The sequence below is a fragment of the Phascolarctos cinereus genome, unplaced genomic scaffold, assembly GCF_003287225.1.
Source record: "Phascolarctos cinereus isolate Bilbo 61053 unplaced genomic scaffold, phaCin_HiC Scaffold_5;HRSCAF=322, whole genome shotgun sequence".
In the NCBI taxonomy this organism is placed as follows: domain Eukaryota; kingdom Metazoa; phylum Chordata; class Mammalia; order Diprotodontia; family Phascolarctidae; genus Phascolarctos; species Phascolarctos cinereus.
Window position 1 is genome coordinate 457,282,706 of NW_027555958.1, and position 144,179 is coordinate 457,426,884.

Below are 144,179 nucleotides of genomic sequence, written 5' to 3' on the forward strand. Positions count from 1 at the left end.
ATATTAGCTCTTGAGACTCTAAATCTGAGATCTTTGTCCAATGATCACTGAGTTAACACACTTCTAGGGAAAAGGGAGAATATTAGTGTTTGCTTTCTTGCTGTAAATGAATTCAGAAATGAAAAAGAAGTTGATATTCAGTGGGAAGACACATCAGAGATTCTTCTCCTAGGGACAAAGAAGTTGGTTTATTTATTGAGCCCCCAAAGTCAACCAAAGACAGCATTTCATGGGATATTTGGTAACCTTGTATTGCTCTCAATAAACATGTGGCAGGAGATCATTATGAAAGTGATTGCAGTTTTTATACAAATATCTAGTGGAGAACAGGAGAAGGCAGATAAATTCACTGAAGAACTTGATGAAACCCTTGAAACTAAATCAACCTATATGTCAATAATTGGTGGCTTCAATGAGCATAAAGCATGACTCTAAAAAGATAATTTAGCAATAAAAAAATGAAAGAGGTAAAGGATTTGTGGGCAATAAAGAAGCCTCATATCTAGGCAATGTTAACATTTCCTTCTAGAAGCACCAAATAGCATCTCACAAAAAGTGAAATTCAATGCAAATTGAATTAAAAAGAAGCTCGTAATTACTTACATGGGACTCCTTTGTGAATCAGCTAGATGTGTAGACTTAGATTCCTGGCTTGTTAAAGCAAAGATTAAAATTGGTACCAAATTAGAAGACGATAGCGGCCGAACCTGTGATTTCATTGGCACAAGGAATTCCCAGGGAAGGAAAGTCCTACCACCAAAGTAGGCTTACCCCTTCTCTGAAACTGTTAAGGTTGGATACTTGCCTGGGGCACCAAGAAGTTACATAGCTTGGCCAGGGTCCCATTGCCAGTTTGTGTCAGAGACACAGGACCTGAATCCAGGGCTTTCTGGCTTCTCCCTGTGATGCCACACTGCATCAAAATGAAAAGATAAGACTTATAATAGAAATAATTCCAATACGACCTATTACTGATGCCAACAAAGGGAAAGAGAAAGAAAGAACAGGCATCGACATAGAATATGCTCATTTCTTAAGGAAGATTTACCAGTGCAGATAGTCATGAGTCAGCCAGCCATCCCTTGATATCCTTCCCAAGGAGGAAGATATGGCAGCTGGAGGAAGGGGAAGGGAAGGGAAGGCAAGTCAAGGCAATGAGCATTTATAAATCACCAACTAGGTCCAGGCATTATGCTAAATGCTTTACAAATAGTATCTTTTTTTGGTCCTCACAATACCCAGGCTAGGTAGATGGTGGCATTGTACCTACATTGCAGTTGAGGAAACTGAGGCAAACAGAGATCACCCAGCTAGTCAACATCTAAGGGCAGATTTGAATTTGGGTCTTTCTGACTCCAGGCCTGGTGCTTGATCCACTATGCCATTAGCTGCCCCTGATAAAACAGATGGATAGATAGATAGACAGACAGACAGACAGAATATTTATTGAGCATTTAATTACGGGCCAAGGAAATACAAATACAAGCAAAAAGAAATGTAAAGTGCTTATTAGCATATAGTAGGGGCTTAATAAATGTTCATTTCCTTCCTCTCTGCCATTCGTCCTCTGCCACAGTGAGAGTCCTAAAGCAAAGATCTGACCTCCTCACTCCTCTGCTCAGGATGTTCCAGTGGCTCCCTCTCCCCTCTGGGCTAAAATGCAGACTCTCTGTCTGGCCCTTCAGAATCTGGCTGCCGTGACCATTTCCCGACTGATGCCGTACTCCTTCACAACCTCTTTTCTCCAAGCCTTTGTCCAGGCTGGTCCCCATGTCCAGAATGCAGTCCCACCTTATCCCTGCCTCTTAGAATCCTCCCTTTCCTTCAAGGCTTAGATCAAGAGTCACCTCTTACAGGGGACTTTTCCTGACCCCCCACCCCCAGTGGCTAGGGTCCTCCCTTTCAATTACTTTGTATTTTCTTTGCATATGTTTTTATTAACTTACCTCTTACCCCCAAGTAATCTCATATTAAGTATCTACTATATGCCAGGCACAAGGGGCTCTAAGGACAAAGAATAAAAGGACCCCTACCTTCAAGGGTCTTATATTCCATTGGGGGACTGTATAATATGTACTTATTCTAAAATAACTATGAACAGAATAAACACAAAATAAATGCAAGGAAGTCTTTGGCATTAGGGAAGGAAGACACTGGCAATCGGGGGAATCACAAAAGACTTCAGGCAGAAGCTGGTGCTTGGGTTGTGTCTTGAAGGAAAAGAGAGACTATGAGAAAGAGGGGTCAAGGGAGTGCATTCCATGTATGGAGGACAGCCAGTGTGCAAAGGCTGGGAGATGAGAGATGAGGATTGTGTGGGAAGAACAGAGAGAAGACCAGTTTAGCTGGATCACAGAGTGTGAAAGGGAAAGTTATCTCCAATGAGGCTAGAAAGACAGATTGGGGCCAACTTGTGAAGGGTTTTAAAAGTGAAACAGAAAACTTTATATTTTATACTAGAGGTATAAGAAGTCATTGGAGTTTATTGAGTATAGGAATACTATGAGGATAGTCATATTTCTACTTCGGGAAAATCTCATTGGCGTCTGGGTGGAGTGGATTGGAGAAGGAGGGACTTGAAGTAGGAAGACTGATTGGGCAACCACTGCAACAGTTCAGATGGGAGGTGGTGAGGACCTAAACCAAGGTGGGGCCATGTGAGTAGAGAAGAGAGAGATGTCGTGAGAATAAAAATAACAAGATTTGGCAACTGGCTGGTTGTGTGGCATGAGGAAGAGTGATAAGTCAAGAATAATACAAAGGCTATAAACATGGGAAAACAGAACAATGACGGTTGGTACCTTTGACAGAGGCAAGTTGGGTCAAGGAGAGAGTTTGAGAGCAGAGATATTTTAAGCATTAGAATGGAAGCTCCTTGAGGTGATGGACTGTTTTTCTTCTTTTTTTTTTTTTGTTTTTATATCCCCAGGGCCTAACAAAGTGCCTAGCATGGGACAGGTGGTTAATAAATGCTTGTTGATTTAAATTAAGTAGAATTAAACGTTGTATATTTAGTTATTTGTGTTTGTGTCTTATTTCCCTTAATAATCTTAATTGTTCCCTCAAGGGAAGGAAGGATATTTAGCCTTGAGAAGAGGAGACTCAAGTGGAGATGGTAGTCTGCTCAAGTACTTGAAGGGGTATCATATGGAAAATGAATGAGGCTAATTGGTTTTTATCCCAAAGGGCAGGACTTGGAGGAAATGGTAATGGTAGTATGGTAGATACACAGTATCTACAGATACAGATACAGAAACAGATGCAGAGTAATGGTACATACACAGATTTCAGCTCAATGTCCAGAAAACATTTTTAGGATCAAAGTTTTCGCCAAATGGAAGGGATTGGCTTGAGGGCCCCTCCCCCTTCTTGGAGACTCCTAAGGAGAGGCCAGATGACCATTTGTCAGGGATGTTACAATACAATTCCTTTGAGGTAGGGGTTAGACCAGACAGCCACTGAGGTCTGTCTTAACTCACATATTCTGAGAGTTTGTGATTTCTGTGAGTTCCGTGAGGGCAAGAAGAAGTTGACTTGAATTTTAATTCGACCCTAGTGCCTGACACAGTGCTCCCTACACACAAGCAGTGCTGGATAAAACAGCAACAACAACCCTGAATTCGATGAATTTGTGTGACATGGAATGGCGTGGGAGAGCAGGAATCAGACCATTGAAGTTGATTGGGATCTTTGAGATCTAGTCCAAAAGATCTGATTTATGTCAACCCTGTAATGTAGGTAAGTAAATGCATTATTATCCTCATCTTACAGATAGAGAATCTGAGGCCTAAAGAGATATTAAGTGACAGTGCAAGCTTGTCTGCAGCAGAGTCAAGACTTGAACTCAGATCTTCTGACTCTAAGTCGATGGTTTTTACGGTACACCTCCCTGCTTCTCTTAATATACATGTGTATAAGTTTTTGTTAAGAGATGAAGAGGAAAAAAAAAATCTGTTTTCCTTTGGATCGCCAAGTTGTCTTTCCTTTGCACCTACTATGCCAAGGGTGCCTAATAAACTTCAAATAATAATAATGGCGCTACCCCAGAGGGTAGAAGTTGGTCATAAAAAACCATTTTATGGAAGCTTCTCTGTAGAAGCTGTGGGTGGCTAGGAAGTACTCAGAACTCAAGGCCAGAGAACATCCATAAATGCCAGATTCCATGGGGAAACACTTGGGTGGCGGGGAAAGGGCGCCCAGCTGTTGTTGGCCACCCACACTAGCCTTATGGAATCCAATGGTAAGCCATAGAGTAAAGGACTTCCTCTTTAGTGGACAATCAGGCCTGAGATAAAGCTGTTTTCATGTAGTGGCCAAGCAGGACAGGCTCTCAAAAGAAGATGCTGCCATGAGGCAGTGGAGTATAATGGAGAGAGGCAAGACTTGGAGTCAGGATCAGAGAGAAACATGGGATCATCAGTTCTGAGCTAAGAGGGGTCTTAGGTCAACTCTCTCCCTTCTCTCCCATTTTACTGAGAAAGGAATCAAGGCCCAAAGTCATAGAGGAAATAATTGGCAGACCTAGAACATAAACCCTGGTACTCTGACTCCAAAATCAGTTGCCTTTACAAGCACCAGGTGAGGAGGGGTGGGGAACTCATTATGTAGATGAATCCCTTGGGATTGGTCCTTTCTCACTGACTAATCAATCTACTGAAAAGAACCAATCAGTTAATCGACAAGCATTGGTTACTATGTATTTTGTGCCAAACAGTGCAAAGATACCTACAAAGTAGACACACAGTAACTCTAAGGGAGAAAGTAACTCTAAATGGGCAACCCAGGAGGACCAGGAAAACTCTGCAGGACTCACAGTGTTAGAACAGAATGTCAACAGAGGGCACCAGGGATGCTAGAACATGGAACGTTAAGCAATAGAACCTTGAGTGTTGAGATGTAGCACCTAGAATGTTACAATGTATCATGTTATACTTTAGAAACTAAAATGTTTGAACATAATGCTAAGATACAGAACCCTAAAATGTTAGAACATATCATGTTCTGATATAGAAGCTAGAACATTTGAACGTAGAATGTTAAGTAATAGAACCTAGAACGTCAAGATATAAAACCTTGAGTGTTGAGATGTAGAACCTAGAATGTTACAATGTATCATGTTATACTTTAGAAACTAAAATGTTTGAACATAATGCTAAGATACAGAACCCTAAAATGTTAGAACATATCATGTTCTGATATAGAAGCTAGAACATTTGAACGTAGAATGTTAAGTAATAGAACCTAGTACGTCAAGATATAAAACCTTGAATGTTGAGATGTAGAACCTAGAATGTTACAATGTATCATGTTATACTTTAGAAACTAAAATGTTTGAACATAATGCTAAGATACAGAACCCTAAAATGTTAGAACATATCATGTTCTGATATAGAAGCTAGAACATTTGAACGTAGAATGTTAAGTAATAGAACCTAGAATGTCAAGATATAAAACCTTGAATGTTGAGATGTAGAACCTAGAATGTTACAATGTATCATGTTATACTTTAGAAACTAAAATGTTTGAACATAATGCTAAGATACAGAACCCTAAAATGTTAGAACATATCATGTTCTGATATAGAAGCTAGAACATTTGAACGTAGAATGTTAAGCAATAGAACCTAGTATGTCAAGATATAAAACCTTGAGTGTTGAGATGTAGAACCTAGAATGTTACAATGTATCATGTTATACTTTAGAAACTAAAATGTTTGAACATAATGCTAAGATACAGAACCCTAAAATGTTAGAACATATCATGTTCTGATATAGAAGCTAGAACATTTGAACGTAGAATGTTAAGTAATAGAACCTAGAATGTCAAGATATAAAACCTTGAATGTTGAGATGTAGCACCTAGAATGTTACAATGTATCATGTTATACTTTAGAAACTAAAATGTTTGAACATAATGCTAAGATACAGAACCCTAAAATGTTAGAACATATCATGTTCTGATATAGAAGCTAGAACATTTGAACGTAGAATGTTAAGCAATAGAACCTAGAATGTCAAGATATAAAACCTTGAATGTTACAATGTATCATACTATGCTCTAGAAACTAAAATGTCTGAACAGAATGTTATGATATAGAACCTTTAATGTTAAGGTACAGGACCCTAAAATGTTAGAATGTATCACATTCTGATAAAGAAACTAGAACATTTGGACATAGAACATTAAGTAATAGAAGCTAAAATGTCAAGATATAAACCTTGAATATTAAGATATAGAACCTAGAATGTTACAATGTATAATGTTGTGATACAGACATGTTTAAACAAAGAATGTTTAGAACTGAGACTATTGAAATGCAAAGGTTTCTGAGTCATGAGCTACTCCAATCTCCTCATTCAACAGACAAGGAAATTTGAAGCTCCAGATTCATCCAGCTCACACAGTTCCTTACTGACTCTACTCCCTCCCTCCATTCATCTCCCTAAGCAAGGAACAATTGATATTCTAGATCAAATAAAGAAATGTATGTAAAATCCTTTGGAAACCTTAGAGAGCTATGTTATTGTTATTATTATTATTCTCAATAATTAACACTGTAAGTGCTGATTACCTTAATATTACCCAACCTAAATTTCCTGTAAGAAAAGAAAATGGGAATTTCTTTCCTTTTTTTCCACTTAGTGATAAGTAAGCTTGGGAATAAATCAAAAGCGTTTTCAGAAATGTCCCCACGGATCGCATTGCTCAGGTGCAATGATCCCAGCGAGAATAGGTCCTGCTGCTTAGTCCTTCAGTGCCTGTTACTTACTCAGTTTGGGCCCCACGACAAGGGATTTCACCTTTCTGGACCTCAGTCAGATTGAATAACCTCCAGGTCTCTTCTAGCTCTGATTCTATGAAACTAGGTAATAGGAGAATCCATAGCATGCTATAATGGATCTCTACACTCTGAACTGGATGTCAGCAAGACTTGGTTCATAAGCAGCACAGGGAAATCCTTTTTACCTCTCTGAGCCTCAGTTTCTTCATCTGTAAATGAGCATAATAATTCCTGAAGTAGCCACTCCACAGAATTGCTATAGGACTCAAGATGAGCAAAAATATACAAAATGCCTTGCAAACATAAAAGTTTTGTATAAAAAGTGATTATTCTTAGAGGTGAGATTTGATTATTTAAGTTCTATACAGGTAAAGACTTGCGCCTTTTAGATTTCGGCAAACTTGCAAATTCTAAAGGATAAGTTACAGAGACTAGGAGGCATTAAGGGAAATATGCTGGGATTACAACTGCACCTTTTTTTTTCAGATTTGAGTGAATCATGCTATACATCATAAAAGATAGGAGGTTTTAAGTAGCTCATTTGCATATAAAACATTATTGATAAAGAACTTGGCCCCAGGGCATGGATTGCCTCCAGTAATGGATAAGCCAATGGGAGACTCATAATTTTTTTTTAACTGAGTAAACCTAAACTTCAGAATTATTTGGGGATTATTGAGCAAATGGCCATTGCCAATAAAGATTTGGGAAATATGGTTGCCATGAGTTAGAGTGAGGTGTTTCACCAAAAAAGAGCAGGCACTGGATTAGAAACAGATATCAAAAGGGAAGACAAACCCTCCATTTGTCTTCCTCCTTCCTAGCAAGTGCCAAACCCCAAAGCTGAAGCCCTTAGGTAGCAGAACTAGAGAAACTTCTACCAGTCCTAGGCTAAGGGTCTCTGCTCTTTCTGAAATGGCACAGCAGTAAACATCCTAGCCTAGGATTGGGCTGATCCAGAATCTGAAATTGGAAGTGGTAGATACTACAGACGGAAGCAATGCCAAGGAATTCAGCATAGTGGCCTGAGAGAGCCCAGCCAAGCAACCTATCTAGGAGAAACTCCATGCCCTCTGAGGAGCAAACCCTGCTGAGCAAACCATGTGTCTACTTTAAATTTAAGCCCACTCTCCCCATAAACACCGTGTATGTTTCTGGGAGATTGCATTCCATATTCATAGCGGGGGTTTGTAACTACTGTTCTTGCTTTGTATTTGAATAAATGCCTTTGCTAAAAGTTAGTTGAATCTACTGGCTAATTGCTAATAGGAAGCACACTGGTAGGGGCTTGTGAGCTGTATTTTTAGAATGTGGTACCATAAGGTACACCCTTGAGCTTTGAGAATAGCCATCCCTCTGGGGACCATCACATGAGTATAGATACAAATTAGGGGAATAACTCAGGAGTCTGTCCTTCACAGTAGAGTCGAGCTCAACCTCCTAGGTCCTAACTTTCAGGACTGCACTGGGCCCAATGTATTGTAGCTTTCTCTCACTGTTAGCTTGTCTCTGGAGGGCATTGTAATACCAGTTTTCAAGTAGTTGTTAATATTTTTAAATATACACTAGGGCTAAAACACCACACAGCAGTGGGCACAGAAAAATATAGGAAAGCCCCGGAAATTTAGCGTATTTTCTCTGGCAACCAACCTGGAGCATCATTTCATTACTCAGCAGTTCCCTCCTCCCTCTCCCAAGAGCGTAGGGTGTTTTCCAAATTGCAGGGTACTGTTTGCTGTCGGCTCTCCAGAGATGTTAGCTCTTTGGTAAAACCAGACCAGGCTCTCATTAGAAAGCCTCAAACCAAACTGGGTCCAGGCTCTGCTCCAATTTGAGCCCAGTAAGCCCATCCTTTAACTTGGGTCTGAACTTTTCACCCCCAATCAATTCAGGACTAGATCATTTTAAAACATCATTACTTTGTCTGACCTTGACAGTTAAGGCTAAAGAGCCATCTCTCTTGCTAGAGGAATCTGTCATTTTTAAACAGCTTAGCTCATGACAAGAAAAATCTAAGAATTATATCAGAAACTTAGGGCTAGGAGGGACCTAAGGTCATCAAATATTAGAGCTGAGAAGTACATAGAACATCAGCATTGGATTGGGCCATAACAAATTGAATATTAGAGTTGGGAGGGGTCCTATAATAATAATTAGCATTTTATGGCACTTTAATATTGGCAAAGCACTTTTCATGTGTTATATCATTTGATCCTTATGACAATACTGAGAGGTAGGTGCTATCATTATTCCCATTTTACAGATATGGAAACTGAGGCAAATAGTAGTTAAATGACTTGCATAGGGTCACACAGTGAGTTGTGACAGAGCTAGGCCTAGAACCCAGATCTCCTGGCTCCTAAGATTAGTAATGTTCTCTCCACTACAGGATGGCTTAGAAAATAATTTTACGCCTTTGTTATTTTTAGTGTCTTCTGACTTATGCTTATTCAGTAAATTAATCAGACGAGTATTTATGACATTAATATGTCTTAGGTGCTCAGTCAATAAACATGTGCCAGGCACTGTGCTATGGAAGCATTCAAGGAAGAAGCCATTTTTTCTTCAAGCACTTTCTGAAAGATTAGAATTTGAATAACCAATAATAATTGCTTACACTGATATTGCAATTCATGGTAATGATGTATTGTCGTATACATGGCATCAGATATACATTTTCCATGCACGTATATGCTTTACGGCCCTCTAACAAGGGTCCTGTATGAGCTTCATTTGATAGATGAGTTTGAGAGAGTGGAATTGACTTGCCCCAGGGTCACACAGCTACAAGGAGAGACCCCATCTCCCTATGTCCTATGTCCTTTTTTTCTTTTTCTTTTTCTTTTTTTATCACCTATGCCACCTGGACACACATCTTTTATCAAGTGCCTCCAATGTACAGTAAGGACTACAGAGAAGCTTTATGTCCCACTCCCCCCCAAGAGGCTCACCATCTAGAATGACCATGAGGGACCATCTGACCATCGCTTTAGAGCTCTTGCCTAGTTCAAACTCATTTTACGTATGAAGAAACTGAAGCCTATACTAATCTATGTGTAAACATCACAGACACCCAGTCATCCCTCAGGCCACCTTCTTGTGCTATCTTCCTCCCCCCCACACCCCTGCTTTAAGTTAACTTCATGTTCAATTTAATTTCAAATATTAATAATAATAATAATAATAATGGTCAACATTTATATAGCAATTAAAGGCTTTCAAAGAGCTTTCCATACATCTCAGGGGATCCTCACAATAACTCTGGGAGGGAGGTACTATTAGTCTGCCCGTATTATATATGAGGTAACTCAAGCTCAGAGGAGAATAAGGCCTTGTCCATGGTCACACAGCTGCTAAGTATCTGAGGCTGGATTTGAACTCAGGTCTTCATGATTCCCGGTTTAGCACTAATTCTACTAATTCTGCCTATGTAAAAGGCAAGCACCCATGTACTTTTCATTGCAGCTTTGGGCAAGTTGGGGTTAGCATCAGAGGACCTGGACGTGGATCCCACCTCTAGCACTATGTGACCCTTCTCCCTCTCTAGGACTCAGTTTAGTGAAATGAGGAGTTGGGGTAGACTAGATGATCCCCAAGTCCCATATGTGTGTGTGTGTGTGTGTGTGTGTGTGTGTGTGTCTGTGTGTCTGTGTGTCTGTGTCTGTGAGCAGGTGGTCCAACATTAATCTGGCTAATTTGGACAGCCTAACCCCCATGTTGGCCATAGAGGGATGAATATTTCAACCACTCTATAATTCCATGTCCCAAGTCATATAAGGCTGATCTCTCTGCCCTTCCCTGGTTCCCACTCCCCTAAAATGTGTTGTGTCCCATTAGAATGTAAACTCCTTGAGAGCAAGGATTTGCTTGCTTTTGCCTAGCTCTAGGGAGCACCAGAGGACACAGAGTATCCAGCCTGGAGTCACATGAGTTCAAATCGAGCCTCAGACACTTCCTAGCTTGTGATTCTGGATAGGTCACTTAACTTTTGTCTGCCTTATTTTCTACATCTGTAAAACGGGGATAATAACAGCACCTACCTTCCAGGGTTGTTTTAAGGATCAGCTGAGATAGTATTTGTAAAATGTTTCACAAGAACATTAAAAGGTGCTTATAGCACTATATAAATGATAAAAAATAATAAATAATCACTATGATGATGATATCAACTATGATTATGATGATGACTATTATTACCCCTCCTCTAAGAGCTAAGCAAAATTCTTCCCTCACCAATGAATCATTATTTCTAGCTTGTGCTACTGAACAGAAGGTAGAGTGGAGGATTTTGTCTTTATCTAAAGATAGAAAGTAAGCTCCTTGAGGGCAGGAGATGGAGATTAGATGGATTTTCTTAAAATAGAGAAGTCCAAGATTGGAGACACCCTCCATGTCTGCCATTTACAATCTTCGTTGCTTGGGGCATTGAGCACAACCTGAATCCAAGCCTTTTTGACCCTAGGACAGTGAGCTCTCCACTAGAAAGCTCTCCACACAGAACAGGGCAAGGACTGCTTTCCCTTCTGTCTTTGTATCCACAGTGCAGTGAACTTAGTAGGCACTTAATGCTTTTCTGTCTCAGTAAGTGGAAGGAGGGCCCACACAAAAGAAATCAGGAACCCTTGAAGGATTCTCCCTGAAAGGTACAGGTTTGGTTGTGGTTTGGACAGTCTCGGGGAGAGCCTGGCAAAGGGAGGAGGTATAGTTGGGGAACCCATGTGTGTTGACTTCACAAATTTGCCTTCCCTGACTATGACTCAGACTCCCAGCATAGCCTCCTGGGTCTTCCCAGTCAGATGATGAGCCTTCAGCTAATCAGTCACCTACAGCTAGCGAAGACGATGAATGGTCCTCTCATTGAACTTTTCTCTACAGCCTGGAGGACCGGCATGAGCAAGGTCATCAGACAGACCTTGTGTTGGCCATGTGCCTTCCTCTGTGTGTGTAGTCGGGAGAGCAGGGCTGAGTCATGTTCTGAGCATGAGCTGGGTATTTTGCAATTGTTTGCTTTAGGAAGTCTCTTCTTTACTCAGTCCTCAAGGTGACCTCGGCTGGAGCCCATTTTGCAATAGGTTATTGAGAGCCTTGGGAGAAAGAGTGTGTTTGAGGGCTCTCTGGTCACAGCCTGAAATGTCCCAGGTGCTATGGATAAACTGTGTACATTCTCCTTGTTTCCTTATCTGTGTACTCATAGACTCCTTCGAGTAGAGTGTAAGCTCCTTGAGGGCAAGTAGCCCTCTCTCTCATTTCTACCTTTGTAAACTTAAACATGTTGGTTCATCCCATTTTAGACTTAAAGAAGAAAGGGACTCTAGTGGCCATGTAGCCCAAATCAGGAGAGTCACCTGGCACTTAGTAAAAGATAGTATTGGGAGTTTTCTTGGCAGAGATACTAGAGTGGTTTGCCATGTCCATTGGGCCTCTAGGGGGCTCCATAGTGCACAGAGAGCCAGACCTGGAATAAAGAAGACTTATCTTTCTGAGTTCAAATCCAGCCTCAGACACTTACAAACTGTGAGACCCTGGGCAAATCACTTTACCCTGTTTGCCTCAGTTTCCTCATCTGTAAAAAGAGCTGGAGAAGGAAACAGCAAAGCACTCCATTGTCTTTGCCAAGAAAACCCCCAAAAGGGGTCATAAAGAGTCAAACATGACTGAACCAATTGAACAACAAAAGATAGCAACCTGAATGGGAAGAGGGTGGAAGGAGTAGACGACGGGGCTGAGTTGTCCAAAGATCAAAGAGTAGGAGGACACTACTCAAGTGACACTGTTAGGGAGCAGAAGTGGAAGGGACCATAGAATAAATACTGTATGTTAATCCACAACTGTGCCAGTGGTGGGGCCTGAGGCTGATATCTACATTCTATTTCAAATCAAATCAGTAATTATCCACTGCTGAGAGTGAATTCAAGCAGGGGAGATTTTATCTGGCTCCTCCATACAATTGAGCACTGACCAGTATGGGGCTCTAATCACAGGAAGAGGCTTTTTCAGCTAGCTCAACTCCCCCAGTTGACAAAGAAGGACAATGAAATTCACAGAGCATAAGTAATTTGTTAAATAACTTTTTCTTCTCTTTGGAAACTTTCTCAGTTTCCTCTTCTGTAAAAGAGGACAGTGGATTAGCCCATCTCAAGGGTCCCTTTGGGTTCTGACATTCTATGTAATACCATTCTATATCCCAGGTCCCTCTAACTTTGATTAACATGTGATGTTCTACCTTTCTAAGGGCCTAACACATTTAATGAACATTCTGTGCTCTAAAATTCTATATTCCAAGATAGCTTTCAGCTTTAACCTTCTGTGTCTTCTCTAAGGACCCTCGCAGGGGCTGACATTCCATGTTCTAACATTCAGTATTCTGAGCTCTCTTTCCATCTGTTAGAAGGTGAATATTCTTGGTTCTAATGGTCCATCCTCAGGCATTTTCCAGCTCTACGAACCTGTATTTCTGAGAATCTAACCTACTCTTTTCAGAGATAAGAGTACTAGGAAATTCAGCTCTCTCCTCCCTATCCAAGGCCCCCAAACAAACCACCAGCAGAAAGTGCTAATGTTTAACAGTCTCATTCCCTCAGCATTCAAAGCAGGAGTCCTGGAATGAAGCAAGTGGGGTGTTCTCTCATTGGCCCACCTCACAGAGACCCTTGGGAAACACCCTTCCCAGCTCAATGCAGCCTGTCTCACCAGCCTGCCTGCTTCTTTGTCTCTCTCTCTCTCTATCTCTGTCTCTCTTGGTCTCTCTCTCTCTCTATCTCTCTGTCTTTGTCTATTTCTGACTTTCTCTGTCTTTGTTTTTCTATTTCCGTCTCTCTTTGCCTCTATTTCTCTCTCTGCCTTTTTCTCTCTTTCTCTATCTCTGCTCCTTCATTTCTGTCTCTGCCTTTCTCTCTCTCTCCCTCTCTCCTTCCCCTCTCACCACCACCCCTCTCCCCTCTTCCTTTCAAGAAAGAAATCTGCATCTGCACTCCCCTCAAACACTCTCACGGACCAATGCACAGCTATAACAGTGGATTAAAGTTAGAGGGAAGAAACCAGAAGTGAAAAGCAAGCTGCCTGTGCGGTTCCTGAAGAAATCAAGCGAATTTTTGTCAAGGGGGAAGAAGAAGGTGGGAGAGAAATGAGACCATTTGCACTTGGGGCTCAGCCTGGCACTGGGCCCGATTCTAAGAACTTCAAAGATTCCCACCCCAGGCAGCTGAATTATTTTTCAAAACAAGAGGGTCAGAGGGAGGGGGGTCAGGGACTGAAAATTATTATTATTATTATTATTTTTTACAACTTTCCGCCTGGCCAGAGACACATTAGAGGGAGGTTGGTGATGGGTTTCTCTAGTGGGGCACAGAGTTGCCTTTAAGTTTTTTATCCAAAGGGAAATTGCAGCCCTCTGAGTCCCTGGCTGGCCCACGAAGAGCCCCAGGCCCCGACAGAGGGAAAGGGAGTTCCCTGGGAGACTTTTCTCCTGATGGCTTCTCTGGCCAGGTCTCTAAAATCTGGACAGAGACTGCAACAGTCTTCCCCTAAACTGTGATCATCAGGGAGAAAATGTGAAGCAAGAATGAGACAGCGCTTGGGACCCCCATTCCCACCCCCAACCCTCTGTTTTAGCTGGGCAAATTAGCTCATGGTTATTTGTGCACAGCCAAGCAGAAACCAGCCCAGGGTCTGAAAGACCACAGAACCACAGTCCGTCTGAGCTGGAAGGAACCTGGGACAGAGATCTGGGAGAGCACAGAATGGCAAAGGAGGCTTAGAACGTGGAATATTAAAGATGGAAGGGACTTTATAGAATTGATGAAAGAAATCTTAGAAGACAGGATATAGGAGCAGAGAAAAACCATGAAACATAGATCAAAAGAGCTAAAAAAGAACCTGGGGCAGAAAGAACTAGAACATGTTTTAGTAGAAGTGAATGTAGAAGGTTAGAACAGGGAATGTCAGGGCTGGGAGGGGCCTTAGAACAGGGAATGTCAGAGTTGGGAGGGGCCTTAGAACAGGGAATGTCAGCTCTGGGAGGGGCCTGAGATCAGAGAATGTCTGGGAGGGGCCTGAGAACAAGGGATATCAGGAGGAGGGAAAGGAGAATTAGAACATGTTATGGTAGGCCTGAACATAGAACATTAAAAACAGAACATTAGAAAATAGAGAGTTGGGGCTGAAAGGACCTTCAGGGTCATCCAGGCCTTCAAGCCCTCTCAGTTTACAAATGATGATTGAAAGTGAGCTCCAAAGCAGGATCTCTGGACAGGACCTCGGAGACCATCTAGTCGAACCCCCTTATCTTACAAATAAGGAAACTGAGTCCCAGGGGTGATGTGATCTGCCAAAGGTCAACTGCTGTCAGAGGTGGGCTATGAAGCCAGGTGCTCTGACTCCAAATCCAGGGATTTTCCCATTAACATTCTGATTTTATTTTAAGGAGGAAAAAACTGGGGGCTGCAGAGTTATAGAATCAGAGAGTTTGAGGGGTCCATTGACCTCCATGCCTGGCCCAAAGAATGAGAGAACCACCTTTCCAGAGTTCCAGACAAGTGGTCATTGAAGAACTCTTTGAGGGTCCCTAGTAAGAGAGAGCTCTTTCCTTCACCACTCAGTCCATTCTATTGCTGACCGAGATCTGGTGAAAGTTGGTTGGTGCCCTCTCACCTTCCCTACCCCCACTGGACTTGGAATCTGCCTCCCTCCCCAACTTTCACCTTCTGGGTTTTGTTCTGCCCTCTGGGTTCTCTTAAGGAAGATCCTAGATCGCCTGAGCAGTGCTGTCTAGAGGGAAGGAGAAATCAGAACCACTATCTAGAGATGTCTGAAGGACTGTCCTGTGGCAGACAAGCTGCTGGTTAGTGACGCAAGAAGGAAAAGGCTCAGCAGATGAGGGAGAAAGAGACAGAAAAGAGGGAGAGAAAGAAAAAAGGGAAAAAGAAAGAAAAAGAAAGGAAGGAAGGAAAGAGGGAAGGAAGGGAGGAAGAAAGAAAGTTAAAGAGAAAGGAGGAAAGACATGATGGAAAATTGTATCCACATTCAGAGAAAGAACTGGAGTTTGAATGCAGATTGAAGCATACTATTTGCTCTTTTCTTCTCTTCTGTTTTCTTTTGTTTCCTCTTTCTTGTGGTTCTTCCGACTGATTCTAATTCTTCCTTACAACATGACTAATGTGAAAATTTTTTTAAAAAAGGAAAGAAAGAAAAAGAAAACAACACGGAGCAACTGTATAAATCAATGTGAAACCCTCACAATCACTCCTCAAGCTCCCTTTTTGAGCCTATCTGCCTCCCCTCCCTTTAAAGTGATCTAATGTTCAATTTAACTGTAGAAATAAAAGACAGCTAACCTTTCTTTATACAGAGCTTTAACATTTGCAAAACAGTATAGAAATATAGCTCAATAGATATTCTATAGATGTATATAGAAGAGATAATGGATGGATGGATAGATAGATAGATAGATAGATAGATAGATAGATAGATAGATAGATAGATAGATAGATAGACAGCCCTGGGAAGTAGTTGCAATTTTTATCCCTATTTTATAGATGAGGAAAGTGAGGCCCAGGTAGGTTAAATTACTTGACCAAGGTCATACAGCTAGTAAGGATCTAAGGCAGGATTTGAACTCAGCAATTCCTGACCCCAGGTCCCATATTCTATCCCATATGAACAAAAAGGTTGTGTCCTGGACTCCATGGAGAGTCTGGTGAAGCCTGTATGAACCCCCTTCTCAGAGTATTGCTTTTAAGTGTTTAAAATTAAAAGAAAAAAAAATAAGGGTACAAAATAAAATACAAGGGACTCAATGATATTGAAATACAGTCGTTGAAAAGAATTTTTTTAAAAAAACTCAGGGACCCCAGGTGAAGAGTCCCAGCTCTACAGATATCTTATTGCCTAAATGTGTAAGGAAGTGGGGGGATTGAGGTCTATGGTTTGCCCCGAGATCCACACATCATTTCCTCACCCCAAAAGTGGCCCAACTACCAATTAATCCTTTACAGGTGAATTTAGCCCTTCATCCCTCAGTCTGGCATTCAAAGCCTTCTACATTTTGGTGTGATGCTGCCTTTGTTGTATCACTCTCATTTACAAGCTAACCTCTCCCTTCCAGCCAGACTGGACCATGATGACAAAATTCTGGATTGTTAGAACAGGAAGGAATCCTTGAGATAATGTAGTACATAAATTTTACAGGTGAAGACTGAGAGCCAGAGAGACTAAGTGATTTGCAGCAAATTACTGGCAGAATTAGGACTGAATCAAGGTGAACTCATCCATGATTCTGAGACTCAGTCCTTCCACCCTTTTAGCATCAGGTATTCTGAGGCTGAGACTCTTTCAAGGTCTTAACAGAACTGGATGCAATTACTATCCCACTTTATAGATGGAGACCCTTGCCCAGGGTCACACAGCTAGGAATTGTGTTTAAACCTGAGCGTAAACTCTATTCCAACAGAAACTCCTTGAAAGCGATGACTGCTGTTTTTATTTCTTTTCTTTTCTTTCTTTTTTTTTTTTTTGGTGAGGGCATCTGGGGCTAAGTGACTTGCCCAGAGTCACACAGCTAGTGAGTGTTATGTGTCTGAGGCCAGACTTGAACTCAGGTCCTCCTGACTCCAGGGCCATTGCTCTATCTACTCTGCCACTTAGCTGCCTCGAAGCCTTTCCTTTTTCCAAAACACTGAACACACCAGAGAAATTAGGTGATTTGCCCAAGGCCACACAGCCAGGCAATGTTCTGACGAGTACTCAACAGAATCTTCCCACTGAGGATAGAAGGTGCTTTCAAGGTCATCTAGCTTTTATGTTTTACAGTTGAGGAAACTGAAGCAAACAGAGATTAAAGTGATTTGCCTAAGTGTCAGTGGCTAGATTTAGACTTAGGTCTTACCCTATGCCACCTAGCTGACAATGAGTTGGCCAAGGTAACACAGGTAATAAGTAGAGTCAGGATTTGAACCCAGGTCTTTCCACCACTGCATCTCAATTCTAGCCTGAAGTGATTTCTTCATTTCTCACCTGATCTGCAAGACCCCATCATCAGCCTTGGTACTCCACCTCCAGAGAAGAGCTATGTGTGAACTCTGAAATTTCCATTCAAGCAGCTCTGACATTTCATTTCTGACCCAAGTGCACTACATTGGGAATTCTCTGATCTCACTATGCCACCTCACCTTGGGTACCTTCACTCCTCCACCTCCTTACCTCCTCACCCCCACTTTTTAGCTTGCTTTTGGGTGTTGTCTTCCCCCATTGGATTGTAAACTCCTTGAGGCCAGGGACTGTCCTGAGTGTGTATGTGTGTGTGTGTGTGTGTGTGTGTGTGTTTGTATGTGTGTGTGTCCCCAGAGCTTAGCAACAGTGCCTGGCACATAACAGGTACTTAAGAAATGTTTGTTGACATATTGACAATATCATTAAACTTTCTACTCCATCTGGGCTGAATTTTTTACCCATTTTACAGATGTGTTGGGAGGTTGAAAATGTTTTGGATTTAGCTCTAAAACACCTTCATTCAGATTCAAGCTTTGCTACTTAACAGCTCTGTGACTCACTTTAGCTATCTGGGGTTGGCTCTAACTGTAAAACTGGCATTGAACTAGATGATCTTGAAGGTTCCTTACCTTCCTCTTGATTTTCCTCTTGAAAATTATGTGGTAGAACTAGATAATTTCAATAATTGTGAAGTCCTATTCTAAGGTTAGATTGAGGAGCAGGGGATTAAAATCCAGGTTTTCTGATTCAGAGCCGGGTGTTATCTCAGATTTGCCATCCACCCTCTTAATCCTGTGACATGCTGGTTGTAATCCCATTACTTTGGTCAGCTTCCTTGGCTTCTCCTCCCCATCCCTCCCCATGATGACACGACCACCCATTTGTTCGGCTGGCCAGAGTCAAGCTTCTGTCCTCTGTCACACTCCCTCCCTAGTGGATGGTCTGATAAACCCCTATGCAACCTCCACAGATCAGTGAGTCAATTAAGCAGGAAGAGAGAGCTGATGAGAGAGAAAAGGGAAAGTTTCTGTTTACCCACAAATGCCACTCTAATGAAGGGAAAGGAAATGCTGAAAAGAGAAGGCAGTGAATCATCGAATCTCCATGTTGCAAAGGACCTCACCGAGAAATCTCATCCGGGGTTTGTCTTCTCTATTCTGTCCCCAATATTTCCCCCATCTCTGTTACATCCCCAACAAATCACCCATCCTCTAGCTGCTGCATGAGAACCTCCAGTGAGGGGGAGCTCACTACGCACCCAGCTTGCCCTTTTCATAGCGGATTTGTAGTTAGGATTTTTCTAGAATCCCAGAATTTCAGAGTTGAAAGCAAATTCAGTAGACATCATCTAATCCAACACTTTTTCATTTCTGAAAAACAAATCCCCTTTACAATACATACAACAACTGGTCATTTCGTCTTTGCTTAAGTCTAATAATGAAGGAGAATTTTCTGTCTCCTGAGACAACTCATTCCATTTTGGAATAGGCTTTCTACTTCAGGAAGAGTAAACTAAGCCAGATTATCCTGTGAACATTCATAGTTAAAAGTGAAAAGCCAATAACTCTCACATCTTATTGAAGATTACCCAGTGACTCTGACTTCCTAGCTGTTCCATGGTCAAGACCCTCCATCTATCTGCCCCCAGCATTTTCTCTGGCTGTCCCTCCATTTCTGGAACATATTCCCTCCTCAGCCAACTAGTGACGTCCCTGGCTTCCTCCAAATTCCAGTTAAAATTCTACATTCTACAAGAAGTCTTTCCCATCCCCTCTTAATTCTGGTGCCTTCTCTTCTAATTTTTTCCTGTTTATAGGTTGCTTGTCAGCTCCTTGAGGACAGGGACTGTGTTTTGCCTCTTTGTATCCCCATGGCTTAGCATAGCTGCCTTGTGTAAATGCATTATCTTACAGATAAGGAAACTGAGGCAGACAGAGGTTGAGTGACTTTCCCAGGGTTACATAGCTAGTAAGTCTGAGGCCAGATTTGAACTAGGTCATTATGATTCCTGATCCAATGCTCTACCCACTGTACCACCCACCACCAATTTTAGTTGATTTTAGATACCAACTCAAGTGGAGCTAGAACTTCATCAATGTGAATTTTGCCTCCAGCGATGCAAATATCAACCCATCCATGCCTGCCCACCCTGTGCAACCCTTGTGCACATCTTCCTGCATATTTAGCACATGGGGATCATCCAACATGCTAGAGGCATGAATTCCCAGAATTCTGACATCTCAAGGTTGGTTCTTAACATGCGACCAGCCCATCTTCTTTTTTGATCATAGGTTTCTCTGATGACACATTATTTCTGTTTTCATTGGTCTTTTCCTGTTTGTAATGTGTTGCAGCCCACTGGCACGCACCAATAGAAAATCGTCTTTTTTAGAATCTAGGACTGGAACAGACCTTAGCAGTCATCGAAGATAATTTCCCCTTCATTTTACAGGAAGAGAAAATTGAGATTAAATGTCGTACTTAGGTCACACAGCTAATAAGTGTTGGAGGTCGGATTTGAACCCAGGTCTTTTTGACTCTCCAGGCTCTATCCTCTACACCTCAGTACTTCAGCTGGCCCACCCTCATAGAACACAGCTTCCTCTCACTCTCAGTATAGGTAGATTGTCACTTTATTATGAATCTGTCTCTAGGAATGCTGTCACTGTAGAGGTAGCAAGCTCAAAGAAGGAGTGGTTCAGTGGATAGAGCACCTGCCTAGAGTCAGGAAGACTCATCTTCTTGAGTTCAAATCTAGCCTCAAACACTTTAATAGCTATGTGACCCTGGGCAAATCAGTTAACCCTGCTTGCCTCAGTTTCCTCATCTGTACAATGAACTGGAGAAGGAAATGGCAAACCACTCCAGTATCTTTGTCAAGAAAACCCCAAGTGGGGTTACAAAGAGTCAGTCATAACTGGAAAATGACTGAACAAAGGGCTCACTGAGGGATGGGAGTGATTGAAGCCAATACGGGGTTTCAGGTTCTTTAGAGAAAGGGACAGGCTTTCCCCCAAGCTTGGAATGAAATCCTTCCTCCCCTCTGCCTCTTAGAGTCCCTTGCTTTATTCAAAGCACAGCTCAAGGACCCCTTTGACATGAGGCCTTTCCCAACCATTCCTCATTAATGTACCTACCTGGTGCCTATTCACTGCTATATATCCATGTTGCTTGGTTTTTTTAAAAATTTCTTTTTATTACCAAAATTTAAATACATGAGAAAAGAAAAAGAAAAATATTATAAACTTCAATATTGAAACATACAAAATAGAAAAAAAAAGCATGTCATGCGCACAGAATGTAAAAGGATTCAAAATACATAGCAACAAATTTCCATTTCAAGAAAGTCTATGTAATAAATACTATGCATTGTGTTGTTTTACACTAATTGAATAGAAGCTCCTTGAGGACAGGCAGAATCTATTTCATTTTTGTCCTTGTATCCCCAGCACTGAGCACAGTGCCTGGTACATAGCACTAAATAAATGCTTGTTAAATGAAGGAAGGAGCTCATAGCTTAGTGGAAATGCATAGGGAAGTCAATTCAGCTGAGGAGAGTGGCTGGTTATTACCATGACTCAGAGGCGGGATGGGGAGATTGCACAATGGGTGGGAACAATGATCTTTCCTTCCTCTGACCCCAAATAGCACCCCATGTACACATCTCTTGCTCATTAATTTTCTCTTTTGCCACGAAGTGCTTTTCCCAAAGCTGGGACTAGGGATAGACAAGGTAACCAGCTTCTGAGGTACAACTGCATTCATGTGTATATGTACGTGTATGTACATATGGATGAGTTGGATACAACTGAACAACAATAATTTAAAAGCCAGAAGTTCAAGATTCCTAAATTCCAGAGTTCAGAATCCCCACCATCCCCACCCTAAGACCAGGGATACAAGGAATCCAGAACAGCCAGCGTAATTAGTCATGTTATGAGCTTTTATTTCAAAAGCACATTTATACAGCCATTGTTTTATGGATACAAACTTTTGTGTTCTTGTATTCTACAAAAGTCTCTGAATAGTCTTTTTCTTTACAAATGTCAACGTTACAAAAATACAGACAATTTCACCTTTTTTCTTTTATACAACCATCTCTAGCTGTCGCTATCTTTTCTTCATCTCCTGACGACTCCTACAGAGCTACAAACGTTTTTAGTTGACTAGATGAAAAAAACAACAAGTAACTCAATGCTTTTTCAAGCAGCACGATGTAAATAACACAGGTCGAGACACCGCTGATAATCATAGTGGATATATCTAAAATTGTTTCAGAAATAATATTTTACATAGTTAATTTTTAATGTTTTATACATTATTTATAATATATTTATATATAAAAATCATAGCTTGCTATAGTTGAAATGGTAGGACGGATTCTTGAAGATGAATGTGCTGATGGCTAATCTGTTTGGTTTTATATGACCCCTTAGATGCTAAGCCCTTTGCAAGGTTTTCACCCAAGATCTAGAAATGTGGTGGTGGTGGTTGTTTTTAAATCCCTTTTTTCCTTTCCTGGGAAAGCCAAGTCATTGGATTGCTACCTACTGCCTCTAAGAAAACCTAACTTGTCGGGCCTTCCGGATAGTGGATGAGGAAATGAAACCGCCAAGGGATTCTAGTGGGCATGCATTCTGCCCTGCAGAATGTGCGGAAGCCTGCTGAATCCTCAGCTCCTGGGACTCCATCCCAAATCCATAGTGCTTTACACATCTCAAGAAAAATGCCTAAGAGGGCCCCTGGGGCTCATGAGCCCCAAAAGGAGGCGCAGGACACAACCTGGCACCCTGGGCCAGGTGTTCTTTATGTCCCATCTCTCCCTACCCCCTCATCCCGTTGTACTTTCCTTCAGGGCAGAATCCAGCCCTAACCCTGGACTTGTCTAAGATTATGTGGCTCGTGGGAAAATGACAAAATGCATTAATTTTAATGCTTTTTTGGGGGGGGGGAAGAGGGGGGAAACAAACGCCTCACTTCATCTAAAATGCACCTGACTTAGCCAAATGCAAGTGCAGATCAACCTCTGTGGTCATCTGCTGACCACTCTGAGACTGATGCATTCAAAGATAAGGGGTGATGGTGGGAAAAGGGCATCGCCCCCCTCCGCTTTTTCTCACCCTTGTGCTGTCTGTAAAAGTCAGTTGTCCTAGTGGCTAAAAGTGAGCTAACTTCGGTCACTGGCTGAAACGAGGGTAAAGTGGTAAGTAAGGTACTAGTCCCGACCGGACAGCTCCTTCAGGGCAGCTGACTGGGGTGGGGTGGGGGGGTCCCAGCAGCAGGGAACCAAGCGCCCCTGACCAGGAAGCCAGAGACAGCTGGGAGAGGCCACTCCAGAGATCGCCACCCACAAAGCCCAGTTCAGTGCTGTCTGCCTCCTGGAGGGCTACAATCGAAGTGGCTTGCACAATGGGCTCTGGACCGCTCTACAAACCCCGCCCAGTGTTCACCTGTGAACAAGCCAGCGTTCACCACAACATGAACACCTGGGACCAGCCGTGCACCTAGAACTCACTTACGTGTCCGTTTTCACCGGTGTCTCCATCTGGTTGAACCACAACCAATTTCACAAGGCCACAGAGTAAGTTTTTTTTTTCTTTTAAAAAGATCGGGTGGGCAAAAAACAGTTTTCCCCTACATTCTACTGTCTGATGAGATTTGAGAGCAGCAGCAGGTGGGTGCTGTCAGCAGTCAGTTTGCAAAACTTTCCGGGGGAGCCAAGCGGCTTACACCATATTGTGGTGATTGTTTCTGTCTATGATGTCCACAGGGGAGAGGATGTCCTTTCGGATGGGAGGGGGAGGCAGGGAAATAGTTGTCTTGGTTTTGAAGAGGTCGGACACGAAGAAGACCTAGAAACAAACACAGAGAAGAAAACATCAGGATGGATCCTGGCTTGACAAATGGAATCAAAGAAATCAATGCAACTCTGAAGTCAACTGTTTCAACTTGTATTCTGACTAGGAATCAATCCCCTAGGCAACATTTGTATGTGTATTGTTAATGCCCCACAGTATCCAATACTCACTAGGCATTTCATAAAACGCTTGTTGATTCTGCTTCTTGAATACTTTTAGTTATGGGGAACTCACTACCTTACGAGGAAGGCTATTCCACTTTGGGAAAGCTGTTATCTTTCAGAAGATTTTCCTCATGCTGGGCAGAAATGAACCTATTTACCCACTCAAATGATGCTAGTTCTGTCCTTTCTGGTAAAGTAGAACAAAACTCATCATTTCTCTTCCACATCCACATTTTCCAAAAAGCCACCTCTCCCCTTGAGGCCTGTCTGAAAAGGAAATCAGTGGCCAGCCTCTCACCTGACTACTGTCATAGTTCCTAACTGGTCTCTTTCTGCCATCAGTCCATTACCCACAGGTCAGCAGGTTGGGTAGAGTGATTTTCTAGTAAGTGTGACCAAAATTGAACTCCTATCTTGGTTTCCTAATTCTCAAGGCCAGTCTTCCTCCTCCAGGACCACAATGGCCCCCATAAAAACCAAGGGAGCCAGTCTGATCCTAGGATTCATCCAGCTCCGAAAGCATCAAAGGGCTTCCGCTACCCAAAGAGATCACGGTCAGGGTCGCAGGACTTTACCATTTCCTAAGGGCTCTGGGGACCGTTAATCTCACTTTAAACCTCACAGCATCCTTGCTCTCTTATCTCTACCTTACAGCTGAGGCCCAGAAGGGAAGGGACTTGCCCAGAATCATACAACTGTTCCATGGTGTCATCAACGGATAAGATCTTTACGACATGCTCAGGATATGGGATTATGAGATCATGGACCTCGAGGGAGAAGTGACTGACGCTAGGGGACGATGCAGTCTGCACCTCCATTTCCCAGCCGATGGCACTGAGGAGCAGGGAGATAAAGAGATATGGGAGAGATCCACAGGTAGGAGCCACAGAAGTACCCAAGGTGGCATTCAAACCCAGGACCCAAGTCTTTGGTGCCCTTTTACAGATGAAGAAATCAAGGGTCCAGAGCCATGATGTGATGCCACATTGCCTTGTTCAAGGTAACAATGCAAGGAAAGAGCACAGACAGAACCTGAACCCAATTCTCTTAAGAGGCAGGACAGCACAGTGGATGGAGTTCTGGTCTTAAGAGTCAGAAAAACCTGGGGTTCAAATCCCACTTCCTTCATTTACCAGCCATGTGACCATGGACAAGTCATTTAATTTCTCTCTGCCTCAGCTTCCTCACAGAAAAAGTCATTTACTAGATAATGTGACCATGGGAAAGTCACTTTACCACTCTTGGGTCAATTTCTTCATCTTAGAGGGCTGCTATTAGGATCAAATAAAATAATGGATATAAAGTGCTTCATGAACCCTTAAGGGCTATTATGGATGTGCTAGTAAATGTCTAACCAGCTCCCCCATTGCCCCTCCCCAAAATGTGTGCATACACTTTTAAGTTTAATTTTGTTATTTATATTTTCTCCATCACTTAAGTCTAGGAAACCAGCAAAACAATAAATCAAACCCTGACTGGTAGCATTTGCCAACTTCAGAGGCATAAGAATATAACATATAATAAATATAAAAATAATAAATGCTCGTGCTGAAAACTGAACAATCAGTTCTTGCTCACTGCCTCCAATATATCTCTGGCTATCATTATTAGTCCAATGCCCTTTCTACCACCCCACAATTCCTTCCCCAAAACCACATTTAGATTATTATTTGGAAGTAATCAACTTTGATATCCAGTCTTTGGGAAAGTAGTGACCCTTAGCAAAACTAAAATGACAATGCACAGCTCCCAGCTTAACTCTTGCTTGGTTATTGTGACAGGCTTCTAACCAGTCTCCCTGTATCCAGACAATACGTCCATCCTGCACATTTGTCATTCGTTCTCTCTCTCTCTCTCTCTCTCACACACACACACACACACACACACACACACACACACACACACACACACACACACACACACACACAAAGATTTAAATCCCCCTTTAAACTGTATTTCTCCATCTGTCTCTGTCTCTCTTTTCTCTCTCAGGCTGGCTTGAGGTTACATAAACACTTTGAGGATTCATGAAACACAATCTTGGAAGGGCTTAAACACTCTGTTAAAGAGGCCTAGGGCTTATGCTTGAATAGGGAGCAGGGGTTTAGGGGTGGGGGTGGGGGAAACGACACACAAGCAGAGCAGTGAAAATAAAAACTTCACCACTTGGATTGGGGCCACTTCCTGGAGAAGGCGCTCTCCACCCATAAAGAAAACTTGAAGGCGTCGGGAATGTCCCACAAAAATGAAGGCGCTCTGACTGTTCTGTTAGGCTATCCCACCCTTACAAATCCCATCTGGCAGATCCTCTTGGATCTGGAAATGGGAAAATGAACCAAAGACTACTATGTGTGTTCTAGATTCTAAGACTCTTCTCTGCTCTGATATTATTTGTACTAAGGTCCCTTCCAGTTTCAACATTCTATGAACTATGACAATAAAAACAAAACAAAACAAAACAAACAAAAAAAACAACCCACAAAAACAAATTTCAGTTCATTGTCCAAAAAAAAAAAAAAAGAGTGAAACACAACCCAAGATATTGGGTTTCAAGCTGTACTATTCTTGGAATCGCTGCCCTTTCCATCAGAGATAAAATAAAGCTTACAAGGCCTGGAGCTCAACTCCTGTTACAGGCCCACGTCTTTTGAGCCTGGGGCTCATCTGTATTTATTACAGGACAAACTGCCCTGCTCACGTTTAGCCCGTGATAAACGCCTTTGCTGGACAAAGCTCATCCTGCTTTACTGATTTCAAACACTGCCCTCACCACATGGATCCTGTATAGATTTTGCATGTACATGGTCGTTTGTATGTCATCTCCCTTATTAGGAAGTCAACTCCTTCACTGGCAGCGGGAGCCGTGTTGGTGTCTTTCTCTGTGTCTCCAAGCCCTTAGCAAGAGCTAACCGACTGACTAAAATGCTCAAGGAACCTTACTGTCAGAGTCCCAGGATTTCAGAGTTGGAAGGGAGCTCAAGGGTCTTCCTTACTGTATAGTCGAGAAAATGAGAGGCCCAGAGAAGGGAAATAACTTTCCCAAGATCACACAGTGTTGAGACAGAGACTTGAACCCCAGGTCTTCCAAACCTAGTCTAATGCTCTGACCTCTCTACTGAAATCCAGTAAAGGACTCATGGCTGGCTTTCTCCTGAGTCATGGTAGAAGAAAGATTTTTGTACACAGTGTGTCTGTGTGTATGGAAAGTCATTTGAGTCACTTTCCTGCAACTGTCTGACTAAACAGAAAAAAAAGCCCCGTCAGAGGTCTTTCAGGGCAAAAAGCTCAATGTAGGTTTACTATGTCTCCCAGTCACGGGTCCTGACAGCTTCACTGGCATAAGGCATGTGGCCAAGGCCAGTGAATACAGACAGTTGGGTAAACACATGGGACAGTCCCTCTCTTCTGCTGTCTCATCTACCCTCTTGTGACATGTACAGATGTGCCCAAACCACCATCAGGGCCTCAGCCTCTATCATTGGGGAGAATGGAAAAACAGGAATAGGAAGAGGTCTTGAGATCTCGCTCTCAAAGGAAGCTGACAATAACCAATTAATCAATAAACCTCTATTAAGTACCAACTAGGTACCTAGCACAGAGATAAAAAGACAAAAAAACCTCAGTCTTTGCCCTCAAGGAGGTTACGTTCTTCTCAATCAATCGACAAGCATTTATTACCATGTTGTGGGGCACTGTGCTAGACCCTGGGGGTAAAAAGACAAAAATGAAACCAAACCTGCCCTCAAAGAGCTTACTTTCTATTGGAGGAGAACAACATACACACATATACGTGGAAATAAAATACACGCCAAGCAAATACAAGATAATTTGTGCTTGGGAAGGTTTTAGAAGCAAAGTCTCTGTCATCTTTCGAGAAAAATCAGAATCTTTGAATATCAGGGCCAGGAGAATTACAGTTGAGAGGAACCTCAGAGTCTAAGCATGCACAAGCAGGCGGGCAGAGATGGCATCTTCAGCAAGTGGTCATCCAGCCTTGGCCTGAGTTCTGGTGAACTTAACGTCTTTGCAGAGACGGCCCATTAAATCCACTGGGCGTCACTGTTAGCAATCCTCTCCTCATATCAAACCTAACTTGCCTCTTTGCAACTTGAGGGTTTCATGGAAGCTCAGGCGGAAAAGACCTCTGTGCTGGCTCCAGTAACGTCCTTTTTACTATTTGGATAACTGCATTTCAATGTGATTGGTTTCATCTGTAATCCTGGGTATTTTACTGTATATGTTTAAAAACATGATTCTGAGAAGGAGTCTGTTAGTAGACTGATTGCGCCAAGGGGTCCAGGACACCCAAAAGCTCAGGAATCCCTGTCTTAGATCGTGAAATGTTACAACAGAAGACAAAGAATTTTAAAGTTACAAGGAGATCTTAGAACATAGAACCTTGAGACCTAGAATGTCAGTGGTAAAAGAAACCATAGAACATGGACCTATGTTAGCTCAGGCATTTTTGAGCTTTGCGTCATGGGCCCCTCTTTGGCAGGCTGCTGAAACCTACATCGCTCTTCTCAGAATCAGGCTTATTACCAACATTCATAATTGAAGGAAACACCAAATTTCTGTTCGAGATGGTTGAAGATGAAGGTCAAATCCTTCATTTTACAGATGAAACTAAGGCCCAGAAAAATTAGGGGACTCACCCAAAGGAAATGTAAGTCTGAGGGTGTCCACCTCTTAAGAGAGTTAGAGGGATCCTAAGAGCTTTGAAAGAGGATGCCCGAGTTGCAGCAGAATTAGTGGGCCAGGGCTCTGAGCAGATGAGGAATCTCTTGTGGGCTATGTTTCTTATGCCTGTCTAAGATGTGAGGCAGGAGGTGACAAGATTCTTAACTTATAAAAGTTCTCTGCAGTGAGAATGACGGGCTAAGTTGAATGAGATGGACTTTCACTGAGATTGATGTAAAGTCCTCTATACATAGATTTAAAAAAAACCAACTGCCCAAACCCCACCCGGCAGGGAGCTGTACCTGGGGGACAGTTTGTGTGAAGGAGAATTGGGGGAGCCTGGGGATTGCCAGGCTCAAGCAATGAACCACTGGACATAGCAGTCAAAGAAGTTATTTGCTTTCTGGCTCAAACCAGGGTAGGTGATGGGCCTACTTCCTACTATACCAGGTCAGTCTCCAGCTGGAACACTCAGTGTGTTGGGTCCTGGATGCCACTTTTTAGGAAGGACATGACTAATCCTGAGCTTTTCTGGATGGTGCATCATTCAGCTGAGTCCAGGGTCTGGCCCATAAGTGGCGCTTTATAAATGTGCATGGAATGGAAGTGAGTTTGATGTGAATCAACAGGAAGCCTTTCTAAACAGTGCATCTCAACTTGTCAACAGACCAACATTTGGCCTCAACTCCCCACCACCCCAACTACAATACTCTATTGTTTTTCTAATGACTTAAAAAGCCGTTTTCTTGAGGACCAGAACCTCCCACAAATAGGTTTCTGGATGTTTGTCTGGAAAATGTCCATTGCCTGGGAATCTGGCTCCCCAGCTGGCCCCTGGATGGTAAAAGAACTCAGGAAGCCTGCTTGCCAGCTTCCTCCACTCAGCTGAAGGGCAGTGACCCAATTACTATCACTACTTTTTGACACCAATAAAGGCTCTTCTTTCAGATGCTCCTGAGTGCTGGAATTTGGCCAATAGGCTTGGCCTCCCTATCTTCTGAAGCTTGGGAGGCATGGGGGAGGCAGCATGGCATGGTACATCCAGGCTGGGCAAGTGGCTAAAGATAGGAATCATATCTCTGTCAATCAGTTTCCTCAAATATAAAGGGAGACTAGACTGGCCCCTCCTACTCCTGACATTCCCTGTCCTAAGGCTCCTCCCAGCCCTGACCTCACCTGTTCTAAGCTCCCTCCCAGCTCTGACATTCCCTGCTCCAAAGCCCCTCCCAGCTCTGACAGTCCGTGTGTCCAAGGAATTCTTTCTTCAGTAGTACTCCTTCCTGTCTCTTCTCCCTGGGTAGAGATCATGGATTCCAATGCCTTTCCCAATATCTTGGAGAGGAACCTTAATGCACAAAACAGTAAGCTCTAGAGATGGAGAGCCATGAGCACTAGTCAAGGAAAGAGACGTGTATTTCTGAGTGTCATGGGCAGCTGCCTCCTACGCAATGGAGGGTCAGCCCATGGCAGTGAGGTTCTCCCACTCCCCCTAATCTCTCCTGGAGAGTCCGGACAGTCTACCATCCGTTAAAGGGCTCAGGGAGGGTCGACCTAGCTTTATGTCACCAGACAGGAAACAGAGCAAGGTCCATCCCTTCATCTGAACCCTAGGGCTGCTCTGGGAGTGGGGTAAAATTCCCTGCAAAGTGTCAACGCATATGGGTGTATGTTTGTATGTGCACCTGAGTGAATTCTGCTCTGGCTTTCCCTTGTCTCTGCTGGAGAGAAAAAGACAGAGAGAAAGGGAGAGCAGGAGGGAGAGACAGACAGAGACAGAGAGAGAGGAAGAAAAAGAGAAAGAGAGAGAGAAAGATGGAAGGAGAAAGGGGGAGAGAGGCAGAGAAAGGGAGACAGAGAGAGAGAAATGAATAATAGGCAGATGGAGAAATCAGACTCCACCCACTTTGACATGTGGTCATCGTCTAGACCAGAACAGGACCCAGGCCACCTCCAGGGGGAAAGAGGATGCCGTTGTTCTACCATGTTCCCCAAGGCTCCTCGGCCTCTGAAGCAATTCACTGTCCCACCTGCCTCAATGCCGGGGAGGCTTCCAAGAGTTCCCAGGACGGCCCTGACCCGCCAGCAGAAGGTACGTTTCCAGGCTGCCTTCCCTGGCAATGACAGGTCAAGTCTTGTTCCTTCAACACTGATGCTGCCAAACTCCCGAAAGGACTGAACTCCAAGGTCTTTCTTTCCCTGCCGTGTGGTACTGTGGGCGGGACACTTGCTTTGGAGTTAGGAAGACTTGAGTTCAAATGCTGCCTCAGATACTGACCGACCCAGAGCTCCCTTACGGCTCTAAATCTGTGCTCTCAAGTCTTGGCTCTGTTAGAGTCTGCAAATCCCACCCCCTCTCCAGGCCTCTATTCCTCCATCCACAAAACAAAGGGGGCCGGCATATATCAGTTCTGACAGCTCTAACACTCTCTGTTCTAAAGTGCTTTGCAGCTGTGACATTCTACATCCTCAGGGCCTCTCTAGTGAGTTCTATGTCCCTCCTGGCTCTGACCTTTGTTCTACAGTCTCTTCTGGGCCTTGCTCTGATAATCTCTCCTTTTATAGACAAACCAGAGGCTCAGAGGAGCTGTAACTTACCCAAGGGCACAAACCTGTCCATGGCAGAGCCAAGTTCAAGTCCTTGGGCCTCCCACCCGTTGGGAGCCCAGTGCCCTCCCCACTACCTGGTGGTGCCACTCCACTCTCCCTAGTCCACGGTCAGGATTATTTTTTCCTTCTCACCAAGTCAAGTGCAGAGAGCCGGGATGACCCTGGGTCAGGCTCCCATCCTGTGGAGCCGGCCAGAGCTGCACAGGATGGAAGGCCAGGCCCTCACTTCCTCTCTTGAAAATAAACCTCTGACCAACTGGACGATGTGGCCAAGCTCTTGTTTTACTCCAGGGTAGCAACAACAGCACACGTTTATATCGAGCAAATCTGCGATCTAATTTGATCCTCACGAGCGCCTGGGAGGTAGAGGCGGGAGGACGGATTATGTCCCCACTGGGAAGACAAGGAAGCTGGGGCTTAGGGAGAGGAAGTGACTGGGCAGGAATTTAGTCAGGCAACTCTCATCTTCCACCCATGTGACAAGTTATTCCTTCCCCTGCCAAACGACAGGGTTGGACAAGCTGACCATCAAGGCCCTCCCAGCTAGATCCTAACTATAACAGTCATTAGCCAGGCAACCACACCTCTGCACCTAGGGCCTCAGTTTCCCCATCTGTCCAATGGGGATAATTAATACTTCCACTCCCCACCTTGCACGGGTGTTGGGGGGGTGTTTTGTGAATCATCAATACCTGGGAGTCAGCATTACTCCTGGAATTATCATCCTCAAGGTCCCAGAGTTAGGAGGTTAAACGCCGAGCAGAGAAGGAGCCCAGGTTTTCAGACTCAATGGCCAGCACTCTCTCTCTTACCCCCCAGTGCCTGGGACGCTGACAAGGAAGGTTTGCATTTTGCCATTGTGTAAGTAGGGGCATGGGAGAATGTAATTAAAGGGATCCAGAGCAAAGGAGGTCAGCCTTCCACTAAGCAAGGGACGGCACAGGGTCAGGCTTGTGCCAGGAGCAGCCAGCAATGGCCATCACCTGAAGGCACCAAGCCAGGCATCTGGGGCGTTTCTGGGAAGGAAATGACAGGAGATCCAGGCTGATCAGGGAGGGCTGTTTTTGGTAACTGACTTCTGGGGCTGTTTCCTTTGGGTTTGGAACAAAACAGGTCCAAGTGAAGACACTGGAGGGGAGGTTTCATCCCCGCAACCCAGTGTGCCCTGAAGTCTGCCAGCTTCTCAAGTCAGAAAAGACCTTGGTTCAGATCCCACCTGTGAGCAGTATCTGGGCCTCAGCTCCCTTATCTGGAGAATGGGGTTGGGTCTGGGGATTCACAAAGGTAGTGAGTTGATGCCAAAGGGCTGTCCGTGGGCATGCTCTCCTAGAACTTAGATTACTACTGAGCCCTATGCAAGAAGTGGGATTGTAAAGGTGAAAAGACAGAAAGTACATGCATGGTGGCAGATAATGGTGGGCTCTCAATGACTGGTTGGGATAGGATGGGAAAGCGGATCTAGTGAGATCATGCATATAACATGGTTGTTACCATTATCTGTACTGGTAAAGGAAGGTCCTCACTTTGGAGTTCCCTAGATCAGTGAAATTCTAGGTCCACAAGAACATGTCAATCCACATCAATGAAAGGAGTTTCTTCACTTGTGAACTCTGTAAATCAATGAAACTGTAGGTCCAGTCCATATTCCTATTATTCTAAAATCAGTATTCATTCATTCAATGAACAAGTATTAATTAAGTGTCTACTGTAGAATAAGAGCTTCTACTTACTATACAGCAGGCCACCAGGGATCCCTGTGCAAATCCCGCCAAGACATCTGAGGGGTGATGCTTGTGGTCTGATACCCGAGACAAGCCAGTGTAGAAGGCCATCATGATCAACGTGAACTGCAGGAGGGGCCGGAGTAGGCGGGCTCCTTTCCAGGTGAAGCGGGCCTGCAGATATAGCTGGAGGAAAGGAGAGAAGAAGGTAGCATGAACAGCAGCCTCCAGAAGTCAGCCATCAGGATAAAAGGAGGGCTGACCCAAAAGGGAATGGGTGGCCCGGTAGAAGACGGGTCTTCCACCTTTGGATTTCTTTAGGCAGGAACTGGACGGCCACTACTCGGGAATGTCGAAGTGGAGATTTGTGAGGGAGGAACTAGCTGAGCACCCTTCGGGGCTCCACCTTTGACACATCAACTCGGGCAACCATTTCACTTCCTGGATCTCACCTGTAAAGCGAGGGGCTGACTCAGAGGGGCTTGGAACTCCTTTCCAGTGCTAGATCTGGTTCCTACGAGGGATTACTATGAAGAGGAACAGAACTAGGTACTTATAGAAAGAGATGGCTACAGTGCATTAGAGAGATCACCCCTTGGGAGTCCGGGGACCTGGGTTCAACTCCTGACTCTGAAGGGTCTGAGCAAAACTTTGGGGAGAACCAGAGAGGGCAGGCATGGCCTAGGTGACCATCTTCATCATGGCAGGGGGAGTTCCTGAGCCGATGAGATCACAGAACCCCTGGAGTACAACCTGTGCAGGCCGCCTCACCTCTCGGCCTCAGTTTCATTTACGGTACAACCATGCTTACCCTACCCACCGTAGGAGATTGCCTGGAGGAAGATCATAAAGTGCTAGAGTTTTATAAATCATTGTTCAGTCATTTCAGTCGTGTCTGACTCTTCGTGACCGTATGTGGGATTTTTTTTGGGGGGGCAAAGATACTGGAGTGGTTTGTTGTTTCCTTCTCCAGCTCATTTTGTAGGTTAGGAAACTGACGCAAACAGGGTGAAGTGACTTGCCCAGGGTCACACAGCTAATAAGTGTCTGAGGCCGGATTTGAACTCAGGCCCTCCTGACTCCAGGCCCGGTACTCTAACCATTGTGTCACCTAGCTGCCCCATTTTGTAAGTTACATTTTGATAATGATAAAATAAAATCTTGATTTGAAAAAAAAAAAACACCTGTGCTCTGATTCATTACTAAAGTTACAGCCACAGAAGGCAGGCCATATGGGTCAGAGGAGCTGGGTTTGAAAAATCTCAAAAGAAATGATGTAATTAGAAATAAAGAGATAGGCCAATTCTGGGATAGCAAAGTGCTTTCCAGGAGAGGGCCAAATCCGAGAGAGAGACAGAGAGGAAGAGAGAGAGAGAGAGAGAGAGAGGAGAGAGAGAGAGAAGAGAGAGAGAGAGAGAGAGAGTGTGAGAGTGTGTGTGTGTGTGTGTGTGTGTGTGTGTGTGTGTGTGTGTATGCTGGGGGGGGGTCACCTGAAGAAGGAAAGTGGGAAAGAACTTTGTCTAAAGCAAGAAGGAAAAGTAGAAGTGACGTCATCTGGGTATTGTCCACTGGAAGCTATCTGGACGGAGTTTCCGTTCTAACCTCGGGCCACAACCCACTTCCCAGGTTCCTGTGGGAACTTGGGAAGCAAAAGGGAAGAGACAACCGGACAAGTGACAACTTCCTCCCGCAAATCAAAGTGGAGAAGCTGGACAGGATGGGAGAGGAAAGAAGGGGCGAGGAGAGGAGTCGGAAGGGAGCCAGGGCTGCCGAGGCTAAAGATAGAGCAAGACGGTGCCCTTCCCCAGACAAACGGCCACCTTCCTGTGGCAGGCAGGAGGAGGAAGCTGGCAGAGAAGCCTGGGGAGGGGAGGAAGGGGGCAGGGTCACGAGGTCCTGGTGCTGCAGAGGGTGGGCAGGCAGTGGGAGCACAGGACTAGCCTCTGGGAAGGGAGGCAGGGCTGGAGAGCAGAGAATGTCAGGGCTGGAATGGGCCCCAGAGAACACGGGACGTCAGGGGTCCAACAGTCCTCTGAATATAGAACGCAGAATGTCCAGGCTGGAAAGGACCCCAGAGAACACGGGACATAAGGCCTCAAAGAGCCCTCTGAATATAGAACACAGAACACTGCCTTAGAATACAGAACATAAAATGTTTGCACTTGAAGGGATCTTAGAACATAGGCTACTAGTTCATAGGACACAGAATGTTAGAGATGAGAGCCTAGAACTTAGACCCTCGGTAGTTAGTACATAATAATTGGGCTGGAAGGAACCTTAGAAATCTTCTAGTCCAAACCACTCCTTCAACAGGAAAAAAAAGACCTGTCCAAGTTCACATAGCAAAGTCAGGCCAAAGGTCCCCCACCCACCACTGCCACCATACCAAAAAAAATTGTGTCTGCTCCAACAGAGAAACCAACAAAATGAACAAGATAAAAACTGAAACTATGTTGGAAAGAAGGCAGGGACACAAAGGAGATGAGGTGGAATAAGCAGTTTTGATGTAAAAAGGAAAACTCCCATTGAATTGTCTCTAAACACACTAAATGTTAAAATAATTTAAAGAAAACATTTAAATATATTCATTAAATTTATTACATCAAAAACAAAATATCTAAATAAATAATTGCTGGGGGGAGGTGTCAGGTCACCATGTGGTTTGTTCAGGTGAGAGAGCTTGGCACAAAATGTGTACCGACTGGTCAGATCGTGAGAAGTCTGGACTTGGAATCAGAGGCTCTGAGTTCTAAACCCCATTCTGCTGTGTGACCTTGGTTGCTTCCCCTATCTGGGCCTTGGTTTCCTCATAGATAACATGGGGACCCTGGACCAGATGCTCTCTAGGGACTCTCTCCACTTTAAATCTTCAAGCCTGCCTGTGCAGCCTGCCCTGAGATGTGCTTTCGCACAGATCACTGGCCCCAAAGCCAAGCAACCATGCTCGCAGGGTTCAGAGGGGAAAGGGACACCTCAGTGGACCAAAGGAAGAATAAGCCTACTGGGGCGTTCCATCAGCTGCAATCTGGGCCGTTCCCGGGGGCCCCTCCTGGCTCCATCCGGTTCCAAGTCAGTGGCCACAGGCACTATCAGAGATCTGGGCCAAAGACTAAGTAAGGAGGGACACGCTGCTCCCTGACCAGGTCGCCAGGATAACAGATGTCAAGAAGTCCCACCTACCCTTGCAAAGATGGGGAGGGGGATGGGAATCAGAAGCAATTTAAAGAACTGGGAAGAGGCAACATGGGGACATGGAAAAAGAGCTGAAGCTGGTTTGAGCCCAGACTCTGCTCTATGTTGCCCGGGTGACCCTGGGAAAGTCACTTTACTCCTAAGACCCAAGGTCTCTTTTACTCTAAACTCTAAGATCTTGTATGGATTGCCCCTGAAGTGAAGACTTAGGGGGGGTTACACGGTAACAGGTGGGTGGTTTGGGGCAAAGGGCTTGGCCCAAGACCAGAACTAAGAGGAACAGGTAGAGGGTATGACAAGGTAGCTAAGAGCAGCGGGCAGGTTTTAGGATTCACCAACGCTTTACAGATGCTAACTCAACACTGTGTGGCAGGTGCTATCATTATCCTTATTTTACAAAAGAGGAAACTGAGGCTGTGAAAGATTAAGAGGCTTTCCTGAGGTCACACAGCTAGCAAGCTTCTGAGGCAGATTTTTGGATCAGGGAAAGCAACAGTAAGACCCTGGGGACGAAAGTTGTCCCAAAGCAAAATGAGCTGCTACAGCAGACTGTGAGCCTCCTTTCAATAGAGGCATTCCATCAGTCTGGATGACCGCTCATTAAGAATACTTGATGGGCATTGCTGCTCAGGTGGGCTGGTCTAGATGAGCTTTGGGAACTCTTCGAGCTCATGGGTTCTGGTCAGAATTCCCATTTGGAGGCACTGGGCTCATCTCTTCACCCCCTGACCTACTCCACTCCCAAGCCACTCCTGGGAAACCTTTGTCCCATACTCATTTCCCTTCCCTTGGGGTCGGACTTCCCCTCTGAGAAGTCACTGAGCCTTATCTGGCTTCCCTGATTCAGCTATTAGCAGCTCTTGGGAGGGCACTTTCTTTCTGACCCCCATCCCCTACAACAAAGAAGGCTCTCTCTGTCTCTCTCTGTCTCTCTCTCTCTCTCTCTCACACACACACACACACACACACACACACACACACACACACACACACTTACAAAATGAAAGTCAGGCTGAGGCATGGAAAGGCTTGTAAGACAGAAAAACAGGCCCACTACTCTCTTTCTTAAGGGTTTCTGAATTCAAATTCCTGAGGCCAGCACTAGACAAAGACGAAAGTAAATTACAAGAGAATGATGCATAATAACAGCAAAAAAGGGAGAAGAGGGGAAAAAAAATGAATGAAGGAGGCCTGGGGGGAAATTCACATTGAATGTCTAGGCAGGCATTTTGCTACTAGCATAGATGATATAGCAGCTTTCCATCAATAATCTCATTGCAGCCTCAACATCCCTGTGAGAAAGAGACAGAGACAGAGGGAGGGAGAAGGAGAAGGGGGAGAACAGGGATTTTTTTTTTCTTTTACAAGGTATGGTTCTGACCACAGGGAGTTCTGGGTAAGGACACGTCTTCTGCCAAAGCAGCCAGAGGCAGCAAAAGTGGAGAGACTTGTCCAGGGGCACACATCTAATACATATTAAGGATAGGACTTGAATTTAAACTAGGCCTGCCAGAGATGATTAATTCCCTTTTCCAGATAAAGATACAGAGGGTCAGAGAACCTCTAGAGCTCCTCTAAACCAGAACCTTATCTTACAGATGAAGAAACTGATCCCTAGGCAGATGCAATGACTTGCCCAAAGTCACAAAGCTAGAAGGCAGCAGAACCAGGATTTGAACCCAGGTCCACCATACCACACCATACTGCCTCCTTCTCCAAGGTGATCAAGTTAGTGACAAGACCATAGCTAAGGCCATAGGTTGCAGGCAGAGAACAGGGCCCTTACCTTCCATCCAGGGGTATATATACTTTTGGGGAAATAAGCCTTAAAAAATATGACTTTTGTTACTGGTCAACCACAGAAGGAAAATAAAGAAAGCTATGATTGTTAGATTTCCTAACTCTTTCTTTCTCATTGACTTGACCTGTAGTCACTGTCATAAATTAGAGCTCAGAAGGGCCTTAAAACACAGGATGTCAGAACACAGAAGTCAGGATCTTAGAGCACAAAAGATCAGCACTAGAAAAGACCCTAAAACAGAGAATGCAGAGATGAAAGGGATCTCAGAACACAGAATATTGTTAGGACCAGAAAAAATCCTGGAATATAGAATGTCAGAGCTAAAAAGACCCTTGAAGGGACAGCTAGGTGGCACAGTGGATGGAGCACCGACCCTGGATTCAGGAGGACCTGAGTTCAAATTTGACCTCAGACACACTAACACTTACTAGCTGTGTGACGCTGGGCAAGTTGCTTAACCCCCACTGCCCAACCAAAAAAACCCACAAAAAACAACAATAAAAAGACCCTTGAAGATGAACTCTTTCAACCCACATAATTTACAGAGGAAAATAAGGCCCAGAGAAATAAACGGACAATGTAGAGAATCCATCCATCCATCCATTCCTCATCCAGGCTGGGTCTCCCTATCTTAACCCAGCTGGAAGTGCCGCAGCCATTCACGGGCCAGACCAGTATCGATTAGTGTGGAATATCTGATTTTAGACTTTGGGGTGGGGTGGTTTCCAGCTTACACACTTATCACTGGACGAACCACAGCAAGTCATTTCTCCATCTCTGAGCCTCAATTTCCTCATCTATAAAATGAGGGGCTTGGAGTGGATGTTCCATATGGTTTCTTCCAGTTCCACTATTTTGGAAAGGAACCTAAAAGCTAAGTTGGATTGACGCAAAGATCAGGGAGGTATCTGCATTCTTCTGTGGGGAGGGCAGGGAAGAGTCACTAGAATCTGAGTTGGAAGGGATAAGTCTGGCTCTGCTTGGTGCAGAAGGCAGAATTGGGAGGGACGGAGGGAAGTCACAAAGAGACTCAGACCCAGTCTAAGAGAAACCTTTTTAACCATTACGGCTGCCCAGTGTACTATGCTGATTCAGGAGGCAGTTTGAGTTACCAGTCTCTGGAAGTCCCTCACCAAACGCTGACTGACCATCTGTCCACAAAGCTGTAGGGAGAATTTCTGTTTAGGTATAGGCAGGATTAGATAGTGTGGGATTTGTTCCTAGCTTTGAGATTATGAAGTGAAAGTCTTCCACAAAAGATGGCACTGCCTTCTGCAACAAAACCTGATACACATAATTTAATAAATAGTTTAGGGCAATTGTAAGATGAGTGATTTAAAGTTAGACAATTAAGTCCAATCATCTCATTTTTGAAATAATAATAATACTGATAGCCCACATTTCTATAGAACTCTAGGGTTTGTAACTAACACACACACACACATACACACACACCCATCTCATTTCATTCTCACAATGACTGTTCTAAGATAAGGAAGCTGAAGTACACAGTCTTTCCAAGGTGACAAGAAGCAGAGCTGGGGGTCTGAATTCAGGTCCTCTGCCTCCAAATCCAGCATTGTTATGGTGATGGCCCATCCGCTTTTCCAGTTGTGGCCTCCCTTGCCTGGCCCCAGTCCTGGACACAGTAGCCAGAATGGAAATAGTTTACCCTTGGACTCCTGACTGTTTCACAGCTAAAGCTTTTGTATTCCATTAAATGGTTTGCAGATGGACAGAAACTGGGCAGGTTTCCCCTCCCCACCCTGTTTCCATCACTCTGGGGACAGAGAGTTCCATAAACAGTTCAGAATGGACCCTTTGTCATTGAGCCCATCTACCACTCTATTTCCTCCAGACCACCCTGGCCTACAGACACCTCTCCATCCTCTGAACGCCCACAGAACATCTCGTCTGAAGCACTCCCTAGACAATCCAGGCTGGCAGTGAAAGGGCAGTGGGACACCATTCCCAGTGGGCTGAATGGACTCAATCACTCTTAGTTAGTCCTTCCCATCCTCCACTCTACAATCCTTGATCTGGTGAACCACTGAGTTTTGAAAGTGACCTGGGGCTAAGCCAACTCTGTCAGCTTTACCTAGCCCAAAGGGCAAAGACTGATATTGGATCAATGTAAATTAATTGATTGGCTCATTCATCTCAAACATTTAATAAACATTCATCATTTGCTGACTACACCTCTCAGAACTAGAGATCTGAGCACCTCTGTCCTTGGGAAATCCTAACAACCAAAGATGGAACACCATGGATCTGGAAGAACCTTGAGAGGCCAGCAATCAGTGCCTTCATTTTATACATGAAAAATCTAAGGGCCCCAGAGGGCTCATAAGCTGGTCAAAGTGACACAGTGAGTTAAAAATAAAGCTAGAAAATTACTACAATGCCTGTTTCTGATATAAAGATGCTACCTGACAGTTCCAGTCAATGGACATACATAGACCATTCATAAAAATAAAGGAATCGGGGGGCAGCTAGGTGGCGCAGTGGATAGAGCACCGGCCCTGAAGTCAGGACGACCTGGGTTCATACACTTACTAGCTGTGTGACCCTGAGCAAGTCACTTAACCCCAACTGCCTTAAAAAAAAATTTTAAAAAGTAAAGGGATCATAGGTAGCATCACAGGATTATAGATTTAGAGTTGGAAGGGATTTTGCAGCCCACTGAGCTCAAACCTTGCCTTCCTATTTTAAAGATGACAAAACTGAGCCTCAGAAGTCAAATGACTTGCCCGAGGTGACACTGCTAATTCATGTCTGAGGCAGATTCGAACCCAGGGCTCCCAGGCTCCATATTCAGTACTCTTTTCCAAGAGGAAGCCTCAGAACATAAAGCCACCAGATCCTTCCCTGCCTGAACTAGAGCTAAAGGAATTAACTCAAGAGAACTAGTGCATTATGGGAATGGCAGAAGGAGGGAGAATAAAACCAGAATCCCAGAGTTAGGGAGGACCTTGGGGGTGTGACTGACCTGGACCACAGGCCGAACAAGGGCCACCTGGCCGTGGTTTGCAAACCCCCAATGCTGGACCTCGCTAGGTCCTGGGGCAGCCCATTTCACACTGGAATTAGCAGGAAGTTTTTGCCAACATTGAGCCTAAATGTGCCTGCCTGCCATTTATACCAATTGTTACCCATTCTGCCCTCTGGGGCAAAGCAGATTGTGGAAATCATCCCCCTTTGTTTCTTTCTCTGGGAGTGAGACTGATTTTTTTTTTCTAATTTGGAGAGTAGAGGGCTCATTCAGACCCAAGGGAAGACACCAGATGCACGCTGTATGCTATTCCACCCATGTGGGGCAAATCCACCATGACTAACACACACAAGCCCCAGGTTCTCAGAACGTGGCCGCTTCCCTGTTCCAGAGGCCTCTGTCAGAGCCTCTGCTACATCCACAGCCCAACTGCCAGAAAACATCTGGAAACAAGGGAGGCAGAGGAAGGAGTGCGCCGAGGGGGGCCCCGATGTCTGATGTTCTTTTAAGTGAATGACGGGAGATAAAAAGACAAGGCCTAGTAGCAGGAGGCAGGGCTGGGCAGAATACATGGTTCTAGGGGATGGACTGTGTGACTTTGGGCAAAACGCGTGCCTTCTCTGGGCCTCAAACTGGAAGGAACTAGAGATCTCAACCCTTCTACTCTTTTCACAGCTGAAATGAAGGCTCTTAGAAGTGATTTACCCCTTCATGAGGCTCATGCTTAGGCAGAACCAGCCTCCCCTCCATCTTGCAGAATTTCTGCACCCTTTCAAGGTTTGGCTCCGATGCCAGCTTCTACAGGAGGCCCTCCAAGATCCTCCACTTTTTAGTGTCTTTCCCAGCCACCTACTCCACCAGAAACTGGAGTACCCCAGAATCCCAGGGTCCTAGGTTCAGAGCTGGAAAGGACCATACAGAGGCCATATAGGCCCAGCCCCTAATTTTGCAGGTAGGGAAACTGAGACAAGGGAAAATCAAGTTGCCCAAGTTCACATAGGAACTGAGTAATACAAACAAGAATAAAAATAAAAGAATTTATTTTGCCTCTGTGTTGGCCTGACTAATCTGTATATTTTGCATCCTTCAAGTACCAAGTAAATTCCTAGAAGGGAGAGACTGTCTTATTTTTGTCTCATATCCTTAGCACAATACATTCAATAGGTACCTAATGAATGCTTGTTGGATTGACTTACCCAAGATCACCCAGGTAAGTCCACAGGGAACCTTGGCCTTGAACCACGGTCTTCTAACTCCTAGCCTAAACATCTGCCTTCCACCATATTGGGCTGTTTCTCTTTGGTTACACTCTACACATAGTAGGTGCTCAAGGGCTTGCTGGTGGGAAGGAATGGATTTCAGTTGTGTACCTCTCCCACTACTGGCATAGGGGACCAAAAAGCCAAGTCAAAACCTTATCCATCGAATGAGCCAGCCTTCTCCCAGGGAAGGAGCACACCACAGATCCAGCGGGAACGATTCTGGTTGTGGGCAGCACAAAGGTTAGCCAGGACACACGTAAGTTTGTGGGTAGATTGTTGTTTTTAATTAACATTAACCTCCTCCAAAGCCTAACCTCATTCTTCTTCAATGCCCAGATAACTGGATGTTTGGCGTACAGCTGTTCCCCCCCCCTCAAAAACAACCCTTTTTGCAAATTATGGCCTAATACTGAAGGCCTCAAAAGGGGGTTGTGCCCAGTAAAAGGCCAGAGGCAGGCCTTGAAGTCATGGCTGATGCCATGAATGTCCCACCAGACCTCTCCTTTCCCTGTCTTAAAAGGTTTCCTTGTAAAATGAGGGGCCTGGATGAGATGACTTACCAGATGGATGTGAAATCAGAACTAGGTTTCCAATCCCACCTTGGACACATATGAGTTATATGACCCTAGGCAAGTCCCAGCCTCAGTTTCCTCATTTATAAAATAGGAATACTAATGGTTCCTACCTCACAGGGTTGTGGTAAGGATCAAATGAAGTAATACGTAAAACGTTTCTGGGTAAATGGGAACTATTCTCATCCCCCCTCAGACAAACAGGAGCAATGTGTGGGAGAGGGAGGGGCCTCAACGGCCTTAATGAAATCATTCATTCAGAAACCTGCCCCATCCCCACCCCATGAAGAGCTCTTGCTGGAATCATGTAAGGCCAAAGGAAAAACATGGCAGTCAGTGCAATAAATTTGAAAAAGGGTCTTTCCCCTATGGGAACTTCTGGAACACCCCCCAAGAGGTGTCCTTCACTTGCTCCTCAAAGTAAAAGAGGGGAAATATTGGGGGAAAGTCAGTCAAGGCATTTTCCTTTTAATGAAAGCTGGCGTGTCCTGAATACACCCGGAAAAGAATGGCAAGGAGGCCTGGGACACCTGAGCAGCATTTTCTCCCTCTCTCCAGAAGGTAATTAAATTAGAAAAAATAACTTCTGTCGCCCAGGGAAACAGAAGATGGTGAAGGGAACACTTGGTAGAGCTAGGTTTCTGGACGGGAGAGAGAGAGGGAGAGATTGAGAGAGAGAGAGAGAGAGAGAGAGAGAGAGAGAGAGAGAGAGAGAGAGGGAGAGGGAGAGGGGAGAGGGGGAGGGAAAGAAAGGATCAAAAGAGGAAGGAGGAAAAAGAGGGAGAGGGAGAAAAAAGAATGAGAAAGAAAAATAAGTGAGAAAGAGAAAAGAAAAGAAAAGAAAGAAAAAGAAAGGACAGAAAGAAAGGAGTATGGCTCAAAAATAAATAAAATCTATGTTTCATGTTTTATCAAGTTGGGGCCCACCTTTCAGCTTCACATCCAAGATAGCAGGAAACTCAGGGGCCTCCCACCTCTGAAAGGATTGGGGAAAAACCTCTCTGCTCTCTTTTTCAAATCCCTAACAATGTTTTTTTTAAAACAAATCCAAAACAAACGTCCATTTTCCCAACAGTTCCCCCTCCCACCTCTCTGTCTGACCTCCTCAGGCCCCTCTCAGTGAGGTCTATCCCAGGGCCAAAGGCAGGAAGTTCCTATGCACACCTGCCTAAATCAGTGGGAGATGAAAGGGAGGGCAGAGCCGAAAGTCCGTGACAAAGACAAACAGAAAGGCCCACACAGTTTGGGTTTGGCATCAGTCTCAGGAAGCAAGCCTGATTATCGCCACCTAGCCAACTAACAGATGGAGATCAGAACTAAGGCTGTCACCTGCAACCATCTGAACGCTGACAATCCTTTACAGATGAATAAGACTTTGTTTCCCCAAAGTTTCTTTCTTCATTTTACACATGGAAGCTGAAGTCTAGATATGGATCATGGCTTATCCAAGGTCCAAGAAAATGGCAGGGCCAGGACAGAACTTAGGAGTCCTAACACATCAAATCAGTAACCTCCTGAGACTCTATTCCCCTGACCAACACGCACATACTCTACCTTTAATAAAGGGCCAAAACAAGCCAGCAGAATGCCTTGCCCTCAGCAGACAACTGATCCATGTTTGTTGACTTCAAGGTGGTGTGGCTGCTGAGTTCAGAATTCCAACTGGAAGGGACCTTCAGCAATCTAATCCAATCCCTCATTTTAGAGAGGAAAGCGAGGTTGATTCACCCAAAGTCACACAGCAAGAGAGCAGCACACCTGTACCAGGATCCTGGGGTTTCCGACCCATCATCCAATATGTTGTCTGAATGGTCATTGTGGATGAAACCCCGAACCCTCCCTGTGGCTAACAGCACCAAAATAGGGTAAGTTACCGTCAGCCTTGAGTACTTACCGCCAAGTAGAGCATAGTGTACATGGAGAAGGAGGCGTGGCCAGAGAAGAAGGATTTCCTGCAAAAGAGAGAAAAGGGTGAAGGAAATGCAGCTGAATAAAAACTCAGCCACCTGAGAGAGGGCAGGTAAGAGTAGGGCTTCCCGAATTCCATGGCACCATGTCAATTCTTGCATTCAATCACCCAGTGCCTCCTTACATTAGTATGCAGCTGGCATCATGCTAAAGAGAAACTCACACCAATGTATTTCACAAAATCTCCAGAGTTTCGAGTGGCCTTAACTCATGCAACCCACTCCCCAAAGTGGCTGCCTAGATGTTGTGCGAAGACCACCAAAGTGAGGGAAACCACCAACTCTGAGGAGACCCACCCCACCCACTTATTAGAATAATATTTTAGTAACTTAATTTAATAATAATCACCATAATAATAATAATTATCAAGCATGTCTGCTTTCCATAGCTTCCACCCACTCACTAATCTGTACTTTAGGTCCAGGCAGAACAAGTCCAATCTCTCCTGTGACAGCTTAGACAGTTGAAAACAACTATCATGTCCCTCTCCTCCCCACTACCTACAGTCTTCCTTTCTCTAGGCTACATATCCTTAGTTCCCTCAACTGATCATGATGTGTTATGACAGAGTCTTAGACTTGGAGCCAAAGAGACATGAGTTTGAATTCTGCCTTTGTGACACTTACTAGTTATCTGACCTCATAAATCACTTAAATCACCATGCTAAGTGCTGGCCAGGCGCAGGGGGGAGTCTCTGTCTTCAAGAAGCTTACTTCAAGGTTTACAAAGTGAACAACAACCCAATGAGGTGGGTGGTACGAATAACATTAGTTCCATTTCACAGATAGTGAAACTGAGGCTCAGAAATTAAGCGACTTGCTCATGGTCCCAAAGTTAGTAAGCATCTGAAGCAGGATTCTACCCCAGGTATTTGTGCTAGAGCCCATGAAGTTACCCACTAATTTCTGATTTTATTTTCAGGGGAAAGACCACCCTGTTCATATCTTCCTTCTCTGTATTAATCCGGTTTGTATGTAGTTGTCTGCACATTGCCTCCCCTGTTCCAAGGTGAATTCCTCATGGGCAGGGAGTGTTCTGCCTTTCTTTGTACTCCCAACCTTTCACACAATGCCTGGCACACAGTCAGTGCTAAATGAATGCTTCGGGCCTGCCTGGTCCTAGGCCTGGCAGAGGCCATACCCTTCAGCCCTCTCACCTGGCTTCCTGGACCCTGCTGTCATCTCCCTGGCACTCATAGATCTGGACGTAGCCCACAGAGCAGTTGACTTTGCTGAAGTCAGGGTTGCAGACAGCCAGGAAGTGGGGCCGCAGGCGGCCAATGGACACCTTGGCGATGTCCGTGAAGGACTGGCTGATGGCACAGCCAAAGACAAAGCAGCCCACTTGCTTGTAGAGAGCAGCCACATACGGGTTCTGGATCACGGAGGAAGACTTCTCCTTCAGGTAGTAGATTCGGTAGAACTCCCCAGTAATGATCTGAAGCAGAAAGAGGATATTAGCAACAGGCTCAGAAAAGCTGGGAGAGGACAGGAGGGGATGGAGTACAGAGAGAAGACTTAGGGGGGCTCAGAAAAGCTGGGAGAGGAGAGGAGAGGAGAGGAGGGGGCAGTGTCTTTGGAGGAGTTAAAGAAGAGTTCTAGGGCTGAAGCATGGAGAGGGACATTGGCTAACATAAGACAGATCAAAGAGGAGGTTTTTATGGAGTATCTAGTCCAATGTACCCATTTCACACATGGGGAAACTGAGACACAAAGAAGGGAAACAATATGCCCAAGATCTTGTAGCCAAGACCCGCCTAAACCAGGAATATGAAACATTCCTGAGAACTGGCATTTAGAGTTTTCTAGGTGGGCCAGTTCGGGGGGATGGACAAATGCACTTTCAAGTCCTGCCACTGACACATTCTGATTGTGTGAAAGAAGTTATGGAATCTCTTAGAGCCCTGGGCAATTTCCTGAGACAATCAGCAGCAGATCCTGGCAGCTGCCTCACAACCTGAGTGACCTTGGGCAAGTCATGCCCCTACTCTCAGGCCTCAGTTCCCTTCTCTGTAAAATGAGGGGTCTCAACTTAATGCCTTCTAAGGTTCCTTAAAGCTCTGAGATTCTATGATAGAAGGATCTTTCCAGCCCTGACATCCCTGTTCTCAGGCCCCTCCCAGCTCTGACCTTCTATGTTCTAAGGCCATTCCCACCTCTAACATTCTAGCACTCCAAGACAGGAAAGCTAATGGTAGAACACTCGAAACATACACCAAATGAGATGACATCTGATGAAACACATGCCGATCCCTCTTGTCTTAGCTCCAAAGCACAACCTTGGATATTTCCTGATTTCAACCACAAGCCAGAAACAGCAGAGCATTCAACTGTCCGCTCACCACAAAGATCCCTTTTGTACTTCCTTTCCCTGCATGTGGATGGGCCATGCGCCCTTTCTGGGTGACACAGCTGGGGAAAGCAGACAGTGTGTCTACAACCACAACGGAAATAATAGATAGGCATATCTGGACTTCCCTGTCAGGGACAGCCCGGGGCAGGAAGACCCGAGTGTGAATCCTTCCTCACACACTTACAAGTCGTGTGAACCTGGGAAAATCACTTAATCTTTCTAAGCCTCAGTTTCCTCATCTGAAAAATGAAGATAATAATAATAATAATAAATAACAATAATAATAATAATAATAATAGCAGCTACCTCCCAGGATAATTGTGACAATGACAAAACATATATATAAAGCTCTCTCTCCCTCTTACTCCCCCCACATGTGTGTGCATATACATATATTATATATATATATATATATATATATATATATATGTATGTATCTTGAACTGCTATATAAATTTTAGCCACCATCATCATCACCGCCATCATCACCATTGTCATTGTCATTGTTCTGCCTAACCATCCAGCAGGGAAGACCTGAATGTCACCAAGCATGTTCTGACAAAGCTTAGATTCTGAAGGGGCCCAAGTCAGCTGCCAGCTCTGCTGGGGCCACAGGTGGCAAGGTCAGCCCACACAGTACTCACTGCCCATATAAGAGCAGGAGGCCACACTGTTTCCCAGGGTTAAGTTTTAACACATGCCCAAGGGACACAGGAGGCAGACTGATGTAACTCACTTAAGTAAAAACGGAGCTGAGTCCTGATTCTTTGTATCTGTCCCAAGTAAGTGTTACTCTGTTACTGCGTTGTCACTGTGTTCCTCTGCCTCCACCATCTCCTTGCCTCATCTATATAATGGGAGTAAGCCCCATAGTCACTACTTTGTTGTCAGGAGGGCCAAACCTTATAAATCTTAAAAAGACAAAGAAACATACTTTAAAAAAAAAAAAGGATTACAAACCTTAGGAATTCTAGTTCCAGTTCTGTCATTAATTAGGACTAACCATGGTCAAGTAACTTCCCCTGAGCCTCAGTTTCCTCATCTGTAAAATGAAGCTAAAAATACCTCACTCCTACTTCAAAGGGCTCAATTAGGCAAGAGGTATTTATTAACTCCTTCTCATTTACTGTGCCATGTGCCTAGGATGAAGAAAAAGCAACAACAGTCCTTGCCCTCAAGGAGCTTACATTCTAACAAAGACATCCTACACATAAATGGGCACACCACAATATAGAAGGTAGGGCTCAGCAGCTGGGGGGACCCAGAAAGGCCACCTGGGCATGAGGCGAAGAACTGTGCCAACCAGAAGGTGATGCGTATGTGCCAGTTATCGCCGTCCTTCTGGCCCACATACTGAACTAAAGTGAATCACTCTCCGAGGCAGGCACTCTTTCTCCCACACCAGACTCTTCATGACAAAGGCACTCATTCTATTGGCTTCCACTCGCTATCATTTTTGCTGTGGTCAGGAAAGCCATTTTCCTTCTGGAACTGCAAAGGCCCCAAGGCCGGCCCTGTGTGCCGAGCAGCCCACGGTGACCCTGCCCAGCTCTGTTTGCTCTCTATAGACATTAATAAGCAACAAATTATTTGTTCTCTTGCTCCTGTCCCAGAGGAGACTCTCCAAGTTGACACGGCAGCCCGTAAATCAATATTATGAACCAGCCAGGCCTGGCTTCTTGTAATCCTAACTCTTGAAAAGCCTCTTAGTGAAAACTGCCCATGGGCAAATCTGTCCAAGAGTCTCACACCTCTGCCCAGGAGGGCAAGATTGCGATGGTCCAAGATGACCTGGTACACCTAGGCCGAGGAGGCCCCAGATTCACAGCGTTAGGATCTGCTCCGTTCTGCTAAAGGGTTTTATACCAGAGAAGGAAAATTAACCCCTCCTCTCTATTAGATTGCTATTCTCCGAGTCCCCACCCCTTGCAGTGGCCTCCTCCCCATTGGCCAGCTTCCATTCCTACTCTGGTCACCAAGGCCTCCATCTCTAAGCTTAACTGTCAGTAAAAATGCCTTCATGCTGATCCTTCTCTGAAAGAGCCGGCAATATAATCTGGGAGGGATGGCCGCCTGCCAAGAGCATGCTGAGGGGAAGTCTCCCCTACCTGCCCCTTAAATGCCTGGCACAACATTTGGAAACTAATAAACTGGGGAAATAGCACAATTAGGCTACACTGAGATGAAGCTGGATCAGCCAGCGGCTCGAGGCTGCTCTCTGCCCCGGATGAAGAATGGGACCCAGCCTCAAAAATGGCCGAGGATCTCTCGGAGAGGTTTTCCGGCCTTCTAGAGCAAAAGGTTATGGTGAGGTGAGCTCAGCTAGGCATAATAAACTTGTTCATAAATACGTTTTTGCTTGTCTTCTCAGCGGGTAGGGAAGAAGCTAAAGGGAGGGAATCAGGAAGGTAAAATTTTAAAAATGAATGTTAATTAAAGCATAATTATCTTAACAAATACATACATTTGCTTTTCAGTGTACACTAACTGGCACAAACACCTTTTGTGGAGGGTTTAAAAAACTGGGGTGGGGCAGGGGGAGGGGGCTTAGAAAAAAATCCTTCTGCAACCTTGAGCAATACGTTCCCCTCCCTCTGCTGGGTCTCAGTTTTCTCATCTGGGTGAGGAAGGTCCTTTTTAGATCCTAACATCATCTATTTAGAGCTGGAAGGGGCACAACCTTCTACTTGGCTGTCTCCTAGACCTAGAATGCTGGACCCCCATCAACCCCTGCCTCGATTTCCAGACTGTGTTCAAATCCCACTTGCTCCAGGAGGCCTTTCCCAGTCCCCCCTCCTCACCCCCAGCTGCTAATGCCTTCCCTTTTCTTTTTTTCTTTCTTTTTTTTTTAAAGGCAATTGGAGTTCAGTGACTTGCCCAGGGTCACTGGTCTGAGGCTGGATTTGAACTCAGGTCCTCCTGACTTCAGGGCCGGTGCTCTATCCACTGCACCACCCAGCTGTCCCTAATGCCTTCCCTTTTCACACTCCCTTCATTTACTCTATATATCTTAAATGCGCCATTTGTTTCCATGTAGTCTTCCCCGTTAGAATGTAAGCTTCCTGAAGGCAGGCACAAGTTTTTGTTCTGTTTTGCCTTTTTTGCCTCCTCATTAATTAGCACAGTCACCGGCACACAAGAGTTTAATACATAATACACTTGTTGATTGAGGGGAAGGGAATAACCACTTATTAAGTGCTTACTATGTGCCAGGCACTGTGCCCAGTGCTTTACAAATATTATCTCACTGGAAGCTTACAACGACCTTGGGAGGTACTGTTAGCCTCATTTTACAGTCGAGGAAACAGAGGCAGACAGCAGTTAAGTGACTTGCCCAAGGTTATACAGCTAGTAAGTTTCTCAGGGAGGATTCGAACTCAGGTCTTCCTGAGTCTAAGCACAGTACTCTCTTCACAGAGCCAACTAGCTACCTGTTGATTGACATTTCGTCCAACTCCCTCAGTTTACAAATGAGGAGACCGAGGCTCCCGTCAGGGAAGTGATCTGCCCAGGGTCCCATAGCTAGTATTCCAAACCAGGCACCCTTGTATCTCAGCTCTGCGTTCCGTCCCCTTCCCAATGCTGACCGCTTCAACCCACGTGGCGTGGACACTGACTGTCTTATTGCCCGGCACATTATTTTCTTACCCTGAGCTTTTATGAAAGCTGCTCTAATTTCTTAAATGCTTATGCAGTTATATCACCCTTCATCTTCAGTTCCCCAACAATCTCCTTTTCAGAGACAGACAAGAATCTGTCTTCTTCCTTCCCCTTTACCCTGCTGTGTTTAAAAGAAAGCCAAGATCCACAAATTCCCAACCAAATACCGGGAAGCGTTTTATTTAAGGTCTTGGTTTCAGCAAGGGGAGGGGAGGGGAGGGACAGGATAATGCCTCCATTCTGACACACTTTCTTTCAATTTAACTGAGAAATGGGTACTTTCACCAGGAGATTCACCAGTTTTATTGAACCAAAATCTATCTCAACAACCTTAAGCTATGGGCTCTGGGAGCTGCCATGGCTACTAACTCCAAAGGAGCCATGCAAAATAATAACTAACATTTCTATAGGCATCTTAATGTTCCAAAGCTCTTTCTAGAAATGATCTCATTTGACTAATTAGAGTAAGCATAATCCCCCTTCTTCATGGAAGCCCTCAGAATTCTGGAAGATAGCTAGCCCATCTCCCCCTTCCCCAATCTTCTCTTCTCCACAGTAAGCATCTTCCAGTTCTCCGATAGGCCCTTCTTTTCACCATCCTAGTCACCCATTTCAGGATTCACGTCAACTGGTCACTCACCATTCTAGAATTCAGATGTCACGTTCTAGAAACCTTTTATTCCAGCTGATTAAATATTGTCATCAAACCCTGGCTCTTATCCCACTGGCTCAAATCCCCTAATCTGCACCCCACCCCCATCTGTGATTTTCTTCAAACCTAGACACTTAACAGGTTTGGCAAGTTGCTTGGGAACGCCTGTCTTAACACCCTAAGCCTAGACCTGCCATTAACACTGCTCTCCTGACATGCAGATGTCTTGGACTCTTTCTCCCTGCTAAACATTTTAAAATAGCTCTTATTCCTGGGTGCTAGTGGCCACTAATGCCTCTATAACATCTGGAAGGCCCTCAGGTGTGGAGCCAGTAGGCACCCTGGGGGTAGAATGAATGGCTGACTACGCATTTATTAAGTGCTCTTTAGGTCCCCAGTTCTGCGTGCCACACTGGAAACAAAGCCAAGAGAGTTTCTGTCCTCAAGGAATCTTATCTTTAAATATCTATAGACAATACATAGAGAGGACCAGGGGCCAGGAATTGAATCTGGGGAGTCAGAGATGTTGAGCTGATCCATAGGCAGCAATTACTATACCCTTGCCAGAAGCAACAGGGATAATCATTTGATTACTGTTCTTAGAGTAAGTGGAGGCCAAAGAAGGCAGAGATAGAGGAATAGCAAGACGTCTAGGGTAGATGGCTGGAATGGGAGGTGTGGTCCAGGTATGGTGCAGGGATGGTGACATATCTGGTTTGGAGCATTTGTACTCATTCACCCACCAAATGGGGTAGCTCAGCCTCAGGAAGCTCCAAAGCTGAGTGGATGAACTCCCCCTGGGAGAGAAGAGGAAGCTTGAGCTCTGGAGGGTGGGATCCCAGATGGGGAGGGAGGGTGCCACAGCAAGGCAGATGGCCAGTCACTTGGGGAAGGAGGATGGCTAGCTGGCTAGGAGGTAAAGCATGAGGTGTCGAGGAAGGTACACACAAAATGATGGACAATGCAACCCCAGTACATACAGATGGGAGAGTCACAAATGGATGCCACCTTCCCCCCTTTCCCCAGCATGATGAGAGTAGTAAGGACAGTCTCAGAAGAGTTTCAACCATTTGATCAGAGCACAACAAAGCAAGAAGATTAATTTGCTCCTTCTCAGCTGGTGGTCTTGGTAATTGCCCAGATGGAGTGGATTGTAAATTGGGGGATTGGGTCTCCTGCTGATACACCACTGGGTAGGCACAACTTCACTTCTTAAAAGAGCTGAAAACATGACCGGACTCTAATGAGGAGCCCAACTCCGAGAGCCTTGTTTTGCTAGTGGTGCTGTCTCCGATAAAGGAAAAGGGGGAAAAGTAATTCAGCCCAGATGTGTGGAAACTGAAGCCTGATCCTGAATAAACAAGTCTTCAAGATATTAAGCTCTCCTTGTGTCTCCAAGAAGTCATTTGCATGCGGTGCAGAGAATGTTTCTCTGTGTGAATTGCTGGAAGTATTTAAGGAAGATATTTGAGAAGCAAATATTGGACTTCTCTCCCCTCCCAAGTTCATGGACTCATAGAATATCAGAGCAGAGAGGGCCCTTAGAATGCAGACCACTGGGACACAAGACACCCAAGATCAGGAATGAAAAGGGCGTTCGGACGTAGAATGTTCGAACACCAGAGCTCAAAGGGGCCTGAGAAGGCAGATCCTTAGGAGACAGAACACTGTGTCAGGGCTGAGAGGGACCCTGGAATATAAAATGTGAAAGCTAGAAAAGACCTCAAGACAAAGAGCATCAGAACATGAAACACTGGCACAGTAGAGATCCTCTAACCCAATATCTTCACTATTCTGGAGAAGGTCCAAAGAGAAGTGACTTGCCCAAGGTCATACATTATTAAGACCAGGGGTCCTTAATCTTTTCTTGTGTCCTGGGCCCCTCTGGCTGTCCTGTGAAGTCTACAGGCCCCTTCTAGGAATCACGTTTTAGAATGCATAAAACAAAATACACAGGATCATGAAAGAAATATTACCAATAAAATAATCAATCAACAAACATTTATGAGATAAAGTGGGTGCCCTGAGCAATCTCAAAACTAAGAATGATTCTGGAAGGCAGGAGGATGGAGAGGCCCTTCATCTTTCCAGGCTTCAATGCCATTACTACTTTTCTTTGACCACCTGGAAAGCTCTCTGTCCACCTAAATAACCCCGGTACTCTCCTACCTCTGTCTGCCTGATGGAAGTTAAGCTCCTTGGGGGCAGGGATTGTTTCACTTTTGTCTTTGTATGCCAGGGCCTACCACAAACCCTAACACATTTAGGCACTTAATACATGATTGCTGGATTGGCAATGGCCCAAATTTTGTAAATCCCCCCAGTGTGAGGATCAAAGCTTTGTACAAAGCAGGTATTTAATAATTATTTTTTCAACAAACAAATGGATATTATTAGCTCTGGTTCTGAAACAGACCTTGGAGATCACGTATTCAAAGCCTCTCATTTTAATTTTACACAGGAGGAAACTGAGGCCCAGCTAAGAAGCTGCATTTGAGGGGCAGCTAGGTGGCACAGTGGATAGAGCACCAGCCCTGAAGTCAGGAAGACCTGAGTTCAAATATGGCCTCAGACCAAACACTTGACACTTACTAGCTGTGTGACCCTGGACAAGTCACTTAATTCCAATTGCCTAAAAAACAAACAAACAAATAAATAAAAATTAAAAAAAGGAAAAAAAAGAAGCTGCATTTGAGTCGGTCTTGAAGCCTAAGAATGATTGTCCACAGGTGGAGATGAGAGGAGGTTAGGTCAGAGTGCTTCAAAGCCAAGAGAAGTCACTCCTCAACATTGGGAGACGGGAGAGGCAGTGGGAAGCAGGCTGAAACAGGAGTCAGGAGACCCAGATTCAGCCTCCCACACTTTCACTCGATCTATGGGGGACCCTGAGCAAGTCCCTCTTTGGGCCTCAGTTTTCTCATCTGTAAAAGGGGTTGGATGAAGTCCCTTCCAGGTGAAACCCTGTGTGAAGGTCTGAGTGAGGGCTACAGACTGAAGAAGGCTACCACTTTGCTTGCTGGCCTTTGCCAGCTGTGGCTTTGCTGGCTCACTACAGAGTCCACGAAGGGAGAAGAGCAGGGAAGATAAAAGGGGTGGATGGTATTTTATTTCTCATCCCTAATCCCCAATCTCCCTGCTAGAGTCATTAAGCTCTAGAGAGGCGAAAGCAGAGAGGGGAAAGAAAGGCCTGAGGCTTTGTGGATTTGGAAGGTACTTAGCTTTGGCTGTGACGATGATCTGGGGGCCTGGGGGCCATCTGGAAAAGAGGTCAGGAATGACGGACTTTTTCCTTGTCTCTTGCCTTCACAGGGGCCTGTTTCCTCAATCACTTGTTAAAGGTTTCTGTCCTCCTCCTTTATCCCCTTAACTTCACGGTGAGGGCCAAGAAGCCCCCAGCTAGGGCCTCCGATCGGCTCAGGGCTCCTGGTGAGTCCATCTTGTGCAAGGAGAGCCCAAGGCTGTTAGTCCCTGGCTGTGTTTACAGGTGCCTACAACAGGGAGCTGTTCTCTCCTCTTACTTAGGAGGCTGAGCGTGATGTCACTGGACGGACCACAACAGCAGTAGCAGCAGCAGGCCCAGGGGTCTCTGCTCATCTCTGACTCCCACCACCCAGTGCCCACCTTGGGATTCTGCACACAATGCTTTCAGAAACGGGGGACATTTAGCCTGAACAACACAAGTCTTAGGAGAGAAGTGACTGACTGCGGTGGTCAAGCCTCTGAAGGCCTGTGGCACCGAAGAGGGATTAGCCTTGCTTTGCAAGCTCCCAGACAACAGACCTCAGAGCGATGGGAGGCAGCAAAGCAGATTTGGCCTGCATGTCAGCAAAAATCTACCGACTCTGAGAGCTGCCCCAAAGAAGACGGGGCTCCCCCTCCCAAGAGGTCCTAATGCACCATACAAATCATCAGAGAGGAAAACCCTTTGGGAGTGGGTGGACCAGCAGGCCCCGAGCTCCCTGCCAACTCTAAAATTCCCTGATTCTGCATTCTGGGAGGGAGGGATTTCCAGTGTCATCTCCCCTTTGGACAAGCAGGGCTCTGAGGCCAGAGACAAATGCCACATGCATGATTTGAGGTCAGATCCCTTGACGCGGTCACATTACTCTCTCCACTGCCTCTTCAGACTCATTTAGATGAGAAAATAATAAATACCTAGAGAGCGTTTTAAAGTGCTTCACACATTAACTTATTTGATTCTCGTGATTCCGTGAGTAGCCACTAAAGGTATTATTACTCCCATTTTACAGATGAACAAACTTGGTCACATGTGAAGTGAGTCCGAGGCACTGTTTTTGTGCAGGTCCTCCCAGCTCCAAGGCCTCTCAGTCAGTTATCTTAAACTGCCCATGGGCTCAAGGTTTGGCCAGAAAGAAATGAGCTTGAGGAGGAACACAACAAGTCTGTTTTGTCTCCTGACATCACCCGAGGGCTCTAGGGAAGAGCCCCAACCACCTCCCCACCTGGGGCAGGATTCAGAACCCGAGAGAGAAGGCACAGGTGCTTACCGCGAGGATGGCGATGACAATGCCCACGGCGCACAGGACGGCATCATTGATCGTCTCCCCAGTCTTCAGTGGGTACTTAATGCTCTCATCATTGCAGTAGAAGCCTCGTCGGTAGGGCTTGATGGTGCTGGTCTCAATGATGAGGAAGGGCAGGCCCGCTGGAGGAGAACAGGCAAGCGGCAGCCAGCGTGGGGGAAGGGGAGGGGAAAAATGAAGGACAAGGTCAGTGCCATGGTACCAACCAGGAACAGTAAGACGGGGGCCAATCAAATGATTACGATCATGTTGTCCTTCTGTGCCCAGCACAAAGGATGGGGACCTGGACCAGTCATTTCATTGGTGGAGAAACAGAATTAGGGTCAGGTCCTGAAATCGAACCTCCTCATCCGTACGAATGAGGAGCTGATGTGAGGTTCCCTCACCTCAGGAGAAATGAACTGGCTTGTTTCGGATCACACAGTCATTAGGATTTGAACCCGGATCTTCTAGCAAGATATCTCCCCCACCATGCTACCTCTCAGGAATGCCCACATGAGGAAAGTTCCTTCCTCCAGTGCAGGTGAGCACCTCACAAGCCCCGCCCCCAGAGTGCTCAGAGCAGGCAACTCACCCAACGTCCCAAAGTCTGGATAAGTTGGAAACTGGACTGGAACCCAGATCTTGTTGGCTTTGAGGCTAGCTCTCTCTCTATCCTCTGCACCACACTGCCTGGCACACAGTAGATACTTCATGAATGCTTACTTTATTAGTACCAGAAGCTCACTCCTCATGCCATGCAGTCTAGAAATCCATAAGCTTTGCTAAATTGGTGATCACATAAATGTCTATCAAGGAGCAGTTCTCGTTGGTTGCTACTTAGCCCAGCCTCTTTAGACCTCAGTTTCCTCATCTGAAAAATCAAGCATTCAGACTCAAATGACCACTAAGGTCTCACTTGGCTCTAATCCTCTAACCACCTTCTACACAAGGCTTGCTCCTCCTCCCCTGATGATGGTAACCTCTCTCCCTAAGTACCTTGCATTCAACCTCTACTTGATTCTCCCCTGATAGAATGTAAGCTCCCTGAGGCCAGGGATTGCTCCTCCCCTTCTCCCCTCTGTATCTCAGGTGCCTAGCCCAGTATTGGGCACACAGCAGAGGCTTAATAAATGCTTGTGCATTAAAAGTGCCATTGATTAGCACAGCCCTTGAGACTACAGGCTCACCTCTCCAGATGATGAAACATCGGAGGACAGAAAATAGGGAACTAGATTACCATCATTCATTAAGTGCTTACTGTATACCAGACAGTGGACTCAGAGACATCACCTAGGCCAACCTCCTCATTGTACAGATGAGGAAAGTGAGATCTGGAGAGAAATAAACTGTCCAAGACCACACAAGTAGGTTAAAGTAGGGAAGCAACCCTAGGCTTGTTCACAGGCCGTGGGCTCTCTCCCGTTGGCACAATTTAATTTTTATGACACATATTAATAATACAGGCCTTATCTACCCTAGTAGGTGATAAATTCCTCTAGGATGGAGACTGTATTTTATTCATCCATTATCCATATTCTGGAAGCTCAGTCTAGCCCTGGAATCTACACACTGGAAGTACCCAATGCCCCCTGGCCCCTGCCTCTGATTGGATGGCTCCTTCCAGACCCTCCATTTAACGGAAGTGTCCAGCCCAGCCAGGTCTCATTCCTCTATAGGCCGGCCTCTTGCTCCAGGTGAAACCCTCCAAAACAGTCCTGACAAGTGATGGGGAGCTCACTGCCATGCTACTTTTCAATGACTTTGGTTACTTTGGAAGGCTTTCCTGCTGTTAAACCTACATTTGTCTCTGTAGCTTCCTGGCTTACGGGGCAAAGCAGAAGGATAATAATAGCTAGCCAATAGCTAACATTTATGTAGTGCTTATCCTGTGCCAGGCACATGTCTAATCCTTTCTCATGATGGCTCTTTAAATACTTGAAGACAGTTCTCATGTCCCTTCCTGAGCCTTCCCTTTTCCGCCAAAGTCTCCCCTGATTGGGTGTTACGGGCACTGCCTTTGGGAATCCTGCCATGCCAAAGGTCACCCAGGGAGCCCAGTCATGCTTGGAAGGCAGCTTAGTGTCTCCATCTTCAAAGGTCAGGGCCCAAGTATGTCACCCTCAGCCAAGAGCAGCCTACTCAGCCCCACCCCCAAGTGATAAGAAAGAAGAGAAGCCAGACTTGTCTTATTGTGAAGGATCCCACTGTCATGGAGACTTAGGGGCATTGCCAACATTCTGAGCTCTTCGAAGAGATTCAGCGAGACTGGGGTGGGGGGCTGGAAGGAAGCTGGGGTGTTTTTTCTCTGGGTCACAATCTCGCCATTGTTGAAATGGGCTTCTGCAGCAGGATATGTTAAATATGCAACAGGCCACAAAGTGGGAGGCCTGCGGGACAGTCAGGCCAAGAGAAAGAGTCAATGGGACTGCTTGAGGGGTGGACTGCGGGTGGGGCTCAATGCCCTGTGGAGGGCCTTCTACCCCAACAGGCACAAGTCTATAATAGGGGAGGATCACCTAACTATTATACTTCCCCCCCAATTAAATAGTCTCCAAATATATCCTCAACTTGGAAAAAAGTTAACTTTAAAAAGAACTCACTAGGAAAAAATGTTTTTAATTAGAAGCTGGAAGACTAGAGTGCTAGTCAAGGCTCTGACACTAGCTTTGGTCCCTTTCCTCTCTGGGCCCCAGCTTCTTCCTCCCGAAAATGAATGGGTGGAGAACGAGGACACCTTAGATCCCATCCAATACAAAAAGGTTGGTGGCCAGCAACCAGAATTCCATAACTCACAGCTGTAGCCCTGATAAACAGAATAATAACTATTATTATGGGAGGGGGAGAATCCTGGCCTCTGAGCTCATCAGCTTTGGGGAGCTCCCTGTATGGAATCTCTCTCCACAGATACAGAACAGCAACTCCTCTGATACTCTCTTAAAAGCACAATGCTTTTTAAATGACTTGCCCACCTGTATCAATCAACTGACATTTATTAAACACCTACTATGTGCCAGGCACTGTGCTATGCGCTAGGGATACAAAAAGAAACAAAAGATAGTCCCTGCCCTCAAGAAGCTTACAATCTAATGGCCACCATGTGGCAGATGCCAAGTCCAGCCTGCCATCTACTGTGTCAAAGTACCTTTCATTTATTAAACCCCGGCTGCACACTGGGCGCGTGGGCTCTGGATACCAGAGAACCGGCTACATCGGACTGAATCCCATCCCACAAATCCAATTCCTCCCATCCTTCGAGGCCCAGCTCAGGGGGCCTGTCCTCTCTGAAGTCTCCCCTCATTCTGGGAGCAGCAGAAATGACTGTTCCCTCTTAAGGAACTACAATCCCACCATCTCCCTCATTTCTCAACCAGTCTTAGCACAAAAGTCTGAAAACAAAATAACGACAATAATGAATAATAAAAAAATTAAGAAAGCTGAGACTGTGTTTTATTCACCAGACCACCAGAGCTGAAAAAGACCCTGGATGTCACCTAATATATCCAGCTTGGAAACTGAGGCCTAGAAAGCCACTTAACAGTGTTGTCTCCAAGTTACTGACGTAAGGGGCTAAGGCAGAACTGGAACTCAGGACCTGTGCCCAAACTGTAACTTCTTTCAATGACATTATGCTGCCTCCCAAAGTCTATTGCACATAGTAGGATCTATATAAGTATATGCTGAATAAGGGAATCCAAATGTGAATTTAGTTGGCCAAGAATTCTCAGATAACCCATCTTGGTGTTAGATCATTCATGGCTAACGAAAATTCACATTCACATCTGGAACGGTATTCTGAACAGAACTGAGTCCAAAACCTGGCTACCAGTCACATCATCTCTGTACTCTTTGGCCTTTGCTTCTCTGTCTTTCAAATGAAGATCGACAGTGCCCCTGCCATTAGAATGTGTAAGCTCACTGAGGGCAGGGACTATTTCTTTGCATGCCAGTGCCTTGCACAGGGCCTGGCATATAATCAGTGCTTAAAGGAGATTCGTGGACTGATCCTTGCGCTACTGCTTTAGTACAAATGCTACAAAACAGAACTCTAAGCCTTCAAGAGCTAGAGAAATGAGTGGTTAATAACGACGATTTTAATGTAACATATTTTAAGCTATTCCAGTCTCTTTGCTCTTTGCCCAAGACCCCATCTGAAAAATATCAGAGATGGTGTAACTATGGTCAATTCCATTTGTTCCACAGCCCTTTCTGAAAAAATAGAAAAGGGGGGCAGGGAGTGGTGGTACTTATGTATTGTAACAGACAAACAAAAGGATTTCTTTGGCACTATTCTTTGGATTTATTTAAATTCCATTGTTATTTACTTTTGTGACCCCTAACTGCTTCCTGTTAGAACAACAATTTACTTTATCAAATTTATATTGGCTCAGGAAAGAAATAAAAGCATGGGGCCCCACTATTGTGCCTGACATTTCAAAAGTAAACAGAAAGCCGTTATAAAATGCTGTTACTTTCCAGCCCCCCTATCACCCCAGCAAAGAACAAAAAGAGAAAACCAAGGAAGGGAGGAAGGAAGGGAAGGAAAAAGGGGGAAAGAAAAGAAACAAGCATTTATTAAGCACCTACTACCACTGTGCTAAATGCTTTATAAATATTATGTCATTTATAGGCTGATTGATTGACAGCTGATATCGACACACTGCTTTAAAGTCTGCAAAATTCTTTATATATATTATCTTCACTGACCTTCCCCAAACGCTACGAGGTGCTGCTATTATTATAATACCCATTTTATAGATGCAGGGACTGAAGCTCATAAGGGAGTGAAGTGGCCCAGAGTCACAGAGTACCTGTAGTGGGACTTCAGCCCATGTCTTCCCAGGTCTACTACTCTAGCTAATGAAGATCACAGTAACCTTGTAAGGTTACCAGGGTGGAAAACATTATTCTTTGTTTTACAGATGAAGAAACTAAGGCTCAGAAATTCACACAGTTCAGTAAAATAATAATTATGATAATAAAATGAAACAAAGCCCTCATGTTTAACCCAGCACACATACACATAAGGTTTGCAAACAAGCTTTCTATACAGCAACCCTGTGGGGTAAGTAGGCGGGCAGTTTCCTTTGAGCACAGGACCTTGAGATAGAAAGCTGGCCTTAGAAATCCTCTAGTCCAACCTCATCCTTCTAGAGACAAGGACCCTGAGGTTCAGAAAAGTGAAATATTTGTTTTACGTCTTCCCCCTCCCTGCAACTGCAGCCAGGACTCGAACCTAAATCTCCATCCCCCAGGCTCTTTCCATCACATCGGCCTTCTCTGAGCAAGTGGAAAAGCTGAGTCTACCCTCATCCTTCTGACTTCAGATGGAGAGCCCTCTGTGCACCAGTGAGGCCGCCCTACCATTCAGAAGAAGCTTGGACAGCCAAGCTCTTCATATTGGGAGTGCAGGGATGGGGGTGGGGGGAGAGCTTTCTAACCCGTCTTCACTGAGCTACCTAAGTGTCTGAAACCTGGCCAGACTGACTCCAAAGAACAGCTCCAAGGCCAGAAACTGGATATTCATAGTCTGCTTTTAAAAGCCTCACATCACAATGAAAAAACACAGCTCCAACACAGAGGAGCCTGCCTCGGTCTCTCTCCAGGGCCTTGGGGCCGAAGCCATAGGCCTGGGTATGTGTGTGTATGTGTGTGTGTGTGTGGTGGGGGGTGTCTGAGGGCCGGGCCAGGGCTCCTCACATACGTGGCTTATGGCCGGGGAGCCAGCTCTTCTACTGGGCTAATAGCTTTCACATGACAGGTCTGTAAAACACATGTTCCTAGAGACAATTAAAAACGCCTAAAAGCTGAGAAAGCCGGGAGAGTAGCAATGTCTGGCTTGTCCCTTTGCCCTCTCGAAACCCGGGCAGAAGCTGTTATTTTTTCTTCCTATTTTCTTCATTTACCACCTCCCCTCCCACCCCCTCCAAGCAGGACGGGAGTGTTTCTGAGCCTCCTCTACATGAACCGTGATGGGAAGCAGAAGAAAGGCTGGGCTTAAGAGCCTTCTGCTGGGTTCTTTCTCTTGGCAGGCCTCAGAAGCCAGCTACTTTTCTTGGTTCTCATTCTTTTCCCATCCCTGTTGTGTGATATTCATTCTCTCTCCCCTCCCTCTTCTCTCATTAAGATCTGTGGTTTCGATATGGGGACTGCCAATCCAATTCTGACATCTCTCCAATTAAAGGGTAACCTCAGATCTCTTTCTTTGATAGGAGAGGGATAAATATGGTCCTCCAGGGGTGTGGGAAGATGCCCCATGCTGGGCCCCTTGAGAGGTTAGAGGTAGAGCCTACTCTTTTCAAGGGTGAAGTCTCAACCCCCAGATTCCAAAGGAGGTACCCATCTTTATCATCAATGAGATACGTAAAGATAATACTTCTGCCATCATGACTGGGAGACAGAAACAGAGAGCTGAGCATCTGGGTCTCGAAAGACTAATATTTCTTTTTCTTTTTTTTTTTTTTGGTGAGGCGATCCAGGTTAATAGTGACTTGCCCAAGGTCACACAGCTAGTTAAGTGTTAAGTGAGACTAATATTTCTTCCTACTCTTGGCCTTTAGAACAGTGGTTGGTGGAGAGACTGTGGACAAAAGAACACCCAAATTCCATTTTCCTGAGTCATTTTTTCCCCTTCTTCTGGCATAGCAGGGCTTAGGGGAGTCTAAAAGAGCTGGGTTCAAATCCCTCCCCTGACACATTTGATATGTGACCTCATTTGTCTGAGTCTCAACTTCTTCATCTATAAAATGGGAATAATAATGCCAGCCATACCTACCTTAGAGGGCTATTGGGAGGAACAAATGAGATGAGGCAGCATGATGTAATAGAGGGGGCACTACAAGAAAAGTGAGGAGGATATGGGTTCAAATTCTGCCATATACATTTAACAACTGTCTGATCCTGAGCAAATTACTTAACCTCTCTAAGCTCAGTTGGTTCATCTGTAAAACAAGCCCTCTGATGCCCCTTCCAACTCTAAGACCCAATGATCTGGGGGAGGTATTTAAGCTTTAAAACACTATATAAATGTCCCCTACTGGCCAAACAGGACTCCTCACTGGTGCTTAAACACACCCTCCCTGTTTGAGGTCACCCTTATGTGGAGCATTAAGGTGTACAAAGCCCTTTGCCCTCAAAGGTCCCATGACAGAGGCAGTATATACATCATTAACATTTTATAGATGAGAAAGAAAGCTGACGTTCAGAGGTGAGGTGACTTGCCCAGGGTAACACACCTAGTCTTCCTGTATCCATGTCCAGTGTTCTGCCCATTGTATCTTTGAGCCCTGATCCTGCAACATCCCTACCTCACTCCACTCCCCTCCCTTCCCCTCCCCTGTCTCTCTCTCTCTTTCTCTCTCTCTCACTCACACAGACGCACCCCACTTTCTTTAACCCTCTGGCAGAGAGCAAGCCCTTAATAAAGGCTTTACTGCTCTGTTTATTTACTTATCTCTGTGTGTGTGTGTATATGTATATCTTTATGTATAGATACTGCCTGTCTGTCTGTCTATCTATATCTGAGCCTGAGTTTCCTTCTCTGGCATTAGTGGATAACAAAACTCCAACTCCCCCTTTCCCAGAATTATTGGAAGGAAAATGGGGGCAGTCATCATCTCCACAGCAGGGTCTATGGATACAAAGCCCCTTCCTTACCCCTCATGGGATTCTCAGGACATTTCTAAGAAGCAGGATCAGAGTTAGGAGAAACCTCAGAAGTCATCTGTGCCAAATCTCTTTATTTTACAGATTGGGAAACTAAGGCCCACAGAGGTGGCTGTGGTAGAGACAGGTTTGGATCCCAAGCCCTCTAAATCCAGTTCTCCCTCCCATGTGCCAAGATGCTTCTCCCACAGCTCACAAGTGCCACGGGCCTGGCCTTCCTGCCGTCCAACCCCAGCTTTCTCCTCACCACATGACGCTGGAGAGTCAGCCATAAAGAAAGCAAAAAACAGGACTCTTTGGCAAACTCTTAATGCACAGAAAATCAAAGGCCTCTGTGTCGGGTTCAGGGCTTTGAAAGCTAACACTTGTGCAGAGATGGGGGGGCGGGCTGTGAACAAACACAGGCTAAGCTTTCACTGCCCACCCATTGACAAAGTCACGTGGGAAAGGTTGCCACTGAGATGCGGCCCCTGACACTCTAATACCCCCAGCCCAGGGTTTACCTCCGCACTAAATTCAACACAGGCCACACGTTCCCTGAAATGTTTTTGGGAGGTTGTGGGAAGGAGGAAGTCACCTTCATTTTCTATACCAAAAACAGGGGGTCAGAGGCGGGGTTCACATTTCCCACATCCACAGTCTGATTAGATATTCCAAAACCTAATTATAGCCTGGCAGGTCCAAGGGAGAAAGCATCAGACGGGAGGGGCCAAGGTTTGGCCATAAGCCTCCTCCCTCACCAATTGACTGGGTAACACCTTCAGCAAATCACTTTATCTCTGTCTCAGGCTTGGTCTCCTCATCTAGGAACTGCAGGAGTGGGAGCCCCTAAAATGTCCTGATATTCTTTTTTTTCCTAAAAGCCTCTGTTCTAAGGCCCCTCCTAGCTCTGACATTCCCTGTTCTAAGCTCCCTTCCAGCTCTGACACCTGATGACTAGAGAAGACATTTTCCCAAGTCCTCAGTTTCTCCTTCCCCATACGCTTACCCACAGATAAAGAAGCACACAGAGGCTGCCTGACAAACCGAATCCTTCCTTCGAAGTTGCTAATGCAAATATTTAGGTAACATGCAAGTGACAGGCTTTCTATTTAAAGTAATTCATAGCTGCTGGTCTTGGGAGTGTGCAGCCCACCTTATTTGGTTTACAATATTTGTTCAGATTTTGAGCCTGGACACAATCCAGAGTCAACCAAAGTGGGTCTACTATGTTGGCTTGTCCCCGACCTGGACAAGAGCAGCCACGACAAACACTAGCTTTTTACTGGTGTGAACATAAAGTGTTTTGAGTGTGGAGGCCGTTCTGGAGAAAGAATGACTAATTCTTCTGAACCGGTGTGGTTGGGCCTTTTTAACCCTGGGCAGGGGTCTCTGGAGGCGTGATACAACCAGGGCCACAAGAGACCCAGGTTCAAACCCCAGCTCTACCACTTCCTATCTCTGGAGACCTTAGGTAAGGCTGCTCATCTCTGAACCTCAGTTTCCTCATCGAGGAAATGGGAAGATGTGAACTACATCCCATTGCAGGGTTACGGAGAGGATCCCCTGAGCTAACATTTTCCAGAGAAGCCCCACTCTGAGTATCGTCACAGCATGAAGATGGTCCTTGTTTTTCACAGGCTCTGACTATGAACCCCAAATTCCATCCAGTTCTAGCAAGCTGGGCAGCTTTAAGTATGGCAGCAACCATGGATTGGGTAACTGTACTAGAAGCCCTGACCAACTTAAGGAAGCAGGAGGCTCATCACCAGAAGGGTAGTCATCAAGTAACAGATTCCTTCCACTTCAGCAACCCATGAAGGTTACCTGTCAAAACAAAGAAGAGTTGTAATCTATGTCAGTGGAAGGACTAGACACACTACGGAGATAATGGAGCCCTGAACTGTTGAACCTAGAATGACAATTCCAGTCACCTACCATCAACAAGCATTTATTAAGCGCCTACTGTACTCTAGGCATTAGGGATACAAAGACCAAAAAAAATTGCTCCTGTCCTCAAGAAGCTTCTACTCTATCTCAGGAGACAACTTAAGGCAAGAATTCACCCTTCATCCTGCCCTCCCCAACAAATACATTGCAGAAATTCCATTGTTATTATACTATGAATCAGTCAGTTAATATGTGTTTATAAAGCACCTACTATGCACTAGGCATTGTGGAACTTTACACACACACACACACACACACACACACACACACACACACACACACACACCCCTCACCTCCTTGGGAACTTTTTGCCATCACCCACACAGTGACTTTCAGCATGGAATCCCTTCTACAGACCTTTACTTGGGGCTAGGTCCTTCTACCCACACAGATGACGCTTACCCCTCCAACTTTTCTCTATAGTCACTCCAGGCCGTGGGATCCAACATTCCATCCCCAGGCATGGGTAACATGTTCCCCCAGCTTAATAAATTCATCCCATAAATAGGCCACTCAGACTGGGCTTGGGTTCTTCTCTCACCCTCAACTCTCCCCACCGTGTGTTTGCTATGGCTATTAAAGAGTGTGGCAAACACTTCCCCAAACAGTTCATTTCCCATTTGGGAGGACAGGGAAAGGGGGAGGCAGGTCGTCCCAGGTCACTTGTATCATATCTGCCCCACCCGGGGCTTCCACTGGGCACTCTCACAGGGTCCATATAATGCCCTGAGGCACTTCAGGGTCTTGGAGTCCACTGACCTTCTATATTCTCTGTCCCTACTCTCCAAAACGATGTCTTTGCCCAGGCTTTTGGCAAAGCATCTGCATTGAGTCCATCCTGAGAACCGCCTTTTACATCTGCCCTTGATGACTTCTGATGTCCTGCCAACAAACGGCTGAGTTTATTTTACTGCCCCGTGAACCTCCCGTTTTCAACACACCTGGCTCACACGGCGTGGATGGGGGCATTCATTCAGAGGAATGCATTTTTAACCATTTGAAAAACAAAAACATTTGGGGGGCTTTTTTCCCCGCAATTATTATTATCACAATTACTGTTATTACAGGCTTGCCTTTTAGCCAACATCATGGAATGGTCGGGGTGTGAATGACCGGGTCCACAACTTGAAATTTCCTTTCCTGGGGCGGTGGCCGATGTTCTGCTGACCACAGTAAAAACCTCAACTGCTTATGAAATCGGAGGCAGTCCTGGACAGCCTGCTGCCTCCCCCATCCAGCACGGCAACACTCAGTATGTGCTCTTGTGGGGGGCCTGGCTCAAGTCTGGAGTACCTAATTAATGCTTTTCAGCTGGCCGCACCCAAAAATATTGATGCCAGTGGTTATGTTTGTTTATTTGGCGAGGGGGAGAGGGAATGGGGCCAACCCCAAGCAGATCTCCTTTCGGGCAGAGTTCTCCCTTTCCCATTCTCACCAAAGCTGCAAACTGGACAAGGGCCCTAACAGGAACCTGAAGACTGGCAGCCAGCTTCATTAGATTGATAATTATTATCCTACAAATCCAGCCTTGAGCAAAGAGGGCAGGGATGCCTTTGGGGCAATGGACACAGAAGCTGGTCTCTCTTGTTGACACTATAAACAATGATGATTAGTACTTATATTAACAAATGAACTGAATTAAGAATGGCTGAGGAGGAGTAGGGCTGAAACATAGCAGGGAGATTAACAGTGAGTCCAAACTCTTGCCACTCCCCGCCCCCCGGCTGACAATATTCTCTAGGTGATGGAATGTACACAGCTAGGAATCACGAGAAGATGGAGAAGAGGGAGAGGAAGAGAAAGACAAAGAAAAGGAGGAAGAACAGAAGAACAAACTTGTCACATAGGTATTAAGCGGCAATGCCAAGATTTAAACCCAGGACCTTTAAATCTGGAACTGGTGTTCACTCTATTAGACCATGGTGCCTCTCCCATCTTTTCATACATTTCTCTCTATATAAACAATCCATTGATAAGCAATTATTAAGCACCTATACTTTCCAGGAACCTTCTTAGGTGCTAGGAATACAAATATAAAACTGTCCTTGCCCTCAGAGTGCTTATCTTCTATCAATATTCTCTAACCAAGAGAGTATTGTGAAGGGTGACAATAGAATTGAACCTAAGACAGGGGAATTACAAATCCTATTATTTAAAAAAAAAAAGCCACACCTTGGTAGAGATGGGTTTTACAATTTCCATTCCATTGCTACATCCACTACGTCTCAATAATCCTGTGATGTGTGTCAGACAAACATTACTGTCCCTATTTTACAGATGGGGGAGCTGAGGATGAAAGTAACAATCCACGGAGCAGCTAAGACTTGAACCCAGGTTTCTTTAAGCCCAGTTCCAGTGGTCTTTTCACTATTGTGCTCCATGACTGGGCTACCAGGACAAGGAGCCATGAACGGAACAGAGTGAAGGCAAAAGAACATTTGCTTTGGAGTCAATAGGAGCTGGGTTCCAATTCCAGCACAGACATTCACTACACATGAAATGAGTCTTGAAGGATTCAGAGGATTTCCATGGGGGTATGGGGAACAGAGATGTGCACTGTGGAAAGAGTATGGGCTCTCTGCAGTCCTAGAATCTGGATTTGAATCCCACTTCTGAGACTTACTACCTGGATGGCCTCATACAAAACCCCTACCTTTTCTGGGCTTCAATTTCCTCATCTGAAAAACAGGAACACTGACCTGGATTGCCTCTATGGTCCCTTCCTGCTCTGGGCATATGATCTTAAGGAGTAGAGGTACCATACCGCCTGACCCCGAAATACCATTACTAGTCCTAGGGCCCAAAGAGATCAAAGAAAAAGGAACCAATATATACAAAAATATTATAGCAGACATTGTTGTGGTAGTAAAGAACTAGAAACGAAGGAGAGGCCCCTCCAACTGAGGAAAGGCTGAACAACTGGCGTTGAACGTGATGGAATATGGCATTACTGTGCTCCAAGAAAGGACGAGGGGGGCAGTTTCAAAAAAACCTGGAAAGACTTACATGAACTGGTGCAAAGTGAAGTGAATAGAATCGGGAGAACAGTTTATATAATAACAACTTTATAAAGACAGACTCTGAAAGACTGAATAACTCTGATCTACTCAACCGTAATTCCAAAGGACTGATGATGAAACCTACTGCCTAATCAACTCATGTCCTGCTAAGACTTCTGGTCCACAGTCAGAATATATTTGGGGACCTGGTCAAGGCAGGAAATCGTGCTGCTCAACTACACGTGTTATAACGGTCTTGTTTTTCCTTTCTTTTACAACGGTCAGAGAAAAACAGAGGACACTGGGAAGGAGAAAAGGTGGATTTTTGTTCACTAAAAAAAAAAATTAATTAAAAAAAGAGTAGAGAAATGAAAGGTATGAGCTAAGACAGGAAGGCAATAATTAGCATGGTGTCTAGAACTGAGAGCTGGCTTTGAGAACCAGCAAGGTAAACGGCTAAAGGATGTGGTCTGATTACAAAAAGACTAGAATTCTAGGTTGAAGAGCTGCAACATAATCTGATGGGCAGTAGGAAGCCCCATTGATTCTTTTGAGCAAAGGAGCAATATTTATTTTAATAAGTGGGCCAGAGACTATGTCTGAAAGATACTAAAGTATAGATGGTCGACCTGAAAATAAAATCTTGTCCTAAGCTCCACATAATTCTACCCCCCACTTTAGATTGTAATCATTCCGATGTCCCAAAGCCACCTTCTTCAAAGGCCATACCTACAAAATTCCAAGCATCTCAGAAAAATCAACACTTAAGTCGAGGACCCAGCTGTTCTGTTTACATGGTGACTAACCTCTGGCTTCCCCGGTCTGCTCAGTGCAGTGACCATGTTGGCCACATGTTCTGTGACCTGTGGACTGAACCTGAGGGTTTGGGCACCAGGACTAGAGCGGACAGGGGGGAATGAATGGGGCAGAGAGGAGGGGTTACAGAGAAGCACATTCCTGCTCTACAGAAAGAACAGCTTACTATAATAATTGTTGTTGTCGTCCAAAAGTGGGAACAGCCTGCCTTGTGGGAGTTCCCCTGACAGTGGAGATTGTCAAGAGGATGAGAAGTAGATGAAGATGACTTCTTAGGCATGCAGATAAGCCTGGAGGCCTTGGGGGTTCCTCCTCCTCTAAAACACTAAGATGAGAGCTAGTCTGGCATAAGGGGAAAAAACTGGAATTAATGTCAGAGGGCCAGGGTCCAAAACTATTAAAAAAAAGGGAGTTAGATTAGATGGCCTCTAATTCCATGACTTAGGGTGGCTAGATGGCACCACAGTGCATACAGCACTGGGCCTGGAGTCAGCAAGACCTGAGTTCAAATCCATCCTTAGATTCTTAGTAGCTGTGTGACCCTGGGCAAGTCGCTTAACCCTGTTTGCCTCAGTTTCCTCCTATGTAAAATGAGCTGGAGAAGGAAATAGCTAACCACTCCAGTATCCTTACCATGAAAACCTCCAATGGGGTCGAGAAGAGTCAGACAACAACAAAACTTTATCATCCTGCAACCTGTGTGACCTCTCTGGGTCTGTTTTCTCTTCTGTAAAAATGAGGGGCTTGGACTATATGGGCCCAAAGGTCCTCTCCAGCTTTGAGGCGATGTCCCTGCGATTGGAAGGTACTGCCAAAAAGGACCTGAGGGAGTCCCATAGCGAGCAGGTCCTCCTTCATCCCTGGGAGCACGGCGAAAAGGGTCACCCAGCACTGCTCCCACCTCCCGGGCTCTGTCAATGTTCCTTTTGTAAAATGTAGAAATTTGCTTCCAATCTGACAGCCACCACCTGCACAAATAATCTTGGTGGGTAATTCTGTAACTGAATACATGCACTGAAAGCTGCCGAGTTTGAAGTCCACCCCGCCCCAAATCCCTTTGACCTCCTACTTAAAGGCTCTCTAATCACTTTCTAATTTAGAGTTGATTTCCTTTCTATAGGCCTGCTTTATAGGATTCTCTTGTTTTGAGTATCTAGGAGGGAAATGGATTACATTAACTCCCTTCATTAAAATGGAAGTCAGGCTTGGGCCAATGATGCTCAAGGTCTGGCAGACTTGTCTGAGACCTCTCCAAAAGGTACAGGGAAGAGTGAGCGTGAAGGGGAAGAAAGCAGCTTTAGAAGTAACCTCTCACTGAGAGAGGGCTGAAGCTGGGGTTGAAAACATGAAATCCAGATCTTCCTTTCTCCACCTCCCTCCTGCTTCAGAGCATCTCCTCAAAGGCTCTGCCTCTTGCTGGGATCTTCTCCAGACTACACTGCACTGGGTACCCAGCCAGGGTCACCTCCCCACAGCACCCAAACAGGAAGGCCATCAGTCTGCCATGTCTGGTCCATACCAGGGATCACCACCACCAGGCAGCCTCCCAAGGTACCATAAAGACCAGTGTGGCCTATGGCTCTAAACGAGAGTAGTCAGACTTACCGATCTTTGGGGAGAGAAACAAAGCTTCAGCTAGCAAACCCACAACAGACAAAGGCAAAAACATTACTACTGTTATTATAAGTGATGCTGATGGCAATAAAAATAGCTCACACTTTCAGAGTGTTTTAAGACTTGCCAAACAGTTTACAGGGAACAACATCTCATGTGATCCTGACAACAAGTTTTTGAGTCCAGAGACTGCTCTTTCCTCTGTCCCCCAAAGAGGTCTGATATACCAGAGAGCCCAGAAGTGCACAGAGGTACCCACAAAGTACAAGACTTCACAGGGGGACCTTTTTAGGAAGGGGCAGATCAGGGAGGGCTTCATAGAGGAGGCATTGAAAGTGGTCCTCCAAACTGAAAAACTTGGAGGATTCCTATAAACAGAAAAAATAGAAATGTAGTCCTAAGTGTGCAAGGCACACTCACGCAAATGAGTTTTGGATTATCTGTTGTTTTCCATTACATGTGTGATCCTCCACTGCCAGGTGGTGACCCATCACTATTTGGAAATGTACTATATTAACGTGGCTGTCACTGGAAAGAGACTGGCATTCTTAGGGTTTCACGGGACCCAGGGCTAGGCTGGCTGAGCTCCCAGAGCTCCCCAAACTGCCACCCTGAGGATGGATGGCAGCCAAAGTTTGAGGAAGGCCAGCCTACTCCAAAGTGCAGAGGCCAAGAAATGAGCGATAGGAAATTGGGGGGAAAAAATCTGGACTTTATCAAAGTCATCTAATCAGGAGAGGAAATGTCTTATCTGGGGCAGAGGTTAGAACCTGTGGCAGGAAATCACCAGCATGGAGCAAATGGACTTGGAAGGCAGCAGATGAGGGTAGGAGGCCCCTGTGGATCTGCTGACTGTGGAAGATATGGTGTTCTTGGTCAGGTCATTCCCACACCACCTCCCACCACCTTCTGGGCCCCAGGCTCCTCATTAGTAAACGGAGGTTACCATGCCAACCTCCGAGGGCTGATGTGAAGATCCAGTGGGACCAGAGATGTGAAAGCACTTTGTAATTATAAAACCTCCTGTAAATGTCAGCGATTAGCCATATTGTGATGAATTAGAACAACAAATTGGAGAACAAATGAACTCACTCCACTGTGATCATTTCCTTGTTAATGAGAGTTCTGTTAATGAGCTAGTAGCTAGCTTTCTATCTGCAGATGTCACTGCAACCCAAGAGGAGAAGGAACAGGGAAGGTGGGATTATCTTAGCACAGTCACTTACAAATAAGGTTCAAATAAGAAAACAGACACTCAATGATGCCAGGTATCAGTAAAGGGAACTTGGACTTCCAAATGGAAAGCCCAATGGGTAGGATGGTGGACCTGGAGGCAGGAAAACTTGGGTTCCAATCCCATTTCTGCCCCTGGGTATCTAGGTGGCCACAGTGCACAGAGCACCATGCCTGGAGTCAGGAAGACCCCTCTTTCTGAGTTCAAATCTGACCTCAAACACTCACTAGCTGTATGACCCTAGGCAAGCCATTTAACCCCATTTGCCTCAGTTTCCTCATCTGTAAAATGAGCTGCAGAAGGAATTAGCAAACTACTCCAGCATCTCTGCCAAGAAAACTCCAAATGGGGTCACAAAGAGTCAGACATGACTGAAAAATGCCTAAACAATGACAACAACATGTATGTGGACATGGACAAGTGACTACTGGTCAAATCTAGGAGCCTCAGTTTCCACACCTGCAAAATGGGGATAATACCTGTCATAACTAATTCAAAGGAATCGTTGAGAGGTCCAAATGTTATCACCCATGAGGAACTCAGGAGAGAGGGATGGAGGGAGGGAGGGAAAGAGAGAGAGAGAGAGAGAAGTTTTCACTCTGTGGCTGTTTTGTCTTCATCCCAGGAATCATTATCAGCATTAATACCGTGAGGTATTAATGCATGTAATGCTTTATCAACAGGCTGGGAGGGAAGTGCTATTATGCTATCATTTTGAAGATGAGGAAGCTGAAGCTGAGAGAGGTCACGTGACTTGCTCAGGGTCACACAGTTAGTAAAAGTCTAAGTTGGATTTCAACTCAGATCTTTTGGACATTTTCTACCTAAGTATCTTCCCTCTGAGATGACTTTCCATTTACTCTGTATATAATCTCATCAGTATCCAGTAATTTAGGAGTCTCTCTTTAAATTAGCATTTAAGCCCCTTGAAGGCACGGTTGATTTTTGCCTTTCCTTCTATGCCCAATGCTAATTAACAAAGTATCCAGAAGAGTAAGTTCTTGACAAGCTTGAGGACTATCTTATCTATACTATACTTATTACTGTTTGGTGTTTATGGCTGCAACTCTCCCAAGCACAACCTAAGATCCCTGGGTCTCCCATAGAACAAGATAGCAGAAGAGACAGGGCTATGGCCCACCCCTTAATTATGTGCAAATCTAGGACTTCCAGGACCACCAAGGCTGTTCCCCACCCTTCCAGTTAACTGAGAATTCAGGCAGTGGCTCACCCTGCAGGAGAGAATGCATCTCAGTACTGAAGCAGCAGGAAGCTCCTCTCTGCTCCAGAGGGGTTCAGTCTGCCAAACTTCTCCCAGAAGCCACTGCTGGCTGATGCCTTTTCCAGCTGTTCAGGTAAAGGGTGGCTCCAGGGGGCCTGGAGGGAGCGTTCTTCCTCAGCCTCTGAGGCCAGGCCCCTGTTTTGTTCTTCATTGTCCCCACACAGGGGGGGGCAACTCTGAGCCTGTCTCTTTGTCCCGGGAGAGGTTGGGACATAGAGGTTGGGACATAATGTCTACAGTGTTCCTTTAAAAATACAAGTGGATTGCTAGCAACTTCCCATTCCAGCCTGTCTGCAACAATGACCAGTCAGGCTGTCCAGCAATGTGTGAATAAATAGGGGATGGGGGGGTGGGGAGAAGGTTAAAGCAGCCAGAGGGAATTGAGAGTCTTCCCCTCATCCCACCTCCCACCAACCACCAAAGCTCCCCCCTCCATGGCAGTAAATGTCGACAAAGCCCCCAGTGTTCTCTCCCCCCTAACCCCACCACCCCCATTCAAGAAAGAGGGCGCTGTGCCAAGTAACGTTACTCCCCCTCACCATGGTATTGGCATGAATGCGGCCTGGTATGTTTGCTGAAAAATCGCTGGTTTTCATGGAAATGCTGGTCCCACAACAACCCCCTTTTGTCAGATTGGAAGTGAAAAGAGGAGTTCTCTGATGAGGACTGAACTGTAACAAAGGACATGGGCTGGCTGGGCCATCAGGCTACAATTCCTCAAAGGCCCAGGACCCCTTCCAGGCCTGCTTTCCCCCCAACCTGGCTTTCCCTCCCACGTTCTCCCAGGACAGTCATCCCCCCAGCCAAGAGTCCTTCTGGGTCCCTCCTGCACACAGTTACAGGGCCTGGAGCTGTGGGGTTTTGGGTTCTGGGCTCAGTTCTGAGATTTACGACTCCGGGGCAGCCTCAGCCACTTTGAGCCCCAGTGTGTTCATCTGTGAAAGGAGGTAGTTGTACCCATCAATGGGGTAATGACTGAACAAACTGGAGTATATAGAGGAAATAGAAAATTATGGGGTTGTCAGGGGAATAACAAATAGGAGGAATTCGGAGAACCCTGGCAGGCCTTACGTGAAGGCTGCAGAGTGAAGTAAGCAGAACCAGGATGACTGCAATCATGGAAAGGGCAAAAGAAAATCAAATGCAGCCAGGTTCTATATAATTGGAAGGACTGACCCTGGCTCCCCAAAAGGAGGATTTCCTCTGAGAGGGAATAACAAAGATGCAGAATAAGGGGGGGGGGGAGGCGCGGCTGGTTTCTTTGGCTTAATTTACTTTTCCTTTATGACAAGAGAAACCCTGGTCTGGGGGAGAGATCCAGAAATGACTGATGTAGAAACAAAAGAAATCAATAAAAAAAAAGTGTAAATTAAATAAATAACATTTTAAATAAAAATTCAAAAAGAAACGAAGGATGGAACACTAAAAAACCTCTGAAGTCCGTTCTAGATCCTGTACAGGGAGGTAAGTTTACAGTCGCTGTTGTAATAAATATGTTATATACACACATAAGTATATGTGTATGTATGTATATGGGCAGCTATGTGGCGTGGGGCCTGGAGTCAGGAAGAGCTGCCTTCAAATCTGACCGCAGACATTTACTAGTTGTGTGACACTAGGCAAGTTATTTAATCTTGTTTGCCTCAGTTTCCCCATCTGTAAAATGAGCTGGAGAAGGACATGGCAAACCTCTCCAGTATATCTCTATCAAGAAAACCCTCAATGGGGTCACAACTGAAACTGAACAACAACAAAATGTGTGTGTGTGTATATAGGTAGGTAGGTATGTATGTATGTATGTATGTATGTGTGTGCCTGTGCTTATTCACTGAACAGCCAAGAGACAGCTTTGGCATGGTCTTTCTGCAAAGGAAGAAAGCAAGCTGGGGGGGAGTGGAAGGGAGTTGGATAATGTCTCCTTCTTCCTTACCCCAAATTATGATCTTTTTTTTTTATTGTAGTATCAGGAGAAAAAATAGCTTTCACTTATGTAGTACAAATTGCATTCATTATATCATTGAGCCTCAATATTTATCCATTCATTCAACAAGCATTCGATTTTTTAAGCCTCTAAGGCAGCCCAGGGCCCAAGGATTCCAAAGACAGAAATGAAATAAGTCCTGCCCTCAAGGAGTTTACCTCTAAGGAAAGGAAACAATGTGTACATTGATAAACAAAAGCTAAACAGATACAAAGTAATTTCCCAGCTGGGTATATTCTAAGAGGGTGAAGGGTGAGGGAGGGAGGGGCAAGGGCCTTCTGGGCAGAAGGAACAGCCAATTCAGAGGCCTAGAGACAGAAGGCTGAGTGCCATGCCTGGGGAGCAGCGGCCTGTGGGCCGGCTCTTACTGGGCACTTAGTCTGGAAAAAGAAGCTGAACCAGATTGTGAAAAGGCTTTAAGGGTAAGCCGCGGACCTTTATTCCAGAGGAAATAGGGAGCCATGGGAGCTCCCAAAGCAGGGGAGCAGGCACTTGGCGGAACAGTTCAATTCCACCGACATTTATAAAAAGTAGCCTCTGTGCCAGGTGCCTGCTGGGCAAGACAAGCTTTTATAGAATTACAAATCAGAGGATTGTGCAGGATTCAAAGATGGGAAACCAGGCCCAAAGTGGGGCCTCGTCCAGAGTCAGAGAGTGAGGGGCTATCGTAGATTTAAAGCTTCGAGGTCATCTAGTCCAACCCCATTTTACAGATAAGGACACAGAGGCCTAGACAGGTGAAATGATCTGAAGACCACATGCACACCTGGCAGGTTCAGAATTTGAACTGAGGTCCACTGCATCTAAACCATGAATCTTTCTCCTACACCACAGCAGAGCAAGGACAAAGGCCCCAGTTCCTGCCTCTAAATCCCTTGTTCTCTCCATCCCAGAAGCCAGACCCTGGGGGCCTGTGAACTGGGACAGGGCATGTGAGAAAGGGCGACTGGTTTCTCCTCCTCAGGGGCCAGCCCCCCAAACTCGAGCAAAGGGACCCTTGCTTGTCTGTCAAGATGACAGAAGGAGCCTTGGAGAGGATTAATGAATTATTCAGCAGGCCTGGCTTTTAGAAATTCCCTCAAAAGGATGGATTCCAGGTCTTTCTGCAGGCTGGCTCTCCCAAGGGCTGAAAGGCCCAAGCACTTCAAAGGCCACACAAAACCCCAGACTGGGCTTGGCAGGGGTTCACCAGCCACTGGGGCTGTGTGTGGCTTGTAATGACAAGCAGACTTGATGCCAGCCAGCCCCTCCTCTGGGAAGCGAGTGCCAATTAGCTGCAGGTCCCAGGACTCTGGAGGGAGCCTAATGAAGTCTGCAGGGCACATAGTTCCCTGGCCTGGGAAATACACCCCACCTTCCAGAGAGGAGCTCTGGGCAATGGAACTGCCCAGATACCCAGACCATCACACGTGGAAAAAGGAAAGAAAGAAGAGAAGAGATACAGAAGCACAAGGGGGTGGCAGACAATACAGGAAGAGGTAAAAAAGAGAGAGACAGAAGGAGGAAGAGGAGAATAAACAAAATGCAGGGTAGAGGCAGAAAAGGGGGGGAGGAGGAATTCATGATCCCTTCCCCCCACACTTCACACACACTTTATTCATTCTAGGTCTCCTGCTTTTGGCCAATGCTGATTTTCATGGGTCTGGAGCTAGAAGGTAAAAGCCACACTGGCCACATCTAACTGGATCCCCTCATTTCACAGAGAAAGAAACGAAGGCTCAGAGACATTACTCAACTTGCCCGCAGTTACACAGGTAATAAGCATCAGAACTAGATCGCCAATCCAGGGGCCCTTGCCTCCTCACGACTGAGGCCCCTCCACTCCTAGGAAGCAAAGACGATCATCAACACTTAGCATCTCTACCTCAAAGGAAGGCCGGCCAAATGGGCATGATGTCAGACCCCCAAAAGTACAGGACAGGTGGAAACAATTGCCTCAGGACACACAAGAGGAACCTTCTGAAGGACAAATGAGAAGCCTGCTTTGGTCTTTACAAGCAATGGCACCAGGAGCAGCTGGGCAGACAACATTCATGTGAAAAAAGTCAGCTGTGTTACCTGCTGCCTCATGTGCTTGGCCAGGTGGCTTCTCCTTTGGGCAGCAGTTGTCCGCCCCCCCCCCCCCCCCCCCCCCCCCGCCGCCCCTGCAGCTGGATGGGTACTTAGCAAGTACTCCTGAGTACTTGGTTGGATCAGAGATGGTTCAGAGAAGTCTAAACTTCCAACCATGGGATTCTACCATGAACACAGTCATTCATTTAGCCCTTCTAAAGCTCAGTTTCCTTACCCATCAGATGCAGGTAATAATAAGGCTACTACCTAACTCTCAGAAGTAATTCATAGACCAAACAGGCTAATGGATGAGAAGACAGCATGGAGAAACATGAACAATGAGTTGCATAGGAAGGTATGTTTCAACTAATATTTCTGTCGAGATGAATGGATAAAAAAAAAATCACAGGATCATATATCTTGAACTAGCAGGGACCACCTGAGAAGTCATTGAGTCCAACCTCCCTCATGAGAAAACTGAGGCACTGAGAGGTTGTGTTACTTTCCCAGCCAGTGTATTCTGTGTCTTCCTGATTCTAGCACAGTGATCTGTACACTGTCCCACGGAAAGGAAGTGACTCTCACCAGTTGTGACTGCTGAAATGCAGTAGTTTTCAGCAAACACTTCATACAGAGGCCCACTGACAACAGCAATCCTCTCAATGAAATCTAGGCTAGGCAGAGACCACGATCCGGGATCCTACAACAACCTCAGATTGCCACTGTCCTCCAGATGTGAGTTCTGTTCTCCCAGCCTCCTATCAGGAATGGGAAAGATCAGCAATGAGTTCTGACGCTGCGTGGCAGAGGCAATAGGAAATAACCTGGGAACCATGTGTTGGGATCTGGGAGAAGATGAAGGTGTGTCTTAAGAATCTGGGCTGAAAGGCAGAGAGGGATAAATGAGACCAGAGGGGGAGGAGTCAGGCTATGTGGGTCTGGGTCCAGCTGTGCCAGTAACTGCTAGAAGAATTTTATCAGGTCTCTCTGAACCTCAATGTCTCCATCTGTAAAATCTGGGCTGGAGCTTAAGTGGAGGAGAAATAGAGGACGTAGGAGGAAGGGAAGAAAAAATAGAGAAAGAGGCCTCAAAAAATTCCATTTACTCTCCTGGTTTAGCTAGAGCAGGGGTTCTTTTAGGGCTTCTATGTTTCTAGGGGCCTGGACCATGGGGGAAACCCATGGAGCTCTTCTCAGAATTATGTTTTTAAATGCATGAGTTAAAATATATAAAATTATAAAGGAAACCAACTCTATGGAAATATATATATACATATATGTATATGTATGTATACACACACACAACACACACACACACACACATATAAAATCTATCTCAAAATTTCCAAAAACAAAGTTAAGAATTCCTGTGGCAGAGACAGCCTAGCACAGCTGACAGTGGAGATCTGGCCTCAGAGTCAGGAAGCCCTAGGTTCCAATCCCATCTCTGACTCATATTGGCAGTGCAATGCAGGCGAAGTCATTTACTGCCCCCAGGCAGCTAGCTCTCTGAGATTATAAATTGCAAACCAGGTGCAGACCTGATGGGTAGAAGGAATTCCTCAACAGGGGACTCTTCAAAGCAAGGAATCCCAAATCTAGTTTTGGGAGATGGGGGGAGTTGGTGGGGATGGGGGGGGAAGGGCCACCCTGGAATATAAGCCACCCCCAACCCAAGAAATGAACACTCGAAAAGGATGGAAATCTCTGGTACTTATATAGCACTTTATTATCTCATCTGACTCTCACAACATCCCTGTAGGTACTGCAAGTATTATTATTATGACAACTGATAGCTGAGGAAACTGAGGCAACCTCAGCTCAGAACCTCCAATTTTGTGTCAGAGGCAAGATTCAAACGCAAGGTTCTACAAACTTCCAGCCACACACTCCTCCCACTGCATCAAACTGCTTCTTATAAATAAACAACTGAAAAATAGTTAGACATTATATTTTAAAATTATTGGGAAAAGGATTTTTAAAAAAATGTTCCCCTCAATTCTCATAGTTCAATAGATCTCTGGATATTCCCATCACCCTTCATAATACAGGAGTTATAAAAGAAGACTACAGGATAGCCATTGGACTGTGAATCCGTGGTGGTCTTGAACTGTCAACAGAAAGTGAGGGAAGGCCCCAGTACTGTGGGTAGTTTCCCTGCAGCAAACTTATAGCAAGAGTAGTTGAGGACAGGAAGGTGCTGATAGGGTTTGACATCCAACAGAAACATTTACACAGGGACTTAAATTCACAAAGCACTTTTCCAGCATTTCTCTCCCGTGAGTCTTTACTATAATCCCCTGGGGGAGATGATCTCGATGGGACGGGACCCTCCGGGCCAGAAGTTAAATTACTTGTCTTGGGCCATGTGACTACAAAGAATCAGAGAAAGATTGGAACCGAGGTCTTTCTGATCCCAAGTCCAATACTCATAATCTCGTAGGAACGTAGATGCAAGACTGGAAGGGACCTTAGAGACCATATAGTATGACCCCCTCACTTTACAGATAAAGAAACAGAGGTCCACATGGAAAATGACTTACTCAACACCACGTTGGTGATGGGCAGCAGAGGCCCAAATAAAGAGCTTCATTTTATCACCAACAGACTCTTCTTATCTCCAACACTTGCATAACTGTTCTCTTACTAATCATGAGATTCCAGGCCTCACTTAGTTTTTATATGAGCCAGTTTTTTTTTTTTGGGGGGGAGACAGGGAGGAAGGGTGGAGTTGACCTTTATTTAGACCAATTCAGTCTTGGTTAATTAAAGGGTTAAACTCATTTCCTTTTTTTGTTTCCAATCCCCCTGCTAAACATCTGTCTAGTATGTCCAATTCTACTTCCAGGCCTCCATGGGTAGGGAGGGGAGTTTACTGAACACAACAATGCTTCTTTGAAGACGAATAATCTAAAAAGCTCCCAGAGCCATCACTGGAAATATCCAAGCTTACTGGAGGGGGCTAGATAGTACCTGGTATAAGACAGCCCTGGAAGAAAGGCAGTGAGCTCCAGCAGGAAGGGCCTGGGTTTGGCCCTAGATGAGAGGGAGTTACACCCTAGTCACCCCTCTTGCCCCCAGTTCCTTCATCTACAAAATGGGAGCGGTTACATTTGGACCGCCTACTCACAAGGATGATAATTTATAATAATCACAAGCAGATTATGTTTTGCATAAATAAAAAAGAGAGGTATATTCTGAATAGCATTTAATAAGAGCTAACATTATATGGCACTTAACATGTAGTAACACATTTGATCCTCGCAACAACCAAAGGTGGTGGCGGTGCGATTTTACAGATGAGGAAACGGAGAAAAAGGCTAAGTGACTAATCCAGGATCTCTCAGCAAAAGTACCCAACGTGGTATTTGCATCCACTGCCTCCTGACTCCAAGGCCTTAAAATATCTGCCATTCCATTCTGCTAATGTGACTTGGCCAAAGACACAGACAGCCACGTGGGGCAGTGGAAGGACATTAGACTGGGAATCAGGGCCTTTCAATACCAGAAAAACAGACTAATTTATTAGCATGAGTCCTGGGTTTGAATCATGGGTTTCCTTCCTTACTTGCCATGTGACCTTGGGCAAGTAATTTAATTTAATTTAATGTGTAAAATGACCAGGCACTTTCTCATAGTTTAACATTCTAACATTTCATGTTCTAGCATGTCGTGTCCTAAAATTTCTTTGGGATCTGACAGCCTCTGTCCTCAGCACTAACACTGTTTTAGCATTCTATATTCTTACTGAAATCCCGACAAACTCTTAATACTCTTTGGTCTGTCTAACCATCTCTTTTCTAGTCCCTTCTGGCTCTAATCTTCCCTAAGTTTATGTTTTAAAGTTCCAACTTGAACAATCTATATTCAGTCTTCTAACTCTAAAGATCCCTTTGGGTTCCAGGTAATTTTCTACGATTGTAAGAAACAGGCTTCTTTATGTGTTGAAAACAATGCTCACATCCAGGAAGGCTGGGGTCCCAAAGACAGAGAGAGAGCTTTTTCTACACAGAGTTGACAAATAGAGAACCATGTGGAGAGGTTTTCCTCCTTCCCAGACTCTCTGTGCACCATCCTAGCAAGGGGAGGAGTCTTCATATTGCCTGAATGAGACCCCAACAACCCCACCTCCCACTGGGGGGGGCTGCTCCATGACCGCTCAGCCTAGACACCTGGACAGCCGCCTTGCTGAGGTCAGCAGGCCTGCTCAGCAGCCCTGCTCTTTCCTTTCTTCCTTTGTTTCCTCTTCTATAGATTGTGCAGCTCAGTTGACAGGATGCAGGTCCTGTCCTGTCATCAAAGTTTCTGCTTAACCATGGAGTTTTTAATAAGCTGAGGTGAAAAAGAGAGCAAGAGTGAGTGAGAGAAAAAGAGAGAGACAGAGAGACAGAAAGAGACAGAGAGAGAAAGAGAGACACACAGAGACAGAGAGAAAGACACACAGAGAAAGAGAGAGACAGAGAGAAGGAGACAGAGAGAGAGAATGAGTGCACAATGCAGGCCAGAGTGGACTGTACTTTAAAAAAAAATCCCTTCCTTTTTCTGAACTAACGTAGTTATTAGTTTAATCGCTCTAATTTGCAATTCTGATCAACCCCCCCTAACCTATTTGCTCCTCTTATCAACTGTCAATTTAGCAAGGACAACATAGGAAATGTGGCTTCAGAGAAGACAAAGATAAAAAACAAAAACAAAACAGGGAATGTCAGGACTGGGAGGGGCCTTAGAACAGCAAAGGGCAGAGCTGGAAAGAACCTCAAAATAAGGAAATGATGCTGCAGAGACCTTACACTTCACCTAGACCAGCCCCCCTCATTTTACAGATGACTAAACTGAGTCCCAGAGAAGGAAAGTGATTTGCCTACTCACTGGGCTAGTAACCCTCAAATCCCCATTTTCTCTGCCTCCAAATACAAAAGGCTTTCTTCAGTGTCCACACCTTGCACCTTAAACATCCCTTTCAGCTCTATGGGGGTGGGGTCCTCTATAAGCCAGCAGCAGGGCCTGGCCTAGAATTCCCTGATTCCCAAATGGGACCCTTTCCACTCACTTGCCTGGACCCCACAAATCAGCAAAGGAGCTCCTTCTTCATTAAGGGAAGTTCTCTCCTCTATCTGCCCATCCTAAAACCGGACCTATTGGAGCCATCAGAAGAGACCAGACATCTGCAGACAAGGCCCTAGAATGCCTTGGACCCACAGACCATCTCCATGACACTTTCCTTCTTTTCCTCCCATCAAAGCCCTCCCAGGTTCCCCAGGCACACGTATAGGCAAAGCGATTAAAGGGATGGTAGAGAGAGAAGTGTAAGAAACACATGCACATAGACACATACATATGCACACACACATATGCTTTTGAGGGTTTTAAAATAGAACCACATTGTGCAGAGAAATCTTATCGGTTTCCCCCATGGATCTCTGAGTCCCTACTCCTCCTCACAGAGTCCCAGGGGGATTTTCCAGGCCCTAGCTCCCCTTGGTATAGGCCCAGCCTCCCTCCTCAAAAGTCTCTTTGTTCAGCAGGCCTTCCAAATCAGCATATCCTGAACTTGGCTCCCCTCAACCTCCCCCCAACCCTCCAGTTTTGGAGTGGGCCTTAGCAGCAAGGATGGGGGCTGCTGACGGGTTAGGGTCCATAATCAATTTTCAAAACTTCTACTTTGAGGCCCTGGTCTAAGGCTAGGAAAGCCTCCTAAGCAGGAGAAAGAGGGGAATTTTTTTTAAAGGTATTTTTTTAAAAGCTGCAAAAACAGCTTCAAATCAACCCCTCTGCATTTAACTGATACCAGAAGACTAAGAAAATCTTGTTCCCTGATTAGAATGAGAATCTTAATAATTACTATAAACAATAATACTAATAACAGCTGGCATTTACCTAGTAGGTTTGTGCTTTACATAAATTATCTCCTTTCATCAACTTCAAATAATACGAATACAGAATTCAAACCCAGGTCCAGATTCCATGTCTTCCCACTATCTCCCTAGCCATATTTCTTTGTTCCAAAGGAAGGTTCTAATGGCAGTGGGGCTGGGTGGGAGTGGGAGTCATCTCGAAAGGACAGGGATTTTTTTTTAAGGGCATTAACAGTTTTGGGTTTTTTTGAATCACAACTAGCCCAACATGAATTGGGCTGCTTCAAGTGGTAGTGAGCTCCCCCTCACTGGAGGTGTTCAAGTCAAGACTGGATGGCTTATTATTTGGTGTGCTGTGGAGGGAACTCTTGTTCAGGCCCAGACTGGACACAATGGTGGACACAATACCGACAATCCTCGATCTGCCTTTCATTAATTCAGTGACACAAAGAAGCAAAGGCAGGATGAATAGGCCTAGAGCTGAATCCCATTTCCCTGACCCTGAGCCTCAGTTTTCTCTTCTTCTTCTTCTTCTTATTTTTTTTTTCTTTTTTGTGAGGCAATTGGGGTTAAGTGACTTGCCCAGAGTCACACAGCTAGTGAGTGTTATGTGTCTGAAGGTGGATTTGAACTCAGGTCCTCCTGACTCCAAGGCTGGTGCTCTATCCACTGTACCACCTGGCTGCCCCTCAGTTTTCTCTTCTGTAAAATGGAGACAATAATACTGGGAACAATGAAGCTCAGATGAAGACAATGTATATAAAGCATTTTGTAAGCCTTAAAATGCTACATCTATATCAACTCCTCAAGCCTGTGGATCAAATCATTTCACCACAATTTCCTCAACTGGAAAATGGGGTATCAGCTTGCACTAGCCATGTTGTGGGGTTACTTTGTGGAAAGCACCATAGAAATGTGAGCTGTCATTACTGCATGTCAATGGCAGCAAATGGAAATTTCTGCAATTCCAACAAAGGGCAGAAACAGCTGTTTTCCATCTTAAGGATGCCCACGGTAGCTAGGAGCTGTCCACAGCTGACTTATGGCTCACTTAGAGCAGCATGGAGGTCAGGGCTGGCACCACATGCCAAGGATGAAGGGGACATAGGGACTCTTGTTGGGCAAATCCAGTTGCCTGAGATACCTCCCTTTAAGTACAAGCCCGGTGATACCCATGGCTAATTGGGCCCCTGATCTGACCTTGGACCCTGGCTTTTCTCATCATCCTGACTCCGGCCTGTTTGCTTTGTAAAGAGTTTCATCAATGTAGACATAGGTCTTCAGAGGCCACGCCACATTTTGGGAGATGAAATTTAGATGAGAGAGGCTGAATTTGTCCAAAGTCACACAGGTAGTAAGTATCTTTACTAAGTAAAAAGTCCTCCAAACCCCTTGGCCTTTCCCACTGTATCAGGATGCCTCTCTGTCACACAAGAGATGCTCCAGGTTGGATCAGGTTGGAAGCCTACATGACTATAAATTGTCCAGCCCAGCCAAGGCTATGCTGCCAGCACTGAAGCCTTCCCCAAAGGGGATTTCAGCCCCAACCTCCTGCCACCGGCAGTATCTAGGGAAGAGGCTGGGAACAAAGAAAGATCCATGTGACTCTAAACGTCTGAAATACATACAACCATTATTAAGGCTAAATGACTCAGAAACTTTAAGGCTCCAGTCTTAAGGTAATTGTCTGATATTCTCCTTCTTATGGAAGGGGGGAAGGAGAGAGGGAGAGAAGAAATGGAGGGAGGGATGGGGGGAAGAGGGGAAGAAGAAATGGAGGGAGGGACAGAGGCGGGGAAGAGGGGGGAGAGAGAGAGAGAGAGAGAGAGAGAGAGAGAGAGAAAGAGAGAAGAGAGAGAGAGAGAGAGAGAGAGAGAGAGAGAGAGAGAGAGAGAGAGAGAGAGAGAGAGATTGATTAGGTGGCACAGTGGATAGAGAGCACATGGCTTAGAATCAAGAAGACCTGAGTTCAAATGTGGTCTCAGATACTTATTAACTGTGCAACCCTGGCCAAGTCATTTAACCTCTGTCTGCCTGTAAAATAGGGATGAGAATAGCACTAACTTCTCAGGGTCATCATAAGTCTCAAATGAGATAATATTTGTAAACCATTTTGCAAACTTTATAGCATTATCTAAATGCTAACTGTTGTTATTACTATAAAATACCTAGGGTAACAGGGACTTGACTTCAGCCCAAACATTCTTGTACAGCTTCCCTCTCTGGGCCTCAGTTTCCTCCTGGGGAAAATTGGCATGTTGGCCAGGATGAGCTGTAAGGTGCCGCCCAGCCTAAGTGTGTTACAACATCGAGAAACATGTTTTACAAGAATGGTAGGACCCCATTATTAGGCCAACATAAAATGAGTTCAAAGGAAAGGGAGAAAACTAGGTTAAGGCTATCAGGGATTTGGAGAGAGACTACAAGGCATTGGTGCTGGAAGGCATCCTGGAGCCTTAAAGGTAAAATGGATGTTAAAACTAAGAGTCTGCCTAACGTTTTGGAAACCTTAAAATGCTACATAAACATCAGTTATTTACTTAACATCAAATAATCCAGGAGTCCTTAGTAAGCTCCTCATCTATCTTGCTTTTCAAATGAAGAAACTGAGATGGCAGATGGTGAAGAAACTGTCTCTGATAGAAGGCCAGCAGAAGACAAGTTTCCACCTTATCCAAATGCTTGGTCACTTTAAGCTTTTTAAAAGTGATCTGAGTGTTTTGTTTGTTACCAATTCCTTAGCTGACCAGGCTTGAAACCTCCCATGGAAGGAAATGACCACTTCCATATTTTCTGTTCTTCTGCCTGTGCAGGTGCCAAGTCCTTGGGAACCCTGCAGGTTATGTTTGAGAATTTCTGCAGTCAAAAAAGTCACGGTGCAGACAACCTGGATAAAGCTAAGTTGGGGGCAGCTGGGTGGTACAGTGGTTGTAGTGAGTACTAAGCCTGAAGTCAGGAAGACGATCTCACAGAGTTCAAATCCAGCCTCAGATGCTTACTGGCTGTGTGAACTTGGGCAAATCACTTAATCTGTTTGCCTCAGTTTCCTCATCTGTAAAATGAGCTGGAGAAGGAAATGGCAAACCTGTCCAGTGTCTTTGCCAAGAAAACCCCAAATGGGGTCACAAAAAGTGGGGCATGACTGAAACTACTGAACAACAGCAAAAGTAAGCTTGGCGGGAGGTTGGCAGCTTAGATATGGTCTAGTCCAGATGTGTGCACATTCCAACCAAAACCCTGAGTGCTTCTCCCACCAGAATAGAATGTAATCAAAATGTTTAACAAGATAAATAAAAAATATAATGCAATACATATAATGTTCCTAAGTCAAAACGCCACCTGTAGGGATCCATTTTGTTTCTATTGGAGCTTGACACCACTGGTCTGGTCCAACTCACACCTGAACAAGAATTCAGTCCACAAATCTCCTGAAAAATAATCATTAAACCTATTTGAATTCCTTCAGTGAGAGGGAGCTCATTACCTAGAGGGGCAGTACCCTCTACGCTGCCCCTATCCCCCAGTTCTGCTCTCTTCTGTCTTTGTCTCTCTGTGTAGCTTTCTGCACACCCACACCCCCACCCCAGAAATGAGGGGGACTTCAGAGACTGCAGTCTCGGGAGGGAATTCCTACAAAGAAAATGATCGAGAACACTGGGCCTGCAGGCAGTCCCCATTGGTGAACTGGAAGTGGTGGGGGAATTGAAGAAGACAGAGCTTGCCCCACTCTTGGGACAGCTGGACCAGGGCCTATTCCCAGCCGCCTGTTCCCAGAAGCTTTTTCATTAGGAGCATGACCAGTTTCCACAAAGCAATTGCTCCCAAGGCCTATTCGACCAGAGGCTCTGTGTCTGTCAAGAGTTTTGTGTCAATTCTACCCGAGAAATAAAGGCCGTGGAACTTGTCTTTTAAAGGGCCAGCAGGGAGGAGGAGGGAAGGACCCACTTTATATGCTGGCTCATATGCTAATCTCTCTAGTATTCAATGCTCAGCTGAACAGAACTCTTACAATGGTGGAGAAAACACACTGGACCCACTGGCCAAGCTGTGGGGGCCTTTAGCCAGCATGCTTCCTGCTTCCTTAGAATTTAACTCCTTTAAGGAAGATAGATGGGAAGTGGGAAATATAGAATGCTTATGGCGGTGTCTGGGATTCTAGGGAGGGGAGAGAGAGAAGAGAGAGAGAGAGAGAGAGAGAGAGAGAGAGAGATACACACCAACACACACACACACACACACACACACACAGAAACAGAGAGAGACAGAAAGGGCACAGGGAAGAGAGACAGATGGATGGATGGGGAGGGGAGAAGGATAGGGGAAGGGAGACTTGCTTAAACTGACCCAAACCAGCCAGTCTGGTCAGGTTTTTAGCAAAACCCTCTATACATGGGCAAAGGTGAGCCACTTTCTCCTGGTGGTTACTCACTTCATGACCAGAACCGATGTGGGAGGGAAGCTCTTTGCTATAGTTAATAAGGGGGCTCCCTCCACAGCCACTAAACCATGAAACTTGGGGTTTTCCAATTCAACCAAAGCAAGGGAGGGCCCCAGAGGCTGTGTAAAAATAGCTCACGTTTCTAGGCCTTATCGTGTGGCCACCTGGGGAGGCAAGGTCATAAAGCTGTAAGGTGTCACCAGTGTACAGGAGAGGGACAACAGACACTAAGTGGGCACAGCCTGCCCCACTTCCCCCATTTTGCAACTCTGGGCTGGCTTCCTGGAGGAAGGGGCAACTGAGCTGAGCCTTGAGGAAAAAGAAGCATTCTGAATGATGAAGAGGAAGAGGGAGTGTGTTCCAGGCACGGAGACGGCCTCTGGGAGAGCTTAGAGATGTCATGTCAAATCTGGGAATCAACAGGTGGCCTGATATTACAGAACCTGAAATGTTTAGCCCGAACAAAAGATTTAGGTAGGACATGACAGCTATCAAGCACTGTAAGACGGGAGCATGGTATGTACGGGGGATGGGGGACTGGAGTTGAAGTCAGGAAGAGCTGAACTCAAAACCTGCCTTGGACACTTACCTGCTACGTGTCTCTAAGAAAGTCACTCAAACTCTGTATCTCAGTTTCCTCATCTGTAAAATGAGGGTGTTAGACTGGACAGTCTTAATGATCCTTTTAGCTCTAAGCATATGATCCTTTTACCCCTGAAGGCTGTCATGGGGACGAGGAACTGACCTTGTTTAGCCCAGCCCCAGAGGACAGAGCCAGAAGCAGATGTGGGGACACACAAACAAGCTAAACATTTAGGCCTGGTGTTAGAAAAGATTTTGCACAAAGAGCATTGTCTCTGGAGTCAGCAAATATGCTGAGATTTGGAGTCCAAGGAGCTAAGTTCAAATTCCAGTGTATTAAACCAAAGTGGGCAGCTAAACAGTGTGGTAGAAAAAGCATCAGGCTTGGCATCAGGAAGACTTATCTTCCTGAGTTCCAATCTGGTCTCAGATACTTCCTAGCTGTGTGACCCTGGGTAGGTCACTTAACCCTGTTTACCTCAGTTTCGTCATCTGTAAAATGAGCTGGAGAAGGAAATGGCCAACCACTCCAGCATCTCTGGCAAGAAAACCCCAAATGAGGTCATGAAGAGTCTGATATGACTGAATGACTGAACAACAACAAAATGAAACCAAAATAAATGAAAGCTTAGTCTAGAACCCAGGTATCCAGAAACCCAGTACAGCACTGTTTCCACAACAGCAGAGGCCAGTAGGCCCTATTTATTAGCTATGTTAATTCAAAGATATTTTTGAAATGCAATCCTACAAGGATAGATAATAAGCCCACTGCCCACCAACAGGAGGTGGACAAAGGGGGGGGGAGGGGGCAGGAAATTGCTCCTTAAGCAAGCCAAGAATCATAAGCACTGTAATTACACTTAAAAGACACAAGCAAATATAGACTTAAGTGGTATCTCTGGAAATGCTGTTGATTGATACTTCACGCTAATTCCTGGGTTCTGTGCAGGGAGGCCAGCAAGGAGAAGACCTTCCCTGGGGTCTGCAATCATAGCCAGGCCCTGTTTGAGGATCTGTAAACAGGTACCTTCTAATGTCACTGATTTTTACCCTGATGCTACACTCAGCCTCACTTCCTTGCTGAGTCTCAAGGGATATAATTTAGTTAATTGGTAACAAACCTCAAAATACACACACACACACACACACACACACACACACACACACACACACACACTTCTCTCTCTCTCTCTCTCTCTCTCTCTCTCTCTCTCTCCTCTCTCTCTCTCTGTCTCTCTTCTCTCTCCCCTTCTCTCCTAGCCATCTAAAAGCATCAGTCAGTATTTACTCCTCACCTCCTACGTGCCAGGCCCTGTGTTAAACCCTAATAATACAAATAAAGACCAAAATAGTTCAAGAGTTTTTCCATGCCAAGCTCTTGGTTGAATAGTTCTGTCTTGAGCTCCAAGGGCTCACATTCATAACTGGGCTTCACCAAAGCGAGAACAGGAGCAAACCCTGACTTTGCAGTGGGCCAAGCTGCAGCTGGATACTTCTCTACAACTTACAATCAGTGTGACCATGAGGGAGTCATGTAAAGGCTTCAGGTTACAGAAAGGAAGTCAGTGACCACAGGGGACAAAAGACTTTACCCCCCCCAAAAAAGAAAAAAAACCCTCTTTATGAGCCTCAGTTTCCTCACCTGTAAAAGAGGATTGGACTAGAAAGAGAAGTCACTAAGGTCAAGAGACAATAACACGGTGTAGTGGATGCTAAACTTGGGAATTACAAAGACCTGGATTCAAATCTTGCCTCTGACACTTAGAAGCCTGGTGACCCTGGTAGTCCTCAGTTACCTGATATATAAAATGAGAAAGCTGGATTCAGTGCCTTCTAAAATAATGTCCTTTCCAGCTCTAAATCTCAGACACTGCTACGATCCTCTGATGTCTAAGGCTCTTAAGGACCTGGTATCCAAAGAAGGCTCTGTTATTTACAAGTTATGTGATCTGGGGCATGTTGCTTAATTAAAGTTTCTGAGCCTCAGCTTCCTCACTCATAAACTGAGAACAACACAGCTATCGCTCCCCTATCTGACACAGTTTCGGGGAGGATCAGATTAGCTAACGCCTCTAAAGTACTCCATAAACGGAAGCTATCATTACCATCCTCAGCCTCAACCATCATTATTATCATCATCATCATCATCATCATCATCATCATCATCATCATTATTTTCATCATCATTTTGTGATTTCTCTCTGACCCCTGGGAAGACTGGAGGGTTTTTGTTACATAAGAACAGACTCCCAAACTCTCAGATTTGGAAGGTACCCCAGAGGGAAACCCAACTATGGATCAGCTGACACCAGACCAAGAATCCCATCCATACCATTCCCCAGGAAAGGCTCCTATGGCTTCTGCTCAGAGACCTCCAATGACAGGGAACTCATATCTGCCCATCTGTTACTTCCACCCAGTGTGTCCAGTTCTGCACTTTGGGGCCAAACAGAGCAAGCTGAATCCCTCTTCCCCAACACATCCTTCAAATACTTGAAGACAATTCTCATGTCCCCACTAAATCTAACTTCCTGCAGACTAAAAATCCTTAGTGCCTCCATGTAAGCTTAGATTCTTTCCTGGCTGCCACGTCCTGGCTTCTCAACATCCTTCCTAAAACATGGTACTCCGACTGAGCACAACTCTCCAGATGTGGTCTAATCAAGGCAGAGTTCAACAAGACTGGATACTTTTCGATGATTAATGTAGCCTAAGGTCACTAATTCACCGCTGGTGGAGCACAGGATTGGCCCAACCATTTTGGAAAACAATCTGGAATTATGCAAGCACAGTTACAAAATTGTTTGTACCCTTTGACCCAGGAATTCTACTATTGGGTTTATACCCAAGGGAGGATGTTGACCATGAGAGATCTGATTATGCAAAAATATTTCTATCAATATCTGTAATAGCAAAATGCTGGAAACAAAACACATGCCCACTGATCAATGAATGGCAGGGTACTTTGTTAAATGAACATAAAGGAGTACCACTGCATTGTAAGAAAAGACAGAGAGCTCAGACAAATGTGGGAAGGACTATATCAAGTAACACAGAATGAAGAAAGAAGAAAGGAGAATAGTTACCACAAGCATATGAATGGAGGCAGTTTCAAAAGGCAACAAAATTCAGACCAAAAACACTGTATGATGTAGACACTCATTTCAAAGAATACATATGGGGCAACTATGTGACGAAGTGGATAGAGCGCTGGCCTTGAAGTCAGGAGGAGCTACGTTCAAATCCGGTCTCAAACACATGACACTTACTAGCTGTGTGACCCTGGGCAAGTCACTTAACCCCAATTGCCTCACCAAAAAAAAAAACCAAACACAAACCAAAAAAAAATACATGCGCCATTTTTTTTTTAACAAATGAAAGACTTCTCATGGATGAGGTCACAGGTTTGTCAGTCCCTCACTTTTTTATGCTGTTTTACTTAACTGTTGATGGGACTGACATTGTACATGAGGAGGGGTTTACTTTTAAGTATCTATGCTGGCCTCCTGTTAGCAGGTGCCCTCTTTGCTCACTCTCTTGCTCCCAAATTTTTTTTTAATGTCTACCATTAGATCCTTAGTATTCACTAAAAGTTCCAGGTCCTTAACACTCCTGACTTTCTTTTGGGACAGTGCCACTCTTAGCTTCGACCTTGGTTGCTTCTCCTTGGGGCTATCATCTTGACACGTCCTTTTAAATGTGTTAGTGAGCGAATTTCTTGTATGGCCATGTGGGTTCCTTTCTACAGCTCCCAGCCCCAATTTCTTAATTTAAATCATCTGTGTTTATGTCATCAGAATTTTGTACTATATTTGACATTCTCCTCTCCTGCCATGTAAGAACCTACATCCGAATTTCATCTCTATTCCTTATTATCTGTGGGACTTTGAGAAAGTCAATTTCCTCTCTGAGCCTCAGTTTCTTCACCTGTGACATAAAGGAGTTGAACTAGCTGATTCTAAGGGCCCTTCCAGCTCTGAACGCTATGATTCAATCTCACCTATGATATTACCGATGCGACCACTGGAAAATCACTTAACCTCCTCAAGGTAGTTTCCTTATCTGTAAGACGAGAGTTCTGGGTAATACGGCCTTTGAGGTCCCTTCCAACTCCAGCCTACTATCCTGTGGTCTCATGATCTTCTTGAGACAATGACTACTACGGAATGTTGGGTGACGGGGCCCTTATGTAGTACACGAAGACCATCCATGCCCAGTTGCATTCTTCACTACTATGGAATCTAATGTTTTCCTCATTTCTACTTGACCAACCAGATGTTTGAGGTTTTTTCCTGATTGTGCAAGCTTCCTCATTAGAATGTAAGCTCCTAGAAAGTAGGGATTGTTTCAGTGTTTATACTGGCACGGGAGAAGCACCTGAAAGATCAGCTTGATAAATGCTTGTTTGTTCACAGAGTGAATGGTGAGTCCTTACAACGGGGACTGACCTATCTCTGATGCAGTATTCACTATAGTGAAAAGCTCTGAAATTGGAAGGGAGCCTTGGGGATCTTCTAGTGCCACCCCTTCATTTTTACCCATGAAGCTCATTAGAGAGGAAGCAGTTGATGAGGCTGCCCAGTGAGTTAATGACAGAATGACAGTTAATGACAGAACACAGGCTCCAGCCAGAGTTAGCCCAGGACTTTTTCCCACTATACCCAATTACCTGACAAGTGGCATCAAGCAACCAATGAATGTGCCAGGCTCACGGCCATCATTTCTAGAAGCAAACATGTTCCAAGCAGCTGTTTTCAAGACAGCACCAGCTCAGAGATAAGTGATGTCAGTCACTATCTGATGCACATATCTGAGGCTTCAAAGCCTCCACTCCTAACAATGTTGGGACTCACTGGCATTAACTCCAAGCTGCATCTGTTTTGACTTGCTTTTAACCTCAGTCACGGAGAGGGGACAGATATCTCCCTGGAAACGTCAAAAGGAAATATCAAAATTCATATGGATATGAAAACGAAAACAAGACAGAGTGAGAAGTGACCAGGTATAAGGGAAATAACCCTATATCAAAAGCCATGTACATGAGTGTGTGAGTCACTTATTTGCTGCATGACCCTGTCTGACCCTTCTATGGTCAACAGTTTCTTAATCTACCACATACGAGGCATGCTTTACATTTGTTTGTTAAAGTGAATGAACAAACATTTGTTTGTTAAACTGAACTGAATCTATAAAATGAAGGGGTTAGATTAGATTGAAGTTCTTAACCTTTTCTGGGTCTTGGACCCCATACCTTTGACAGTCTGGTAAAACCTATGCCCCCCTTCTCAAAATAATGGTTTTAAACACCAAAATAAGGGAATAGGATTAAAAGGAATCCGCTTATACTGAAATGAAGTTATCAGAATATTACAAAAATAAAGTCACAGACCTCAGGTTAGGAACCCCAGCACCTGACAATCTCCACGTGTCCCTGTAGTTTCAACATTCTATGTTTGAAGGTCATTTCCAGCACAGACATCTAATGTTCTATGATCAAAATTACCTTCCAGCTCCAACAATTCCTGTTTTAAGCTCCCTCCAAGTTTCGATATTCTATGCTCTATGTTTCCTCCTAGTTCTAATAGTCTATGCCTGAGGAGCCCTCTTAGTTAGAACAGTCTATGTTCTAAGGTCAGGGATCTAACATTGCATTAATGTTTTATGACTGAGAACAAATAAGACAATGAAATCGGTTCCCTTTAAGGGGGCAGTGGAAAAAGTCCTGGACTAAGAGACAGAAGACCCTACTTCAAATCCATGAACCTTGGACCTCCGGAAGGTTATATCAACGTTCCTAGGCCTCAGCTTCCTCCTCTGTAAGATGGGTGGAAGGGAAGCCAAAGGGTGGTATCCTAGCTCAAATCTAAGCTCCAATGAAGGCTAGCCTCTAACAAAGGGCAGGAAGTACCCCTGCCTCCGCTCTTTCCACCAAGGTATCCAGAGGGGATGGGTGAATCTGGCCCACCTAGAAAGAACAGGTCAAGATGGGTCAAAACGGACGGGTTCTTGTAGCAGTGAGGCCAAGCTTCTAATGGCTGGCTTTCCCCACACAACTGGATGAGTGAGCCCTGTCAATTCGATTCCTTCCTTTAAACCTCCCTACCCTCCTCTTCTGAAAAAAAGGAAGACTGGTATGCATTCAGGCTCCTTTCCAAGAGAATGGAGTGACCAAAGCGAGATTCAAACCCACACCTTCCTGGCTCCCAGGCCTAAGAGCTGGTGTTTTTCACACAGGAACTAACAAGAACTAAACATGAAAAAAAGGCAAAAAAAGCAAGACTTCCCCTTCAAGGAACAGGTGCTGCTCATGGGGATTCCCCAAGACTGTGAGCATAAGAGAAAGTCAGGGAAGATGGAACCATAAGCAGGTCAGTCACTGCAGGTGGGAGTGGAAGAGGGGGCTGGAAACTGTGAGGGTGGAAGTGGAATCTGGGGATGGGAACTGGGGTTTCACAGCTGTCTAAGAAACTAAGAGGGGATTACCAGCTAACCTGCTAGTAAGAGAAAGGAGGTGTAGCTCTGAACTAACCACCCCATATCCAGAGAGCCTGCCACCCATACCTTACTGATGAGAATCCATTTTTCCCATTTCAGTGACAGGATTTCAAACAATTCATAGAACTCTGGTGTTAGAAAGGCCTTTAAAACACAGACTGTTGGATGACTAATGTGAAAATAGGTTTAATATGAATGCATATGTTGAACCTGTATCAATTTACACCTGTCTTAGGGTTGGGGGGACAGGATAGATGGGGAAAAAATTTGGAACTCAAAATCTTATGGAAGTGAATGTTAAAAATGTAAAAATAAATAAATAAATTTATTTTAAAAAATAGACGACTGGAACATAGACGAACAGATATGGGAAGAAACATTAGGATATTATAGAACATGGGATATGACAGCTAAAAAGGAACATGAGAGTATAAGAACAACCTAGAACATGGAACCCTAAGAACAGGGAGGTATCTCCAGGACACAGATATCAGACCAGATCAGGGCCTGAAAATATAATGTCAGAAGGGACTTAAAATCTAAAATCCCGGGGGCAGCCAGGTGGTGCAGTGGATAGAGCACCAGCCCTGAAGTCAGGAGGACCTGAGTTCAAATCTGGCCTCAGACCAAACACTTGACACTTACTAGCTGTGTGACCTTGGGCAAGTCACTTAACCCCAACTGCCTTAAAAAAAAAAAAGGTAAAAATCTAAAATCCCGAAACTGAAAGGGGCATTAGGGAGTATCAGGTTCAGCCCCTTCATTTTAGATATGAGGAAGTGAGGTTCAGAAAATGGAACCTGGCATTCTTACAGTCACAAAACAAATTAGAGCCAGAGCCAGCCAAAAAGTTCCTCTGAGCTACTCCCTCATCCTGAGTATCTTCCCTCAAAATTATGTATGTCATATCTCTAAAATGTTTTGTTTGGAGTTAGCTGGCTTAAAAGTATTATCTATCACCTTTTATACATTGGAACAATGCCAGAAGGAAATTCATTACAGAAGTAACACCTCTGAAGCTGTCATTAATGCTCCTTCCCAGCTTGGTTGGCAATCGTGGCCTGCAAGCAAAAACCCTGGAGCTCAGGGGCACCAAGCTCTGTCATTATGATCTTCTGCGGCACTGAACTACTCAAATTCCCTCTGCAGGCCTCAGTGTTACTACCTATAAAATGGGGAGACTGGAATTCATTATCTATCTCCAAAGTTTCTTTTGGCTTTTATCATTCTCCTGTTATAAGGTCCCCCTCAGCTCTGACATCAAGATGAAAACCTTCCAAGAGAATGATTTTCCAATAATGGAATGAAATTTTCTAACAATGGACAGATAGTGAGTTCCCTGTCAAAAGAAGTATTCAAGTAAATACTAGATGACCACTTGGTGGGGATGTTCAAAGGAGATTCATATATCAGATATGTATCGGATTAGTTGACCTCTGCTTTTGCTTCCAACTCAGAAATTACATTTTAATAGGCTTCAAAATGTTCTCAGGAAGCATTCCTTTCTTCCATGCTTTTTTGTAACAATTTCTAGCCATCAAGCAATCAATAAACATCCCACTATGTGAACCCACTATGTGCCAGTATTAGAGATATAAAGCAAAAATGAAACATTCCCCACCCTCAGAAGCTGATACTCTATCTCCAGAGAAGGAAGACCCCAAATGCTCCTCCCCACCTACTCTTCAATCCAGCAGCACAATGAAGAACACTCTCTCACAGGTGGAGTTTGAGGTCTGTTCAGCTTATGGAGCAAAGCCCTAGATTAAACACCCAGGATGACTCTGGAACCGTTCAAGTACAGATTTCTTCCTCTGCTTGCACAATACTATGGTGAAAGAAAAATCTTTTTTCTTGTTATGCTGTCTCTTTAAAAAAATATACCTCATCTACTGAATTAAGGAATGTACACAGAGCAGCTCATGGAAGTCCTAAGTCCCACAGAGTGCTGGTACTGGAAGCAACCTTGGTTATCATGTAATGCAACTGCCTTGTATTAGAGGAGAGAAAAGCTAGAGCCCAGAGATGGTAAAGTCCCTCGTCAGGATTGCACGGTGCATCTGCGGCAGTCAGAACCAGTAGATTCTGATGAAACACCAAGGAAGGGAAAAGACAGTGGCCACTGGTGACAGAATTGGCAAGATTTCCCATAAGCACTTAGGCAAGACGGGGCTAAACCAGGAATCAGCAGACAGTTCTACCCCAATTTTGCCAACGTGGGATTTTAAGTAAATTCCTCTTCTTTATTCTGAGTTTCCTTTTTCCTACTCTATAAAACGAGGGAGTTGCACTAACTGACTTTTAAGGTTTCTCTAACATATAACTGACTATATATTCTAGCATTAAGGCAGCTAGATGGCTCAATGGTTAGAGTGCCTGGTCTGGAGTCAGGAAGACTCACCTTCCGGAGTTCAAATCAGGCCTCAGACACTTCCTAACTGTGTGACCCTGGGCAAATCACTTCACCCTGTTTGCCTCAGTTTCCTCATCTGTAAAATGACCTGGAGAAGGAAATGGCCAACCAGCCTAGCATCTTTGCCAAGAAAAATCTCAAATAATGGGGTCATGAAGAGTCAGATAATGACTAAAAAATGACCACACAACAAATATTCTAGCATTGTACACTCTTAAGGTCCCTCCAAGATTTCATATTCTCTGTTCTAAGCTCTCTCCTGACTCTGACATTCTCTGTTCTAAATTCCTTTTCCAGCCCTGACATGCCAGGTTCTAGGGCTCCTCCCAACCATGACATCCCATGTTCTAAGGTCCCTTCCAGCTTTGACATTCTCTATTCCAAAGGCTTTCCCAGGTCTGACGTTCCATGTTCTAAGATCCCTCCCAGCTCTAACACTGTGTGACTGTGTATTCTAACACTCCAGGTTCAAAAGTATTTTCTAGTGCTTTTCCAATCCATATTCTAGGTTTCAATATTCTTCCGTGTCTAATTTTCCATGTGCTTAGAGATCATTTTGAACTTACACATTTCATGGGTGCTTGGATCTTCCGGCTTCCAATCCATGAACTGTTTCAGGAGGGAAAGCTCAGTCCCATTTCCCACCCTACTTCCTGTCTATTTGAAGTCTCAATTTGAACTGCATTAAAGTTGTGTTTAAAATGAATCCTCTAATTATTCTTATGCATTCAATATGCAGCTCCAAATTCTGAAAACGTACATCTGTACACTAATTAAAAGAGAAAACTGATCCTGGGCAACTAATTCTATGCATTGTTGCAACCAAATCAAGGAAATGTCAGAGGTTTTCCAGCAACCGCCTGATCACCAGGGTCAACCCGACATTCCCAATCAGTCGAAATTCAATACCTTTACCTAGCTGACCTCCTCCCTTAGTGCCTGCATATTGGCATAATAGATGACCTTGTTTAATTACGGTTCTGGATGACAGGAAACAGAAAGCCATGATTTTCTGAGTCAACACCTGCTTCCTTGAATTTTCCTCATCCTTACCAACTGCTCGGGACAGCACCAAGCCCAACAGGGCATCAAGCCTGTGAGACACCAAAACCAGCTGCAGGGGACCAAAGGAGCTTTTCAGAAAAAAAGAGATGAGACTGTATTTAGAGACAAAAAGAACTGGAAGTCAGAGCTGAATGGGAATTCTGGCTCCACTGTGTGCCCCCGCCATGGGTCACAAATCTGTCTGAGCCTCAGCTTCCCCACCTGTAAAATTGTGGAGGGAACAGGAACAAGCATTTATTAAGCACCCACTGCATTCAGATTATTTCAATTGATCCTCATAAAAAACCTTGGGAAGTAGACTGCTATTTATTATCCCCATTTGACAGCTGGGGAAACTGAGGCAGAAAGAATAATGGTGGCTTCTGAGATCTTTTCTTAAATCTTCAACCCACAATTTTATTGATAATTGATGAGCTTCATTCTATTTGTCTTATCTGGTACTTTTCACCTCATTCTCTTATGGACATGAATAGACTTCCTTCCATCATGTCACAGCAGTGTAGACATTTTAGACCCTAATCTTTCTCATCTGAAAAATGGGGATAAAAATACTCCTGCCACCTATACATTAACAGGGCTATCGTGAAAATGAAAGGAGATAATGTCTAGAAAAGGGACTGATTCAACTATACAGCATTGTGCAACAAAGGCAGCAGGGGTCCCCAGTCAAGGACACAGGATGTGGGGTCAGGGAACTTGGATTTGAATCCTGTCCAATTATTTTCTGCCAGCGTAGTCTTGGGCAAGTCATCTACTTTCCCTGGGCCTCAGTTTCTTCATCTGTAAAACAGGAAAAGGGGAAAGGGTTGGACCAGATGATCCCTAGGGTCCCTTCCTGCTCTCAATCTAGGCTCTTAAATATCACTGACTCCCATTACCAGTTAGTTGACTGATGAGAAGCCAACACCTCCCTGAGAAGGCTACGCTCCCAAACTAATTTGAAAGCATTTATTAGGCACAGCTATAGCCCTTTTGTGGGCAACGATTAACTTTACCCTACCCAGAAATACACATGTCACCTAATTCCTCTGTACCCCGAGCTAGAGTGAGCTTTTGGGGTTTTTTTCCCCTCATTTTTTTTTAATTTAACCAAGAATTTAACATTCCAAAAGGCAGATGAAAAAGTGAAACTAGCTGCATGGTTTCCATTTATATAACTTTTATATAGCACATCAGCTATTTTCCTTTTTTCCAGATACAGGGAGGGATGCAGCTTCCTGGACTAGTATATATTCCTGTGGGAAAATAAACAGAAAACTATGTCTCTCTTCTTAATATATTAGTGCCTTGTAATCCAGACCATATGATCAATAGGCTCCAAAAAAATTAAATCAAACTGACAGGCTTAAGCAAAATGCGGAGAAACATTCTCCCCCCCTCCAACTCCACAAAAGACTGTGGCGTGTGGAATATTAAAATCACGTGCTCTCGTGTTATTAATTTTTCTCTTGGAAGTCATGTACGAGTTTTCCTGCATGAATTTCTCAGTTGGATGTTTACCCATCACACCAAAGGCCTTTCGGAGGGGAATTTCATGCCAAAGCTGTCAGGGTAGACAGTAATCCTGTCATCTGCTGGACATGTATGCTTCTGGGTACCTGTGACAAGGAGTTGCAGGATAGGAGAAAGCCGCTCCATTGTCTCAATTTTCACAGAAATCCCAACCCCTTAGACTGGGCTCCAAAAAGGTAGGAGTGCTCTCTTATTAGCAAAAGCAGGTCCCTTACACAATACAACAGGGTTGGGGAGAAAACCAGAAAGTTACAAATAAACAAAGCCTGGTGTGGGGAGGGTGATTTAGGATATAATAGCATGAGAACACAAGAGTTAACCCAGAATGTAGATAGGTAGTATACAGACCGAGGTATGTCTGAGCTGGGAGAGAGCCTCCAAACACTGAGGGCAGAAAGTCAGAGGTGGACCGGACCTTAAAACAGTTAGGCCAACCCGGTCATTTTACCGATGATGAAACTGAGGCTCAGGCTGACTCCAAGTCCCACAGGTGGTTATTCAACAGAACATGTTCTTCACAAGTCATTACTGTCACAAAAGTTGTGCCCTATGCTGACACCTTCTACAGGAAACCTTTCCCGATTTCATCCAGCTCTGCCCCCGGAATTTTACTTTGTATATATACTTCCTATCAAGTTAGAGGTTTGTTTCTTTCCCTGATGCTGTGAATTCTCCTGGAGGGCAGGGACTATCATTTTTGTCTCCCTGTTCCTAGTGCCTGACATAGTATTTGTGACACAGATAATTCATAGGATCACAGATGGAGAGCTGCAAGAGATCTAAGAAACCATCTCGTTCAATGCCTTGCATTTTACAGATAAGGAAACTGAGGACCCATGGCCACAAGGAGAATTTTCTTCACTGCTTCCTTTTGTTCCCCTTCTCTTCCTTTTTTACTAATTTTTGCTTGTCATTGTTACAAGAGATGGCTTACTGTAGATGACAGGGAACACTGTATCTGAAAATTAAGGGGACGGAAATGGTGGATAAAAATACTGGAAAACTGCAACAATGGTTTCTTTTCAAACTCTCTGCTGTCCTAGGAATATCAAAAAGGCAGGGTTTCCCCAAATCTAGTTTTCCTTGCAGTAAAAATCCAGGATCCCTGGAAAATGCTTCAGAAACCCAAGACCATGGACCAGAGGAAAAACAATGAAACTGACACAGAAACCTGTCAAGCTGTTGCTTTCCCAAATCACCAAGCTGTCCCAGGGGACGGAACGGCGACAAAGTTACAATCTAGACTCCCCCCTTCCCATAGAGCTTGCAAAGCACTTTGTTCACTCGGAGCAAGGATTCTCATCCACATGGGATTCATTTGCTGGGAATGGGGGGGGGAGTTCGAGGTTCTTCACTGTCGCCCCCCCCAAAGCAAAACCAACACCCAGGTAAACACTGGGGCCCAGAAGGCCAGCCCCAGCAGGTTGGCAGTAAACAGCCCGAGTATAAGGACCTACTTTTCCCAGGCTGCAATCCACAGCTCCAGACAGACTTTTTTCCCCGAAGTTAAGGTTTTAATTTAATTGCTAATCGGCGCGCAGTGCAAGATAATAAGAGGGGCCCAGGACTTGGCCCACCGAGGCAATTCCTTTACACAGCAGTTTAACTCCTAATCGCTATTTAGTGCAAGGGGATGGAGAGAAGTTTGCCGACCTCCAGTGACCTCTCTTGCCTCATTTGCATTATTTCACCTAGAGCTGTATGGTCTTAAAGGGGCCAGGCTCCTTTTACAACTCCTGCTTACTACCTCCCCCTACCCCCCACCCTTCACCACAGCAACACACGCATCGCGAACTCTGGGTAGCTTAAGTGGTGACCCCAGGTAGAAGGCAGCCCCGAGGCTAGATCTGGTAGCATCTCTAGGTATCCTGCGGGGGGTGGGGTGGAATAAGAGGGGGAAGCCAGAGCACATAGGAGACGCTAAGGGAGCCCCATTCAATCTCTGACCTCATCCATCATATCAATTCCTATACACTGGAGGGATAAATCCCTTTCCATGAGAGCTGGGGTCCCAGGGCCCCACGGGCCTTTTAAAGATACTCAATTGGGAAGACGGATGTTACCCTTAGTGGTTCTCCACTGTTTACAGAAGCTCTCGCTCTTCCCCTGCCCCCTCTCAACTTTTCCATATTTCCTACAGAGGCACCAGGCAGCAGCTAAAAAGTGAGGACCCACCCCACCAGCAATCCAATCTGCTCAGGTCCTCCCCCTTGGTCCTAGTCTCCCCCCACGCCTTCTCTTCCCCAAAACCTGCAAGCCCGGGGGCCGTTCCTCAGCTACAGCTCACCTCAGATCAGGGTTACCCCCACTCCCATATGACAAGAGAGGTCCCGGTGGCAAACCGACCTCTAGGTGAGATGGTGCTCCTGGCACACACCTGGGATGGGGGGCAGAGAGCGTGCTTGACTCTCCCAAGAGAGCAGGGCCAGGCCAGGGGTGCGTAGGAGAGGGGACGGCTGCTGTGTTTACCCTGGGCCCAGAGAGATGCAGGGTCATCCATTTTGCAGGTCCCGGGCCCCCCTTCCCAGCCCCTGCTCCAGATCGTGGGGGCAGCAGCCTGCTCCTTCCCACTGGCCATCACCTCCTCCTCCCTCAGTGTCCCCGGGCACGGAGCTGGCACTTGCAAAACTCCTGTCGCAAGACTGCAGGGTCCCTGAGCTCCAGCTGCGGGTACAGCTGCTGGAGTCGAGCCCCGAGCCCCTACCTTGCAGCGTGGGGCAGCTGCGGCACCGGACACCCCCAGCCCGTCAATTGGTGCAGAGCAGGAGAGCCCTGCCTAGGCAGCCCGGAGCTCTGAGCTGGGCCGGGGCAGGGAGGAGTTAGGAGCCGGGGCGCGCAGAGTTGGGACGGGACGCTGAGTTCTGTGGGTAGGGGTAGGGGCCAGCGGACTCAGGGGCAGGAGCCGGGGGCCCGCCTCGGCAGCTCGCTCACCCATGAAAAGGCAGAAGAGGTCGAGGCAGATGAGCAGCACCCGCTTGCGGCCGCCCTTTCGGGGGTTGTTGTTCAGGGCCGGGCTGCCTCCGTTCTTGCTCTCGGGCGGGATCGCCTTGTCGTACTTGTAGTTCTGCATGGTGTTCGGGACACGGTCCGGGGCTCCGAGTCCAGCACCCTCCGCCAGTCAGTGCCCGCGAGCCGGGAGGCAGGCACCAGAGTCCGCGGCTCGGCTCCCCGCCGCCGCCGCCGCTGAGAGGCGAGGAAATCTCCTCCCCGGCCCGCGGAAGGCGACAGGCAGTCGGGCCGGCGGTGGCCTGGGGTCCGGAGGTTCGCTCCTCCTGGCTGTCTCCTTTCGTCCTCCCCAGCCCTGAGAAGTCCACAGCTGGGAGGAGGCTGGGGGGAGCAAGAAAAAAAAAAGGCGGGGGAAAGCAACCCAAGCAACAAACTTTTCGCAAAACTATGGCTCGTCTAAATCCCGGAGCTGTGCGTGTGCGTACGAGTGCGCGGTGTGTTTGTGTGTGCGTGTGTGCGCGCGTGTACCGCGCTCCCGGCAGCTGGATCCTTAATGAATGGAAGCCCAGGGCGAGCAAAGTGATCGCGGAGGTCGCAGTCCGAGAGTCGGCCTGTCCCAGAGGGGCTGCGCCCGCGGCCGAAGCTGCCTCGGATACACTGAGATCGCCTCGGTGGTTTTCGGCACTTTTATTTCACCATCGCCTTCTCCAGCCCCCCCTTCCCTCTCTCTCTCTCTCTTTCTCTCTCTCTCTCTCTCTGTCTCTCACTCACTCTGTCTCTTTTTTTTTTAAAGAGAGACCTCCTCACTTGGCTCTGATGGGATTTCGAAAGCACAACCCCTTCCTTAAGCTGCCTAAGACGTAGGATAATTAAGGCCACATTTCCCCCCACCCCCTTTCCTAAAAAAAAAAAAAAAGAAAAAGAAATAAATAAATAAATAAGAGGCTCCGAAAAGGAAAAGTTTTCTCTAGTTGGGATCCGGGAGCCCCTAGCGTTCAGAATGGCGAAAGCTACCCGAGCTTAGAAGGTCGGGGGGCGGGGCGGGGAAAAGACACAAACAAAATTCTGGCGGGCGTGGGGTGGGGATGAAATCGGGGGTGTCCTTTAAAATTTTCACGTGACGCCACTTGGGGCTCCCCGGCCTACTAGGTCTTTGGTCTGGGAGGCCTGGGATACCTGGAGAAACCCCTGGAGAATCCCCTGGCCTGGGGTAGGGAGTTCGCTGGACTGCAGGCCGCCGAACTGCCTGGCTGCGGCTCACATTTGCCTCTGCGACCCTGCGCAGCGTTGTTAAGGGGCACGGGGCCGAGGAAACAACTTCTATTAGTATTTTTTCTTCCATCGTGGGGGGGGCGGCGGCTCCAAGAGCAGTCTGTAGCCGGTTGTGGGGCAAAGGGATGTCGGCGGTGGGGGCGGTGTTGTTTCCACTCCTATCGCGGCGCGAATTAGAATCGAACCGACTAGTGTTCGAGGTTTGGAGAAGTTCAAAGTCAGGAGAGAAAGTCAGGGAAAGCTGCGTGGAGGAGGCGGGGCTTCGGAGGGTTTCTGGATACAATACAATGGCACCGCTACTATTGGCTGCTGATTGTTTTGTGGAATTTCTAGTTGAGAGTTTCGGGTGAAGATCCAGTGGAGTGTCAGTTCCTGAAATTAGGGTGTCTTGTCAATAGACCGGCATCCAGGAGGCCCCACGATGTGCTAAGCTTTGTGCCAGGAGCTGGGGAATACAAAGTTACAAAGTTAAAAACAAAACAGCTTTTGCCCCCAAAGAGTTTGCATTCTATGGAGAAACAACTGTACACGCAGAAGCAAAGGGAAAATAGCCTAAGTAAATACAAAATAGTTGGGAAAAGTTGAGACAGGTCAGAATTGGCTTGGTCACAAGGCCTTGTACATCTTTGAATTTTGGGAAGCCGACCTGTAATTTCTTTGGGTTGAGGAACTTGGGGTGGGGGAACTCCCTCCAGCAATGCAACTGGGCACCTGCTCTGCTGCTTTACAGTTGCTTGGGGGTACAGAGGCGTTGCTTGGGGGTACAGAGGCGTTGTTAGGTGTCCAGCCAGTTTGGATCAGAATCAGGAAGTGAACTCAGGTCTCCCTGACACTGAGGCTAACTCTCAATCGAACACTGAGTCCGTATTTATTAAGTGTCGGCAATGTTTCAGGCACTTCGGTTACAAGTACGAAGAATGAACTGATCACTGCTAGAAATGAGCTTCTGTTCTCATGCCTCTCACACGGTAACCTCTTAATGTTTGTTCCATTAACTTGTCTTGCCTCTCACTTTGTGGAGGAAGAAAGAGGTGACACTGCCAGTGCAGAGAAATAGAATTTGAACCCAGAACCTCTGATTTCCCTAGACAGAAGCATCTCTCAACCTCCTTTCCTTAACTTGACTGAACTGTTCTAGAACTATGTAATGTTCATGTTCAAATCCTGGCTGTGCCATCTTACTAGCTACACTTCTCACATTTCAGTTTCTTATCTTTAAAATGAAGGGATTGGATTAGAGGGCCTCAAAGGCCCCCTCCCAGCTCTAAATCTATGATCCTATGACTCCCTTTGAATATTCAATTGAGTTGATCATTCTCTATGGGTGCCAGCCTCAGAGTGTGGAAAGAATTTAGGAAAAAAAACCAAACTACTTACCTTGGCATTCAATATCCTTCACATTTTAACTCCTAGCTACCTTTCCAGACTAATTCCATTTTATCCCCTTTCAAAACCTCTAGGTTTTGGCCACACTAGTTTTGTAGACATTTCTCCCACCCACTGCTCCTCCTGCGTTCCTGCATTTGTCCCAGCAGTCCATCCTGCCTAGAATAAGCACCCTTCTTACCTCAGCCTCTAGAATTGTTTTAAGATTGTACTGTCAGAAAGCCTCTCCTGCCTGATTCCATCCCTTAACTTTGGCTAAGTGTTAGTGCTTTTCCCCCCTCAAAATGTACTTTAAGTTAAAACCTGGACAGCTAGATGGCTCAGCTGATAACAGTGCTAGACCTAGAGTCAGGGAGACTTATATTTCAATCCAGCCTCAGACACTTATTAGCTCTTCAGCCCTAGGCAAGTCACTTAATGTCTGTTTGCCTCAGTTCTGTAAAATGGGGATAATAATAGCAACCTGCCCCCCCCGGTTATTGTGAGGATCAAATGAGATATTTGTATACAGATACTAGTTATTTATTATTATTATTATTATTAATCACAGGATCATAGAATTAGAGGTGGAATTAGACCTCAGAGGTCAGGTCCAAACCTCCTATTTTACAGATCAGGCACCTGAGGCCCAGGGAATTGAAGTGACTTGGCCAAGGTCACAAAGGTAGAAAGTGTCAGAAGCAGAATTTAAATCCAGATTCTTTGACTGAAGAGGCAATGAAGAATACAAAGTCTTTGAGGGAAAGAAGAATATCATGTGTTTTCTATCTTCAGCTCCTGGATTTGATTGATTGATAGGGTGCTTTGTTTGTTGAATTGAATTAATAGTAGGCTTTAAGTGTGCTGTGTATGGTCCATTAAAATTTCAACATTCGTGAAACTCAGGACAAGATCATAGCATCACAAATTCAAAGATAAAAGGGACCTTAGGGATGATGTCAAACAACCTCCTTATTTTTACAAATGAAAAAACAGGCAAAAGGAGATGAGTTGAATTGTCTGAGGTCACTTAGCATTAAATGTCACAGTCAGCATTTGAATCTAGGTCCTTAGAAGTCAAATCCAGTATGTCTTTCCCACTGTCCCATCCTCCCAAGCTTTAGATCCTATGAGGAGGGATTGGAACCCATTCCTAGCCCAATACCCTTTCCCCAACATCATACTGTCTCTCTCATTATTAGCAGAAGTATAGAAGAAGCTGCCTTGGCCAGGCCACAGGAACTCAATGGCCACAGCTCAGATGCTGTTTTGAAGCAATGGTCTCATATAGCCAGGCTCAGAGTAATCCCTTCTGCAGCAGGCATTGTCAGTAATCGCAATGACCATTTTCCTCTATTAGCCATCACTAATGGGAGAATGGGGCAGTTAGGTGGCGATATAATGCACAGAGCACAGGGTCTGTAGTCAGGAAGACTCATCTTCCTGAGTTCAAATACGGCCTCAGACACTTCCTAGCTGTGTGACCCTGGGCAAGTCACTTCACCCTGTTTGCCTCAGTTTCCTCATCTGTAAGATGAGCTGGAAAAGGACATGGCAAACCACTCCAGTATCTCTGCCAAGAAAACCCTAAATGGAGTTTTAAAGAGTCGGGCACAAGTGAAAGTACTAAAAATATTGCCTGTTTGCCATTCACTGGACCTTAATCATTAGTTGCTGAAGTTTGAGTTATTACATTTTTCGGTGCATATGTCTTATCTCACAAACAAGATTGCAAGCTCCTTGAGGTCAGGGACCATGATAAAGAATCACAAATCTAGAGCTGGAAGGGACCTCTGAGGATGGACATATAGTCTAACCCTTTCATTTTATAATTGAGGAAACCAAGGCCAAGAAGTTTAAGTGACTTGATCAAGGTCACAGAGCATAAGAGTCAGAGGCAGGATTGGAACCCAGGTCCTCTTAAAGCCAGTGATCTTTCCACTACACCTTGCTGTCTCCCCTAAATCACATGTCCAGACTAGTATTAACAATACTAATAATAGCTTGCGTTTATATAGTATTAAAAGTTTGCTAATGAAATATACAAGTGACTGCGTAATAGTAACTATAGAAACAGCAAAACCTTTCAAATCTCTGTAGGTCTCAGTTTCCCTTTCTATAAAATTAGATTTTTCTCTGATGTCTTTTCCATCTCTGACATTCTGTGATTTGAAATTCAAACTGTGGGCACATAGCCCTCCTTTTTGGCTGCATTTCACAGGAATTCCCCATAGTTCATATGCTGCTGTTAACAGAAGTTGATCTGTTCTCAGACCAAATGGGCCATTTGGCACTCTGTGTGTGTGTGTGTGTGTGTGTGTGTGTGTAGGTGAGGGTGAGGATGTATGCCAAGAAGAGAGGAAAATGTTCATTGAATGCAAATCAGTCAAGTAAAGTTTAAAAAATTTTTTTTCTAAAGTAAAGGTAAAGTAAAAGCCTGATGATTTTCAGGTGGCAAGCAAATCTATAATAATGAAATTGGTTTATAATTATAATAAAGGCTACATAATTCCATATAATAAAAATTTGTCCTAACCTTCTACCCAAAAAGATTTAGAGATTGGAAGTACCAGAAACAGAGCTGCAACTAGGGTAGGAAACTGGTACTGTGTTCTAGGTCACTTAACTTTAGGGGGGCATGATACTTTATATTCTAGCAGATGAGGAACAATGAGCTTAGTACCCAGTCAGTAAAACTTATTAATTAGAATGGGAAGTTGCCAGATGTTTTGATTCCCCGCTAACTATAATTCAGGTGAACTCCTCCTAGCTCATCCACTCTCACCATCCTCATGGAGTCCCTAGCAATGACCTAGAGTTGTCCCAGGATCTCTGGCCATGAGTTTTTGTGTTCTGGGGTCTGTCCCCAACCCCTACATGAATTGTTATGTAAAAATTTGGTTTGAGAATATATGTCTTGCTGTCTACCCAGAATATGTTTTGTGGAATTTGTACCCCACAGCATAATTTCTAGCTACAACTGAAGGCAGAGTGGTATAGTGGATAGAGAGACTGATTTGGAATCAATAAGACCTAGGTTCTGATTCCAGGGCTGATATTATCTACCTGTAGCAAGTCACTTAATTTCTCTGGAACTCTGTTTTCTCATCTATAAAATGGGGGTTATGACTCATGTAGCTCCTACTTGCTGGGGACTTTTAGGTAAGAAAAATGTATATAATGTAGAACTTTACATTTTAAAATAGGCATTAAAAATGAAAATATCGCCTTAGCAAGGTAAATGCTTTTTTGGTAACTCTTCAGATCCCTTGCTGAGCCTTTTAAAGGGTCATTGTGTAAAGATGGTTTATTTCAGCCTTCTATTACCCAGAGTTTGGGCTCCATGGCTTCTATTCAATTCCCCATTAAAAAGGGAGGAAAATCTGTTATTGCAGCAACGAATAAAAGGGAAGTTGATGGGTGTTTAATTTCGAGTTTTCTATTTCCCTTTACAAGACTCTGTAGGCTATAAACTTTTAAATGTTCATAACAAAGCTGCTCATAGCATTAATAGACACATGCAACTGCACACAAATAAGTGTTACATTTGGATAACTTTTCTAGGATGAGGAACATTGGAGATGCCCATTAAAAAGAATTCCAGCAAGTCATCAGCATGGTGTCAACTTCACTTTTGGTGAGCATGGGAAAAATGGAGGCGCCAGAGTAGAAGAAGGAGATCTGGGTTTGAATCTCAGCAGATGAGCTTACCAGCTTACTGAGCATCTCCCCCTCCTGCTGCCTGCTCTCCAAGTCAGTCTGTCATCCTCATTCCCCTCCCATGGGAACCTTGGCCTCTGCCCCTGAAGGTCAGCACTCAGAGGATAGTCCCTGGAGCCCTGAAGAGTTGCCCACTTCATACGCTTTAAGGAAAGCAACAATGGCTTTGTCTTCTTCCTCTCTCCAGAATCTGTAGCAAGAAACTGTCTGTCTGGGACTTCCTATGAGGAAGAGGAGAAGGCTCTTTTCCTCCCTTCCCAGTACTTATGGCATCTAGAACGTGTTAAATCAGCCTGACTCAAAATCAACACCCAACTGTTTCCTTTGCTTTCATGCTTTCTGAGCATGGTGACCAAACAGAGACCTTGCCATGTGCTTTTCCAGCAACTGTGCATATTGGAGAGGTCTTAGGATGTCCATGGACAGAAAGATGAGCCAGGGGACAGGGACCTTGAAAGAATTAATAAGACAAAACTAAGGTGAGGGTGAAATGCCCCATTCAATAAAATGTCCCATTACATGTTGCATGTTTTCACATTTTAAATATCAAACGCCCAGGAGAGCATAATACAAGTTATGGGTTACTGTAGTATGTTTTAGGTCTTTGTCAATGCAAACTTACAAAGCTTTTATGGCTTTAAGCATTTCTTATGTTTGGAGGAAAGAAATTGTTGTCCTAGAAGATTTGATCTGCATCGTATGTTGTAAGTTCTTTTCTGGTCCTCTTTGGGGAGAACCAGGATGTGAGCCAAACCTGAGCTTTAAATGGTCTTCCCAGGGCTCCAGGGTGGGTGGGTATATATAATGAGCCAAAAAAGAGGGGGAAAAAAGCCACACCAGGCTCCCCCCCAGTTCAGAACTGAAATGAGGTAACAAAGATGCAATTGAACAGGCTAGGTATGCTTTTTTAAATATATCTTTTTAGCAGTAGGTGATTTACTCTTAGTAATAATAATTGATGATATAATTAGTATTATTATTAATAATTGGTGTTTGAAGTAGCAGGGATAAAAAGACAAAGGACTCCCACACTTCAAAGGATTCCTGATTTCACCTGGAGGTGAGGAGTAGGGGGAGTGCAATCTACCTACCCTTATGGAAGCTACTTTATGTGTTATATATAGTAGGTAAATCACGGCTCTAGAGTTAGAAGGGCCGTGGAGGTCATCTAAAGCAGCCTTCTCATTTTACAGATGAGGAAGCTGAGGCAAACAGGGTTAAGTGATTTGCCCAGGGTCACACAGCTAGTCAATGTCTGAGGCCAGATTTGAACTCAGGAAGATGTCTTCCTGATTCCAGGACTGGCACTGTATGCACTATGGCGCCACCTAGCTGCCCACACATATATAATATGTATATTATGTACATTTATAAATAAATGTGATGTATTATATTTGTGTGTATACACACATACACATAGATATAATTGTTTATTTGTATGTTCGTGCATGTGGATGTATGTATATACATCCATATAGACATGTATATATGTAGGGGTGTGTGTGTGTGTATCAGCAGCTAGGTGGTGCAGTGGGTAGAATGCTGGGCCTGGAGTCAGGAATACTCATCTTCTTGAGTTCAAATCTAGCCTCAGATACTTATTAGCAGTGTGACCCTGGGCAAGTCACTTCACCCTGTTTGCCTCAGTTTCCACATCAGTAAATGAGCTGGAGAAGGAAATGGCAACCACCCCAATATCTCTGCCAAGAAAACCCCAGGTGGGGTCATGAAGAGTTAGATATAACTAAAATGGCTGAACAACAAAACAATAATTATACCTATATATGTGTGTATATGTATTATATATACACATATGTTGATGTATACATATACACATATCTCATAGCAAGAACATTTGAGGAAGGCAGGGATAAATACCCTTTTGAGATTAATTTATTACCAGCCAACAATAGCACATCATTCTGAAACAGCTAACACTTCTAGGAACACTTAAGTGGCCCCTATTTCAAAGATCTCTTGTTACCTTATAATTCTTCTCTCTTTTTTTTAAGCCCCAGGAATTTTAAGCATGAATCATTTGAGTTTCTCAAAGGTGTGAATCGTTTCTGAAAGCAGTTAAGGGAAGAGGCACTGAGGCTCAGAGTCTAATCCAAGGAGGCCTGGGTGCTGACCTTCACCTTCCCTCCAGACTAGGAGGAACCACTCTTTGCTGGGAGAACCTCGTTCCAACTCCTTAGAAACTGTTACTGCCGACCTCTGGCCTAGGCTGGGCCCAGGCTGCACACTGGTTGCTGCCTCTGTTTGGATTTTGTAACATGAATGCCCACCAAGGACTTTGCTGGGGCCACCTAAGCGCTGCTTCCCAGGACTAGAAGCTTTTCTAATATGAATCATTTTAATGGATGTCACCTCCCCTGGGGACACCAAAATGTTAACACATTCATCCAAGAAGCATTGGAGGAGGATGTATGGTGACTAGCCCCGAGAAGGGCAAAGGTCACAGATGTAGCGCTGTCAGGGATCCCAGACACCCCCTAGGACAACCCGCTCATTTTACAGCTGAGGACACTGAGGCACTTTGCCGGGGGTTACACAGGTAGTGAAGGTTGGGTTAGATAAGAAGGGCTCCAAGGGCCCTTCTGCCTTTGGACCTACATCCCACGATCCTGTTGGACACATACTCTCATGTGGGGCGGTTGTCTGGGAGCATTTCAGAGCAGAGCTTTTGTTTAATAAATAACCTCTGATTGATAGAGGGATGTTGCCTTTTCGAAGCAATTTCCACACCTCTTTTTTTTTCTTTTTCGGTTTTGTTTTCATGATCCTGGGAGGCAGTTTTTGTTGTTGGTGGCGTTCAGCTGTTTTCAGTCATCTTTGTGGCCCCGCTTGGGGGTTTTCTTGGCAAAGAGGCTGGAGTGGTTTGTCATGTTTTTCTACAGCTCATTTTGCAGATGAAGAAACTGAGGCAGGTAGGGTGAAGTAACTTACCCAGTATCACACAGCTAGCCAGTGTCTGAGGTCAGATTTGAACTCAGGAAGATGAGTCTTCCTGACTCCAAACCCAGCGCTCTATCTGCAGCACCACCTACCCAGCTGGGACAGGTAATATTGTTTCCATTTTCTATATTCAAAAACTGAGTGACAAGGAGCAATGAAAAGAACCCTGAGGTGGGTAGGGGTCAGGAGACCCAGCTCTGTCATAACCCAGTTATGCGACTTCAGACAAATCCCTTAATCTTGAAGGGCCTCAGTTCCATCCCCTATAAAAATGAAAGGGTTGAACTAACACACAAGAAGCACCAGAGGACAGTAGAAAGTGTGAAGGTGGATGACTGACCTTTGTGTCAAGGCTGTGGGTTCAAATCCCAGCTCTGCTGCTCATGACCTGTATGACCTTAGATAATCAATCCACATTCATTCATTAAGCATCTGCTGTATGCCAGGTACTGGGCAGAGCACTGAGGATATGCTCCAACATGTCCCTTCCTAGGCCTGAATTTCCTCCCCAGTAAAATGAGGAGGAGAGGTCAGTGACCTCTTGGGTCCCTTCACACTCTTCATCTATGATCTTAGGTCATCTTAAAGGTATCTTGCTATGCTCACATTCTGTGATTCAGGAAATCTAGAATCATTGGTGCCTAGAGTTGAAAGAGTCTTCTGCAGCACCTCAGGCCACGACAGGAGAGGCCCCATGCTATAGCAGAAAGAGAGGTAGAACTGGACCCAAAGGCCATGGCATTGAATCCTGGTAATGACCTTGGGTACATCACTATACCTCTCTGCACCTCAGTTTTATTCCCTGTAAAATGGGAGGTTTGGGCTCTAAAACATCCCTGAGGACTTTCCCAGCTTTAAATACTGAGTCACTTTTATAGAAGTCTAGCCAAATGTTAACTGCCTGTACTTAGCTAGATTTAAAAATAGTTAACTATAATTCCTCATTAGAAACATAGGGTTATCAGAGTTGGCCCAGTACCCTCCTTTTAGAGAAAGATAAACAGAGACTGAAGGAGGAGAGGGGGCTTCCTCAAGGTTATGGTGACGAAACATGGATTAGAACCTAGGTCTTAAAAAAAAAAAGAACCTAGGCCTTCTGGATCCCACTCAACCCACAAGGTCTGACTTTCCCTTGAAAAAGGAAGACGTGTCCCCAAGAAATATACACAGAAAATTCCCATTCCTTTGCAGAAAGCCCCTAAGTTTTATAGAGGTCAGCGAGTCTGGCTATGCTTTTTACATAAGTGACTGATGGAAGTTCTGCCAGTACCGGTGAACATCGTGCTGCTAAAGGGAGGAATCAGCCTTCAACTACTTAGTCCAGACTGTTTATGAACCCGGCACCACGTACAGCAGACTGAGCAGGAGACAGAATTTGGACAAATCGTGGGTTATCGAGTAGGACACTGGATTCCCAGGAATACCTGGGCTCCTGGCTCGTACCTACTCTAGCTGTATGACCTTGGTAAAGTCTCTTCCCCTCACTCAGTCTTAGTTTTGTCATTTCTAAAATGGGGATGATTTTACTGTCATGACATCTCAGAAGCTGTGACTGAAATGCTCTAAAAAGCCTAAGTTTCTGTGGAAACAGGAGGGCCTTGGCTATTATTTAGGCAGAACTTAGGGCAGGTGAGACTAGGATCAGTAATGGGCTAGAATAATCAGGGGTGGGAAACCTGTGGTTTCCCTGCCCTGGAGATGATTGGATAAGAATATTTGTAAAGCACTTTGCCAATATGAAAGCTCTATAAATGCTAGCTATTATTGTTATTTTCCTTAGTTCTCTTACTTGCTTCAAGATAGACCAGCCCACAGATAGAATAAATTGTTGTTGGATTTAGTTTTTCCCAGGCACAAGAACAGAGCCCCTTCCCTATTTTGTTGAATTGGATTGTAAGGACCGAGAAGAGGTTGGAGGACTTCTCACCAGGGACACTGTGGATAGGATTCATGTGCCCAGCTAGGGGTTCCATCAGTTGCATGGCCCTGATGCTCCTCCCAGGGCAATTTTGTGAAACAAGTGTCTTTTTGGTACTACACAGGCATTCTGGTCCCTCGGGCAGATACATTGTTTGTGGAAACAGAGACTCACCTTCCAGTTCTGTCTTTGACACTTACTAGGAGAAAGTCCTCCTGGGGCCTCAGTTTCCTTCTTGGTAAAATGAAGGGTTTGGTACAGGTGGCTTTTAAGACCCATTCCAGCCCTAGAGCTATGATCCATGCTAAGATCGGAAAATAATTAGGTGGATTGGGCTCCCAGGGTAAGCCCTAGGACTGGAAGGAACCTCTAAAGCTGTCTAATTCATCCCCCTCTTTTTATAGAGATGAGGAAACCAAGGCCTGAATTGGCTAAGTCACGAGGTCACACAGGGGGCAGAGCCAGGATTCAAACTCAAGTCCTCTGTTCCCCTCTGGTTCTGCTGTGCTAAGCTGTCCGCTAGCTGTGTCCCTGGGAGCCTCAGTTTCCTCCTCTGTGGAGGAGGAAAACCATACCTGTCGGTAGCTACCTCACCGGATTGCTACGGGGATTAAATGAGCTAATGTGAGCATAGCACTTTGTAAACCTTAAAGCTCTATATAAATGTCAGCGATTATGAGGATGGATGGTTAGGAGTTGGACCATAAACTTGATTTTAGCTGATAAATGAAAAGGCGACGTCTGCTGCCCCCTAGTGTCATCCCAAGGATTTGCAGAAATTCAATTTGCACTTGTCAAAGGAGTTGGTCACAATGGGTCAACTAGTATTTATTAAGCACTGATTGTGTGCTAGGAGCCGTACTGAGCTCTGACGGTATAGAGAAGAAGCAGAATCAGTCCCTGCCCTCAGGGATCTTACAGTCTAACAGAGGAGCCAACATGTAAATGACAAGGTCTAGGGTGGGTGGAAAGTAGATAATGTGAAAGGGAAGGCATTAGCAGTTGGAGGTACTGGGACATGTCTCCAGCAGAAGGTGGGACTGGAGCCCAGTTAAGAAGCAATCCAGGGGTACTAAGAGGCACAGGGAAGAAAGGAAGTATCCCACCCATGCAGGCCCGCCAATGCTGGAAGCAGAGTAGTGCTGGAGGACTGTAATGTGTGTGAAAAGCAGCAAGAGGTAAGAAAACTAGAAAGGTAGAATGGGCCCGGAGCTTCACATGCCATCTCTTTTATTCCTGAGATAACAGGGAGTCACTGGAGTTTACTAGAAGGGTGACGTGAGCAGATCTACACTTTTGGAAGCTGAGTGGAGGATGAACTGGAGTGGGGAGAGACACAGAGTGGGGAAACCAACTCGTAAGCATCTGAGGCCGGGCCATTTCTTACTGCAGAGGAGTCTTCCTTCCTCTGGGCCCAGCACTCTCTCCTCTGGACCCTCTAGCTGTACTATTTGAACAATAGCATTGTTATTGTTTTCTTCTGTGCCCCAAAGGTAGTAATGATGATGGTTTAAAGTGAGCAAATGGAAAGAAAGATTCTGAAGATTGCCTCTTGCTAGAAGTGCTGGAAAAAGACAAACACATTGGTGGAATGCTGTGGAAGGGGCAGAATCTGGGTACCCACCACACAGGCTGCTGAAGTCCCCCATTCCCTTTGTCCTGGGATGAGACTTCCTGGCAGACATTCCTTTTCAGCCCACAGAACAGAGAAGGCTGGATGTTTTGCCCTCGAAACTGAGAATTTCTAGAAGGAGAATCTTACAGCTCCTGCTGTGTGCCAGCCACGGCTATTAGTGCTGAAGCTTCCCAGGCATCTCCTGTCAAATCATAATAGCTCGATGTTTAACGAGCACTTGACCGATTTGCAAATTGCTTTACCCATTATCTTAGAACCCTGAGAACAGGTGCAATTATTCCTGCCATTTTATAGATAAAAAACTCAAGGTGACAGAGTTTGCGTGATCATGTGGCCATTAAATATATGAGGCTAGATTGGAACTTCCTCTTTCTTAAGCCCAGGACTAGTCCTCCATCCACCACCCTATCTACTATATGTAACCAATTGCCAGACTTATCAATTGCACCTCCCCCTTACCTCTCACATCTTGTTCTCCTCTGCTTCTACCCAAGCACCCTTAGCCTTCATCACCGCTCACCCAGAAGGTCCTAAATGGCCTCCTAAGAGGCCCAAACTCTACACAAGAGCTTGAAGTAACAAAGCCCAAGCCTGACCTCATCACTAGTGGCTCTCTATTGCCTTTTGGATTCAAGCTAAACTCACCTGTTTACAGTCCTTCAGCACGAGTCTCCAGCCTCCCTTTCCAGGTTAATGACACATTAGCATTCCTTTCACACACTGGATGGTCCAGTCAGATGGGTCTTTCTCTTCTTTACTCAGGCATGAAATGTTTTTCCTCATCCCTGCCCTTCCCCCATTCAGAAACTGGAGAAGAGCAGCTAAGATAGAAACCAGGATTGATGGAAGTAACAGGGATGTTTGATCGAAAGAGAAGATTGAGGGGGTTGGAAGTAGAAGGTCTGTCTATCACACGGAAGAGGGATTGGACTTGTTCTGCTTGGCCCCAGGGGGCAGAGCAAGGAACATGAGGTAGAAGGTGCAAACAGATTTAGATAGCAGTGGTTGCAGTAGTAGTAGTAATAGTAGTAGCAGTAGCAATAGTAGTAGCAGTAGTAGCAGCAGCAATACTAGTAGTAGTAGCAGTAGTAGCAGTAGCAGTAGCAGTAGTAGTAGTAGTAGTAGTTGTAGTAGCAGTGGTAGTGGTAGTTGTAGTAGTAGTAGTAGTAGTAGTTACTAGTAGTAGATAAACATTTACAAGGCACCTACTATACCCCAGGTACTATGCTAAGCATTGCTTAGATGATTAATAGATGAGTGAATGTGTAGATATAGATAGTTAGATAGATAGATAGATAGATAGATAGATAGATAGATAGATAGATAGATAGATAGATAGATGATGGATAGATAGTTAAAAAGGAAAAACTTCCAGACAATTAAAGCCTTCCCAAAGTCCAATGAGCTGCCTGGGGCTGTGGTAGGCTTTCCCTGATTGGATATCTGATATTTTATGCAGGGGATTACCTTTCAAGTGGGTGTTAGAGAAGCATTAAGCCATTAAACTTGGAGAATGGGGTCCTAGGTTCCAATTCTTCCTCTGAAAGTAGCTGTGTGACTCCCAGAAACTCATTTCCCTTTTCTGGGTCTCGTTTCCTCATGTATAAAATAAGGAAGTTGGATAAGTTAGTTTGTGAGGTCCTTCCAGTTTTGGATCTATGCCTGGGCAGCATAGTACATTGACTGATGAGGCTAGAGTTTGAAGCCCTGAGTTTAAATCCTGTCTCAGAACTTACTTAGCTGCGTGACCTTGGACAAATCAGCCAGCCCATCTTAGCCTCTTCTCTTCTATCAAATACGTATCTTAATAGTACCTACCTCACAGGTTAATGCAAGGGTGTAATTCACCACCACCAATAAGATTAATAACAACATTTATATAGCACTTTAGGAACTGCAAAGTACTTCACCTATGTTATCTCATTTGATTAAATGATAAACTATAAAATGCATTATGTTTTGATCAATGGAGATAATAAATGTAATGTTTATATCAATTTATATTTCTATATTAAAATAAATAATATAATAGTGTAAATTATAATGATATAATATATATACTATAATCATATAAATCATATAAATTATTTATTTATATTTATATAAATTATTCTGTAGTTATTATTTTGCTGTTATCATTCAGATTTTATTATTCAATTATTTTATTCTGCCCCAGTTATTGTTATTCTGTGATTATTTTCCTATTATGATTCTCCTGTTAATGTTTTATGGTTATTTATTTTATTCTGTGTTTTAGTAAAAACACTCTATAAAAATGGAGATAATAAAAATAAAAAGGACACTGGGTTATGTTGAACTTTGAGATGATAGCACTAAGATAGTTCAGGATCAATTTCTCTTCCATTTCCTATCAGTTCTGGGGTCTGGGGGAGGAAGTGGGAAGTGGTCATGTCTAAGGAGACCTGTTCTGTGAGTATAGCCTGAAGGAGAACGTCTTTGTCTCAGACCTCATAATCCTGACACATTCCTGAAGCTGAAATAGGCTACCACTTGAATAAGAGACCTGAAAAAGGATGGCTTAAGGTACAGGAAGCCTCTTAGACTCCTCTGCCACTCGGCTGTTAGAATTTACCTTATGAGCCAGCCATCCCTCCTGGCCTAGGCCTGCAGAATGATCATTCTTCTGATAAGATGGTCAGCTGTAAGGTTTTTCCACTCCAACAAAAACTACCCTGCTCAGATTTGGGGTGTAGCAAGATGAGAAGAGACTTCATTTTCAGTTTAATTTCTCTCCTAAGCCTGTTTCCTTTTCTGTAAAATAGGGAGAATAATGCTTGCTCTACTCCACTCCCAGCCTCATTGTGAGGAAGGTAAGCCACAGTCAGTCTGCAGTACAAATGTAAGCATGAGGACCATTGCAGAAACTAGAATCTATTCTTAAGGAACAAAGACATTGGGACCATCTTCTATATAGCTAACAAGGCGATTTTGTAAAAATGCACTGCCCTGCTCAGTAATTTCAGTGGCTTCCCTTTATCAAATTCTATTTGGCCTCGAAAGTCCTTCACAACCTGCCTTATCCTACCTTTCCAGGCTCATTACCCATTGCCCTCCATCATCTATTCTGTAGTCCAGCCAAACCGTCCTTCTTGCTCCCTACAAACAATACTCCATTTCCCATCCTTTGTGCCTTCATGTTCCCCAAGCCTGGAATGCACCCCCTCCCCACCTTCTCCTCTTAGAATCCAAAGAGTACAGGGCCTGGAAGTCAGGACATCCTGAATTCAAATCTGACCTCAGACACTTACTAACTGTGTGACTCTTGGCAAGTCCCTTAACCGATGTTTGCCTCGGTTTCCTCCTCTATAAAAATGAAGATAATAATGACCCCTCCCTCTCAGAGTTGTTGTGAGGATTTAATGTGACATATATGTAGAGTGCTCAGCACATAGTAGGTGCCATACAAATATTAGCTATTATTGTTGTTGGTCCTTCAAGACTCAGGTCAGGTGCCCCCTTCTACATGAAGCCTTTCCTGATCACCTCGCCTTAGTGCACCCCCCAAACTACCCTGCGTGGTCATTCTTCATTTGTCAGAATGAGATGTGCTACTGTGTATCATATCACCAACAGCAGTGCTATTTTTTTTTGGAAGCCCTTAACAGAACGGACAAAAAGAAGAAGACTTCAGGTAGAAACATTGCCAGCACAAAAAAGAAAAGCCTTGCTATTGCATGAGAACCACAATTGTATGTAACTGAATGTGGTCTCTGAACTCTAGAATAGGATGAGATATCAGCATGCCTCACCATGGTATAGAATATCACAAAACACTACAGTGAAATAAAAGGGGCAAAGTCGCACCAACTTTTGGTGGTTTTTCAAACAATTACAGGGAATACAATGCTCCAGTGATAGAAATGGAGTAGATTTTAGTGTTGTGGATTTGAGATTATAATAAAAACCACATTTTTCTGGACAGAACAGCCTTTCTGACAGAAGCTTTGAGTTGATTTAAGGCCATGAAGGAACATGGAAATGAAGCAGATAGCAAAGAAATGTTTACTGCAAGTGTTGGTTGCTTCCATTAGTTTAAAAATTGATTTCAATTGCATAATGTTAAAATTACTGAAGAGACAGCCTGTGCAGATCAGGATATAGTAGCGAGATCTTCTGATGGTTTGAAAAAATAGTCCAAGAATGCGGATACATCGATCAGCAAGCGTTTATGTGAATTTTGTTGTTGTTCAGTGATTTCAGTTGTGTCCAGCTCCTTGTGACCTGATTTGAAGTTTTCTTGGCAAAGATACTGGAGTGGTTTGCCATTTCATTCTCCAACCCATTTTTACATATGAGGAAACTGAGGCAAACAGGGTTAAGTGACTTGCCCAGGGTCACATAGTAAGTATCTGAGACTGGATTTGAACTTAAGAAGATGAGTCTTCCTGAGTCCAAGCACTGCATTCTATTCACTGCACCACGAAGTTGCCCTCACATCATCAGGACTCACGTCCAAGTCTCTGGATTTCCCTCTTGCTCTTCTAATTGCAGTAGGCTAGTTAATGTGCAAATGTGTTATCTCTTAGGTAATGAAGCAAAGAATAATAAAGCCTTCGTGAAAGTTTGGGGCAGTGTGGGGGTGGGTGGGGTAGGCCAGGCAAATATTCTTACCACTTTACAGATCAGGAAATCAAGGCACTGGTAGGTCAAGATGGCAAATTGGGAAATTTCCTGAAAGAAGGTGGCCAGGATAAGAGAGAGACTATGTCTGACCATGGTCACATGGCTAGTTTAAAGTTAAAACTTTAAATAATCTGTAAGCGACCTTGGAGATTATTTAGTGAAAACCCCTTGTTTTGTAGATGAGATCAAGCAATTTGCTTAAAGTCACATGGGGGTTAGTGGCAGAGCTGGCATTCCAACTCAGGACCTTGGATCTCTGTGGAGCACCGGGCCCCCTGGGTGATGCTGCCTCTCATTGATCAGATGTGGGGTTTGACCCCGAGTCTCCTAATCCCAGCTAAACCAACTTTCCCTACTACACGTTGCTGCCTCGGTGCACAAATTCCCAACCCTCTCTTCCCCTCCCCCAGGGATGTCAGAGCACACATCTGGCAGACAGGTGCAAAGAAAACTTAAAGCCACAAATACAAACCCTCAGAGATTTTACGTAGGCAAGAAAAGCTGGGTCCCCAAAGCAAAGGAGGCGGCCCAGATTCCTTCTTACCTCTGTCATCATGACCTCTGGGTTATGTGATAGCATCTAAATGTAGGAGAGAGGCTCCTCCCTGCAGCCTTTCTGGAGTTGCAGAACTGGTCAGAGCCTCTGTCCTTGCTGGAGCGTGAGGGCATCTCAGCTGTGATCACTAGTAGTACAGGCTGCCATCAAAAGAAGAGGTTTTACCCTGGCTGGGACCAGGGAAGAGAATGTCAGAGCTGGGAGGGGCCTTAGAGCAGGGGATGTCAGAGCTGAGAGGGGCCTTAGAACAGGGGATGTCAGAGCTGGGAGGGGCCCTAGAACAGGGGATGTCAGAGCTGGGAGGGGCCTTAGAACAGGGGATGTCAGGGCTGGGAGGGGCCTTACAGCAGGGAATGCCAGGATTGGGAGGGGCCTGAGAGCCTCAGACAATGGCTCTGTGATTTCCTCCAGGCCACCAACTGGTTGCCGGGAGAGCTTGTCTGGCTTCCAGTGCCAGGTACTTTGAGCCACACCGTCACCTCTTGTTTTCATTTATTGTTCATGGTCAAAAGGGAACTTGATTTTGGAGTGAGAGGACTAGGGGTTTGAGGCCTGGATCTGCCATTTCCTAGCTACATGGGTCAGATTGCTTCTCTTTTGAAGCCTTAGTTTTCAACTCTGTAAAATGGGGGTTGGGGAGCAGGCTGGATTCAGTGACTGTTGCATCCTAGATCAAGAGCTAGAAGGAGCCTTTCAGGCTGGCTGTTTCCCTCCCCCACTCCCCATTCACCCCCATTTAACAGGCACAGCAACTGAGGCCTAGAGATATAAATGACAAAGCCAGGAGGTAAACAGAGGTCACCTAGCTCCCACACTGGCTCTTTCTCCTCATCTCTTTGGTCCCTTATGCCTCCAACATTCTCTTTGTCTCCTTCAAATCACAGAACCAGCCGTGGGCTGAGACATTCCTCAGCCCCCTCTCTCTGTCTGTGTGTTCTGGCCCATGCCCTTCGTGGAAGCTGCCATCTGGGCCGTTCTGTGAAGTCTCTTTGCACTATGCGGACGTTTTCATTCGTGCATCAGCCCCATCAAAAAGAAATTGCTTAATTAGGAGCACATCCTAAGCTTGGCTGGCAGTCCCAAGTAGAGACTGACAGGCTGAGCCTTTCTTCTTTCCCTCCTATTCCCCCAACTCCCATCCTGTGGTCCCATTGCTCTAGTCCCCAGTGCTCAGTTCACAGTATTCTCCTGTTCCTGCTTTGCAGATCCCAAATCTGCCTCCCTCTCTGGAGTTTATAGAAGCTGCCTCTTGCCCTTTTCTGGAATTCAAACCCATCTATTCATCAAAAACTCCAAGTGACTTCCCATTCAACCTCTAACCAGCTTAAACTTATTTTTTTCTCTAATAACTTGATTGGCTTAAATGTGGAGAAGGTTTGAAAGGTAAGATGGAAAGCACCTTTCTGTGGAGGTGGTCACAAGACAAAGGGAAAATCCGAGGCAGCTTCTAGCTCATTTCTAAGAAATCCTGTTATTTAGAAACCTGGAATTCTGATCTGAGATGCAAATAAGTTGCAGAGGAACTAGGAAGGCCCATTCCGGTAAAGACAGTGGTTGACAAAAATTGGGAGGAGGACTAGTTTAAAGCATGTTAATCAGGTTTTCAAGGCAGCTGGGGGCTCTGCAGTGAAAAGAGCACAGATCCTAGAGTCAGGAAGATCTGAGTTCAAATTTGGTCTTAGACACTTACTAGCTGTGTGACCCTGGGCAATTTACTTAGCCCTTTTGGCCTCAGTTTCTAAATGTGTAAAATGAGCAAACCACTCCAGTATCTTTGCCAAGAAAACCTCAAATGGGATCACAAATAGTCGGACACAGCTGAAAAACAACTTAACAACAACAATCAGACTTCACAGGAAGAGGAACTAGGTTTGCAATTTCAGTGGTAGATAGAATTCCATGAGCAGGAAACTTCTCCCAACGCAGTCTCTGCAATGTATGAGTTGGCTAAGGTTGAATGATATCCTAAGGTCATCCAGCCAGTTAGTGTCAGGAGCCAGACTTGAACCCAAGTCTCACTGGCTTTTCTCTCTCCACCCCAGCACATTGACTCTCTAATTTCTACAAATTACATATTTTGAGAGTTAAAACTATGGCACCAAAACACCCAGATTTCTTAAGCATTGGTATTAGTGAAGTTTGGACATGTTAAATCCTATCTGCCACAGATCGCAATGGTCTTAATGGACTTGTTCGTGCAAGCGTGGATTGATTTGCATCTAGCCAAGTCTGGGGCACACAAAGGCCCATGGAGTGTCCCACTTGTGCCAGATCAGATCAGTCTCATCCAGCTTGCTTCCTGTTAGCCTTTCTACCCCAGGCGATGGCGAGAGTCCCATGTTCTAGGATGCGAAAGTAGATCTGGCTTCAATGGATGAATCACTCCCCAAGTATTTCATAATCTCCAACTCAGGACTGATCAAAGTGCCAGTTACCCATGCAGGCAGGGTGGTATAGTGGCAAGGGTATTGATCTTGATTCTGATCCATCCTATATCTTACCACTTGACTTTATGTCGGTTGTCTATTCTTTTTACCTCAGTTTCCTCCATCTGCCAAAAAAGTAGGATTGTACTAAAAGACCGTCCAAGGTCTCCTCCAGCTCTAACTATGGTGTCATGAGCCAAGATGGCCAGAGCTACTTCTGGACCACTCCCATCTGAGCTCTTGGGAGCTGGGGACGGATTGAAGGAGTAGGGGTATCTATTTAGCCACCCTTTCCCAAGCCACAAGCTAGACCTTCTTCCTGTCTGCTGCTTTGTTCTACCATGTTGTTTAGGAGGTGGAGGCATCCACTTACAACTGAATACATTATCGAGAAAGTTGACTGGAGTCCAAACCCAGTCAGTTACTCACTGGGTAGGCTCGGAGAACTGTAAGTCTAGAGTTGGAAATAACCTGAGAGGCTGTGGAGTCCAATTCCCTCATTTAACAGATGGAGAAACTCGTAGAGTTTAGAGCACAGAGAAGTTAAGTGACTTGCCCAGCATCATACAGTGAAGAAGCGTCTGAGGCAGGATTTGAACCCAGGTCTTCCTGACTCCAAGATCTGTTAACTGTCCACTACCCCATGCTGCCTCTTCCTGGGAGGCAACGCAGTACAATGGAAATCTTGGGAATGAGGAGACTGGAGTTCTAGTTTGGACTACACCACTAATGGTCCTGTAACCAACCTCAGTTTCCTCCTTTGTAAAATATAAGGTTCTCTATGGTTTCTTCTGATTCCGGTGTGGTCTAGTAGGAAAACCACTGGATTTGACAGCTGGAGTGCTATGTTCAAATGAAGTACAGCGGACAGGGCACTGACTCTGTAGTTGGAAGAGCTCAATTCAAATCTCACTTCTCATGCTACATTTTTACTTACTACCTGGGTGACCTCACGCAAGTCACAACTTTTCTGGGCCTCAGTTTTTTCCTCTGGAAAGTGGAGAAGTTGGACCACATGTGTTCTGAAGTATGTTCCCTGTTCTAAGGCCCCTCCCAGCCCTGACATTCCCTGTCCTGAAGCCCCTCCCAGCCTGATGTCCCCTGTTCTAAGGTCTCTTCCATCTGGGAATATCAGAGCTGAGAGGGGCCTTAGCACATAGAGTGTTAGAACATGGAGTATTAAAGCTGGAAGATTCCTTAGACATCATCTAACTGTAATATATCACTTTACAGATAGAGAAACCAAGGCCCCAAGAGCTTCAGTGAAATGATTGGCTTAGGGAAGCGCTTGCAGCCGCTAGTAAAGGTGGAACAAAGGCCTAGATCTCCCGATGCTCTTATCTGATGCCATTTGTCAAAGTGAAAATTTTACAAGAGAAAATCCAGTTTCAACTGTTTGGGAAGAATCACTGCTGCTATATCCATGAGCTTTTTTCTTCCCAGCTTATGTTTATATTAAATAAATGGAAATTTTCTTGGTACTTCTCAGATAAAAATATCTTCTTCTCAAAGTTTCCTTGTCCCAGATTCATCTCATGATAACCAAAAGGACTGACCTGATTTCAAGGGGCTGCATAGTTTGCCTGATGTCTAAATCATCTGGGCAAAAATGTTTGTTTGAAGAATAAATGAATAATTGGAAAAAAAATTATTAAGCACTCACCATATGTCTGGTCATTGGGCAAAAGTGATTTGTTTGAACGGAAGGATAAATGAATAATTGACAAAAATTATTAAGTCCTCAGTATGTGCCTGGCACTGGGCCAAATGCTAGAATATGAATCCAAAGGGCAAGATGGTCCCTGCCACCCTGGGAAGGGGTGGGGTAAGGGAGGAGGGAAGGCAGCATGCACAGGGCACTGGCCTCTAGGAATGGAATTTTTGGATCAGGAGAGTCACAAGTCTGGGGTAATTGACAGATAGGCCTTTCCTGCAAAGGTCTTGTTCCAGAAGCAGGCTAGCTGGCTCCAGCTAGTTATGCTGATCCCTTACCACTCAGAAGCCTGAGGGTCAGGGGAGGGAGGTAGAGGCCGAGGGAGAAGGGCGTTAGAAAGGTTCAGGCCGGTTGGGGAGGGTAGCAAATGAGTCTTTCACTTCCCCATTCCACTTGTCATTGAACATGGCTCGCCTGATGCCCCAAGCTGGTGGTATAAAAGCCCCAAAGACTAGAGTCAGTTTTGGCTAATCTGTTACCGGAATCACCAAAGGGAATTGCTCCCTGGCAATGATACATCCATCGGAGATTTGAGGAAGTATGCCGAGTTAGATTAAATATTTGCTTTGGCCCGATGGACGCAGGAAATAATAAAACATTCTTTTTAACCCAAAACAACGCCGGAATTTTATGAATCGAGGAGTTCTTATTTGTGCGGCTCAATTCACAAATTCCAATTGTCGGCCACTCCTGCCATCTAGTGTTGGCTGAGGACTTTACAGAGAAATTTGCTCCTGATTACTCCAGAACCCAGACTCGGAAAGAAAAGACTTCAGAAGTAATCATGAGAGTAATGAAAGCTCACGGTCACACGATGCTTTAATGTATGCAGTGTTTTTAGTGCATCCTCCATGTGAATAGCTACCGTTTAGGTAGTGCTTTATGGGCACAGAGGACGAAAGATCATGGACCCAAAGCTAGAAGGGACTGCAGATGTTACCCATTTCAACTCTTTCATTTTACAGACAAAGAAACTGAGACCCAGGGAAGTGAATCGATTTGCCCAAAGTCACACAGCCAGGAATTATGTATGAGACCATAGGTCTAGAGAAAGGGACCTTAGAGGCCATCTATCCCACCCCCCTTATTTTACAGACAAGGAGACCAAGGAGCAGAAACCTTAAGGTGACTTGACCAAGATCACACAGGGTAATGTCAGAGGTTGGATCTAAATCCAAGTCCCCTAACTCCCAGCATTTACTCTTGCCAATGGACTACATTAGAAACCATTTTGTGAGTACTGAGCTCAACAGACCCTGGATATCCAGCGGATGTGGATTTGAATCCTGGCTTTTCTACATACTTCCTACACGATCTTGGGCAAGTTCACTAACTTCCCTTGAATCTTAAACTTGACATGTCAAAACCAAAACATTATCTTTATCCCCAAACCTTCCCTTCTTCCCAAATTTCCTGTTACCGTTCAGGGTACCACAATTCTCTCAGTGCGCCAGGCTTATAACCTCAGGGTTGTCTTCCACCCTGCCCTCCCACTCACCCCATATAGTTAATCTGTTGTCAAAATTTGTCATTTCTGCCTTCGATGTTCCTCACATATGTCCCTTTCTCTCCACTCATGAGACCACTACTCTCCAAAGGCCTTTTTCTTCTCTCACCCAGGCTGCTGCAATAGCTTTCTAGCTGGGCTTGTTTTCTGAAGTGAAAAGGTCTGTTGTCATTTAAAAATAATATTTATTTTTCCCTAATTACATGTAAAAACAATTTTTAACATTCGTTGACTTTTTTGTTTGTTTAAGTTCCAAATTCTATCCTTCCTTCCTCTTTCCCCTCCCTGAGATGAGGATCATGAGAAAGCCATCTTCTCAGTGTTTTTACTTCCTTTCCTCTTATTCTCTTTCCAAACTCATTATTATGTGGCTTCCATTCTCATTATTCAACTGAAATTGTTCTCCCCAATATTCCCAATGACCTCTTAATTGTCAAATCTGTTGTCCTTTTCTCAATCCTCATCCTGATATAGGCTATACATTTGTAATGATGTAAAACATTTCCACATTAGTCATTTTATATAATGAGACTTGAACAACAACAACAAAAGAATCATAGGAAGGAAGGAAGAAAAGAAAGAAGAAAAAGAAGAAAGGAAGAAAGGAAAGAAGGAAGGAAAAGAAAGAAAGAAAGAAAGAAAGAAAGAAAGAAAGAAAGAAAGAAGGAAGAAGGAAGGAAGGAAGGAAGGAAGGAAGGAAGGAAGGAAGGAAGGAAGGAAGGAAGGAAGAAAGAAAGAGAAGGAAAGAAGGAGGGAAGGAAGGAAGGAAGAAAGAAAGAAAGAAAGAAGAAAGAAAGAAAGAGAAGGAAGAGAGGAAGGAAGGAAGGAGAAGAAAGAAGAAAGAAAGAAAGAAAGAAAGAAAGAAAGAAAGAAAGAAGGAAGGAAAGGAAGGAAGGAAGGAAGGAAGGAAGGAAGGAAGAAAGAAAGAGAAGGAAAGAAGGAGGGAAGGAAGGAAGGAAGAAGAAAGAAGAAAGAAAGAAAGAAAGAAAGAGAAGGAAAGAAAGAGGGAAGGAAGGAAGGAAGAAAGAAAGAAAGAAAGAAAGAAAGAAAGAAAGAAAGAAAGAAAGAAAGAAAGAAAGAAGGAAGGAAGGAAGGAAGGAAGGAAGGAAGGAAGGAAGGAAGGAAGGAAGGAAGGAAGGAAGAAAGAAAGAGAAGGAAAGAAGGAAGGAAGAAGGAGGAAGGAAGAAAGAAGAAGAAAGAAAGAAAGAGAAGGAAAGAAAGAGGGAAGGAAGGAAGGAAGAAAGAAAGAAAGAAAGAAAGAAAGAAAGAAAGAGAAGGAAAGAAGGAGGGAAGGAAGGAGGAGGAAACTAGTATGCTTCAGTCTATATTCAGACATTGTTCTTTCTCTGGAGGTGGACAGCATTTTTCATCATGAGTTGAGGTCTGTTTTGACAGCTTGGAAAGCAAGGGAGTGGAAGGAGCATCCAATGAGGCTGTAAGGATTGATTAGGAGCAGGTTAGGAAGGGCTTTAAAGCCAAATTGAGTTTGCCAATAGGGAACCACTGAGGTTGATTGAACACGGGAATCAGACCTGGGCTTGCATAAGGAAATCACTAACAGTGGTACATAGGATGGACTGAAGTGGGAAGATACTTGAGGTAAACCAAATAGGAGGCAGTTGTAATAATTTAGGGGAGAGGGAAAAAGAGGCCAAAACAGGTAACACAGTGGGTGGAGATAAGGGGTCACACATGAGAGAGGCTATAGAGGTGCTGCCTCCCTCGTTAGCAAGTGTGCTCCTTAGGAGTACGAATTCTTTGTACTTGCATTCCCAGTGCCTAGCACAGTGTTGGTATATAGTAAGCATTTGACAGATATTTGTTGATTGATATGTAGGGTTCATTCATTCTGTAAGCATTTCTTTTTTTTAATTAATTTATTTCTTTTCAGTTTTCAACATTCACCAAGTTTCGAGTTTTAAATTTTTCTCCCCCTCCCTCCCCAAGATAGCATGCAATCTGATATAGTCTCTACACATGTATTCCTATTAAACATATTTTCACGTTAGTCATGTAAAGAAGAATTAGAACCAATAGGAGGAACCACAAGAGAGAAGAAACAAAACACAACAGAAGAAAAAAAAAGATCAAATAATATGCTTCAATCTGCATTCAAACTCCATAGTTCTTTCTCTGCATGTGGATAGCATTTTCTATCATGAGACTTTTGGAGATATCTTAGATCCTTGCATTGCTGAGAAGAGCTAAGTCTATCAAAGTTAGTCATTGCACAATGTGGCTGTTATTGTGTACAACGTTCTCCTGCTTCTGCTCACTTCACTCAGCATCAGTCCACGCAAGTCTTTCTAGGTTTTTCTGAAGTCAGCCTGTTCATCATTTCTTATAGCACAATAGTATTCCATTACATTCATATACCATGACTTGTTCAGCCATTCTCCAATTGATGAGCATCCTCTCAATTTCCAATTGTTTGCCACCACAAAAAGAGCTGCTACGAATATTTTTGTACATGTGGGTCCTTTTCCCATTTGTATGATCTCTTTGGGATACAGACCTAGTAGTGGTATTGCTGCATCAAAGGGTATGCCCATTTTTATAGCCCTTTGGGCAATAGTTCCAAATTGTTCTCCAAAATGGTTGGATCAGTTCACAACTCCACCAACAATGCATTAGTGTTCCAATTTTCCCACATCTTCTCCAGCATTTATCATTTTCCTGTTTTGTCATGTTAGCCAATCTAATAGGTGTGATGTGTCATTTTGATTTGCATTTCTCTAATCAGCAATGATTTAGAGCAATTTTTTCATATGACTATAGATAGCTTTAATTTCTTCCTCTGAAAACTTCCTGTTCATATCCTTTGGCTATTTATCAATTGGGGAATGATTTTCTATAAGCATTTCTTTCTTTCTTTCTTTCTTTCTTTCTTTCTTTCTTTCTTTCTTTCTTTCTTTCTTTCTTTCTTTCTTTCTTTCTTCTTTTTTCTTTCTTTTTTCTCTCTTCTTTCTCTCTCTCTCTCAGGCCGGATTTGAACTCAGGTCCTCCTGAATCCAGGGCCGTACTTTATCCACTGAGCCACCTAGCTTCCCCTCAAGCATTTCTTAAAAGCCTATTATGAACTAGGTGCTGTGTTAAGCACTGGGAGTAAAAAGAATGAAACACTTCCTGTCCTCAAAGAGTTTACATTCTACTGGGGGGGGGGGAAGAGGCAGAAATAAGGGGATACATTTTTCCATAGGGCGGCTAGGTGGCACCAGAGTGCACAGAGCACCAGGTCTAGGGTCAGGAAGACTCATCTTCATGAATTCAAATCCAGCCTTAGACACTTACTAATGGTCGGACCCTGGCCAAGTCACTTCACTCTGTTTGCCTCAGTTTCCTCATCTGTACAATGATTGGAGAAAGAAACAGCAAACCACTCCAATATCTTTGCCAAGAACACCCTAAATGGGGTCATGAAGAGTTGGACATGACTGAAAATGACTGAACAACAACTTAAGCCATGTAAAAAGGTCCCAGGTAATCTATTTAGTCAGTCAACAAGCATTTTAAAAATACTGCTATATGTCAAGGTCCATGCTAAGTACTGAAGATACAAAGAAAGGTATGGGAAGAGGATATAAAATATGGAAGGCTGGAAATGTAGAAAGGGAACAGGTTACAAAGGACTTTACATGACAGACAGAAAACGTTTACTTGATTGTGGAGATAGAGGAAGCCCCTAGAGGGTGACATGATCAGACCTGTGCTGTAGGAAAATCACTTTGTCTGACGGATTAGGTAGAGAGAGGCTTCATGACTAGTTAGAAAGCTATTGCAACAGTCTAGGCAAGAAGTGATGAAAGTCTCTACTATGTTGGTAGCTTCGTGAGTAGAAATAAGGGGACGCATTAAAGAGATATGAAAGTAGAAATGGCAAGATTTGGCAAAAAATTGTACCTATGTGGTGAGCAAGGATGAGGAGACAAAAAAATGGCACTGTAGTTGTGAGTCTGAGTTATCAGATGATAGCCTTAACAGGAAGACAGGACTTCAGAAAAGGGGAAATTCTAGTGGGAAAATCGAATTAATTCTGTTTTAGGCATGTTGAGTGTCAGATACCTACAAGGCTTCCAATTCAAGATGTCCAATAGGTAATGTGGGACCATAGCTCAGGAGAGAGTCCTGGGGCTGGCTTATAGATCTGGGAATCACATGCAGAGAGATAGATGATCACTGAGATGGAAACAACTGAAATAGTATGGAATGAAAAGAAAAGAAGACCCGAGGCAGAGCCTTGGAGGATACTGATGGTTAGTGGGCATGACATAGATGAAGAACTAGCAAAAGAAACTGAGAACAAGTAGTCAGACAGATAGAATAACCAGGAAAGAGCTCTGTGGTGAAAGACCAGAGAAGAGAGTGCACTTAGGAGGAGAAGGGAATCAGCAATGCTAAGTGTTCCAAAGAGTTCTAAAAGGATAAGGATCAAGAAAAGGACAGTGGATTTGACAGTTAAGAGATCATTAGTCACATTGGGGAGAATAATTTCAGTTGAATGATGAAAATGAAAGCCAAATTATAATGAGTTTGGAAAAATAATAAAAAGAAAGGAAGTAGAAACACTGAGAAGATGGCTTTCTCAAGGAGTTTAGCCATGAAGGGGAGGAGAAATAGAGGACAATAGCTAGCAGGGATAATGGAATCAAATGAAGGGGTTTTGTTCTTAAGAATGCAGAAGACAGAGGCATATGTGTAGGCACCATGGAAGGGGTCAGTAGACAGGTATCGAAAAACATCAGAGAGTAGGGATGAGAGTAGAAGCAATCTTCTGGGAACAAGGGTGAATGTAGAGTGATTGTTCTTGGCAAGGAGAATGGCCACCTCTCCCTCTAAGACTGGAGTGAAGGAGGACATGGGATGGCAAAATGTCTGAATGACATGTGATGAAGAGGAGGGATGAAGGGAGAACTTTTCAAGAATGATCTGGGATTTTTTTCAGTGAAGGGAGATCCTCAGCTGAGTGAGGATTGTGGGGTGGGTGCTGTGGGAAGCTTGAGGAAAGTTTTAGAACAGCCACTGTAAAGAGTGGGATATTGAATTATTTAAGAAGTAGCATGATTGCCTCACTTCAATGAAGGCCTAGTTGAGATTAGATACCATACATTTGCAGTGAATCTAAACAGCACAATTTCATGACTTCCTTCAGGAGAAGATTAATAAGAACAAGGAGGCAGACAGTGAGAGAAATTCAGGGCCGGGATTTGGTGAGGTATGATCAGTGATAGGATAAGGGAACAAGGTACTCAGTGTTGGATTGAGTTGGTTCAGCAAGGAGTCAAGATAGGGAAGGGAGTAGACTGTGGTCTGGGGAAGAACTGTGGAGTGGAGGGAATGGAGGTCATGGTGAGAACGAAGAATGATAAAACAACTCTGAGGTACCACCTCACACTTAGCAGACTGGCTAATATGACAGAAAGGGAAAATGATAAGTGTTGGAGAAGATGTGGGAAAACTTGAAAACTAAAGCATTGTTGGTAGAGTTGTGAACTGATCCAACCATTCTAGAGAGTGATTTGGAACTATGCCCAAAAGGCTATAGAACTGCACATACCTTTGATCCAGCAACACCACTACTAGGTCTGTATCCCAAAGAGATCATAAAACTAGGAAAAGGACTCACATGTACAAAAATATTTACAGCATATATTTTTGTGGTGGTAAAGAATTGGAAATTGAGGGGATACCCATCATTTGGGGAATAACTGAACAAGTTGTGATATATGAATATAACGGAATACTATTGCGCTATAAGGAACGATGAGTGGGTGGATTTCAGAAAAACCTGGAAAGACTTACATGAACTGATACTGAGTGAAGCGAGCAGAAACAGGAGAATATTGTACACAGCAACAGCAACATTGTGCGATGATCAGCTATGATTGACTTAGCTCTTCTCAGCAATACAGTGATTCAAGAGAATTCTACAAGACTCATGATGGAAAATGCTAACCACATTCAGAGAAAGAACTATGGAGTCTGAATGCAGATGGAAGCAGACTATTTTCACTTCTTTGTTTTTCATGATTCTTCCATTTTGGTCTGATTCTTCTTTCACAACATGACTAATGTGGAAATGTGTTTAATACGATTGTACCTGTATAACCTATATCAGATTGTTTGCTGTCTTGAGGAGGGGGGAGGAAAGGGAGGAAGGAGAAAAATTTGGAACTCAAAATCTTATAAAAATGTATGTTGAAAAGTATCTTTCCATGTAATTGGAAAAAAATAAAATACTATTAAATGAGAATGAAGAATGACCTTAGGGGTTCTAGAGTTTAAGGAAAGATGAAACAATAAAGGATATTATTAGATATACATGATATATGATATTAAAATACATATGTTTAAGTTAAAAGAGATATAAATTAGATAAAGGAATTTTGGAGTTTGTGAACATGGCAATGGAACACTGCATAATGGGAAAGTTGAGAGTGTGACCATTTCTTCATATAGCTGAGGAGTAGCTTGTAGGAACTAAGTAGATAACTGGGAAGTTAGGGTACTTGAGAGAACATCATTTGGTCGGTTGGAGTCCTCTGGTGTGAGTGCAGGGGATTGGGAGGAGAGAGATGTTATGAGCCAGGCAGTGAGGAAGGAAAGACGATGTCCTAGAGGTTCATATATAATGGCCATTAGGATCTAGGTTGGGTGATAAGTTTGGATAGCATGAACCTCAAAGAAAGAGAGGCTCCTGAGTGGTGGTGAGAGAGAGAGAGAAGAGAGAGAGAGAGAGAGAGAGAGAGAGAAGAGAGAGAGAGAGAGAGAGAGAAAGAGAGAGAGAGAGACAGAGAAAGACAGAGAGACAGAGAGAGACAGAGAGACAGAGAGAGACAGAGAGAGAGAGTCTGGAAATACAAAGGAAAGAGTATTCTGGATCTCTAATCAAGACCAGCAAATAGTGATGGGATAGGGGAGGAGGTTAGTAGAACCGGTGCTAGAAAGGATATCCAGGGAAGCAGCATCATCCAAAGGGACAAGCTCTTAGTTAGTGCCAGCAATGGAAGGATTGAGAAAGGAAGAAGTTTTTAAGATGAAAGAAAATCCATTAATTATGGAGTAGGCATTCCAAAGGGCACTATGGGAGGCGTGGGCAGATATGGATGGGGACATGTGAGGGGAGGTAGGATTAAGGTGAGTAGGAGCAAAAGAGTGGGAAGTTGGAGAGAAGGAGAGAGTTGTACATTGTCAGTAGGGCAAGGCAAGGTTCGGAACCAATGGGATAGAAAAGGTATGGGGTGAAGGGTCATGTTAACCATTGAAGAGTGAGTCCAAGCAGAACATCCACGAATAGTTATCAGAGAGGGTTCCATGGAGGGAAGCACATGATTAGACTTTTTCAGGTCCTCTTTTAAGGTGTTGCATGATATGCCAGAAGGCAAGAACAGAAGGAGTCTTAGGTGCCAGGCCCACATCGAGATGGCCCTGGGGTAGATCTGAAGTAATAGGTCTATGCAGGAAGACCAGGGATGGAAATAGCCCTGGGGAAGAGCCTATGAAAGCTAAGTGGTAAGGCCTTGGTGGAAGGCTCAATATACCGAATGGTAGGGCTCTTAGTTCTTAGACAATCACAAAATTAAAAATCCTTTGTGAGGGCTCAAACACGTCACAGATATTGGGCCCAGAGCTTATTTATATTCACACCCCCCAAAAAAAGTTATAAGTGCAAAGTTATTACTTCAACAAGCAAACAACATTTTACAAAGTTCTCTAGGTTTCCACCTGCCTAGTCCTTGTAAGGGCCTGTCCAACCCAAAACAACTAGGAAAAAAACAAAAATGAAAATAAAAGCAATAACAAACAAAAGTGGAAAAAAAAGGACAGGAAGGAGGGGAAAGTTATTTGTGAGGGGGAGCTTAGTCTCAGCTGAGCTTTAAGAGCACATGGGTCTGTCTACCAACAAATATTGGAGATTTGAGGTTGACATGAAATCAGCCCTTTTCTTCTCAAGTGAGAAATCAAAAAGGTCTGCTTGAAAATTCCTCTCAAGTTCTCTCCAGCACATGGGACAACCCACATATGTCTCCATCGTATCCTCACCAAGGCAGATGTAAGTCCAGGTAAAATACATCTAGGAGTCCTTACTAAGATGGTGAACATCCTATTTTTCTCCAGTGGATCCCTGTAAAACCACAGGGCATTCCAAACGCAGGTACAAGCTCATCTGATGATACTATAAGCAGCCGATGTCAAAAGAAATCAGACTCTTAGATAAGCATCTCATTGAGAGGAAGCTCCTTAAAAGGGATTAAGCACTAGAGGGTGAATGAAGTCCGCCCCTCAGATGCCAGAAGAGGCCCCAAGATGTTGCCTGTGAGGGGGACTCAGACAGAGGGGTTGAACGGAGTGGTGCTCTCTCTCTCCCATGTACCCCGAGTCAACTGGACTGAGATTCAGGCCTGGGGAACTGTCTCACTCCTAATAGAAAAGGTCATGGTTTTTCTCACACTCTCTGGCTCATCATTCCTTGGATCTTCTCCAGAAAATCTCCCAATATAGCTTTGATATGGCTCGTATCTAGGGTCTATCCTAAAAGAGGATTAACAGGGTCTTTTCTGGGAAGGTACTCACTGTACAAACCGGTAGATATCAAGTGTAGGAGCTAGCCAGTCAATAAACAGTTATTAATTGCCTACTATGTGTCAGAAACGCTGTGCTAAGCACTGGGGGTGCAAGGAGAGGTAAAAATAGTGCCTGTGTTTAAGGAACTCACAGTCCAATGAGAGAGACAACATGTGAATAACTTTGTATATACAACGAAGGAGAGAGGAAGGGAGAGAGAGAGAGAGAGAGAGAGAGAGAGAGAGAGAGAGAGAGAGAGAGAGAGAGAGAGAGAGAGCGAGAGCGAGAGCGCAAGAAAGGCCTCTTTTAGAAGGTGGGATTTGAGCTGAGTCTCAAGGTAAGCTAGAGAAGCCAGTAGGTAGAGGTAAGGAAGGAGGGGGTTCTTACAGACAAAGCTCAGATTAAGTTCATCATTGCCAACCAGAGGCATCAGCAGAGGCTTCCCATAAAAGGTGACATCTGATTTTGCTTTAAAGGGTGGTAAGCATTCAACAAGCAAAGGGAGGAGGGGAAGACAGCATTCCATGGAGGGAATGAGAGAATGAATGCATCATTGTTAGAAAAAGGTCTTTGGACTTTCAGCCTGAAGGAGAGGAGTAGATGACCTCATAAGATCACTCTGCCTTTAAGATTCTATCATTTCATGATTCATGAGAACAACTCTTATCACAGGAGCTGAATCTTGAAGGAGGTCAAGGAAGCCATGTGGCAGAGGCAAAGGTGAAATAGGGATAAAAGGTCAAAGGATATAAACAGGCATTTTTCAAAAGAAGACATGCAAACTCTCAACAGTAATATTTTAAAATGCTCCGAATAACTAACAGTAAGGAAAACACAGATTAAAACAACTCGGAAGTCTCATCGCACACCCTTCAGACTGGAAGGGATGACGAAAAGGAAAGATGACAATTGTTGGAGGGGCTGTGGGAAGACAGCCAGTGGTATACTGTTAATGGGGGTATGATTTGGTCTGATCATTCTGGAGAGCAATGTGGAACGATACACAAAAAGTCACTCAACTATGCATCCCACTGCCAGTTACATACCCCTCAGAAGTCAAAGACAGAAGGAAAGGGCTCATGTGAACAAAAACATTATAGTGGCACTTTTTTCTTATAGCAAAGAACTGGAAACTCAGAGTATGTTCATCAGTTGAGGAATAGTTGAATAGATTATGATAGACAAATGTAATGGAATATTTTTATGCTATGAGAAATTATAAAGGATTGAGAGACGCATGGGAAGACTTGTATTGCAGAATGAAGTGAGCAGAATCAGGAGAACAATTTCTACACTGACTGCAGTAATGTAAAGGGAAATGACTTTGAAAAACTTGTAGGGGCAGCTAAGTGGTGCAGTGGATATAGAGTACTGGTCCTGAAGTCAGGAGGAGCTGAGTTCAAATCTGGCCTCAGACCAAACACTTGACACTTAGTAGCTGTGTGACCCTGGGCAAGTCACTTAACCCCAATTGCCTAAAAATAAAATAAAATAAAAATAAGAAAAACTTGGGCACTCTGGTGCAATGGCCACCCCAAGAAAGGCTCTATTAGTAAAATACATGGCCTCGAGTGTCTATACAGAAATGCTTCAATATTAGGCAATGACTAAGAAAAGCAAGAGTTCTTTACTAAAGAGGCAAAACTGACCCTCTAAGTAATACTAAGCTTGGTGGGATGAAACCCATAATTGGATTAGGGTTCTGGATATGTTTACCTCATTCAGAGGCAAAAAGATAAGTAAAGGGGCTAGGGGTTGGAAGGGGATGGTATTGTATATCAAGAAGGTATACTTATATGAAGAAATCTAGGAAGCAGAGGGGAAGCATGATAGAGTATGTGACTGAAAGTCAACAGGAGAAACAGATGTGTTTTTGTCACTACAGACCACTCGGACAGAAAGAAGAAATAGAAGAGTATTTAGGAAAAAGATAAGAACTTGGCACAGACAGAAGCAGGATAGAGCAGTGATAGGGAAGTTCAGTTATCTAAATATCAGCTAGTGGATGCACAGGGAATTCACCAACAAATTTAGATTTTAAAAAGAATTCTACAGGTGACAGAAGCAAGGCCAAATAACACAGCATGGATTTAAGAACAAGCCAGAGTCTGGGAAAAATAATGTTAAGAATGCTAAAGCTCAGAATGAGCTGAGGCTGAGATTGGAAATTAAGGACCAGAATGGTGAGGGAAGAGTTTGGGGAGAGGGATTAAGCTAAGGAGGAAAAGGAGGACCCAAGAAGCTAGAGGACTTTTGCCTTGGGGTAGATGAGGTGATAATAAGTGAAAGGAGAGAAAAGATGGAGATGTTTAATTATTTGCTTGCTTCTGTTTTCTTGGCTAAGGAGAAGGACTTTTGCACTTCAAATAGCAAAGCAAAAATGGTTAAAAGGGAGCCGATAACCAATATAAGTAGGGATATACTCAGTGGACACCAACTGTACTTGACAAATTCAAGTCACTTGGCCCAGGCGAGTTACATCCTTGGGTACCCACAGCCCATGACTGCTAAGCCACTGATGTGTTCAGGAAATATTGGCCCCATTTTCTTTCCAAATACATCTTTACTGATTTCTCTTATCTGTTTTCTCATATCATCATACTGTCCCTATTAAAGAAAAACACAAAAGACTATGGGATCTATAAACGACAGGCCAGTGAGCTTGACTCTGATGCCTGGCAAAAGGGGATGGCCAATGAACATTGAGAAAGAGAAGCAGTGATTACACAGGGACAGTCTGGCTTCATCAAGAACAGACCACGGCAGACTTTCCTCATTTCCTTTTGTGATAGGATAACAAGATAGTAGATATGGGAAATGCTGAGGTCTTTTTTTTTTTAATTTTTAGGCAATTGGGGTTAAGTGACTTGCCCCAGGGTCACACAGCTAGTAAGTGTCTAGTGTTTGGTCGGAGGTCTGATTTGAACGCAGGTCCTCCTGACTTCAGGGCCGGTGCTCTATCCACTGTGCCACCTAGCTGCCCCAAATGCTGAGGTCTTTAGGGGAGTGCCCAAGGGATCTGTGCTTGGCCCTGTGCTGTTCAAAATTTGATCAATAACTTAGATTATATTGTTCATCAGTGTTGCAGGTGACACAAAGTTGGGAGGTAGAGGGAAGGGAAAGGAAGCACAAGCGTATATATGTATATGTGTGTATGTATGTGTGTGTATATGTGTACATGTGTGTATGTATGTGCATATATATGTATGTATGTGTATATGTGTATATGTGTGTATGTATTGCATACATATGTATATGTGTATGCATGTGCATACATATGTATATGTATATATGTATATGTGTGTGTGCACATATATGTATGTGTGTGTACATACACACACATACACATAAATATACATATATACACATATATGTATGTGTATATATGTATGTGTGTATGTGCATATATATGTATATGTGTGTATGTACATACATACATACACACACACATATACACACACACACACATATCACCTACTACATGCCAGGTACTTTGCTAAGTACTTTTTTTTTTTTAGATAAATATCTCATTTGATCCTCTTCACAACCCTGGGAGACAGGTGCTATTAATATTTCCATTTTACGCTTGAGGGAACTGAAGCAAATAGAGTTTAAGAGACCTGCCCAGAGTTACACAGCTAATAAGTATACAAGATTTAAATTCAGGTCTTCCTGGATCCAGGCCCAATGCTCTAACCACTGAGCCACCGGTAACACAATGAATAAGAGTAAGTATGCAAAAGGGATATCGATGGCCTACAGCATTGGCTGAGTCTAACAAGATGGAATCTAATGGAGATAAATGCAGAGTCTTATACTTGGGTCCAAAAAGTCAGCCTCACAAGGATGGAGTATAGGAGGCATGCATGCATAGACAGCAGTTATTCTGAAGAAGATCTGGCTTTAGCTTCCCACCATAAGCTCCATATGAGACAATAGTGTGATAACGGCAGACAAAAAACTTCAATGTGATCGTGAGAACTGTGTCAGGGAATCTTCTCCACCAAGAGGAAAGGGACCTCTTGGGAGAGGCGCACCTATTTGCAGGGATCTGGTGACTTTGGGTCAAACAAAGGAGGCCAAAGTCAAAGCAGTTTCTTAGCATATTAAGGAATGCTGTTCTCACTGAAGAGCATCTCTGGCTTTCTTGGGTACAGATTTTGTTTTTACAACCTTTTAGGACAGATAGGTAAAGCATTTCACAAGAGAAGGAGGGGTAAAGAAAAAGAAGGATCAGCCAGGGAGGGGAAGGGGGGGAAAGGGAGGAATTTGGAATGCAGGCGGCAGGATTCATGATAAGAAAACGCTCGCTGTTCAGGGGGAAGTGACCAGACGCAAGGTCTCTTATCCAAGGAGGACAAACAGTGGATGAGACCATCCCCTTTAATGTGCTCTTGTGTCATTTGTTGTATTTTATTTTTCCTTTAATAGTGGTTGGAAGCTTTCTAATATTAGGCCACCAAGTGGTTGGGGCATTGTTTCATCAACAGTTGAAAAATAATAGCGGTTTCTATTTTTTTCCCCAAAGCTACATTAATAGGGGCAGAGCTTTCAGGACTAGGGAGGTGACAGTCCCTTGTCAGCTGTCAGCTGGACTATTCTCTTCAGTTCTGGGCACCATAGTGTAAGAAGGACGTGGATAAACTGGAGAGTCTCCAGAGGAGACATTTAGGATGGTGAAGGACTTGAGTCCTTGTCATATAAAGACCAGTTCAAGGAATTGGGTAGATGTAGCCTACAGCAAAGAAGATCCAGCAAAGACAGGATGGCTGTCTTCAAATATTAAATGTATAACCATGTAGAGAAGGGATTATTTCCAAAGAGGTGATGACCTAAAGAAAAAAAAAAGAATGAAACAAATTTTCAGACACGGCTAATGCATAAATTTATTTTGCTTGACTATTCTTATTTGTCATAAGGATGGGCTTTAATTTTCCTTGGGTTGAGAGTTGGAGGAGGGGAGGGAGAGTAATGATGATATTTACAAAGGAAGAAAAAAAAGAAAAGAAAAGAACATCAGAGAAACCAAAGGAAACATCTGAAAATATGAAAAACAAACAGGTATATGAAGGAGTCATTTTTGAACATTTTTAAAGTCTGCAGAATTGAGCCAAGAGAGTTCAGCAGTGGACACAGATGAGCAGGTCACCCCTGGTACTAATCTGTTAAATTTAACATACATTTTAAAAAGCAAAGCTGTACAATACAGAGTTTCACAGTTTCAGAAACAATCCTCTTTTTCAGTTTCTCTTTGTATTGCAATGTTCATGTTTTATTGATGTTTGTTGACAATGTACGTAAAGCACTCCACATACTTTAATATAAACATAAATGTTAGCTGTTGCAATTAAGTCCATAATAAAAAAAAATTAAAAACAAACAAAAAAGAAATACTTTCCTCTACTAGCTAGGAAGGAAGAAGTCATCCATTCTCTATTTGTTAGCAGTGCCGCATTGGACCAACTGGCAAATAATTGCCTGTGATGAATTAGCTGGGATGGATATATTTCCAGCTGTGTAACCAACAGCTGCATTTGTTTAATTCTCCGGTTCATTCAGAAGGGTTAAGGGAATTCAAATAAATCCATGACATGTATCCCAAATATCCCCTTCCTCCTGACTCAGCAAACTTTGTGAAAACACTTCTAGCCTCTATCAAAGGAAAACTGGAAAAGGCTTAGTGATTCCAGTTAGAGAGGGTGCTCTGAGAGCTTTCTGGTGGTGATTACTGAAGTTTCATCGGATTCAAAGTGGTCTTCCCATTTTCCTGGAGGGGTGAATATAATATGCTATAATCTCAACAGAGAAAAGAATTGTTTGTAATAATAGGTCAACTTTACCATCTGGATGGAGGGGAGACACATTTGTGTATTGGCAAAGGACAATGGAAAACCAAGGAGCTGATTAGCCGCAAAGATAGTTGTCATTTACGTGACAAATACCAGATAGATGTGGAAGCAGCCAGTGTGAGTGTAAAGGAACACTTGGCTCCCACTGAAGCTTAGAGAGGATTGTTCAATTTATAAACACACATACTCACTCATGCACTCACACCCACGTTCACACGTTTGCCTTCACCCATGCAGTATCTTAGGCTGGATAGAGTGTCTAGCATAATCTGAAATCGTGAATGCTTTCTCTCTTCTCAGCTCCTTCAAGTCCCAGCTAAAATCACCACTTCTAAAGGAAGCCTTTCCCGATCCTACTTAACGCTAGTGTATTCCCTCTTTTAATTATTTCTTCTTTGTTCTGCAGACAGTTTTTAATAAATAGCTGTTCACCTGTTGTCTCCCCTGTTAGATTGTGAGCTCCTTGAGGGCAGGGACTGTCTTTTGCTTTCTTTCTGTCCTCAGTGCTTAGCACGGTGCCTGGCATCATAGCAGGCACTTACGAAACAACTGTTTACTGGCTGAATGTTTGTCTAATGGAATTTATGAATTAACTCGTGCCTGGTCCACCTACATCTACAAGTCTCGGACTTCAGCTTTCACTTTATTCTGATAGGATAAAGAGCAATGACTTCCATTTTTGTCTTTGAATCCTAAGTATTTGGCACACACTGTATACAACACACAGTTGCTTAATAAATACTTCTTAATTTATTGACGTATCCTTGGGGAATGACTTTGATTAAAACCCAATAATTATAGAACTTATCTTGAAGAATAGAGGAAAGAGGGTGAGTTTTGAAGGCAAGATAGACCTACTCACCAGATGGCCAAGGGGAAACCACATATCTCTCTAAGGTAGGTAAATTTCAACTCCTCTGTAAATTTGGATGAGTAATAACACCTGTCCCCTCCTGGGTCACTGCCTTGTCATGGCAGAGGGGCTTGCATAGCTCAGTGAAACTATGAGGCATGCTATGCAGGCTTACCCAAGATAGATAAGTCATGATAGAGAGTTCTGACAAAAGGTCAGAACCTTCACTGGAGAAGGGAAAGTCAAACCACTACGATCAATATTGCATAGGAACTTGGAATGTAAGATCTATGAACCAAGGTAAGTTGGATATGGTCAAATAGGATTTGGAAAGATTAAACACTGACATCTTGGGTGTCAGTGAACTTAAATGGTTAGGAATGGATGACTTTAATTCAGGTGATCACTACATATACTACTGCGAACAAGATTCCCTTAGAAGAAATAAAACAGGCTTCATAGTCAATAAAAGAATGAGAAAAACAGGACGGGGGTAGAATCTCAAAGATGGCAGAATGATATTTGAATCCAAGGCAAACCACTCAACATTCAGTGATGCTGAAGAGACCCAAACTGCTCAGTTCTATGAAGACCTAGAGCATCTTCTAGAAATCATACCAAAAACAAGATGTCATATTCATCCTAGAGGATTGGAATAGTAAAGTAAGAAATCAAATGATAATTGGAATAATAGGGAAATTTGGCCTTGGAGTACAAAATGAAGCAGGGCGGAGACTAATAGAGGGTGTGTGTGTGTGTGTGTGTGTGTGTGTGTGTGTGTGTGTATGGCAGTTGGGGTTAAATGACTTGCCCAGAGTCACACAGCTAGTAAGTGTCTAAGTCAAGTGTCTAAGGCCGGATTTGAACTCAGGTCCTTCTGACTCCAAGGCCTGTGCTCTATCCACTGTGCCACCTAACTACCCTGACTAATAGAGTTTTGTAAAGATAATGAGCTGGTCATAGCAAACACTCTTTTTTAACAACTCAAAAGGGTACTCTACACGTGGACATCACCAGACGGACAATACTGAAATCAGATTGATTACATACTTTGCAGCCAAAAGTGGAGGACATTTTAAAAATAGTTTTAATCTATTTTACATATTTACATAGAAATGTCATACATAGAAATACATTGCTACATATTAAAAAAAAACCAAAATCCTAGTAAATAGTCTCATCACTTCCTGGCAAACAGAAGGAGAAGAACTGGGAGCAGTGCCAGGTTTTATACTCTTGGGCTCAAAGATCACTGCAGACAGTGACTGCAGCCATGGAATTAAAAGATACTTGCTCTTTGGAAGGAAAGCTATGGCAAATCTGGACAGCATACTGAAAAGCAGACATCTTGCTGATCAAGGTCCGTGTCGTCAAAGCTATGGTTTTTCCAGTAGCAATGTGTGGCTATGAGTTCTGGGCTATAAGGAAGGCTGAGCACTACGGAATCGACACTTTTGAATCGTAGTGCCGCAGAGGACTTTTGAGAGTCCCTTCGACAACAAAGAGATCAAATCAGTCAATACTTAAAGAAAATGACTCTGACTATTCAGTGGAAGGACACATACTGAAGGCGAAGCTTGAATACATTGGTCACACAATGAGAAAACAGGACTTACTGGAGAAGACCCTGATGCTGGAAAAGATTGAAGGGAAAGGGACAAGAGGACAGCAGAGAATGAGATGGGTAGAGAGTGTCATGGAAGCAACAAACATGAGCTTGGATAGACTGTAGGAGACAGTGGAAGACAGAAGGGACTGATGGGGTCACAAAGAGTTGGACACAACTGAACAGCTGAATGACAACAACAAAGAACACTTGCACCGCCTGCCTCCTGGATCTGTGCTGTGAATCCAATGAGATAATGGAGATATTGCATTTTGCAAACCCTAAATCATGACATTAATCTTGAGCTGAAAGAGACCATAGAAGTCATCTTGTCTAACCACTTATTTTAAAGGGTTAAATTAGTTGCTCAAAGTCGCTGCCGTTTGCCCTTTGTTCTCAAAAAGGACCACAACATGAGGGAAGTGATGCTGTGACATGCAAGTGAATTGGATTTAAGTGAGGGAAAGCTACGTAAAGTCACCAGCCAGTTAGGAATCCTCGGGAGCAAAATCACCATCAGAATTCACCTATAATGGTGATTAACAGTTTTATAAGTAGCAAGAGCTAGCACTTTGGTGACAATCTGGTTTGCAAAGTGGGCTTTAATTATCTCAATATTTTGCAAACTCAGCTCCATGGACCCCAGGTTTCTGGGAAATAGGTCAAAGGTACTGGGAAGAAAAAAGTAGTTGTGGACGAGCATGCACAGCACAGTCATCCACTTTGCTTTCTGTATCAGTCCTCTACGGTGTGTGTACCACTGAAGAGTTTTCAAAATCAATTCCATGACTGAAGAGTTGACTTCCCATTAGTCTAAAGTCAGAGCATATCTAGGAATGGGTTTTCCTAGAGGGCGCTTCCAGTCCAGGCAGACTGGAAGATCTTATATTGTTTCAGCAGCATGGAAAGGCTGAGCTTAGCAACTAGCTAGTAATAGGGTCAGG

The 144,179-nt window shown here is 44.5% G+C and overlaps 1 protein-coding gene across 1 annotated transcript; it reads right to left on the minus strand.

Moving 5' to 3' along the window:
* Positions 1 to 21,692: 21,692 nt before the first annotated feature.
* Positions 21,693 to 103,460, minus strand: PLPP3 (phospholipid phosphatase 3). The gene is made up of 6 exons (XM_020976899.2): positions 102,635 to 103,460; positions 55,757 to 55,914; positions 45,741 to 46,021; positions 44,511 to 44,568; positions 32,807 to 32,983; positions 21,693 to 23,619 (listed from the first exon to the last, which is right to left on the minus strand). The coding sequence occupies exons 1-6, from the start codon at positions 102,771 to 102,773 to the stop codon at positions 23,494 to 23,496; spliced, it is 939 nt and encodes a 312-aa protein (XP_020832558.1). The 5' UTR covers positions 102,774 to 103,460; the 3' UTR covers positions 21,693 to 23,493.
* Between the last annotated feature and the right edge of the window lie 40,719 nt (positions 103,461 to 144,179).

Bases quoted from the DNA above. Each gene is read 5' to 3' on its own strand.
- PLPP3 (XM_020976899.2), bottom strand. From the start codon at position 102,773: ATGCAGAACTACAAGTACGACAAGGCGATCCCGCCCGAGAGCAAGAAC. The intron at 55,915-102,634 runs GTGAGCGAGCTG...GTTCTCCTCCAG, and splicing joins CCTCTTCTGCCTTTTCATGG to CGGGCCTGCCCTTCCTCATC. The intron at 44,569-45,740 runs GTGAGAGGGCTG...TCTCTTTTGCAG, and splicing joins AGCAGGGTCCAGGAAGCCAG to GAAATCCTTCTTCTCTGGCC.